At 41.7% G+C, this 144,179-nt stretch overlaps 3 protein-coding genes and 2 pseudogenes across 5 annotated transcripts in view; all 5 read left to right on the plus strand.

Annotated features, from left to right (window-relative positions):
* The window catches only part of LOC113126247 (protein lin-28 homolog A-like), an 8,318-nt gene extending 1,897 nt beyond the window's left edge, over positions 1 to 6,421 (plus strand). Inside the window, exons 3-4 of the mRNA XM_026300204.1 lie at positions 2,177 to 2,355; positions 6,196 to 6,421. Coding sequence (XP_026155989.1) covers positions 2,177 to 2,355; positions 6,196 to 6,421 — 405 coding nt within the window. The remainder of the gene's footprint in view (positions 1 to 2,176; positions 2,356 to 6,195) is intronic.
* A 4,763-nt stretch (positions 6,422 to 11,184) lies between these two features.
* On the plus strand, positions 11,185 to 30,462 carry pdik1l (PDLIM1 interacting kinase 1 like). Of its 3 annotated transcripts, none has more exons than XM_026300634.1 (3): positions 11,185 to 11,289; positions 14,754 to 15,049; positions 25,222 to 30,462. In XM_026300634.1, the coding sequence occupies exons 2-3, from the start codon at positions 14,765 to 14,767 to the stop codon at positions 25,960 to 25,962; spliced, it is 1,026 nt and encodes a 341-aa protein (XP_026156419.1). In that variant the 5' UTR covers positions 11,185 to 11,289; positions 14,754 to 14,764; the 3' UTR covers positions 25,963 to 30,462. The 3 variants fall into 3 exon arrangements, with proteins under 3 accessions (XP_026156419.1, XP_026156420.1, XP_026156421.1); XM_026300635.1 differs by having other exon boundaries at positions 11,226 to 11,382; XM_026300636.2 differs by lacking the exon at positions 11,185 to 11,289 and adding an exon at positions 11,434 to 11,548.
* Positions 30,183 to 33,066, plus strand: LOC113126248 (replication protein A 32 kDa subunit-like; annotated as a pseudogene).
* Positions 33,067 to 34,593: 1,527 nt separating this feature from the next.
* On the plus strand, positions 34,594 to 37,921 carry LOC113126249 (nuclear inhibitor of protein phosphatase 1-like; annotated as a pseudogene).
* A 9,872-nt stretch (positions 37,922 to 47,793) lies between these two features.
* foxo6b (forkhead box O6 b) lies at positions 47,794 to 86,054 on the plus strand. Its single transcript, XM_026299516.2, has 2 exons — positions 47,794 to 49,119; positions 81,922 to 86,054. The coding sequence occupies exons 1-2, from the start codon at positions 48,622 to 48,624 to the stop codon at positions 83,602 to 83,604; spliced, it is 2,181 nt and encodes a 726-aa protein (XP_026155301.1). The 5' UTR covers positions 47,794 to 48,621; the 3' UTR covers positions 83,605 to 86,054.
* The last annotated feature ends 58,125 nt before the right edge of the window (positions 86,055 to 144,179 follow it).

The raw sequence follows: 144,179 nt of genomic DNA on the forward strand, positions 1-144,179 counted from the left end.
ACACCTGATGTTTTTGTGTAAAATTACCTGTAGATTAACACATCTTAAAGTCAGCCATGCCCAAACCCATACACTCCCACCCACTTATTTCACCTCACAGGCTGATGTTTGCTGTGGAACTTAAAAGGTGAAGAGGGCGGGGGTTTAAAGCTCAAACATTTCTTTTTAAAAGGGGTTAGAGGCTAAAGCAGAGATAACAAGGCTCATTCCTCTCCCCATCCAGCCCTGCTTCCTGTTATATAGTCATTAAAGCATCAGGGAGCCCACCCAACTGCGTTTCAGTCACACCTCCCATGTGCAGCGTTTTGGCAGACACCTCTTCTCAGGTTTCTCTGCCCCAGTGTTGCTGTAAATCATCTGATGAAAGAGAGGGAATAGGGGCTCTTTACATGCATATTATGGGCTTCAGTGGAACATGGGTGTCAATTCAGTATGCATACATTTGATGACATGGGAGACTGAGGTCTGTGTTGTTAATGAGCAATTAAATATTGTTAGAAATTAATTGTGAGCCAGGTTTGAATTTGTGATTGCAAATTTTCTGGCTGATTTCTGAATAAGGTAGGTGCTAATGTTTACAGTGGACCCTTTCTGCAGTCCCTATCTGATCTTACCCAAGTGTCTAAACATAACTATTAAAACGTTCATAAGGGTGTGTTTGCATAGTCTTAAACTCTGTGTGACAAAATGCAGCCGTTCGCCCTCATCTGAAGGGGGGACGTGGCGGGACCAGCTCCACAGGGGCTCTGCCAAAATGACACAGCATCGTGCAGTAAAAGAAGCTGATGTAGATTATTCATACTAGAATGGTGTATTTCTGCTGTTTGCCTCGAGATCATTAAGACTGAAGATGACATTTACTGCTCTGATAACTTTGCAGAGTTGTAGTCTACCATTCAGTCTGTGAGGATTACAAACCACTGTGCTGTGTTTTGGTGTCTAATAAGTTTGAAACACATAAACCTGTTCCTCCAACTGGATTTCCTGGATCATGTTTCATTGAAACGGCACATGAAACACCACACCCCCACCAACACAGCCCCCTATGTTGTTTTAATGCAAGGCAAATGTCTGTGTAAATACAGCATAATGCTGTAGTCACTACAATGGATATTGAATTCTAAGATTCAGTGGCTTAATGGACATAATACATTAAGCTGGATGGCTTATTGATATGTTCAGCATCAGCGTATTTTGGAAGAAATAAGTGGAAATGTGTTATTACTCTCGTGTATGTAGTGCAGTCAACAGTGCCTTTCACAGCTGTGGCTATAACGGCCAGCAGCTTTGCTCTCAGCCAGTAGCAGCTTTAATGTGTATACAACAAGCTGCTACCTGCTGCCAGGCTGAATTTCTCTACACCAACAGCCAAGGCTACTTATGTTGAAATGGATTTGAACCTCTCTTTCAAACAGTCATTAAAACAATTAAACAAAAGCAATACTACAACATAGCAAGAGACCATACTGAGGCAGCAAAGAAGCACATTTAAACTGGGTTCACTCTGAGATTATTTACAGTGAGAACAGCCTTTGTTTGGTGGTGGATGGCAAGTCCTGTCAGAATTTATAAAGAAAAAAGCTGAAATGAATGTGTTTCCTTTCTTTGTGTTTACATCAGCTCTTTGGTGAAAGTCTATAGTACCAAACACAGTCTTGTCACATCTTATAGTAGCTACCCCAGGAATGTACCCCTCTTCCTCTCTGTCATTTCCCAGCATCCTCCAGGGCAGTGGTCTGCTTGAGACTTATAGATAGACTTGTGGAGGTTAAGTGGCTCAGTGTTAGTAGTGGTGATGAGGAAGGAGAAGGAAGGTAGGAGGGGGTTGGGTTAGGAATGCTTTGGAGGTTTGCTTGGACACACGAGGGGAGGAGGGGTGTACAAAGGCACTGATGTTTAAACAGGCCTTACTTGAAGTAAGATGTAAAAAGTGAGACTGCCAAGAAAAAGGTGTTGTGTCCGTTCAGTTACATGTAAGCGACAAGGCCAGATTAGTCCTTCAAACATAAATTAAAAAAAATGGAAATTTGAACATCATCAATTTCATATCAACTGGGCAGACTTCATCTATTAAAGTCCTGCTTTTTGTGGGTGAATTGTAGAGTTTGTTTCTAATATCTCTTCTCACTTCTGTGGTAACAAATACCCAGCAACCATCAGTCTTTTTAATTAACAGAGCAAACTGCACATGGAGGGCTTCCGCAGCCTCAGAGAAGGTGAGCCCGTGGAGTTCACCTATAAGAAATCTTCTAAAGGGCTGGAGTCTGTCAGGGTCACTGGGCCTAATGGAGCACCTTGTCTGGGCAGTGAGAGAAGACCGAAGAGTGCCCAGAAACGACGCTCTAAGGGGGACAGGTAAGTTCAATCTCAATGAATTAGAATAAAAAATACCACTCTAATGTCTGTCTGTGTAGTACATAATGGACGTCAGGGCGTGGTTTGCCTAGTGTAGCATGAACACTATACATCAGAGAGAACACTTAGCCTGACTCTGGCCAAAGTGGAAAATTGCAACAACCAACACATCGGAAGCTCACTATTTAATATGTTCTATTCTGTTTCTATAACACATACTCCACAAGATATGGAAAAACAGTTTGGGGTTCTAGGGGGAGTCATGTTGGAACAGCAGTGCATCCACAGACACAGCACAAATGAGTAAATGGTAATTTGTGGTATTACGAGGAGTTCTGTGCTGGAGCTGTTTCTTCACAAATGACAGTTTATTCATCCACATGACGTTTCTGTGTGACTAGCTCCAGCATAGGGTACCACATCAGTGATATACACACGTTGTGGTTTAGGCATGATCGTACCAAACCTGGCAACCTTACTGACAAGACTTAGAGAGGTTGCACACAATTACTGTGCGTGGCAGGAGTTTTTCAAAGAACTTGTTCCAGACTGGTAGAAGACCACAAAAGATCATGTTTAAATTTGTGTTTGTCTACAGATAAAACAAATGAGCTACACCATTATGGCAATTAGTGAACTCTAGAGCTGTTATAGACAGTTTGGCAGGCTGTTTCGCCTACTCTGAATCTTTATGATAAGCTAGGCTAAGGCTGGCTGCACTCTAAATGATTTTATGCCCAATTTTGCCCTCTCAAGTGAAAGGATGAAAACATTACTTTTAATTTTATTGTGACTAAAGGGAAACAGTAACTTCAAATGTGCAATATAACTGGGGCCTAAAAATTATTCATAAATTATTCTTTAAACAAGAAAAATTATATTCCAGAAAACCAAAAAAGAATCTTAAAGATTTTTAAAAATGTTTCATGTAAAGAGATTGGACTCAAAGAATGAAAATATTATCTGTGTAGGGGCAGATCTGATCATTGTTTGAGGAAACTGCATATTTGATAGGAACGTTGCTGCAGTGATGTGAACATTCACAAATTATGACAGGTCATTGTCTTATGGGTGAAAGTTAAAAAGCTTTAGAGCTAAAATCACACTTCCACATAAAACATTTTGCTGACTAAGTGTGGGCTCTTTGTGGAGCAGCAGGCTCAACTGGATCAATAGACTGTTTGATATTGTCAGGCTTCTCCAACCCCTAATGCTTCATTTGTGGGCTTCTGTGCTGCGCCTGTGCTGAGCTTCATCTGTTTATCACTTTATTCAAACAAAGGCAATGAACAAGCCTGCGAATTCATAGCTTTGTGAAGAAATTGCAGTTTATTTGCAGTTGCTGTGTTTGTTTTTGAAGCTTATTTAGGCATTTTGGATCACCGAGTCTGTTTATTTCACTGTATCTTTTAGATATGAGAATATTAATAATTGCTGGCCGTGATCAAATGGATGTCAGATTTTAAATAATCAAAGGGTTTGATTTGTAGAGTGTACGTTATTTATAGAAACTTCATTAATCATGGTGGGCGATGATAAAAATAGTCTCACAGCTTCCTGTCTTTGATACCCAGTCGAGTAGATTGCATTCACATGTTCCCTCTTTTCTCCCGAATATAAATGTTGTATTCAGAAGAGGAAAGGATCCTATCCGTTTAATTGATAACAGATGTAGGTGCTTGAGAGAGGTCAGAGGTCACCACTGCCATAGCAACAATGGGTTGTGGTGTGCAAATGAGGTGGAGGGGAGGGCAGGAGGAGGGGCACTGAGTGAACGAGTGTCAGGGTTCAGAGGTCACAGCAGTACTGAAACAAAGGAGCTCCCTCTGCCACCCTCGTGGCTATGCTGATCAATACTGAGCCCTGATGGGGGCTGGGAGGGAAAAAGAAAGGAGATGGTGGTTAGCTGTGAAATGATGCAGGGCTCACTCTGGGTTTCATCACTCTATATCTCGCAGGATGAATTCTGCTGCTTCAAAAGAGAATTTCACTTTATTCTTCTTATTGTCAGCAAATCCTGAAAAATCCAATTCTGACTGTTTTGTCCTGCTGCTGTTAATGTTTACTAGAGCAACAAATGTGGATTTCAGTGCCACTTATAGTCGTCAGTAAATGCATAATCTCATCTGAGTAACGTTATGCCCAGTGGTTTGATGAAATTATAAAACCAATATCTTCTTGGCATTTGTTGACCAGATATTGGCCAGTTCTTTTCCACAACAGCAAAATCAGTATACCACTCCTATCCACAGAGTGGAACAAGAATGTATCTGAATCTGTAGATTCAATTTTAAATGCCCATTTATTTCTGTGCAGTATCTAAAGAATATGAAGAAACATGAGACTTGAAATAAGTAATTTATCACAGACAGCAATGGAGGAAAATACTGCCCAATTTTTTAGGTATCGGAGATGGCATTGTACAACTGAAAATGTAACCACTGTGAGCAAGGACGAGACTTTAAAATCCGCACAAACCTTTCTCATTTCTGTAATGCTATATATTGATATTTATTTGTTTAATGGCATCATTAATGATGTTTCGTGATGTTGCTGCTAAATAAAAACTATGCTGAACACAAAATAAAAGCCTTAGTAAGATTTGAGAGGTTTTCATAAGCTTCAGAGGGAACCAGCAAAAACCAGTGCATGTAAAATAAGCCATGAAAATATTATGGTAGGTTTAGTTTTGTGTGATTCTTGTAAGTACTTCTGGTTCTTCCATTTGAAGCCATGGCCCAGGTGAGGTTTATAATTTATGCTTTGACCTGTGCACTGTAAAATTAGGCGTGGATGATTATTTGGTGTAATGTAATGTAAATGAACTAATACAGGTGTTTTTTCATACATGGAACTTTCTGATTTGGTGCAGCAGAAAAAGCACTAGTGTAATTAATTTACAAAGGTTGTGTTTCATTAAGTGTCTCAGTATGCTATGTCAGTGGGGGAACATGCACAGCAGCAGAACCCTGCAGCTGGCTCACCTGAATGGAATTCAGCATTCATTAATTACATCTGTGCTATTCCTGCTACAATGTGTCCATGTTTGCTGTGAACAAGGCCTCTGTGCAACAGTGGAACACAGTTCACTGTGTGGCATTGCTTCAGTTCAGTCATTTTACAGTTGATTGTACACGTGTAGTTGTGTGGTGATAAATAAACACACTTGTTGATGTTCGATGTTCGATACAATAAGGGGGGAAAAGTGCATTTTAACAATGTATGTCTATGTAGTCCTTATAATACTCAGGGGTGGTTATCAGTTCCCTTACAGCTACCAGCCACTGGGGTTCTAGCTACTGTGGATGCGTGGTTACAGTCTATGGGCTAAGCCACACAAAACACAAGCTGGGAGTGTGCTGCCCTCTGGTGGTAGAAGCCTCTTCCCTGCAGATGGGATTTATTCAGATTTCAAAAAGTCAAATCATCAAATCAGTTCATATTCTATATTAATTTGAGTAATTAGAATAATAGAAATACACAAACTATTTAGTTGTTTGCAGTGTGTTTAACCCTTGAAAAGACTTAGCCTAACTGTATTGAACTACAATTATCTCTGTACTTATTTTGACTCATTTACATTTGCTTTTCAAAAGACTTAAGAGTGGAATCAAAAGAGTCGAAGAATAGTAACATTGTGGGTGTATTACTTTTGAGCTTGTGCACAGAAATGGGTGGGGTCTGATCGAAGGTTAATAAGGTTACTAGGTGTACTACAACCGTACTGTTGTACTCAACTTGAATTAAATAATTTAGAGATACACCTCATTCTTCATTTTTTGTTAATGTTGAAACAAAGAAGCACGGTGAATGTTCTTTTGTTTTTTCTGTAACCATCAGATGCTATAACTGTGGAGGACCTGGCCACCATGCCAAAGAATGTCAGCTGCCCCCTCAGCCCAAAAAGTGCCATTTTTGCCAGAGTGTGTCCCACATGGTAGCCAGCTGTCCGGTCAAAGCACAGCAGCAGCAGCAGCATTCATCTCCAGGCTCTCAGGGAATCACTACCTCAGCGAGGGAGGAGGAAGAGGAGCACAGCCAACCAAACCTCCCCTCTGAAAACTGAATGATTCAGGGAATATGTGAGATTTTTCTATAGAACACTGCTTACAGAAAGCACTATCCCAGGTTTTATTTATTGAGTGGCACAGAGAGACAATGCTGTATTGCCAATGTGGTGTGACTTAATATTTTTTTCCTTTGTATGTTTTTTTTTCCTGACTTAGATAAGTGTCTTAGCTTTGGAACAAAACAATCAGACTTATTGTTGATTCAGGCATGTTGCAGCTGGCGATATCGAGTCTGGGTTTGGACTGATCTGACATGATGTGTGCCTCTCTTAACTGAGCTTCAAAAATCAAATTCAAAAGTCTTACTGGTTTACACCCCAACAAAAACAATGTACACATACAGGATTTATAGAGTTCTTCTGAGTGACCTCATGAACCATGATGGCTTTGACTGGGACAAGGGTTTGCAGGTATTTGACCTAACTGGAGCAGATGTTTTGACTTGTCATTTCAAAATAAGAGCCTAACACGGTAACACAGTTGAATTTTGGTTTGCCTAACCAAAGTAGGCCAATATACTGTTACAAAGAATGCAGCTGTAACATAAAGCTTGCCTGTATGCTATTATTCCACATAGTTTTAGCTGTTTTGCTAGCTGGTTTAAGTACCTGTTAGTTAGGTTATAGCTTAATTTTTAAGCATATATTTTTTAAATTAATGGAAAAACATCCATCCATTATACCCACTTATTCCACAACCAGGGTCACTGGGATCTGCTGGAGCCTATCCCAGCTCTCTTTGGGTGAAACCTTTGAAGTGGTACACCCTGAACAGGTCAAAGGAAAAACATATAAATAAAAAGTAGAAGCACACTTAGCAAACCTCAACATGCTGTGGTTCAAAATGAAGCCTTTTCTTACACTATTTTGACACATTATGACTACCTTGACATAAAAATATGTGACTCTGATATCTGTAACAAAAGAAACTGACTACAACCTGTATTTGAAAATATCTGTACTGGCCTTCAAAAATGCTTGTGCCCAGTCAAACCCAGAAGTGTGTGGTCCCAGAAGAGAGGAGTCAGATTATGCCCCATTGAATTGTTTTTGTTTGGAAAGAACATTTTGTCATCTTTATTACTACAAAACTGAAAATAACTGATATAATTTAGATAAACATATAAATGCAAAGAGAAGAGAAAAAACATAGCCTTTCAAGTATTTGTGTCTGCCTTATAGAAAAATCTTTCCGGGTATTACAGTAAATGTCAGAACAATAAGTGCCATAACCTCTACTTTACTGTGGAGTTGGTCGGAGCTGCTTTCAAATGCCATTTTCCACACACAGTACTAGGGAAAAATAATTCTACTTTTTCCATTAGTGGTGAAATGTATGTCTTAATACCAAGATGAATTTATATGCAAGACCGGTGTTGATTGTATGGCAGGCTTTGTCTGCAAAACAGTATTAATCTAAAGGGAATGTTTTTACACACATATCAGATATACTGTATATATCAGGGATTGTTTTTTAAACCTGAACAATAGTTTCTTGGTTATTGAACTTCAAAGCTGCAGGTAAAACAGATGGAAGGAGTTAAGAGATGTTGAGAATTGTTTTTCTGAAGGAGTTTTTGTCTTCACTCAGTTTGCCACAGGGGCTAAATGTATATAGATATTGTTTTTTTTATCTTATGGTAACTATTTATTTGGCAATGTTCTCCCAGTTTTTAGACTGAAGAGCAGACTGAACATCTGAGAGCTTAAATTGGCTTGTTTCTGTGCTGTGATTCACGAGTATATTCATACCTCTCAATATATCTAAATTTTGCAGAGCTTTGGCTTCTCATGCATACATATTGTGCAGCTTTTCTGGCAAATCTTGACTATTCTATTACTGTGTAATCATTTGCTGGTAGTGTAATTAACCTTCCGTTAAGTGTAATATCACTGCACATACAGAATACAGCATTCCAGTGTTAAAATTGGCAAAGTAATAATCTGTATCAGCCGGCATTCTGTTTATTTCTCACCGTCATGAGCTCAGGGAGAACTTTTAAGTTATGCACTGTCTTGGGTTGCTGAAAGACTCAGGACACTGACTGCCAAATGAGTGATGCACTATATCTGTGTTCATATCTGCTAGACCAAATCAGCAGCAAGCACTGTGGCAGCCATGTATGACTTAAAGTAATCATCCAAATGTCTTTCAGCATGATGTGCATTACATTTCTTGTTCTTTTCTGTTATGTTTCACATATGTTAAACATAGCATATTTGTTATTTCATTATAAACTACATAGCTACCATGGCTGGGAACAGCAGAAACCTTTTTTAGTCACATAAAACACCAGCTGTATCAGAAAGGAGAAAGTAGTTTGCTGTTTATTTATTTTTAAAGATATAAGTAGTCAGAGCCAATCCCAGCTGACACTGATGAGAGGTGGGGTACACCCTGGACAGATCTATTACAGCACTGAGACTCTTGCACTCTTCATTCATTTATTTACATGATTCTATATTTTGATAAAAAACACGCTTGTTCAGGTTGTGTAGCCTAATTTTAGCATATAGTTTAGGTGAGAGAGTCCGTCTGGTTCTGCCCCAAGAAAGAAAAATGCATCTCAGAACCTTTTTTCACTTTTTTTTTCTTGATTGTTTGGTCAATAATGTTGGGGAAATAATGTTTGGGGAAATGTGGTGAACCTTTTAAAGCGTTACTACGTGGAAGTCAACAATACAGAAATTTGGTTTCTCAATGAAATTAATTACAGAAGTTCATTGCAAAGTCAAACCCTTGAATTTGCTGATGACTGGATAAATAGAAGTGTACAAACAGACAATGGTAGTTTAAAACTCTATGGGAAAGACTTCTTAAGAATTAGCACTGACATGTTGACCTTTAATAGTCGCTCTGACAGTATAGATATACGCTGACATTTTCCTCAAAGCAAACATGCTAAAAGCCTCCAAAATGTTGTTTTTACTGTACATATCCAGTGTCTCTTTCACAGTAGTAATATCATTTTCATAATGTATATGCATGATAATGAGTATAGTAGTAGATTATCTTCTTCATTTAAAAGAGGATTGATGACTGAGCACACTGATAGCAGAGCACGAAGGGTGTTAAAAGCATCAGTAGCCTTTCGATCTTTATTAAGGATCATTATGCCTCTGTGATGTGATTGAGCACCATACTGCTCAGTATGCTGCAGTACAACTGAGTCCAATCTACCATGTGTAAAACTCTAAACTCAGTCTCTGAACTTTGTCTTGTTTCTTGTTGTTTGTAATACTTCTTATGTGTGACCAAGACACAAATTGTCTTGTCAAAAATCTATACAAGTCTACCTCAGGTGTGTTTTGGTTTTGATATGGACAGCTCGAGAGCAGGTCCAAAAAACCAGCTTTGTAGGTATTGTACATTTTTGTTTGTCTGTTCAAATATTTATTACTTAGTTTTTTGAACAGTTTCTTTTCAGTGTGATGTGTGCTACCTCAACAAAATGTTTGATATCTTTCTGTTTGTTGTTGCTGCCAATATAGTGAACGATCCTTAAGGCCAAAATACTGCCTGTGAATGAAGTCTGGGCTTCTTTCCAAGAGACAGAAAGACACAAAAGAGCTGATGAATACACAACTTCAGTGTTATCTTACATCGTTTGAATTAACACCCTGTTACCACAGCAGACATGAAGACACATCCCCTTTCTGGTGATGTTACTGCAGGAGAGAGATATTTCGATAACACATGCTCTTGTTGACTTGATAGTATAAGCTGAAGCTTTACTCAGTGTTCAGGGCTATGCTGATCACATACTGTAGCCTTTTTTTAAAACTCTGTGATTATGTTTGTGATTGCACATGGATCATCATCTCACTTTTCTGATTGTATTTTCATTATGCAATAGAAATAGTTTGTGCAAAACAATGGTAAATTAAAGATCAAACGTAAACACGATTTGTGTTATGTACACTTTATACTGATGAATGTCAGATTGTTGGTAGGATAAGTTCACACAATCAGTGTTCTATCTCAGGGGATTATAAAAGTCTAAAACTTTTTATTGAAGAATTGAGGAAAGAATTTTTTGATCCCCGATGACATCAGAGAGAGAGAGAGAAAAAAACAATGTCATAAAAGCTGCCCATTTCTGTCCAATATATATGTATATTACACTCAGTTGCGCAGGCGATAAATACTGTATAAAGCTGGCCGAATTTTTTTGCAGGGCATGGCCGGAAGTTTTGTTATTCCTTCAACATAGACTTTATGAATTTGTCACCATGGGCGCAATTGTTAAATTGGCTTATATCCAAAACTATTCGATAGACAGATAGGTAGATAGGTAGTAGTAGTATGCATCTATTACAACGGCGTTAATACAATTTTACATTCACTAACGGATAATTTAATAAATGAGACAGTTTGCTGTTATGAGACTTTTATGGTTACATATTCACTAGAGCCGTCATATTCAACACATACATGTTTCCGTGTAAAAAGTCTTAGTGTAAAGTATTATTGTAAAGTTGTTCTTTAGCTAAAGCTTAATACTTCATTAATATGATGAGTTAATGTTGTTATAAAGGCTGTTAAGAAGAGCTTTTTAAATACATTGCATTAAATATTGTGTGAGTTATATGTCTATGGTCGATGTTTAAAATATAATGAGTGATATACTGTGTCTTCAGTTTAAGTTGCCGTTTACACAATGTTTTATTGCTCTTTTGGAAAAGGATTTTGTTTTGAAAAGTGGAGCCGGAAGTGGATACATCGGCGGCACCGCTGCGCTGCACAGCAGCTGCACGCGCTCACGGCCAGTGTTTGACAAAGCTTGGTGTGGGTGCGCGAGCGGAGCGTGCGGCGGTAATGGCTGCCAGGAAGACAACAAATGAGCCCGACAGACGAGTCTAAGGTGAGAGACACGATGACAGCTCGCAGCCTAACAGCCCCGGCTTCCCCCGCATTTAGACTGGCGTCTTTCGTGCTGTGGCCACTTGGCTTGCAGGTGTGTGTGTTTTGAGGTATTGAATTTCTTGATGGCACACGCACGCACACACACGGAGGACAATAAGCTGTCAATACCTTGTGCTTATCATGCATGCCTCATTGGAGCCCCCGGGCTGGCACAGCCGGAGCAGTGGACCTGCTTTAGCTGTGACTACATGAGCGCGGTGAGATATGAAAGCCGACGGTGCTGGCGAGAGCCGGACTCTTTGTTAGCTCGCGTTAACGTGATTAGCTGCCGTTAGCTAACCAGCAACCTCGTTTGCTGACGGTGGTCAGGCCACAGAGCTGTTAGCCTGTTAGCCAGTCAGCCAGTGCGTATCCAAATCAGCCCGTTAGCTTGCTGCTCTTTATGCTCGGGACACAGTTTCGCGTTTCCGAGTTTCTGGGAGGTGTTTTTGGTCTGCAGGTCTGGGAGCACCCAGTAACGTTGTGTTTACATTTTAATCAAGTCCTAATGACAAGTCCGCTGGATGAGCGAGTACGGGCAGGTGTCTGACAGCGGCAGGAGGCGCCAGTATGCTGAACCCGCACTTTGAGTTGGTTCCCTCTTGCATGTTTAAAGTTTATTAGAAACAGCAGTTATTAACCTGAATTGAAAGAAGAGTTAGGTTATAATATATGTCTCTGAATTAGTGACAGAAGTGGTGAGCGGTGGTGTTTTTAGTATTTTAAGTATTTGCTAAAATTGTAACATAACATAAACTTTATTCGTCCCCAAAGGGAAATCCAGGTAGTCTTGTAGATAATTAGTAAGTCAGTAGTGTGAGTGGTTAGGTCAGTCATCATCTTCCATTGTCTAAGGTGTCGTAGAGCCTGATGGCAGTGGGGATGAAGGATCTCCTGTTTGGTTCAGTCCTGCAGCTCAGTGAGGTGAGTCGTCCACTGCAGCTGCTTCTCTGCTCCATCAGGATGTTGTGAAGGGGATGGTCAGTGTATTCCAGGATGGACTCTACCTTTGTCTGTCTGCATGTCTCCACCACAGCCTCCAGTGAGTCCAGCCTCATTCCAGTCACTGAACCAGCTTTTTGCACCAGTTAGTCCAGCTGCCTTGCATCCTTGTGCTTTATGCTGCCTCCCCAGCAGACTGCAGCATAAAGCAGCACACTGGCTGCCATAGTTTGGTAAAACATGTGCAGCATCTTCCTGTAGACGTCTAAGGAAATAATAATACCTCCATTAGTTACAGGAATGCCACCTTAGGAGGAAAAGTCATCTCTTTCCTTTTTTCATATAGAATATCTGTGTTCAGTGACCAGTCCAACCTATTGTCCAGGTGCACACCTAGATATTTGCAGGCTGACACCACTTAAATACCCACACCACACATGTTGTCTAGATAAGGAGGAGGTTTAGACCTTCAAAAGTCCACTACCATCCCCTTGGTTTTAGAGGTGAATACTACAAGGAAACTGTTAGCCTTTATTTAAAGTAGATCTGAAACGGCAGTCCTTCATTTAATTAACAAATTTATCAGGAGCAATCTTGTTAAAAGATAAATAATTTAAATAAGTAAATCAAGCAGAGCAACAGTGCTCAGTCCCCAGTATTTCAAATATGGGAATTTTCTGCTTTACTGTTTTATATTCTCAGTATCTTTGAGGTTTAGGTCGTTGGTTAGACAAATGTCACTGTGGATATGGAAATTACTTGATTAATCATAAAAATAATTAAGAAATTCAGAAATTTGACCTTAATTTCTTAAGAATTGACTCTTATTTACAAATACTTAAGTGTATTCCCTTTTGATTGCTAGAAGTCATTCGAAAATCTATCAAAATAAGTTTGCTTATTTTGCTCTGGCAATTGAACAGGATTATGTAACCTTATGATAAGGATGAGTTACACCAATTTCAGGATTTCACCTCTGGTGAGCTATAACCTTTTCTCACTTATCATTTTCATTGTGAATGTGCTGTAGCTAGTTTGGGGAACAATCATGCTGCAGTTTGGGCAGGTACATGCAATCATAAACACCTCAACAGGTTAATTTATAACCCTGTAACGGGTGCCAGTTTATGGAACCTGGTGTGTATTTGTAGTAATTTTTGTGGCTCTGTTGTAGTGTCATTGACATCTTGCCGCCTCCAAGTCAAACACAGTCCGAACGCATGCGCAGTTTGTGAAATCGATGTATCTTCTGCTCGATACATAATGCCTGCGAGTCTGTGATGTATTTTTGACAGTAAAGTCATGGTTGTCAATTCGTATTCATAAAGAAGAAACCCCAAGCGTAAAATTGTGCTTCATATTATTATTTAATTTTTTTTTTTTTTTTAGTTTTTTGGAATCGTTTTCTCGCATAAGAACACACACTGCGTATTTTATGTATGATTTGACTGATACGAGAGTTTACAAAACCACATTTTTGTACATTTTATTCATTTATGCACAATCTTAGGCCAATATGTATGAATGTTTATTAGTACACGCACGTCTGTTTTGACAGCAACCTTACCTCATAGGTGTCTGTGTTTTTGTTTATTTTTAAATGTTTGCTTAAAATGTTCACATTTGACCACAAGAGGGAGCAATAACAAGAGAATGTTTGATAACCACCAGTAAATCCTTACGATCCTGTGGAAAGGCCAAACAAAGAATCTGTCTTAATGTAGCACTATTTTACACTGTGTTTGGGTTCTTATAACTATTCTTTGTACATGCTATCTGTGTGACTACTTTTATGAATCCCTCCACCATGGCTCAGAAAAGAAACACTATTGGGAATTTTCTACTGCCTATCTTTGATCAGGCAAACTGTCTGCTTACGGTGTAAACAAGCCGCTACATCTGTGCCACAAATGTGAAAGACTTTGGTTGTGTCAGCATAAATGGAGGGGACAATGACAAGATGGACAATACTGAATGCTTTGCAGATACATTTAGTTTTCTTTGCTCCACTAAGAAGGCTTCCTGTGGTAAGATGGCCCATGCCAATGTCCACATGCAGGCCAAAATTTGCCAGACAAGTAAACTGGATGTTTGCTTTGTTTATTTCCCAATTTTGGGCCTATTGTCCATGTATGCGTGCCTCAATTGTAGTATGAATAGCAGTATGCAGGACACATTCTGCATACATTAAATTGTACCAATTTGATAAAGAGTCAACAAGTGGAATAAAAAACAGCATCCCCATAGCTAAGTCACTGAATCCATAGCAACATTTTGCTTCTTGTGTATAAAATAGGAAGACTCCGATTTTATCCATCCACAAATTGAATTTCTGGTGTTTAATGAGCTGCAGGAGTGGCTTTATTCTTGCTATGAGTTGTGCTATTTAACAGTATGTGATTTGCTGTAAAGCCAATGAACCAGAAGTAGAAATCCAAAAAAAAAACAAAAAAAACTAACACCCATGTTGTTTATCTACAGTGAGGACTAGGATGGTAAGCAGCCAACCAAAGTATGAGTTGATTCAGGAGGTGGGGCGTGGCAGCTACGGTGTGGTTTATGAGGCAGTAGTGAAGCGCACACGGGCCCGGGTGGCAGTGAAGAAGATCCGCTGCCACTCTCCAGAGAATGTGGAGCTGGCCTTGCGGGAGTTCTGGGCCCTCAGCAGCATCCAAAGCCAGCACCCAAACGTCATCCACCTGGAGGAGTGTATCCTGCAGCGAGACCAGCTCGCCCAGAGGATGAACCATGGCTCCAGCTCCCCGCTCTACCTGGAGGTGAGGACACACAATTCATTGAGGTAGCATGCTGTAATTTAACAGTAGAGCGTAACAGCTTTGTTTTGAAGTGTTGGTTGCAGAAGAGCTTAGCGTTAGATGGCACTCTTGACTCAACTGAAGATGATATTGTACTTGCCAAGAAGTAAAAACGTTTATGTTCGAACTAAACTCTAACTCCTAGGGTAACACAAGTGAAAATGCCAAAACAGAGCTATACTGCAGACTTTAAAGTGCAGGTATTAAACTCTGCAGCTGAAACACAGTTTGGAGTGAGTGTCGACATTCAGACAACCTGAGAGGAGGAGGAGGAGACGCTGTTACCCCGATGTAGGGTCTGTTTTTTAATGTTAATTACCACGGATGAATGAATTTCATAATGCACCTCTGCTTGTTGTTATGCCTAGCCTACATTCTTTATAGGTTAATTTAGACTAATTGGTATAATTAGAAATGCGACTTATGAACTGAAGCGACTTATGTTTTTTTTTCCTGTGCCTTCAACAAGGTCTGTTTTTGCTAAAAGCGACTTGCAGCATGGAAAATATGATACATAATTTCTTCTTCTAGTTTGTTAGAGAATCAATCATCCAGTAAAATGTTTATGGTTCTCAGGCTAATTGGCACAGTAGGCATCTTACTGAGCAGACAGACTACTGTTAAGACTACTGTCTTATCTGATGTCAGTCCACAGTGACTCTAAGACACAGACTGGGACTTATGTCTCCCTGAACCTCTGTGTTTTAAGGCTTCATGTCTATATTTCCCCTGGCACATTTATTTATTTATTTATTTTTTGTAGCCGCTCTATCTGTGAAACTCACTCACTCACTCACTCACTCACTCACTCACTCACTCACTCACTCACTCACTCACTCACTCACTCACTCACTCACTCACTCACACAATCTGCTATTCTGATGAGTGAGACAGGTTAGTCTGTGGATTAAATGTTTCTGTGTTCACATATAAACTCTGGTCAATGTTATGAGAATGAGAGAACATCTGGAGTTGTTGTTTTAACACATGCATTCACAGCGGGAGACACAACGGCGCTCACACAAGGGGTGGAATTAATACATCGATTCAGTGCCAGGGATTTGACTCCATCCCAGGCCACTTTGTAAATACGAGTAATATTGATGGACAAGCAGGTGGACTGTTGCTATGCACTATGGTTGCTATGTGCGTCGCTGAAAGATGCTATGACTTTTTTTGGCACCACAGCAAGCTGAAAGTCACGCTTGATGCAAGGAGTCAGAGTTTGTCAACTTATTCTGCTGCTTTGTTATTGCCGTAGGTCACCGGGGAATCTCGCGTGCTCCTGACGGTCTGCCTTCCACTGGCTCACACCTAGACACTACCCAGACTTTACAGTGGAGCTCGTAGGAGCAAAATCTGGCTAATATTCAGTACAATTGCGTTTTTACATGGAGCTCACCGGGGTATTGTTTAGCAATGTTCAAGTGCATGTCTTAAAGCATGTTGCTTCATTAGTGTTAATGCGCAACTCACTTTTAAGGGTGAAGGTCTAGTAAACAAGTGACTTTTCTAATGTCATAAAATTTAAGATCTTTTTAAATTTCATAACATAAAAATAATTAGTTGGTTTTATTTTTTTATTACATGTGTAGCAGACTTGTTGCTTAAGGCTCATATTTTGACAAAACGTTGAGAACAGACTTCTCCATATTCTATTGGTTACCCCGGTCCCAGGCCTGGGATAAAAATTGTATTTCCAGATTTATTAAAAAGATCGTCAGACAAATTTGAATAAAGTCCAACAAACTAATGAAATTAAAATTCAAATGAAAGCATAAAGTCTCACGATTCAAATGGTATAAAGCAGTTTAGGATTGTATTATCACAGCGACTACATTTTCTTAAAATCTGATTAAACATAATTGACTGATTAATCGATTATTAAAATAGTTTTAGTTTGTTGAAACCTTAATATACAGTATTTTCCGGACTATAAGTCATGCTTTTTTACTCCTCTGGCTAGCCCTGCTACTTATAAAGCAAAGAGATTTATATGTGTATATTAACAGTAATGTTATTGAGTGCTCACTAGCGTTAGACTCAATTGAAGATATACGATATCTTTATTGATGATTCTCCATCTATCTGTCCATCGTTCTGTTGTTTCCTGTTTCACTGAGGTCACCTGCATGTTTTGCAGTGGAAATCGCTCTGTTTTATCGTTAGAACTCCGAACAATTTCCAGGTCACTGACTTTGCATGACCTCTTTGCCACAATTTAATGTTAGTGTGTGCTTATATGATTTTCCTCATGGTCACTCCAATTAACATTTCAAACGATGTGTGTGTGTGTTTTCCTTGTTTTGGCCCCTAAAAAACATGCCATATTTTCTGGACTATAAGTCGCAATTTTTTTTTTACTCTTCTGGCTTGTCGTGCGACTTATAGAGAGAAGCAATTTATACGTGTATATTTACAGACATTTTGTGGAGAAGTCACCTGCGTTAGATGGCACTCTTGACTCAATTGAACCACTGAAGAAGTGGAAAAAATGCCACCCAAAAGAAAGCTATACTGCAGACTTCAAACTGCAGGTAATAAAATCTGTAGCTGAAACAAAGTTTGAAGTTAGTGTCAACTTTCAGACACCTAGAGAGACGAGCAGGATGTGCTGTTTCATCCCCCTCCACCCCCATGTCAGGGCAGTTGTTTACTGTTATGCACTTTGCTTGTTGTTATGCCTAGCATACGTTCTTTATAGGCCAATTTAGACTCTTAGTATAATTAGAAATGCACAAGTGCATTACAAAAATTCATTTATCTGTGTCAAGTAATGTTAAACAACTGCACCAACATTGGGGCAGGGAAGGGGGGTGGGTGGGTGTGAAGTGGTGTGTCCTCTCATGTTGCCTGAATGCTGATATTCACTCCAGGCTTGTTTTGGCTACATACTTTATTACCTGCAGCTTGAAATATGCAGTGTAGCTCTTTTGGGCAGCATTTTCACTGGTGTTATACTAGGAGTTACAGTTTAGTTTAGGAGTTACGTTTTTACTTTTTCAGCAGTGCATTATCTTCGTCAAGAGTGCCATCTAACGCTAGTGACTACTTGACAAAAGTACTGTAAATATACAGATATAATGGTATATTGGTATGGTATATTAAAACACATTTTACAAATTAAGGTGTGAGCTACCATTTTTTTTTTTCTCTTTTGATCTGTTGACAAATCTTTTAAGCCACTAGTGCTAACCAGCCACACTGGCTGGCTTTCTTTGGTTACTCAAAGGTTGGTTACTTGCCAATAAATTGATCTTTGGGGTGTAATACATAACTATGTCCTGTAGGTTTTTCTTCTTTTATTGGTAGTGAACAAATAACATTTATATGCCTCTGTCATAGTAAGGTGAGAACAACCAGACTGTCAAGATTTACAGTGAGGTCACTATACAGGATGGGATGTGACACCATTCAGAAGGAAACAGAAACAAAATATTGGATCCACTGGCTGTTGACATGTGCTTTATGAAAACACTGAATAGACTGGACATTAATGAAGTAAAAACATCATTGTGGGGACTTCCGGTGGGATGGGGGGAGCAGTAGGGATGCCTGAGTTACGAGCTCCAATACACTTTGGGCTCCTTAATATCAATTGAGCATCGTTTAAACACGTTTTTTTTTGGGTTACAAAATTCCCCAATCTTGCCTTGTACTATATCCTAGATATTATGAAAGGATCTGTAAATGTAGGAGATTAATATTTGACCAACATTCTTCTTGCTGCTGGGGAAAAAAGGCAATTACCAAGAACTCACTTAAGTCTGAGGCATCAAATTTTAAACAATGAATGGACATCATCAACAATGGAGAATCTTATATATAGATTAAAAATGAAAGAAATGTTTTGAGAAAGACTGGTTAATTTTAAAGTGTTTAATTTATAAATCAAAGAAGACATAAATTGGAATAATGGTTGAGCAGAACGCAGGACTTATTCTCCATAGGCATCGTTTGTTAATTTAGTGATATATTGTGTTTTTGTTTTTTTTTTTTCTTTGCTGTTATGACTTGTAAATTTAGAAAATCACTGTTATGATGTCTGGCTATAACCATGCGCTCAATCACAATAGCAATAACTGGCTTGTGTAGTTCAGGAACTGATAACATTAGAAATAGTTTTTAACAGACTGGCATTTAACAAATGCCAAATTCACTGTTAGTGAAAAAAGACCAATACTGTATTCTGTAATGAATTTGAAGTATGTTTTGATTTGTGGTATTCTGTGATCTGCCTTTGCTTTTATTTATTTTTCCATTTATGACAGATTTTTCTGTGGCATTGTAGACACAACAGGCTAAACATAAAAGTAATTTTTCCAGCAATGCAGTCAGTCAGCAGCAGCAAACTTTTAGCATTTATGTAAACTCATGTTATAATTGTTAATGTCACAGATTACAATTCTAGAGATGTGAAATACACATGGAATTAGAAAAAAAGAATGAAATTGAGGCCTGTTTGAGATGCATGTGTGCTTCCAATATGCAGCAACAGAAGTGCTGGAAGTTTCTGGGTGCTTCAGTGTTTCCTGTGGGCTCCGTGTCCCGACAGTCACATGAGCATGTTGTCAGGTTGAGCGTGGGGCAACAGACAGGTTGACAGGGGCTCACCTCCTTCACCCTGTCTTCAGGCTGTCATGTCGCAGTGCCGCCCCGCTGTCCTACGACAGGCTCACAGGCACTCTGCTGGTGTCCGATTATAGACTGTAAGTGGCACACAGGGCCATTGTCAGACCGTTCATTCAGTTTTCTGCAGCACTTGCATTGGACACTTTCCCAGAATCCTTTATTCTTGCTCTTTATTATTGCTCTGTAATGTGCCAGTACATGCTTACAGAATAATAGGGCAGAATTATCTGACCACACCAACTGTGAGATAATTTGCATCTCTTTTTTGGAGTGGTGAATTCCTTGTCTAGTGGCATATAGAACAATATACAGCCATTTGTTTACATCAGGGATTCCACTAGGAATTGTCTGCTGAACATAATCAGACAATTTGTTTTTCCTGTACTGTATTTTAAATCTGAAGTACCGTATTTTCTGGACTATAATTTTCACTTTTTTTTTTTTTTTTTTTTAAAACTCCTCTGGCTTGTGCAGGAACTTATATAGGGAAGTGACTTATATGTTTATATTTACTGTAATTTTGTTGAGTAGTCACTAGAGTTAGATGGCATTCTTAACTTACCTGAAAATTATACTGTACTGCCGAAAAAGTTAATATACGCTCCAGAGGAGTAAAAAAAAAAAAGTGCCAATAAAATACGATATGTTTTTTTTTTTCTGATCAACAAGCTTGTTTTTGCTAAAAGCAACTTATACTCCGGTGCGAGTTATAGCCCGCAAAATACATATTTATGTGTGGTTTAACACATACAGTGGGTACGGAAAGTATTCAGACCCCTTTAAATTTTTCACTCTTTGTGTCATTGCAGCCATTTGCCAAAATCAAAAAAGATCATTTTATTTCTCATTAATGTACACTCAGCACCCCATCTTGACAGAAAAAAACAGAAATGTAGACATTTTTGCAAATTTATTAAAAAAGAAAAACTGAAATATCACATGGTCATAAGTATTCAGACCCTTTGCAGTGACACTCATATTTAACTCACATGCTGTCCATTTCTTCTGATCCTCCTTGAGATGGTTCTGCTCCTTCATTGGAGTCCAGCTGTGTTTAATTAAACTGATTGGACTTGATTAGGAAAGGCACACACCTGTCTATAGAAGACCTTACAGCTGACAGTGCATGTCAGAGCAAATGAGAATCATGAGGTCGAAGGAACTGCCCAAGGAGCTCAGAGACAGAATTGTGGCAAGGCACAGATCTGGCCAAGGTTACAAAAGAATTTCTGCAGCACTCAAGGTCCCTAAGAGCACAGTGGCCTCCATAATCCTCAAAGGGAAAAAGTTTGGGACGACCCGAACTCTTCCTAGACCTGGCCGTCCAACCAAACTGAGCAATCGTGGGAGAAGAGCCTTGGTGAGAGAGGTAAAGAAGAACCCAAAGATCACTGTGGCTGAGCTCCAGAGATGCAGTAGGGAGATGGGAGAAAGTTCCACAAAGTCAACTATCACTGCAGCCCTCCACCAGTCGGGGCTTTATGGCAGAGTGGCCCGACGGAAGCCTCTCCTCAGTGCAAGACACATGAAAGCCCACATAGAGTTTGCCAAAAAACACATGAAGGACTCCCAGACTATGAGAAATAAGATTCTCTGGTCTGATGAGACCAAGATTGAACTTTTTGGCGTTAATTCTAAGCGGTATGTGTGGAGAAAACCAGGCACTGCTCATCACCTGCCCAATACAATCCCTACAGTGAAACATGGTGGTGGGAGCATCATGTTGTGGGGGTGTTTTTCAGCTGCAGGGACAGGACGACTGGTTGCAATTGAAGGAAAGATGAATGCGGCCAAGTACAGAGATATCCTGGAAGAAAACCTCTTCCAGAGTGCTCAGGACCTCAGACTGGGCCGAAGGTTCACCTTTCAACAGGACAATGACCCTAAGCACACAGCTAAAATAACAAAGGAGTGGCTTTGGAACAACTCTGTGACCGTTCTTGACTGGCCCAGCCAGAGCCCTGACCTAAATCCAATTGAGCATCTCTGGAGAGACCTGAAAATGGCTGTCCACCAACGTTCACCATCCAACCTGACAGAACTGGAGAGGATCTGCAAGGAAGAATGGCAGAGGATCCCCAAATCCAGGTGTGAAAAACTTGTTGCATCATTCCCAAGACGACTCATGGCTGTACTAGCTCAAAAGGGTGCTTCTACTCAATACTGAGCACAGGGTCTGAATACTTATGACCATGTGATATTTCAGTTTTTCTTTTTTAATAAATTTGCAAAAATTTCTACATTTCTGTTTTTTTCTGTCAAGATGGGGTGCTGAGTGTACATTAATGAGAAATAAAATGAACTTTTTTGATTTTGGCAAATGGCTGCAATGACACAAAGAGTGAAAAATTTAAAGGGGTCTGAATACTTTCCGTACCCACTGTAAATACTCAACTGACAGCCTTAACTGGCATTATTTTTTCAACTAATAGTTCATGTATTTCACCTGACATTTGAACTACTGTCGAACACCAATGGACACAGCTATTTTCAGTCCACAGCAGTCCTGACCAATAAATCGTATTTTCATCATCATATGAACATACGCAAAAAACACATCACAAGAGACTGCATGTGATGTGACTGAATAAACAAGAAAAATCATCAGTCAGTTTTGTTCAAGAGACTGCAGGACCAGCTAACCCCAACACGACTTGCCTGAGTAGTGCCTCCCACTTCCCCACACAAGCCAGGTGGCTGCAGTTAGCCTGCGAGCAGTTAGTGCTGGAGCAAATGCACCAGCAACTGGTGCAAGACAGCTTGAGAAGGCTGTTTACAAGTTTGTACTAATTTATGGTGTTATCCAACACTGTATACATGACAAAACAATGCTCATGTACTGCCATTTCAGATACATCTATCTCTTAAAGGGCCTGTAGAGTATCCTATCAAATCAACATTTACTGCATCTATGTAGCACACAACTGTAAGTCAAGCAGTGCTTTACAATATACATAATGAAAATAGGGGAGGAAAAAAATTCAAACAAACTAATAGTACAGTAAAAAACCCTCAAGCTTGTAGATGTTGTCCAAACTACAGGGGAGATAAAGCAATTTAATTTTGATTTAAAGGTTAATAGTTCAATGATGGAGCTGTTTTCAATAGGAAGAGTTTTTGAGAGCAGCTGTGGGAAATGTGTGATCGTCCCAGCGTATATATGTCCTTGGAACTTCCAAGTTTGCGGCAGCATGTATTGTTAAGAGGTGAGCAGGAGCATTCTGTGTACGCTGTATAGCTGCTTTATGGATGCATAGCGTTTTGTCACAAATTTAATGTTAGGGGAAAAAGAAGTGGAAAAATGACAAAGTCTGCACGAACGAATAGTTTCTTTAAAAATGCAAGCTTCTTACTGCATATGCATGCACACTTCATCTGCTCTGAACTCGTCACAAAACCTGGGCTTCAGCACCCTCTACAGGAATGGCAGGGTACAATACAAAGCCCCAAACTACACTGTCAATACATTTGTATTAGGGCTGCAGCTATCGATTATTTTTGGAGTCGAGTATTCTACTGAATATTTCAGCGATTAAGTAATCAGATAAAATAGACGTTTGCATTTTGAAACAATAATACTATTGTGTAATGCATGACAGAAACGACAGGTTACCTGGAAATGATGTTCCCTTGTCGGCTTCGCTGGGTGAGGTGGTCTGGTTCACAACTGGATGCTTTCTGAAGCATTGACGAAGTGCTGTTGTGGTTCACCACTTCTATTTTACAATACACGCACTGTATCATGTTTTCATCTTTTTTAAGTTTAAAATGATCCCACATTGGACATTTTCTGCCTTTTACGGACAGTTTCTCTCTGCCATAGCACCATAGACTGATTAGGCTAACTTCAGTTTAGCTAGATGTAATAATTAATAGCTGAATGTAACTGCTATTTTTCATATCCCTGCTTATGTAGTTTTTATGCTGTCCCACACACTGTCTTCTTTTTATTGACTGTTTCCTGATCATGAGTCAGATGTAACAAATGGAGATCATGTTGTCAGTAGGCATCCTTCATTTTTTTGCCCAGTGGTACATCTATGTACACGTCTCAGATTAGAGTTTGTATAGATCGCTGTGCAAGGTTTGATCAAGGCTTTACTCTTCAGCTCACTTCAGTTACTTTAAGCAATGAGACACCACTTCAGTTTTACTTTATCATTTCTTACTTTTGTTAGTAAAAGGTCATCTTCTTTCATTGATTACACTCCATCCATTCCTTGGGTGAGAGGTGGGGTATACCATGGACACACTCATTCCCACCTACAGGCAGTTTAGAGTCACCAGGTAACCTAACCTGAATGTGTTGGGGGGAGTAGACCTGAGTACCCAGTGAAAACTCACCTCACACAAACACAGGGAGAACATGCTAACTCCACACAGAAAGATCCTGGGTTGAATGGGGTTCTAACCTGTGAGGTGACAGTGTTAACCACTGCATCGCCCATCTACAAGTCTTTTTAGTGCTTTTACTTCACCTTCACTTCTCTCAGCACTTCTACTTAAAGTAACAATCTATGATCTGTGATTGCACTTTAAAACTAAGAGCTGTGTTCAGTTCCCATTTCAGCTTTTCTCATTAATTGTGTTTCTCTGGCCATTTGAACTTCATGCATTACTTTAGTTATTTAAAGTTTTTACTGAACCACTTTAGCTTTCTTTATGAAGGCTTTTCCCACAAAGCTTTTTCTAGTTTGTATTATTCAGTTACTCTCAAACCTTTTTATGTTTCAGAGGAAGTACCATCTATAAAAATCCACAAACTCATCCCATTTAATGTTAAATTGATATAAGATGGATGTAACCTCATGGATTTGTTACCTGCTATCAGAGATGGAGATTAAATGAATTTACATCCTATCACAGGAATAAAAAAATGAGAGACCTCTCTCACAGTGCCTTACAGGAAGGTTGGACACAACCTGTTATGAATACAAAGCCAGCGCAACCTGCCTTGTTTAGTTATTAGTGATTTATTTATTTTTCATGTATTTTTTCCTCCTCACTGCATAGTTATGTCGCTCTATATCAGTATCATTTTTGGTTCCAGTTGTTGCTACATGGACTTGGATTTGTGATCGACCACTTTGGTTTGCTTCTGTTTTGTGTAAATGCCAGGCAGTTTGCGTGACAGCTTACTTTTGTCTGTGTAGATTCTCTTTGTTCATTTCAACTTGTGCATACAGTTAAATTTTTGTTACCATGATTACTGTCACTACTGTCTTCATTAACAGTTTGATTTTTGCTTTTGCCATAAGGGAGCACTCACTGCTTGTTAAATGGAGGCAGAGCAAACACAGAAAGGGTCTGTCAGTCTTGGTGTGGCTATTACGGCCATATTATTCTAACATTACAATGCTGCTTGAATCACCCACACAGTAGAGGAGAATAAGAACAATTTAATCCATTTGTTTAGTGATACTGACACATGCAGCCCTTCAACTGTTGTCTCTATCAGAATATTGACTAATTTTTTTTCTTTTTTTGTGTTTGTACTGCAGCTGGTGGAGACATCACTTAAAGGTGAGATCACATTTGACCCATGTTGTGCCTACTACTTGTGGTTTGTCATGGACTTTTGTGATGGGGGCGACATGAATGCCTACCTGCTATCCCGCAAGCCCAGTCGGAAGACCAACACTAGTTTCATGCTGCAACTGGGCAGTGCTCTGGCCTTCCTGCACCGCAACCAGATCATACATCGCGACCTCAAACCGGACAACATCCTCATTTCCCAGGCCTGCACACCGGCTGGCTCATCTGAGCCCACCCTCAAAGTTGCTGACTTCGGCTTGAGCAAGGTCTGCTCCGCCTCTGGGCTCAATCCAGAGGAGCCAGCCAGCGTCAACAAGTGCTTCCTGTCCACAGCCTGTGGGACAGACTTTTACATGGCCCCAGAGGTCTGGGAGGGTCACTACACGGCCAAGGCAGATATCTTTGCCCTTGGGGTGATTATCTGGGCCATGGTTGAGCGCATCACCTTTGTAGATGTGGAGACTCAGAAGGAGCTTCTAGGGAGCTATGTGCAGCAGGGCTCAGAGATTGTACCCTTAGGGGAGGCCTTGTTAGAGAACCCAAAGATGGAGCTGCTGATCCCTGCCAGGAAAAAGAGCATGAACAGCCACATGAAGCAGCTGATCAGGGAGATGCTGTCGGCCAACCCTCAGGAACGTCCTGACGCCTTTGAACTAGAGCTCAGACTGGTCCGGATTGCCTGCAGAGAGCTGGACTGGGACACGTGATGGACGAGCAAATGGCACCACAGACTCAGTCGATCAAGCTCATGTACACGTCTCATCAGCTATTGTTAACCTAGATGGTTAATCAAGGGGGAATTATTTGTTTTGACTTGGGAACAATGACTAGAGGATAGTAATTGTTTGTATCAAGGCTTAAATTTCATCCACTTTCCCAGCACACATAGTCCTGTACTAGCTGTGTCTTTATAACGAAAAGGAGAGGTGTGACACCCACCACCGCTGCTCAGAACTGCAGCTTAGTCTCAGGCTAATCACATTACAGCTTCTACTTCCTCCTTACAGATGCACTCAAGCGTGATGGAAGAGCAGAATGGCCTCAAACATCCTGAATGCAATTGGAAGTGAAAATCAAAGTGACAGTTTATCTATAAATACCATCCTGGACTCGGTGCTAATTGTTTCTAAATGCAATAGGAGACATGTTCCTGTGATTGTTCTGTGTACATTTATCCAAAGGGACAACATTAAAATACTGTCACCTCAGTGCATAAATATTGAAGCTGTTTGAAGCTTTAGACAGAACTGGAATAAAAAAACAGATTTCTGCCTGGCTGTTACCACCAGCATAAATATTTACAATATTTACATCCAGATTTGATTCTGTTTTAGCATCAAATGCAGATGTACCCTGAATGCTCAGGTAATAAAACCATACAGACTTACCGATGGTATTTGTAGACAAACATGTACAGACAAGGTCAGTTTGCTCAGTAGTCTTAAAATACTAAACTTTGGTGCTTGAAGATAACATTTTTTTCAAGGCTGCTTCACTGGTTGTTTGGGTGGAGGACATTTTATTAGTAAGTATTCAGCCTGCAGGTGCTTGTGGTTGTTGTTTTCCTGCCTATTCCAAACTTCAAGATAAGTGGATCGTTCCCAGACACACCCTGACCAGCTTACTAGAATGTGTAATGATCTAGACATGTCACTTTTATTTATATAGAGCCTTAAACACTTCATTTAAATATTAATACCATTCATAGTTAATGATGAAAAGAACAATATGTGTGTTCTCAACACGCTTTTGTGACATACTCGAAGCCCTACGTAAAAATAATAATAATGTACTTAGCTAATGGAAATGGGTATTGCAGAGTAGTGTGGGCTATTAATGCTGGCATTTGTCCATACTACATACTACTGATTCTAAGTATGCAACTTATCTGATCATGTTTCTTAACCCATTAAATGTGTGGTGCTGTTGCCATGTTCCCATATGGTGAATGTAATGTCATAGCCAATAGAAATAATGTTCCAAACTGTAAATGTGAAAATCAAGTAGCAGTAAATCAGAACTATCCAATAAAGTAACAAGAGAATACAAATTACTGAGCACACTACAAGAAAGTATTCTGGCCTATGCTCAAACAATTTTGTACAGTGACTCTCTCACACATGTAAACTAATCTACTTTTGAGAGAGGTCACTATGTTGCCTAGACATAGATTTAGGTATCTGAAGTGTAGGCACTTGTATTATAATAGCACTGATATGAATATTCATGTTCATTTATTCAGAGACTTGAATCGGTAAAATGGGCGAGGAATTCAGTGAAAGCACTTTTATTTTGTTTATATTTATTCCTCATAACTACCTACTGCATTATATGGAGAAGCTCTGGATTGAGTGTGATAACTGTGTTGGTATTAATTTATCAGGCTAACATGTCAGCTAACAGTCTACTTACACATGCAGTGCCTCTCACCTTCAGGGAACAAGTGAGAGAAGACACCAGCACACACAATCCTCCATGAGCCAGAGGATCTCAGCTTTTTTCCCTTTGACACATAATACTGTTGTGTTTAACTTGATCTCCTCTCACTGTCACTGCTCCTCATTTCCTTTGGCTTTGGATCTTACAGTAATCCCTTTCTTCATGCTTCCAACAGGCTAATTGTAAGCCTATTAAGTTGTTACAGCACTTGGCAGAGGATCATGCCTGGGACCCCTTTTGCCTTTCAGGTCATAAATAATTTGTGTACTTTTTACAATTTTTTTTCAAAAACCTGTAAAAGCAAACAATCTTGACTTCTACATTGCTCTCAAACTCGTGGCACATAATTTAAATTTGTTAGACTCATTGGCAGAATTAATCTGATATATGGCCTTTTATTCACCCCGTAGTTGTCATAGTTTTATTTCATGTCATGACATGATATAGATTTGCCTTATTTCAGAAATTTGCCGCTTTGCTTTTGACACTGACATGGTCTTGCTGATATTTCACTCAATCACACAATTGGCATAAATTGCTCTTGAGCCACTCCATGTTCCACTAACTTTCAGCGAGATGCTTTATGAACAGCAATACCGCAAATCAGTATTAAAACACCTGTCTTTATAGCTAAACATCTGTGCTCTTTTGGACAATGTTTCTCTGCTTCAAGAATGTGGTATTTGTGTCTTTCTGTACATGAGCAACAAAGTTTAGACTCAAATTAGGTCACCCATATCCTCAGAGCTTGAAGGAGAGCAGAGGATGATGGGCAGAGTCATTTCGGGCCAGATTTCATCCTTCTGTTCTTCTAGACAAGGGGGGGGAGTGGAGACACGTTGCTTCCTCCTATGTTTTCCAAACAAACGCTGGGTCTGTGGTATCAAGAGATTTTGATTTGTTGTATCAAATTCCTTTGCACATATGTAATTACTGTATAGGATCAACAGAGGATGAACAAGGTTGATGTACATTTGACTGGATGTGCTCTGTTTTTAAGAGCCTGACTTCTTTGTAAATTGCTATGATGGTTGTTTTTTCTTCAGCTCCTAATTCAGCCTCATTTCACTTCAATCACTGAAAAGGTGTGATATATTTACAGGTTAATACTGTTGGTGTGCTAGTGATAATTGTATGTTTTCATTGGCCTATTGTTTGTGATTTTTGTGTAAGCTAAGCTGGAATACAACTCTGTCTTCGCACTGGTACAGACTATTTGGAAGAAAAACGGTCTCTTTTGGACTTCACTGAGACATCAGTCAGACTGCAGACCTGATCCTGGACCAGCATACATTCTATTTGGTATCTCTTTATACCCTGATATTTTAGTCAAGAAGTGGGTCATAAAATGTGTTACAGCAAAACTGGTAAAAATACAAACTCGCCTGATGGTAAGCGATGTTTTAGAGAAAATATGGCAAAAAAACCTGACGTGGAAAAGGTTTTTCCATTACATCCAAAGCAGATATCAATTTATAAAAGGACATATCTCCATATTAAATGTATGAAAATTTGTGTATTTCTTGCTTATTAACTGGACCAGTTTTTGTTTGAGGTTTAGTAACTGCATTGTGTAACCTATCTAACCTGACCTAACATATAATATAACCTACATATTTAACTTGGGTTTAATTATGTTGAACAAAGGAATTCAGTTGACATGAGGCATCTGTGTTTGTATTCATCATTCTGATCAGTGATACCATGAATGTCATCATTTTTGAAAGTGTGAGGTGTTCACACTGGAAAAGTGAGAGTATATAGTATACACACTGAATGCTGGATTTTTTTTTAGTAGCTCCACGATGTATTGCTTAAAACAAATGGAGGAGCTGCCCATGGCTGAAAAACATTACAATAAAGTGCCAGGAATATCTTAGAAACAGCAACACTAAAAGTTTAAATTTTGATATATACTTATGCAGATTATCTGTAAAGGCAATCAAACAGCAGTACTAGACTTTGACTGCCAATCATGCTTCATAAAGAAACATCACAATGTTGTTTCCACAAGTATATTTTTTGCTCCAGTGTGTTGTTGAAAGTTGCTCTGCTGCGCTCAATTCAATTCTTGTGAACAAAAAGATGAAAAAGTTCTTTAGTAATTATACTGTGCTTATAATATTAGGTCACTTTTTAGCAGTATGCTGTGTACTCAGAACCTGCTAACAATTTATATATAATTTTTGAATAGTGAAGTACTTTGATTTCCTGTATACTAACTGCAGCATAATAAAATGATTAGTATCTACATACTGTGCACAGTGTAGAAGTGGGACACAGCTTATCATTTTATTCAGTAGTATTGCTGTAATGCAGCTTCAGGCCACTAGTAGCAGCAGTCACACTGCTGCTAAGCTACACTCCAGTTGCTCTATAGTGAGCACCATCTTTTTGTATTATCTGTAATGGAAAAAGTTTTTTTTTTTTTTGTTTTGTTTTTTTGGTGCAGGAAAGAAAAACATGCTTTTTGTTATTTTGCACCTCCATGTCCTTTCTGCCAGTGGTTGCTAAGAAGAATGCCTACCATCTGGTTAGTTTTCTCCGTATTTCCTGTAACGGGTTTTATTAGTTAACTGAAATGACCAAGTTAGCGAGGAAGCACTCTGATGCAAAGAATGCATCCTGGATCACGGCTACTCTGAAGTGTCCTGTTGCAGACTAAGAACACACTTCAATCATGTCAAATAACAGATCTTATCTAATGTGCAGCCAGGCACACTCCTGCTGTCACACTTTTGTATGAACAGTTTTTGCCCTCTGTGAAATATTTTGAAGAGATTAAATGATGTTTATCAAAAGTGGTGTGCTTGATGGATTTTTAATATACTAATTTAATGAACTAAGATAATCATTCAGTGACTTTACAATTGAGCTTTCACTCTAGGCCATTTTCATTGGCTCTGCACTGCATCATCGTAATTTCTGTAATTCAATTCACCTGCTGGTTCCTGGTTTTCTACTGGTCTACAGCTTGTTGCTATAATATTGCCACTGCACACCTGTAGCTGCCCATGTGACGGTTAGGTTAAAAGTTATTCTGCCATGTGGAGCCAAGGTAAAGTTACATCAGATAATGTCTTTTCTGTGTAAATCATTTTTTGCATATATGTTTCGGAACACTATTGTTTGCTTTGACTCAGCTTACAGTCAGCCTGCTGATGGGAGCTGCAAAGCAATGACATCAAAGGTGTGTCTGGCCACTATTAATGTCAACTGAAGAACAACTTAAGGATATGGACAATCTTTTCTGTTTAAGTCTGAATAATTCCTTCATCCTGATGTTTGCACAGAAGGCAGCTCTTCAGATTTTGCCCTGCACAGTGTCTCAGCTTCTCTCTGCTTCTGAAGTCACCACTGAAGACTTTGTATTTTATGACTGGGAACTCAATCAGGTATGAGAAAAAAATTTCAGAATCTAACAAGAAAATAAGTGTGTGTGTGCACTTCACTGTTTACTTTTGTGGCTATAAAAAGCAGTGATGTTTGTACAACGATTTTGCCTTGATGAGTGTGCAGAAGGTACATTTAGTATTTCACATCAGACAAAGGATTAACTAAGGAAATTGGCAATTTAACTCTACACTTACATCACAGTAAATTCCATTAGCTGATAGCTGTAGATTCTCTTAATCCTGTCAATATGAACTTGTTTCTTTAGAAGCAGGAACCACACTTTCCTTAGTGTCATTTAAAACCAAGAGCCCATTTTAATACTGTCATCGTTTGCAGGGAAAAAAGCAGTATCATTAAATTCCATACCTTTAATTGCTAAATTCTTCAGTACATTTGGATCTGAGGAGAACTTGTATAATTGTTTTGTTTGCTTGTTTCTCTAACTGCAGGTGTCTGTAGTGGGCATCGTCAGAGGAGTTTCTCACCTTAAGAGCAACATTAAGTACTCTGTGGATGACATGACCGGTCCCCCTTTAAATGTGAAGCAGTGGCTTCAGAATGAGGCCAGTGGCATCAACCCACTCTGTTTACAACTGGAAAATACTTTTTTTTTTTTTTTGGTAAATAATCAATTTCAAATTTTTTGCAGGACCACACTCTGTTTGCTTCTCCTGGAACATATGTGAAGGTTATAGGAAGATTGTGTAAAAGCAGTGTGAGTAATACCAACAAAGGTTTCAAAGACATGAGGTCTTAGCTCTGACGGTGTTAACTTTCAGCTTGTTCAATTTTCTAGGGTCAAAGGTCCTTGAAGGCATTGAAAATCCTTTGTATCAAGGACCTGAATGAGATCACATCCCACATGTTGGAAGTTGTGCAAGTCCATATGCAGCTTTTTGGAAAGGTATGGCAGCTAGTGAAACAGTTTGACAGAAATTGTAAAAAAGTCTTCGGGCAATTTTAGTATTGAGAAATTGTCAGATGTATGAATGATGTAGTGAACACAAGTCAGATTGTTCCATGTTTAGCTCATCAGTTACAGAAATGCTCCAACTAGTGCCCTGGAATCACCAGCCTTCCAGCCCCACCTCTTTGTCATGGAATGTCATTTTGTGTTGCCATTGCTGTATGATTTTAAATAATTTTTACTAAAATCAAATCTGGATGTAATTTTTTTTTTTTTTACTAAAAATACATGTTTACAATCTTCCTGAGTGCTCCTGTTGTTAATCCAGGTGTTCGACGTGAATATGAATGCCACTGTTTCCTCACTGTCTGCTGCGTGTCCTGAGGGCGTCTTACCAAATGGTTTGTCTACCATCCAGAAACAGGTTAGTGGGAATAAAGTTCACCCAAACTATAAACACATGTCCTTGCTATTGATGAGTGATGTAAAATGGATTTCATTGAATTCATTTAAAAAAAAAAAATTATTTAGCAAGACAAAAAATTCAAAACTTGTTCCATCTTCTGAAGGTTTCTTTTCCCTTTTATTGCAAGTGGAATATATTTGGGTTTTTGTCTTAGTCACATAAAACAACCAGTTTGTAGAGTTGTCACCTAATTTCTTCATTCTTGTTTGAGGTGCTGCATGTAATCAGGAAGTTTCCTAGCCGTGGTGCTGGCATCAGCTTCCATGACTTGAAAATGCAACTGGCCTTCCTCAGTATGACAGATATAAGGTACCTGCTCATTATACCTTTGTACTGTGTAAGCACAGGTATGTTTGATTGATTTGACAGTATGCGTTGGTATGATAGTTATTGCAATGGAACTATTAATTTGAAGGTGTGTCAAACATGTCTTTGTGCAGCTCTTCCTTGAGTTTTCTTCTAAATGAAGGCCATGTCTTCCCTACCATTGATGAGCATCATTTCAAGTCAGCAGAGTATTAGCAGGCTTCCTGGAGGCCAGTGAAATGTCACAATATCACAGTGCTCACCAGGATGTACAGTTTAGGCTATACTCATATTTAGGGTGACGTCATTTGTTTTAGTTGTATACTGTGTATGATGTACTGTAGTGGTGACTTTGTCTGAATACAAAGCTGGTAAACCTGCATAGAAATGAGCAAAACTGTAACGGCTTATTCTGTTTTTTTTTTTTTGTGAATTGCTTAGGCTTCTCTGCTTGACCATATGTTTCTTCTGAATTTGTCCAAATATCACACTAATTGTAAAAATGTATACAAATATCTAAATATATTGTCATTTTATAACGATTGGGTAACGGACTGCACTTCCTGAGTGTCTGTCTATGAAGTCCTCAGCTTCTCACAGTTCAAGGTAGAAAACAATGGGGCTGAATGTGAAAGCAAAGCAGAATGCCAGCTTTTGGCTGTCTGTGTGAGGGTGATGTTTACATGCTTTAAGCAGTAACTGGCCTCTGAGCTTATGGAAACACAGGAGTTGCATTTAAAAACAGCCTGGTTTAATGACAGAAAACTGAGCACAAATTTTGAAATTCTACTTTGTAAAGTTCATTAACATGTTAGCAATGTTGTGAAGTAACTCTGAAATAGTGTAGACTTGTTATATTCACTTTAGCTTACTTTCTGTTTAATAAACTTCACCAGTTCAGTAAAATAACACAAGTTACCCAACAGTGTTGGGTGGATCGTGTAGGTGCCCAATTATGCCAGTTTGGATTCATTTTCAGTATACAGGCCTTAGTATCATCCTGCAGTAACAGTAGCCATTATGTGTCCAAAAACTGCATGGATTCAACTTAAGTCCTCCTGCACAATTAATGTTAGCATGGACTTGTTTTTGTGGTATTGTCATAAAGATGCTTAGGCCTGCATGACAATCCTGCTCTTCTCTCAAAATATACCAGCCATTGGAGATATGCCAACAAAAACCCATGTTAGAGATGACATCAGGGAAGAGGACAGAGCTTAATTTTAGACTAAAGAACATTTTTTCCTCTTGATCTCTTACTCTGCTTGATATGGGTCATTTAACCTTTTCCTGCATGCACAGCTCACTGTTGTCTCTTGAAAACCTGTCGATTGATTTGTCCATAGGGAATCGCATAATGCTGAAATTTGTGTTTTCTGTTTCTCCTCTCTTTCAATGCAGAATCAGAGTCCCCCTCAGCTGTCTTTTGAATGCTCAACATTGGCACTTAATTTAAACAGAATTTGATCATTCTTTTCAATTATTTACATTGATTTCCAATTGAACTTCTGTTACTCATCTGCCAACAAACTTAAAATTCAGAAATTATATCTTGCTAGAACATCAGATGTGTGTGTGTGAGACAGACACTGAATGAATATGGAGATTACAAGAGAGAACCTTTTTGTTATGAGAGCAGGGAAACCTCCCTCAGGACTTTATCTGGATGTGGTGGAAGGAGATAAGGTAGGGTAGGTTGGATCAATTATCAGCTGCGCCTGAACTTCTGCTGTGACTGGACTGACCTCATCCATGACCAGTGTGTAGCTTCATCTCCCCCAGGGCAGGACATGTCCTGGGTGCTTCCTAGAGCCAAAGGGGACTATGAAGAATACAAAAGGAGGTGCTGCTCTAGGAACTACATGGTGCCAGACCCCCAGCCTATTCGATGGCCACGTCTGGTCCATGTGTTTGAAACACAAGAGCATCAGAACAGGGACAGTGCCTGCTTCAGAAATCCGTGATTACGGTATTAGGGGAAAAGGCCTCTTATTTATTTACTTAGTTTTTTTCCATAAATCCCATACAGAGACTAAAACCAGCAATGACTGTGATGCACTCAGTAACATCTGTGAACTCAAAGTCTCCTTTAGTTTATTTCATCTATTGCCTGAAAGCCATTACACACAGCAGCAGTTGTACTGGGTGCCATGTTTCTTTGTCTTATGACCAGAGTGTGTGTGTTCTTCCAAAAAAAAGAGCACTGCAGTGGGATTAGGGGACTGTGATTATTTAAAGAGTATGGTGTTGACCAGTGGTCTAATCAGCAAAGGTTCAGTGACTTGACTACTGTAGAAACAGGTATTGCTGATCTGGATTCCGTTCTAACAACAGTGCCTACTCATGTTATTAACCCTGTTTCAAAGAATAAATGTATTTGTGGGACGTTATATTAGTGCTTTTTCCAAAGAAAGTCTCTCTCATCTTTTGAAGTGAACGAGCTGGTGGAGGAAGTCAAACACTAAGCAGCTGGATGCCTTCATATAGGGATCCAGCTGTGCTGGATATATGAAGAAGGTTGGAAACAAAGTAACTTAAGAGTTGCATGGACAAACTATTTGGTCGTGTCCATTTTCACATTATTCAGTCATTTAATTATTATTATTGCAGAAATACTGATCAGTGCAACTTTGAGCCTGTAATCTGGAAAGCTCTCAGTAAAGTGTATAGTGGGAATAATAGCTTGAGTTTTACAGGGCTGAGAGGATTTTAATTCATAATACAGTACCGGTATATAATCACAGCAACTTACCAGTAATGATACTGTTACCTTTTACTTTATGGTTAGAAAGTTAAAATTGATCAGCTTTTATGTTGGCATATACAAGTTTTGAATATGAAAGAGAACATGGTTTATCAGTCATGCAGAATTCCTAGACCTGAGATCCATGCAAGTTTAGATATTTCTTATGGTTAGTGCACATTAGTTCCTTTAGTCCTTGTTACAGGTTTTTCCACATGATTGGGAGAACATTTCTAAGGTAGAGACATATCTACATATAATATTCAGCTTTTATAATTTTCCTTTTTAAATCTTTTTCTCTCTCTGCCAAGTTACAGATTGTCCATTTAGAGTTTAGTCATGACTGAAGAAGTGAAAACTGGTCTTTGACTCTGGTGGGGTTTTTTTTTTCAGCACATGGGACTTTTATGGGACAAATACTCCTGGAACCACACAAGCCCCAGCAGGTTCCATTTGACTCCACCAGTCATTCAGGGCGTCTACACACGTGTACAGTACATTCTTAGGGAAACACCACAGACTCAAGGCAGCAGTGAATCAGGAGAGCTGAAGGCAGGGGAGGCTGAGAAGCTGACATGCCTGCTGGGATTGCCTGAAGAGGAAACAGAGCTTGACATGAGGGGCTCAGTCTTTCTTTGACATTGCTAGTTTTCAGCAGGCTGTTACAAAAACATCTGGATTCAAAGGAGAACCCTTCCTTTCCTTTGCAAAAACCCACGAATACGAGGATCTCCAAACTCCAGAAGCATCTGCAAAAGAAAAGCTGTATTTCCTGGGATCTGACAGAGCTGAAGATTGACAGCTGCGGAGACAGTAATAATTTATAACTTGTTCTAGTTTTTATTTTAGAAAAAAGGAGGTAACCCCAGAAAGTAAAATCTGACAAAGAATAAAGTGATTTGTTTCACAAGTCAAATTGTGATTCCAGACTACATGGATATTATTTTCTGGTCCTCTGTCCAATATATTCTTCTTTAAACATGTCAAACAGGATTGTGTTTGTCTTCTCACAGTCTGTGAGACAATCTGAACTTGACAGAGTTCAACACCACTCACAACAAGCACATCAGCACATGTGGAGGGCAATCTGGCCAAGCAAACGACAAATTCACATATCCTTTAGTGATAACGAAGAAGTCATAAATCCTGGTAGAGACACACACACATATACACTCAGTGTGTTTCTCTCCTCCACACAAGGACTATAAAAGACGTTAATTTTCAAAACTGTTCTCTGCCTGGGCATGCTAGGGGCTGAAAATTCAGTGTACTTGTACTTCCTGTTGCAGGCGATGCTGACCCCTCTGGTGAATGCTTCAAGAGCATGATTCAGACAGCAGTTGTCCCAGTAAAGGTAACCAGTTAGAAAACGCTTATGTTCCTTAATTCACATCTACAAAGACCACTCATAATGTAGTTCTGACCGTAATTATGGCAAGTTGGCATCTAGTTTACAGGTGTCTGCATAAACTGCCTCACACATTGCAATTTGAAACTCATAATGAAAAAATGCTGTGTGTTGTACCTTTGTTGGTTACTTGTTTTATCAGAATTTTTTGGAATTGTCTCCATGTTCAGTGATGTGGGTTGCTGCCATATATCAGATGCATTCAAAAATGTGTTAATATCAGCATACTCTTTGTGTTGGTGATATGATGAACAATAATGATATATGAAGATGACATAACTCTGTACTTCTGCACATTGAATGATAATTTCCATAAAGAAATTTGAAGAAAGTGTTGTAAACATTTCTTTAAAAGGTGCAGGAAAAGCCTCTATGCGTAACGCAGCTTTTCACCAAAAGCTGAATTAACAGAAGATATATTTTTTGCGCACAATTTGTATCTGTTGCCTTTTGTATCATTTAAAGCCACTAAGTGTAAAATCTATTTGTGGTTATAGCACCTCTTAAATAAATCAGCTGCCCTGAGGTCTTGTTTGTAGAACAAAATGTAGAAAAATGAGTCACATATGGATATTATTGATAATTGATACTAACAAAGGGCATGTTCACATTTTTTAAATTGTAAATTTCAGTACTTTAGTAAATAACAGTGAATTCCACTCTTTCTTAATGGCTAATTGGCACTTCATTTTTGTTTTTTTAACCTAATATTGCAGTTCTTATATAGTGACATTTGTCCTGCCTGTGTAACTGCTGATGTTGCTGCTGTACGTAGGATGCACAGCCTACCAGGCAAGTTTGTATGGGGGCCCTCCTCGCACCAGGAATCAAGGGGTGACCCAGCACTACATTCATCTTGGGGAGGAGCAACCATCCTGAGTGGGTTCCCTCTGCTGCTCCCTAACTTTCTCTCTGACGTGGATGTGACACCCACCTCAGCAGAGCCATCTGTCACCCTTAACTACAAACCTGCACCACGACCTTACTCTTACTTGCTCTGAATGAACTACACAAAGGAAATATATCAAAGAAGCTGGGCTGGGAAGAAGTCTACACCATCACTTCTCATATAGAGGGTGTTTAGGTAAAGAATGGGGCCTTCTGTCAGCCATATTTTATATCCACACTGTTAGAAACAGAGTCAGAGAACAGCTTTTCCAGTTACCACTGAACCATTGTCACAAAACAAAATAGCTTTTTTACTATTTTAATACATTGATTCAATCATTACGGATGCATTTTATATTCATTTTATGTTGCACAAATCCAGCTACTGGCTATATAATTTATTAATGGAGGGGTAGAAGTGCTTTAGATATTAACATCTGATTTAGTATTGCAGCTGATGGTAATTAGCCAGCGCACAGGTAACCATTTTGGGTGAAGTAGTTGCAAATTTTATTACTGCTTAAACTACTTGAACTTAATGCTTGTTATAGGTTTGTTATATAAAACCACATTTGTGTAATATACTAAATATGGGCCTACGTTTCACCTCCAGCTCTGTTTTTTCTCACCTGGTGCTAAATGTAGATTTTATATGAACAGCACAGCTTCATGATGACAGAGGAAATGAGTACCAGTTTACTATAAGCTGTGAAAGGAAAATGATAATTAGCTTCTCATTTGCATATTTCTAGTTTTCTCTGGGTTTTAATCGCTTCTTTAATCTACACGGGAGGCTTTATTGGAATTCATTATTGGAATTTATTTTTGTTTTAACTTATTTCATTAGTTTCCCTTCAGGGATTAATAAAGTTTATCTCACAGATTTACAGTAGTACATACTGTATTAGCTCCCGAGGTTAGCTGTAATTTTTGCAGTTTTTAGTCTTAAACTTTCGTCCCTTTCTGTCAGATTTTCTTCACTATCAGCTGCATGGATCCCTCTTTGTGTGAAATATAGTTGGTCAGTAGATGGTTTACTCATAAAAATAGGAAGAAGGTGTCACATACCAGGAAAGGAGTACCAGACATATTTGTAATAGACTGTGACAAGGCTGTGAACTGTGGGTGAAGACTGACTTCAAAGGATCTCAATAAAGAAAGTGTTTTTTGTGACAGTAAAACAGTCAAAGCTTCCCCCACTCCAACTTCTCTTTTTCTATTTTTACACCACAATGTGGCTTTCTAAGCAAGTGCCATTGTCAGGTATTTATGAAACACTTAGAGTGAGATGGCTATAATTGATATGACTGTTATTAGAATTCATCTATGCTTGATATTTGTATAATAAACTATAATCCATACCTCTCACTTGGCAGTGTGTGAAATGATGTGGAGGAGGATTAGCAGGTCTCTGGAGAAATCTCCCACTGAGCTTACTTTACTTTCATGTATTCGCTTTTGTCTGCATGCTGCCAATGGTGCCATCTATGGCAATACAAAAAAAAAAAAAAAAAAACCCTTGAGAGTGCTAATTAAGTGTTTTTTTAAACAAACTGATTTTGATAGAGTGTCTATAGCACATGCTAACTGTGTCACTTTCTCTCCATATTGATGAAAATATTCTCTGAAGATTTTGAGCACCTATCTGTTTTTTTCTTTTTGAGTCAAGTCCTGATTGCTGACAGGTATTTGAAATGGCCCAGTTTGATGTTTTGAATGTGATGTTTTTTATTGCTTTAATTTTCACATTACTGCTATATTCTCTTATCAGCCATTAATAATTGTACCCACCGCATAATGAAGTATCTCTGTGTGCCTGACAGTGTGCTGCCTGCTGCCTAGCAATGCTCCAGACGCCCTTTCAGCAGCAAGGCACACAAGCTCTAATGTTTTTCCACCAGAGGGCAACATGTGTACTGGTATCCACAAACATCCCCTGTCTCTCCCTCACTCTTACAGATGCAAGGCCCTTTTTTTACAGTAAATTTAGTAGTTCTGCGCTATCGTGGTATTGTATGGACACTGAAATACAACTTATTTCACTGGGAACCTTCAGCTTCACTTTTCACTCTTACAGCAGGATTAGACAATGAGATTAAATTTCAGCTTTGTTTCACTGAGATTTCTCCCTAAAGCTGCCAAATTATCTGCTTTTTTTTTTTTTTTTTTGCTTTTGCTGTATTTCTATGCATTAAAAGAAGCTGTATACAGCAACTATAACTTATACACTGCATATCATCCACCTTTAGGGGGCTCTCAAGCTCTGTACAGGCCCTGCTGTCTAGCCAGTACAGATAAATGGCACCTCGTTAATCAAATCTGCATGAGTGCGCTCAGGTTGCCATGGCAATAATTATCAGAGCTGCCTAATTAACTTTCTCAATTGCTTAATGATATACGACCCTCTGAACTCCCTCATTTTTTTCTCTCTAATCTAAGTTGTTGTGTTTTTATTCCTTCATTTTCACTCCCCAATGTTAACCCATGACCGCCAAGATAATAGAAATTATAGGGAAATTAAATTCAGCACCACATCATTTCCTATCAGCCCACGCGTGCCAGGGCTCCAACGAACGTGTGGTGTCAGACTTCACATGCCGCACAAGTGCCCACTACTGAATGCCAACTCATGTAGTCGGCGTGTGTCTGGCCTGTACAGTGTGTGACTTGCATACTTTGTCTTCTGCTGTGACCTCGTGTGACAGCTGACTGAAGGTTGGGAGCAGCGATCCTGTCGCCCCTGATCAGCCAGGCGAAACTCTTGAGATACTCTGAGACAGGGGGAATCGTACCTGGTGACACCCACCCTGCCATCCCCTGTCATAGCCAACATCCCACACTGTCTACTGTCTTTCCTTACTGCCTCCTGTCACCCCGCAGCTCCCTCACTGACCGCAGTTCACACTGATCCCAAGTTGTTCTCAGTAGTTTTTGAAATCTTATTGTCAGTTCTGCATGAAAAACATCTGTACCGGGCCAGTTTGGGACTTTTATTCACAAGTTGAGTAGTCTCTAGTCAGTGTTCAACTTTTTTTAAGAGGGATAGTTTCATGTTCTTTTCTGTTTGCTAATACCAAACAGGAAAAAACACTAAATTGTGTAGTTTTTTGTCCTAAAAAGGCAAAACATACTGCTTTCATCCATCTAAGCACCTCATTTGTGCAACTGAGAGAACTCTGCCAGAAATCTGACAGCCTTTATTTGCTTAGCAAAAAACAAGTTTAAAATGATTGAGATTGTGACAAGTCACTTCTTATAGTCATTCAAATAACTGTTGTCTCTAAAAAGCAAAGAAAGTAACACCTAATGCCTAAACCTAAAGTTTGCATCCTGTCTTTTACAAAAAGTCAGTTTCATTTAACTATGGCAACAGTCATTCCCTCTCCCAAATAAAGTAGTTTTAGTTGCCTACATTTAAGATTTTTAAAGGGAATGCCAATAATTCGGTATTACATTTCAGAAGGTTGGAGGACCAGCAAGATACAGATCAAAATCCAAACATCAGAGGCCAAGATCCTGATTTTTAATCCCGTGTATGAGTCATGACCCAGAAACTCTGGCTGCTACCTTTCCCAAAGTGCAGCTTGATATCATCTTTAATTAGATACTCCTTGTGCGAATAGGGATCTCCTCTTAACACCCTAGATGTAACAAAGAGTTTCTGTTCCAAATTTGAGCTTAAAGGCCCAACCCATTCTTATTGTGAAGACATCATTATGATGGTCATTTATTTACTTTTTCATCCAAAATGTAAAAGAAATCCAGCACACAGAAAAAGTCAAAAAACTTAAACAGCCACGACTGCGTGAAAGCTGGGCAAAATCTTTTTACCATTGAAAGCCGTTTTCAGGACTTTCTAAGGTCAGGAATAAGCTTTGAACCTCAGCGTAATTTGTCATTTGGGTTTGAGAACCTGTTTGTAGAATCCCAGACTTGTTCATGTTGCTCCTCCCTGTGAACCCAGTTGTAACGGTCATGTAAAGGCCATGTTTTGCCGAAAAACGCCTGTCCAGACCCATGCATGATTTCTGGGATCAGTGCTAGGTCAGCAGACCGCAAGGCCTGGAAGAGTACAAGTGATTAACTTTCTGCAACCACCATCAGGAAGCTTTATAGGACTGGGTCAAATCAAGTTTTGGCAAAAAAACCTTAGAGCGTGGTTACTACCAATGTCTGCCATATGTCTGGCACCGCCCGCTGACACAGTGTGATACCATTCCTCTTTTATTTCCTGCATAACCTAATTTTACAAAAATCTAATCTTCCTCTTTGCCTTTTTTTGTTTTTGCTCAGAAGAGCTACTCTTGCTTTAATTGTACCTGCCTTTGTTGCTTTAAAGCCAGTGGCATAGGAAAGATTATCTTTATAACACCTCTGCACTGCATCACTATGTATTTTTCCTCTTGTGAGTGGATTTCATGGTTGAGGGTGCAATTTGAAATAGGATTAACAGTAGGTGTCGGGTAGTGTTAGCTAAACCTCTTTATGTCAGGTACAGCAGAGAGAAGTCTGTCACTGCATCTGCTTGAACCCTTTCACCACTGAATGTTGCTTGAGGGGGATTCTTTAAATATAACTAAAACTGTATTTGTATTCATCAAAGGTATGTGAGGCAGGCAGGCTCAACTGAATGTTGTGGTTTTACCTATAAAAAGCAGAAGAATGAATCAACGCATGTAGTGTTAGACAACTTCAATATGTACTGCTGGTATTGGTGTGAAACACAGCCTTTTGTTTTGTGAAAAAAAAAAAAAAAAAAAACCCAAAAAACTCTAAAGCGTTCCATCTCTTTCTTGTCTCAGTGCCACAGTGACATTGGGAGGCCACATGGTTGGCTGCGGCCCAGACCCACAGAGAGGATGCATTCCTGGGATGGCCATCGGCAGTGTGCGAGCTGAGATGCCCAACCCTCCGCTCCCACAGTTTCCGCACACAGCAGTGAGTCCAACTGGAAAAGAACAGTTTCGACAGTCTTATGTAACTGGGGTTGGTTGTAAAGAAAAGGGAGGGAAGGGGGAGGGATTATGGCCTGAAAGAAAAAGAGATGGGAGGTTTTTTAAGGCTGAACATTTAAACAAAGTTGAGTACAGTACCAGTAATTGACTTGCCCAAAGGTAGTTTATAGCCTAACTCAGACACGCAGCCAGGCACCAAGGACATGTAGCAGTATTCAGGTTTTCAGTTTTACAAAAGCACTACAGCAAGTGATTTCAGTCATTTTTCTTTTTTCTTTGGTTGAACATTTGCTAATGAATGACTTGAGCTGCTGTAGTCTTTCAAATTAAGGCTGGAACATGTTTGAACAGTTTTAGCCTTTGTCACAGCTCATTAACACATGTAACTAAAATGTATTCTTAAGGCTTAAAGCTACGCTAATCAGAATTTCTGTATTAACAATATGTCTAATGACTATGTGTAATGTGAAAGGTATTATCACCTGGTTCAGCACCACCCAGCTCTGTGGACTGTGTAGTGTCTTTTAGCTCAGTGTTTTGGCTTCACTGGCCACAGCTTTACTGTTTTGTTCAGTCTCTTACTCTCGTCAAGCTCAACAAGAAACTGTTTTTAGCAAAAAAAAAAAAAAAAAAAGAAAAAAAAGTTCTGTTAAAACTACTATATACCACCTGCAAGGCACCAAATTTCACCATAATTTCAGATGTATGTGAAACCTAAGAGGCCAAAAGCATTAAAAGTTGAAATCTGAAAGCTGATAGTTTGACTGATATCTGACATGTGTGTAAAGAGGCAACTGATTATAAACACCTTCACCATAAACCTTATAATTTGTCAGTGTTGTGTATACAGTATGGTCCTTTGCTTTTTATTTTTCACTGTTTCTATTGTTTTGGGCATTATCTTCATTATACGACTGTATGCATTTGCAGCAACAGTGACAATGGTGGTCAGAGTTGAACATGGACATCACCTGGTCTGATGGAAATTTACTATGAATAGTTTGTAATTTATTATGTAACTTTAGTGTTCATCTTGATTTTCTTTGACAAATGAAAGCTAAGAACCTTGTTTGTCTGGCCAGTCGTGGTTTTTGACTTTTTTCCAGCGAGCTGCTGTGTTGACAGGCCTTAAAACTCACCTTGGTGAGTCCACTGTTGCTATTACCAATAATGATGAGCAAAACAGTAAAGATTATACCTAAACTACTAAACAGAACTAAAGTATTCTGCTGAAAGCTTCTGGTTCAAGTAGCCTGAAGGACATGTAAAATGCCTTATTTCATTTGTATGGGGTTTGCAAGACATTTATAGTTGAAACTCAGGTTTAGCATTAAATGAAGTGAAGCAGGTGAGTCAGAAACTCGGTGTGCATTCATCTATTTCTTGCTTCATTATGAGCACAGAGGAGCACATCCCAGCTTCCCTGACTGGAGGCATTGGTGGCAGCAGTCAGTGTTACTCAACAGTTGAAAGCCTCAGGGTTTCCCAAGGCAGGGAGTGGCATCCCCCTCTGCTGGTAAACACATCAATAATCCTGCAAGTTGACTGACTGGCTTACTGGATAAGGCATGAAAATGAAGGAGGAAGACCTGTGGAGAAGTGGCAATTAGCATTCAGTCTAAGGTATACATTGCCTTGGCATAGTGATGTGGGGTTAAAATAGGAGGGTAAACCCAGAGCCTCGGCTGGGCGATCAACATAATGCCGGCAACTACCAAGAGAAAAGAAACACCAATAAATTTCTCAGACAGGACTGAACTCTTCTCTTTGATTTACCACCCTTCATGTAATTTTACAATTGACTCTCCATTGCTTACAGTACAATTAAAGGAAGTCTGAGGCATCTCAGAAAATACACTTCTCTTAAATTTCACACTAAGGGTCCAGTATCATCAGGTATGTGTTTAGACTAACTGTTTATATGTCTGTCTGAAATGTCACTGTTGGAAGTAAAGAAAATCTCTTCAAATAACCCCAGAGCTTCACTTTTTAATGGAGATTCAAAACTATAAAACAAGACATTTTAGTTCATGCATCTACAAGTCTCCATATGTAAATGAGAAAGTAGGTCATGTCAGTGCCTCACAAAACAACCCATGCGAGCTCTTTTTGATCTTTCACTTTTATGGTAAACGCAGCATTAGCTGGTTTTTTTTTTTGTCACCCGGGGACCGTGGAACAGGGTTGGAATTTAGGTTCACTATAAATAACAGAATTGAGCAAATACGTCTCTGCTTAAGAATCTACAGACCTGTACCAGCAATAGCAGGTTTTGGCATCATCCACCTAATGGTACTGTGACAATGTGACAGTAGCAGGTTGCTAACTTTGTGAGAAAGGTAAGACTGAACCAAAACTCCAAAGTTGAAGGGCCATAAATAAAAGATGATAAAAACCCCACATAAAGCTGATGGGAACTGAAAAGTTGGATGATAATGCTCTTATGCACTTACTACCATGTGCAACCCCTTTCACACTACAGTCAATCATCTGATCCTGTTGGCTTATTTTCAAAAAAATCATCACCATTGTGAAAAGAAACCAAAGTAAAATTTCTTTGCTCATTCAGACCTGCACCCCGACTGCCAGTTTTATGACCGTATGACAGTGTCACACTATCTGGCTATTCTAGTCAGTCATTATATGTGTGACCACAAGTTGCTTGTTCAGTAAATATAGACTTGTGTTTTAAACATTAGACGAAACAACCAGGCTATTGTATTTTTCTTCTTCTAGTGAATCTCATGTAACTAAGAGAGCTTTGGGGCATTTTATTTCATTTTTAACTGGCACACTGTATATGCTAGCAGCTTCCATCTGCTTCCAGTTTTTCTGCTAAGCTAAGCTAATACATCCTGGACCTGCCGTATGTCTGTTAATCTGTCAAATAATTGCTGGAAGTGAAATCCTCTTGTATAAATATGTTTCTTGAAAGAGCTGAATATTCAGTCTCGTCTTGTAATCACTTCTTTTGCACAAACGCTTTTTGGTCTTTTTGACAAATCCGCTCCCCCCTGGATGAAACCATGTAATTCTCTGTCTGCCTCATGTCATGTCCAGCCGTGTGACTCATGTTGCTCGTGTTTACGCTGAGATGGTACATCACCTAGTCGTGATGACAAGGACTTTGCTATAAGCCACAGCTGAACACCCTATATCCACCCCGCTGGCACAGCTTCAGTGTTTTCATTCCATATGATAGGAGTCACACCACATTCCTCTTACAACTTCACTGTGGTGCATAAAAATCTCCTCTTGAAACCGCAGAGCCATGTGTTTTGAATTTTCCCTCTGTTTGTTCCCATTTTCAGCATCTCCTTTTACTTCTGCTCTCTCTCTCTCTCTCTCTCTCTCACACACACACACACACACATGCATGCACACACACAAACACTGATCGCTCACTCTCTTCATGTTGATAGGCCCATTTAGTCCTCATGAAAGCATTCCATTTAGGTGCATTTAAGGTTATGGTTGTCACTGACAACCGGCTGTCAGAGAGTGGCAGCCTCTAGCAATGCTGGGGGTTTCCAGAGGAGCTTACAGCACACAGCGGGCATTGATGGGGCCTGCTTTATGGACTCAGACCCACCAAAGGCAATGGTGTGTGACAAAGACAGCGAAGGGAGTCTGTAGTTTGATTCTTTGACCCTGTGAGCTTAAATCATGATGGTGCGATATTTTGTGCTTTGTGGACGACAAGAATCACCCCAGAGGATAATTAGTCATATTTGATTTTAGTTTATTGCACAGTTCAGAAAGAAGAGACAACAATGAAATTAAAATACGCTGTGTGGCCACATTAAGTGGACTGGGGAGAGAGCTACCAATTTTGCAAGATCTTTTTCAAGCACACAGAAACAATTTAAGAAACTCAAGTGGAACAAGCTTCAGTAGAGGAACCTGTTCTTTAGCAGTACAGTTGTTTTTGGAACCATTAGCGCTTTTGATAACTAAGCTTCCATTGGGGCAGAGCCTGCAATGCTGCACATTGCTCACGGCTCAGACCCTAACCTTGCAGCCGCCACGACATGTATGTGTGCAGCTGCAGAATCCTTCGAACCATGTGGTCAACACTGAGCAACAAAGGGACTGTATTTTTATAAAATAATTCATTAATTATTGATATACCTTTGTTTGTGATACTGCATGGGACAACTTCATATCTCATTATATAATTTTTCTAGTCTTTTCGACCTAGCTGCCATGTGCAGATAGAAAGCAAGAATCTTAAAAATGTTGGCACTGGATTTAGAACAAACAAAAAAGGGTATGTGAATGTATCTGGGGGTTTTTGCACAGTTGTCCAATATTGATTTTCTTGTCAAAAACTGTGCATGTTGCTGGTATTTTATAAACTAACATCTATTTTTTCAACTTTAGGACCAATTTTAAACACTCAAAAGCAATTCTACCACAGAAATGTATTCCTAGTCTGAAGAAGGCTAAGAAACAGCATATACACATCACAAAAGCAGAAATAAACATTATAAATGGCATAAAAATATTGCTGTATCATATGAAGCTGTTGGCTGCTTTGTTAGACTACACTGAATATAAATGGCATATATAACCTTCATAAGGATTTACAAATACCTGGAGGGTCTTGCCTTTGGAGTTGCCTAAAAACACAACCAGCCAGAATTTCATTAAAATATTAAAAAGCAAAAAGTTTCTTTAAAGAAAGTACTATTAATCTGACTGGCAACCCATTGTTTAGGTTGTTAAAAGAGCAATATAAAAGCATTCAAATAAAGCTTATATTTAGATTGTGGTGACTGTTACCAAACAAATGGGATAAAATATGATGATAAGCTACAAGGATGCAATAAAAATTTCTTTGCTTATGCTCTAAATAAATTACTGCCTTTGGAAATTGTATTGTTGGGAATATCACCCCCACCACACACACACAAATACAAACACCCTCCTCCACTGGAAACCTGTTCTAGAGGGAGTGACTTGATCCAGGCGGCGTCCAATTATATGGAAGCAGCACTTATTCCACTTTATTCCGGGCTACAGTTAAGTGGCTTGAAGCCTTCAGAGACACACAGGCTTGTAGTATAAAGGCAGAGCAATAGGCAGAGACGGTACCCATGTGACATCTGAACGAAAGGCTGAAGACAAAGGTAGAAATCTCTACTATACCAAATAACGCGCCTGCAGCGCGCACAGAGGAGGCTCCAAATTAAATCCGTGAGGGGCTTTTTTCTCGTCTGGAAATTCACGGCTTCATATAAATGATTCATGAGAGCCTGTTTCTATTTCTAAGGGAATAATTGCGCTCGCCGTGAGTTTCAGCTGAAGCCGGTCACCAGCCTATCTGCAGAAAGACAGTAGTAAGAGCTTGTGATACGAGCCTGGAGACAATTCTAAAGTCAGTCAATTCGGGGAGTTTGCTAAGCGTTACTTTCAAGCTGCACTGGACCTCATCTGTCAGAAGGATCAACTGTTGCTGCAGCCGGAGCGAACATAGAGACATTCTCCAAGTGTGTCTGGTTTTCATAATGGATGTTTGACCGTGACTTGGTCCTGCATGCAGCCACACAGCCTGTGTATTGCAATTAACATGGAAAAGAGACTGATACTGTTGTTGATGCCTCGGATACACCTTTATCTGTCCTGATGTGATGCCACATTGTTGCGCTGAGGAGAATGATAATATCCCACACCTCTGCCGGCTTTTTCATACTGGTTGATTATCAGTGTGTGTGAAACAATAAAATTTGATTCTTTTTTTGTTTATACAAAGGACCAGTTTGGGCATTTTCACTCCCTGGCAGACATCAAAACTGACAGGCTTTTTGTTATAGTGACCTTGCCCGGTTTTGACATCTATTCAGCGCCGGATCATCATGCTGATGATGATGGAGAACAGCGGCATGGATGCGCATCAGGTTGATATTGATTCGGAATTTGAGCCCCACAGCCGGTCGCGGACGTGCACCTGGCCGCTGCCGTGTCCGGAGGATTTCCCCGGGGGAGAAGAGGCGAGTCGGGGTCTGGCCCTGGCTTCGGTCAAAGTGGAGCAGTACAACGTTCCCGCATGCCGAGGCGAAAGAAAAGGCGGTGCACCAGCTGAGATCAAGCATCCAGCCGGCGCCCCGGCCCCGGTCGTGGCCGCTCCTGCCTGTATGTCCGGGGCTGCGCTCGACGTGGCCGGCCAGCTGCGCAAAGCGAAGTCCTCTCGGCGGAACGCATGGGGAAACCTGTCGTATGCAGATCTTATCACCCGTGCCATCGAGAGCGCCCCGGAGAAGAGACTCACCCTTTCCCAAATTTATGACTGGATGGTTCGCTTTGTTCCATATTTCAAGGATAAAGGCGACAGCAACAGTTCTGCCGGATGGAAGGTAGGCCACATGAAAGGTTTTAGTGGAGAAGCTACACTATATTTAGTCTCAGTCTGTGTCTGCAACATAACTCGTTTTCTGCATATTTGAAAACCACGTAATTGGCCCTTGGTTCCAGCAATTTATGTCAGTGGCGTGTCCCCATGTCACTCCACAGTACAGCGTGTGGAAAGGGGCGGTGAGCATGACTGGATAAGGTTTCACTGGGTTCACCTTATTTAAGGGTTGCAGCCGGTGCAAATAGGAAAAGCCACGCGGAAACGAGGTCCCCCTCTTCACCTCTCCCTTTGGACAGGCAACTATTACGCGTAGTGACGCATTCGTAACGCGTTTTGAAGCCTATATGTCTCTGCTTTATCAGGCCACACAAGGGATAAAGTGTACCTCCAGTCCGATTTACAGCTCTTCGGCTGGAGCGTCACCCATGCCGCCGGTTGGGTGTTCGGGATGAACCGTTTGGGGCCACCCCGCCCCCTCCTATCCACTGCGCGCACGTTGAATTACGCACAGGCTGTGCGAAAGCAGGGCACACAGCGAGGGGTTTAAAACGACAACAAGACAAGATGACATGAGGGTGTCACAGCAAACAGATGTAACCGCAGATTAGCCCTTAAATTCAAATTAATATGAGGTTAATCTGGTTGCTGTAATCTACTTAAATTTGTGGGGATTAATGGTCTTTTGTTTCCAAGCCCTACACTGTAGCGTCCCCTCATGTTGTTCTTTAGTTTGATAGTTCAGAAGTTTTTCTGCCATGTGCACTTTCTTTGAACGTTTCAGCAAATTTAAAGGAAGATTAATATTTGAATTCAGCTCTGCTGTTTAGAGTTTTAGTTCAGGAAATACATCAATGTACTGCATGTTCCAATATCTGCCACTTCTCTACTGTATATGATCTCCTGGTATTAAATGTCCCATTAAACACATTAATGAAGACCTCCCACCCTGGGCTCTACTTCAAATTCAAACAAAGGGACACAGCATTTGAAAAAGACTCTTTTGGAAAGAAAAAGAAAAAAGAAATTGGATCTGAAAATCTGGATTCCTGATTAACACTGGAGTTAACAGGAAGTTCTTGTTTCATTTGACAGCAAGCCTTAACCATTTACTATCACTGCTCTATCAGGCTGCTTTACAAGGAGATCCACATTCAATATAAATAATGATCTTAAAAATGGTCAGGAAACTTAGTTAACTTTGGTTTACTCAGTATTTGCTTGTATAAAGTTGGCAGACTCACCAGAGAGAGGTCACAGAAAAAATAGACAAATTTAAAGCAGCAGAGGCTGAGTTATCCTGATTTGTCATGCCAAGTCTGGGTTGATATTCAGAAATGCTAGATCCTACATTTCCCATAATGCAACAACAATAACAAAAAAACTTTAACAAACCTTTCCTGCTCAGATTTTTAAACCACATGCTTCCAGTTTCTAACATAGACTACACATACACTGTTTTAAATCTAGAGCTCAAACGGAGACAACTGTGCTGACAGCACCAGGGTTTTTTTTTTCAAACTTTAAAGCCTCCTCCAGAGCCACAGAAAACATTACAAAACTTTTTTTAATGGCTACACAATACTTCTTGTGATGAGTAAACTGAACTTAATGTCTAAACTAGTTGGTGTACCACTTTAAGACTCTTCTGATGGTTTTTAAGTTTTACTTTGCTTTCCTGTTCTGAAACAGCCACGTGATATATTCTAGTAAGAATACTGTAGAAGGGGAAGCACAAATTGTAATGGGATTAATAGGCATTTTACAGCATTGGACTGTTTGTTATTGAATTTGTGTGAAATCCTCTGACTGCTTCTCCTCTTGTGTTATCACAACCTTACACACTTTTTTTGCCCTCACACTTGTATGGCGCTTTCCTCTCCCTAATAGGACTCTATACCGGCCTCCAGTTGAGCAGTATTAAGACACAGAATAATCTCAATAAAATCACAATTTAATTTAGGTTGGAGCAGACCAGCAACAACCTCTATCCAATCTTTATGGTATGGTAGGGTTTTAAAATTGAATTTAAAGTGGGGCTTAATTCCTAGGGTCATGTTTGTGCTGCCCAGGAATCCCCAGCTTGATGCCTGATTCTGTTCCAGCTTTGCATGGAGGTTTTGATAGGCCAGCTTTGGCAAGGAAGCTGATTGGTGGAGAGAGGCTTCAAGGCAAGACCAAAAACAACTTGATTCAATCATAATAACACTCCTCAAAAAACAAACGAAAAAAGCACAAAAAAGAGAGACAGAGTTAGAGACACATGCACGCACATGTTAGACAATAGCAGTTGGCAGTAATGTTAATGAAATTTGAAGCATAGAGGTACAGAATCACACAAATACACGCACTTGTGTACTGTACAATATATATACTCCCTGTATGTTTCTGCTCAGATTGAAAAGCTAGGAAGATGTGTGTCTGTGTGTGTGTGTGCATGCGCTTATTGGGGTGGGGGGTGGGGGGGTAGAGGCTGTATATGGATGGATGGCTGGAGGAGTGGGAGGGAAATAAGATCCAGTCAGTCTTGCTATTAAAAGCAGTCTTTAAGAGCTGTTGTGTAATCCTGTCTGAGAGCTGCTGCTCAGTTCAGCTGCTGGGCTCTTTGTCTTCATCTGGGCCAGCAGCTTCTCCAGCCTCTTAATACCACACACATACACACAATGTACACATACACTGCTGAGGTGTCTCTCACTTGTTTAAGTTTTCAACACTGAGGCTTTAGTAGTGGATTGGATTTCTTCCATAGGTTCACATACTGCTTGTCTCCAGAAGTAGTGTATGGATTTCTAAAACTGTGGTCACACACACACTTACAGTGTTGCTAAAGCATCTGGCAGCAAGGTTACCGTGATGACTATGTATGGATTTCTCTGGCTGTGGTTTGGTAATTGTGGTCAAGTGTTTTGGCCATGTTTGTTATTGCATCTGAAGTGGGAGGCTGTGTTTGGTCATGTGAAATGAGTTCAGTTATGTAGGTGGTCATGGTGGTGGTGATTTGGGGGGGGGGTTATGCGCTCACACACACACACACACACCCAATGTTATGCTCATTTCACAAGTGGCTCTGCGTGGGAATGATGTGCTGAGCTGTGGCCTGTCTGCAGGCTGTACTGTACACAGATTCAGCACCAGCCAGGCAGGCAGAAGCTCGCAGATTCTACCTGGAGGCTTCACAGAGCAGCATGTTAAAGGCACAGTGTGGGTGTATGACTCTTGTAATCAGACTGTGATATAATGAGTATACAGCAGCAGTGCCCATGAGGATCAATTATAAATTGGGAAAAGAATTCATTCCTATGAGTTTTTTGTCTTTAACTTGAACTGTTGCACAGTATTTTTATGTGGTGAGTTTCTATAGGCATCTAAAACCTGAGAGATGGCTGCAGCCAATACAGTAACTAGATTTCTGTCTGGGAAGTGATTTTGTTTAGGCTATGTAACTCCTCATAAGAAATGACTGGAGCTGCATGCCCACATAGATTTCTGGTAAAACAGACCCTCCAGATCCTAAATAAGTATCCAGTTTCAGGTCAGATTTGAGGTGTTTTGTTGTTTTAGGTTTATTTCAAATGTAATGTATGTATGTGTATGTTGAAAGTAAAGTACAGTGCCTTGTGGGAAGAAGGCAAGAGACCGATATTATGCCTAAAACCGACACTCATTTATTCACAACTCTGATTTTAATAGGAAGCTGTCACCTGAAAGTACTGTATGTGCTATGGAGTATTTTAATGTTACTGTATAAGACATAACTTACACACTTTGACTTGCAAATAAAATGTCATAGAGCAATATACTGCAAGGAGTGATTTTGTCTGTAACCACTGCAGTTCATTAGTCTAGTAAGCTAATGGACGATAGTAGATAAACTGAAGAAAAAATACAGCGGCTTAGGTGCTAAGTTGTAGGTCTAAGGATAGCTGTCACATTGTCACATGACAAATGTATTAATGTTATGTTTGGTAAACAGTTGTCAGGAGGCATTTTATTTGGTAGATGGATACACACGGCTGTATATGTACATACGTACTATATTCATATTGTAATTCAAAAAGACATTATTCAAACGAAGGGACAAACAGTGTTCAAAAGATCACACTCCCCAAGTAAGGAGTGGATGAAGAGAAAGTGTTTTAAAGGCCTTGAAAAACAGTTTTTCTCATATAGTCATATAGTACATTTACACTTATAATAAGCCAACGTTAGAAATAAGGTGTCAAATAATATAAATAACATTTTTTAACTTTTAAATTAAAAATTTAAGATTATTTTCTTCTTTCATTCATAATTTTATTTTATTAAAAAAATGTAAGAATTGAAACCAAGTTTTTAGTTGTCTACCTAGACAAAGCTCCAATAACAAACCCAATCCAGTTTATCATTTATAGGCAATGTACCAAATCTTAGCTTGTGTTAACTGCTTAGATCTTGACATTTTCACTCAGACAACTTTCTCAAAAGATGGGTTTTTGGGTACTAAAAAATCAAATTGAAAAAGTAATGTCAGCCTTAGGAATAGTGAGATAGACCTAAAATTGATTTACTTTCTTCTGTATCCCTGATTACTGAGAGTAAACATGGATCTTTACCTGTAAAATGCGTCTGCTTTGCTTGTAATGTATCACGATGCACTTCACCTAAAGTATTACTGCCCACGCTGATGGCCGTCACTTTGTTCTGCTGAGATTCCACTTCCAGGAGATAGAGATGGAGAATAAGGTACACAGGCAGAGAGAGACAAAGAGAAAAAAGAGGTAAGGAGACATTTTGAAGAACAAGGTATTATTTGTCCTGCCAATAAAACCTTTTTTGAAATGGATTCAGAATTGAGTGGGAGAGGGAGAGAGGCAAAACGAGAACAGATAGAGTGAGTGAGAATGGTGGCGGTGGCCCCTGCTGCTGAGCACATTGATAGCAGCCTTAATGCCTGTGATGCTCCAGCGCCAGCCGAGACACAGGGGAATTGGTTGGAGATGGTGGAACAGGCTTAGAGGGTTGCCTGTGCCAGCCAGCCTGGCGCTGTCTCAACAGAAAGCCCTCTGCACCGCTACACAGTTATTGTTATTATCACAAAGGCGCAGCAGAAGGAGAGGCAGTTCTAGAGTTGGCGGGCTTGGCACTGGGTTAACTGGGGGCGGGGAGTAGGAAGAGGAATTTGGAAGGCGAAGGGGGGTGGGTTGTTGAATCTGACACTATGGTAAAACTCATCTGATCAGTCCTGTGAATGGAGAGAAAACAGTTAGGAAGAGTCGTTGAGGGCTTGAATGGAGAGGAGGCCATGTGGAGACCGACAGATTTTGATCCAAGAGGATCAGTTGCCTTGTCTGTAAAGCCGAGCTACAAAATGCATTTAAAATAGAAAGCGGGCAGATACTGTATGTTCAATCTGGAAAGAGGCCGGGATGTAAACAAGGGATGCACCAGCAGTGGAGGCGGGGTGTTCACTGCTTAAATGAGTCATAGTGGTTGGAATACAACATAATATTCTCGCCCTCAGCCCTCACACTTCAATCAGTTGGAATAAATCAGCTGGAATAAAATGTTGAGAAACACTCCACAGACGGAAATTCCAGAGAGAAAACTGAGTCCAGACACACAACAGTCAGGGAGGCAGGCGGATCTTAGGAACTATGCCTTGTGGTGTGTCGTAAAATGCCGGCACAGCACACATTTTCTCAGTTTCTTCTTCCAGACATCAGGGCTTCAAAATGTTCTTGTGTCTGGTTTGGATGATGAGCAGAGTGCTAGTCAAAAAACACTCAGTCTTGTGACCTGTCAGGCTGTGACTCAGGAACAGGTCAGCACAGACTGTTGTTACCCTGCTAACAAGGCCTTAAAGGACTATACTGTGGCTGTTGATATAAAAAATCTACAGGTAGCGACTCTCTTTACATCACAAGTAACTATTTCAAAAACCCAACTGTTGAGGGCAAATCAGTTTGCCTGCTGCTCTGAGCAGTCAGTGCTTTCCATGAATTTCTTTATGATATAGAAAGCTATTAGTTGTGTGATATACTGCAGCAACTCTGTGAGGAAAAGAGTGAGAAACATGGATAGTTGTGCTGAGATTGTGAAGTAGGAAGATAAAGAATTCAGTAAAAAACACTCTGACCTGACCACGTTCACACATTTCAAACATCAGCAACACATCATGTATCATTGAGATTGCTGCTGACCAAATTTAGGGTTTGCCATGTGTTTTTCCTGTCTTCCAGCCAGCCTTTGGTTTCCATTGGTTCCTGTGTGATATCAGAATCAATCGCATATACTTTACATAGCAAGCAGCCATTTTACAACATGCTCTTGTGATTTTCAGGCCTCCCTGAGTCCCCATTTATTTCTGTGTGATATGAAAATCTAAAAGCGCAACCTTGGATCTTGCTTATGTGATCAATCACACAGTTACATCATTGTTTTGAGGTAATGCAGAAGGACAATTTCAGCTCAACAAGCTGTGATTGCAGCAATGACAAAAATGAATGAGTATTAGGGCTGTTACATTTTCTAAAGACTGGATTTGAAAACAATTTAACAATTTAGTTAATATATGCAACATGTATGTAATGCATTGTCATCCCAGGGAATGAAATACTGACACTGTAATAGCCTAATGTGAAACTACGTCAAGCCAACAGCTTTCAAATAGGAATTTGATTTAATGTTGTGATTATGGGATATAGACAAGCTTAGCAACAACATTCATCCAAATTCTTATGGTTTACAGGATGGCTGCTTGTTATTCACAGGAGATACATGTGATTGATTGATTTTTACATGGATATTCATGAAAAATAAAGACTGCTTACAGTGAAGATGACATGCATCCAAACTTTCTAAAGACAACACCATGGTTTGCAGAATGGCTGCTTGTTATACAAAGTACATGTAACTGATTGATTTTCATACGGAAATGAACAGAAAATAATGGCTGCCTGGAGCGAAGGCAACATGCATCCAGACTTTTCAAAACACAGCAACATGGTTTGCATAAACTCCATGTGTAATGTAAAGCATAGATGACTGATTGGTTGTTGTACCAAACTAAAATGACTGAAACTAATAGCTGTATAGAATGCATTTGAATTTTTAAAGAGACATCTGTGCAAAAGCTTGCACATAGGTATATGCCATGGAAGCTATGTGAAGCTTATTGAAAATTCCTTATCTTTTGTTGTTTAATTAACTACATACATGATAGCAACAATATAAAACTCACAAAAGTCTTTGATCTCACACTTTGAAACAAACTTCATACAAGTTATACATCAGTCAAGAAGTTGCTTTTGAAATATAGTCATTCTAACAATCCCAACCCATCAATCCACACCAGTAAAAACCTGATTATAATCCCACTGGATTTAGGAAAAAATGTTATAATGTAATCATAAATCTGAAACTGCACTAAATTTTAATGTGATTAATGACACAGTTGGTTCATAAAGTATTTAACCCCCAAACTTTCAGCATATAGTTCTTATTATACTATGCACCAATTTTAATAAATCATCATGCACTCACAGTGTTTTTATAATGGACTTTCGACAAGCACCACTTCAAGTAATGTGCTGCCCTTCGTTTTACTGCAAATAGGATTAGTTTTTGAGTTCCTGCACATTGAAATGGGTTTGATAGAGGTTTGTATGGATCTGAAGATTCTCTGTGTGTCTGTGTGAGTTTTCGTGTGTGCATGTGTGTGTGTGCATCTGCTCTTGTTGTTGGGGCCTGATGGGAGTCCACGTCCGGGGGGTACAGCTCTAGTTAATAATTCAGATGAGGCTCATTATCAAAGCAGCACAGATCTCTCTCTGATTCCACCTTAATTGCAGGCAGGATGTGCCTCTCAGACACTCTCAAAGTCACTCCCCCTCCTGTCTGCAGCTGCAAATGACTACCACACATATACGCACACAGACAGATCTCCACTGGTTCTGTTCCAGTTCTCACCTCAGTGCAGCAGGTCTCCTTTCTGATATCAGGACTAGATTTTTGTGAAAGTGGGTGAACAGACATTTGGAAATGAGTAGATACTGTACTCTGACTACCACAGAGTATCGACTCTAAAGCCAGACATGTGCTCCTATTATGAGTCATTTACATTTTTAATCATATCTTCATGAGGGCTTTCTCCTGTTGGAGGGGCTCAGCAAACCAAGATTGATGGCAGGTAATCAGTTGGAGGACAGCAGTTCTGTGATTAATGTGGCTGAAGAGGGAAGCTCTCAGTACCATGCTGGACGACCTAGGTCATGGCTTTGTAACCCCTTGGTGTAAAGTGGAAACATGGAGAGTACATAAAAACAAGTAAGCTGCTGATGCTTAAAAAGCAGTGTCATACTTAGCCTGGTATAGCACAGTGAAGTTACTGTTCAGAGATTTCCCCCTGGTGATTGGAACAGGCACTAGAATTAAATTCAGCCATACAGAACAAATTTACAATGCATCTGGCAGTGAGGATCGGACAATGTCCTCTGAGTATGAAGTATGGCTTAAGATCCTTCTTAGAGATTTGTTGGTCATGCTCAGGCACATATTATGTGAATAAAAATGCACATTGTCTCCACCTTGCTGCTTATAATAGCCTATTTGTTGGTTATATTTTTAGAAACTGTAGCAACAATTATCTGTAGCCTGCTAAGAGTCAAAGATGCATATGTGTTTGGAAATAGTATTCTTACTCTCTGAACCAATCCTGGTGTGATAGGTGCACATTTTTTTTTCCACAGTGGAGCCTCAAACTAGCACTTTTGTTGGAGAAATCAAGTGGACAAAGAAATGAGAGAATGTGGATTTAATCTGTTATTTCTAAATCTCTCAAACCTCTGACTTAGTTTGAATGGAGACAAGGAAATCAGTGGTCTTGCATCATTGTGAGGTAAGGAGGGCATCAACGCTGCCAGGGTTAGAGCTTTTATGGTGAAAAATGTACAGTATGCACTCACTGTGCCCTGTCCCAGACCACTTATATGAAAACATACAAACAGAAAACATACAAGTGATGTAGGAGAACATGCTGCATTCACTAATTTTCTCAAACTGATATTTTTTTATCAAAACAATCTTGAATAATCCAAGCCTGTTGCACACACTCATGTACAAAGTATACTAATTAGTTGTTTTTCTATAAAAAAAGAGAAGAGACACTTTTATCTGAATAAATACTGCCAGTTCTTTTTGCACAGCTGTGCTGAACACTAACCTTAGTATACTAACATGTTGATTATGGGTACTTATATATTTCCACCTGGTTTGACTGTTGTCTTACTATTGAATAGGCATTTTAAGTGTACGTCTGTCCTATTTATATAGGTCAGTAGGAACCTACTACACCTACTGGAACCTACTGAACCTACTGGTAGATAAAGCAATAAAGGTCTATGGGATAGAAAACCTACTGGTAGGTTCAGTGGGTCATTACATACATTAAGTAAGTTATGGCCTTAAGTTATATTTAGGCATTGAAACGTCTTGGTTAGGGTTAGGAAATAAAACGTCTTGGTTAGGGTTAGAAAATAAAACATGTTGGTTAGGGTTAAGAAATAAAACGAACAAAAGCGCACAGTATTATACGTACTTAGTACTGACGTAGTACTGATGTTGCTGATGCTAATACTAATAGCCATTGACTCGTATTGTCTCCAGTAGGTGTAGTAGGCTCCCACTGAGCTATATAAATAGGACTGATGTACATTGATAACGCCTATTCAATACTAAGACAACTGCCACCTCGGCTGATTTTTCACTGTTCACCATTGTCATTATTTTACTTTAGCATGCTAGCATGCTAACACTTGATAATTAGGTCTAAACACAAGAGTTCATACTGCAGGTATTAACCAAAATACTGGACTTTTTAAGAAATTTGTCCTGCGATGGTAATTCATCCTGAAGGGTACAAGAATGTCAATACAGAAATAGTTTTCCTCACAGCCACTTATATTGACTTTAAATTGAATGTTTGTACAAAATTTCATGACTTTCATGCTTTATGAAGACTTATTTGGCCTTTAATTTTTTGAACCTTTTTCAGGTATTTGCTCATGATCTAACTTGCTCATAAACACTGCAGAACAGGAACAGGAATAGGAAGATATAAAAACAGTGCATTTATGCTTATGATCAAGTTTCACAAAAACACACCTGCTCACATATAGATGGCATTCATCAGGCAGGATCTAAAAATATATGTCAAGTTTCATAACATTTGTATGATCAAGTAGAACGCAAAAGTCTTTGAGCACTTAAGTCATTTCAGAAAAACTATAGAAGTCTCTGCAAAGTTGCATGTGTAATATGAAGATGACGAAAAAGTCAAATAGAAAAGAGTTCTGAATGTGAAACTATGTTGAAAGGGTTACATTTTTTAAGAGAAATTGATGGTTGAACAACAGAGTATATTAGTAAAAAGCTATACACTCCATCATTTTACAGTACTATCAATCACCCTTAATGCGTATTGTTCGCAGTGTAGTTCAGGTGATGTTCAGCATCAATCAAACCTCAATCATTTGCTGGCAGTTGAATGTATTTTCATTAAAGATGTCTATAATTGCACTTTGATCATGGCTGAGCCACTGGTGTCTTAAGAGCAGGATCATTTTCTGTGTTTTATTTGCTCATTTTCTTTGTAAAAAGTCTGCTAAAGCAGTTGCTACACTTTGGAAGCTGTCTGCAAAGGATGTCAAGGCAAGCATAGACTCAGAAAAAGAACAACATGCCGACTATCTATTGTAAGCACAAAGAAGGGTCAGGGAGGAGTATTTTCACTCAATGAATATGCATCAGTTCAACGGCATAATTGGACAAATTACAATAAAAGTCTTTTGAACCGCACTGAGTAGGAGTAATTTACAATGTAGTCATTTTAGAGATTATTAATCAAATATCATTAAACTGCTTTAAATCACAGTTCAGCAAAATGATGTATGTATAGATAGTACAAATTGTGTGGTGTGTGTGTGTGTGTGTGTGTGTGTGTGTGTGTGTGTGTGTGTGTGTGTGTTGGCTTGCGGTCCAGGAGGCAGACAGAGGTTAGCAGTGTAAGACAGCCTCTCAGTGGATTTCTGTGTCAGTTTGATGAAAATAGGTCAGGATTCAGAGCGAGGCATTTAGCATTCTGCCCATGTGATGGCTGACGCCGTGCCTGACGACAGCTAGCCTCGAATGAACTCCAGACTCTTTCTATCTCTCTGTCTGTCTTCTCCCCTCTTCATTTCTCTGGAATCTAAACTCTCTCCTGTTGTCTTCTGTGCCTGCTGTGGCTTCCATCGCTTTGCGCTCACGTAAAGAAATTCAAATCTGTGGCTGTAGATTAAGTCTACTCTTCCAAAGAAATTGCACTTAAATCCACAATAGTCTTTGTGAAGTAGAATTTATTTGATTTAGATGTACTTTTAAGTATTGTACTCTTGCTTTCAAGCGAGAAAATAGATGTGCTGGAAAGTTTTATGAGGATAATATTTCAACCGTGGCCTGCAGTGACCCAGCTTAGCACAAGGTCCACAGTATGTTTGGTCACCAATAGAAGAGCTTGATTTATTATTCTCCTACAGCGCAGGCCCTCATCTCTCATGACTGCCATGCTTTAAAAATGACTCTCTTAAAGGTGAATTCACTTACTTTGCAATTGAGTCATAGCAACCACCTCTGGCATGTGGAGAATTGGATGTGCACAAATAATGGGTAAATATAAAGTTAACAGCAAGAAGAGATAAGTGAGAAGACTGCTGTGAGGTCAACTCTGTTTAAGTGAATTTTCGGATAAGGTTGATTTCTGTCCAATTAGATTACCCAGACAGAAAAAGGGTTATTTTATAGCTGTCAGAAAACTGTCTTGCTGCCTGAGGATTGGCTTTTTAAGCTGGCTATTAGCTACTTTAACAACTAATGCAAAAGTAAATGTAAATGTGTGTATATGCAAATGTTATAGCTAACACTAGTTTATGCTCTGTTAGGACCAGCATCTAAGGATGAAGATTACCAGACCAACACTGACAAAATATCAACAACAACCAGCCCTTGTCTTAAAATTTACTATGACTATTGAGACTATAAATAGTCTCAACCATGGTTACTACCACTGGTAAGCCACATTTTATTACATATGAAAAATCACAGTCTAATGGGCTTATTGTATTAATTTAACTTGGGATTTATGTGAAATTAATTGAGTACACTTATGAAGGATTCACTCTTTTATATTTAATATTCAAATGCTTTTGATTTCATTGTCAGCCCAGGAAAAAAATGGATTTTAATCCTTAAATCAAGAATTTAAGAAAAGCAGAATGATATTGTTGGTACTCTCCAATATTTTGATATCGTGGCTTTAGCCTCTAAGTGCCACTGGTATAGCTTTTTAGTGTCTGTAATGTCTTGTTAACAGATCCAACAAGGACATGCAGATAGGGCTATTAACCACTGGGTAATCACTTATGTCAGCCATGATTAAAACAAGAAATAAAACAAAACAATAACAAAACAAAACAAAACAAACAACAAAAAAAAAACTATTAACCAAGACACTCAAGGGCTTTAAAAGTCCTAGGCTCACCTGCATGCCAGTTTGATGATTTGATATCTATGGATTTGTAGGGGGATCTGTACCACTAAAAGAACAATGTAAAGTGCGTTTTGGCATGTTGGCTGATGTTGTACTGTACTGGGTCAAGCTGTAGTTATAATATATATATATTATTATTTTGTTTCAGGGTCTGCAGACAGCTTAATCTGGCCATGCCAATAATATATATCAATGAATATTATCATGTGTTTATCATGAAGAGAAGACCAACTCATATGCAACTAGCCAATGCCATTGTTACTGCTCCTGAAGTATTCTGTAGGTGGTTTGCACAACTGCATACAGGTTTATGTTTACTTTCTGCATATCCTTATTTGTGTAGTATCTATTTCCTCCTTTGTCAGCCTCTACCTTGTGAAGTGTTAGATTGTGCCTCCCTAACTGATTTATTGGCCCTCTGAAAGTCTGACTTCATCAAATCCATGATACCGCTAGTCATATATACTGTCTTTGATGAGTGCCACCAAAGTCGATGTGTGGATTTAATAGCAGCATTAATCTGCCTCTTTAATGGTGTTGCTGAGTGGAAGGTGGTCACCACAAGACGCAGCACTAAAAGATGAGTTATAGGCCCAGCCGGTGAACGATGAAAGGACAAAATGCAAAACAGTCGAGATGTGGAGGAGAGTGGAGGAATTAAACAAGGTCCTTCGATATACCATACAGGAGAGGGGACGGATAGAAACTGAGCTAGTTACTGAAGATGGACTGAAATAAAAACATTTTAGACAATGCTGTCAAAGTTATTAGAAGGTTGTCCCTGGTGCTAGGTGTTGCTAAACACATGCCTGAGGGGATGTTTCATTTATGACAACAGTTTGCATTACTGCAAATGTATTCAGAACACATGATCATTTATTCTCATGTGACATTTTATGGGAATACTCATGTATGCTTTAGTTCTCATCTCTTCATAACCCTGTTTAGCTAATGAGCTTAAACATATCTAGATTAAATATTATACAGTTTTTTTCAGACATTTCTGGGGTTTGGGGGCATTAGGGACTAAAAGTCAGATGGCTGGCTCATTGGATTGCCCTTTTATTTAATATTTTGAATGTAGGGCTTTTACTTGAACATTTTTAAATTGTGCTGCTAGCACTGTGCAATAGTAATCACAGTAATTCTTCCACCACTGATGAATGTGTCAAGTTAAATTGATAGAGCTTGTGCTCAACACTACAGCTGATAGTAAAATCTCAATATAATCGGAAACTATTACATTATTTTGACTATTATTGTATTGCAGCTGAGTTGTAAAGTATCGTCTGTTCTAGTGGAGTTCAGTTTCAATGTCCCATGATAGTCTAAACACTGTGTTGCTCTAATGGTATCACATTTTGAAATGCCTTGAAATAATTTGACATGAAAATTGAGAAATATTGAATATCTTTGTAAAACATAGCCATTTGTAGATGCGCTCTGGAAACTGACAGATATATTACTAACTGAAGTCCAGAGTAGTGGAGTTGATGGGAGGACAGAGGAGGACAGTACGGTTGTATAGTAGTGTGGTTGCATGACTGAGCAATGTACAGGCCTGTCTGTGTAATTCTCGTAAGACTGATATTAAAGACGCAGCTCTGAGGCCTTCCCTCCACTCTGTCCATGCACTCCCACTCTCCCTCACCTTCCCCATTCTCCCTTTCCCTCTCTTTCCCTTTCCCCCTCCATCTCTGCTAATGATCTGCTCCGCCTGTCGCTGCCTGGCTGACTGATGCCCACTGACAGCCCCACTCATGCGGAAAGGCTGCACCCCTCCTCCCTTTCACACACACACACACACACACACACACACACACACACACACACACACACACACACACACACACACACACACACACACACACACACACACACATACATTAACAAAGAGTACTGAGCTCCTATCCAAATGCTGCATATTTACTAAGCATGTGTGACACACTTGCAACATGCACACTAACCTGTTTAAGCACTCACGGTGAGATAGACAGATCCACATTAGCAAATCACACCCATTTGTTGAGTCACATGTCAACAGACATATATGTAGAGCAGAGAGGAAACACACACATTAACCACACTATACATGTTGCCCACAGATAGCACCCCTCCTGATACATACAACAGCATGCTCATGGAGCAGCTGACTTACCATGCATGCATTTTTATGCAAATGACTACATATTGAATTATGTAGACTGAATGGAAAGTGGCACATTTCGGCGAAATTCCCACAGTGTCAGAAAATAAGCAACTGCTTGCTTCAGGCAGAAAACTTTTTTTCTTTGATAAAGGAAAAAATTATTAAACAGTGATGGGGAGGTGTTAGTCCTATGCATACTGATGTATGTGCCACATGATATTTTAATTGATAACTTAATTTTAATTGATTGATAATAATTAGAAGCCTTAGAGTGTACAGTATGTTTCATCAACAATAATTTTGAGCTGCACTACTGGATTATTATTTGTTTTGCACAACTATTAGTATATTACAAAAATATTTTTTGTTTTTTACTTATTTTTCTTACCTCTGATGTTTAATTTATAGTTTATGCATTCATTTGACAGCCAAGGTCCACAAAAATTCTTTTTTCCTGCCCCTTTTCCAATTAAGTCACATTATATTGTATCATTTTAACTTTTGCTTCAAAGTGTCTCAACATCCTAGTGAACCACATCACCTATTTTTCAGTTTCTTATCAACATTGAGCAAGCAATTTTATAAACCTGCTGGTAGGTGAGACTTTCTCCCAATGTTAAATGTATTTATGCACATATTAGCCAGTCTGAAATGAGGCAGAAAACACTCCAGTGGTGCTCAGAAATAAATCGTTGCCACTTCACATATTTAGCAACACCTCCAAATTGCAGCTTGTGGATGTAGCCTACTTTCTCAATAAAATAACTGCAAATCTTTCTATTCTTTCATTAGAGTGTGCTTGGGCACTATTCTCTTGCTGTTCATGCACCTAATTTCTAATTGGCTCTTACTAATAATAAACAGCCCCGTATATAGAAATCTAATCAAAATGGCACATTTGGATCATTTATTTGCGTGGATACCTAGGTACAGTATTGATGAACTCTGTAATAAATATGTAATCTATCTATCTATCTACACACACACAGACACACACACACACACACATATATATATATATATATACATATATATATTGTGTGTGTGTCTGTGTGTGTGTCTGTGTGTATATGTGTGTATACACATACAATGAACTCATTCCACTGCATCTCAACATCAGCACCCTGTCAGGGGAGTTTCAGAGACGTAGGAAATGAGGTCAATAAGCAACACAGTGATGCAGGGCAACGCCCCTGGGCTCCCCTCAGCCCCAGCCTGTGGATTGCCCCACAGCTGATGGCTGCCATTAGACCCATCCAGGGTTATGCAAGGCTCTGTGAAGCTGGCCGGCTCTGGCACAGAATAGACTAGGCCACTCGACCAGGTACTTCCCTGCTGTATGAAATATCTGGGCTCAAGGCCAGTAGAGCTACTTTCAAATTAGCTGTTGAAGTGCATGGCTCAAATCAGATTTTTTTCCTTTCAGATGAGTCAGATCTGACTTTGTTCATGGGAGTGTAAACAATCCAAATCAGATTTTTACATATCAGATCTGGGCCACTGCCATGTGTGGTCCTGGAGCCGATTCGTATCCGATCTCTTATTATGCGAGTCCAGTCAGAAGCTCAAACTGGAATTCCTGGGTTTTTTTTAAATGTCTCATTCCTCAGCACTTATTAGCTGTCATCATTATTCAGTGTTTGCCAACAAAAATAAAAATAAAAATGGAGAGCAGCAACAGCAGCTGGTCTGGAAAGACCAGGATGGTTCACATTTGTTGGACACTTGTGGAGAAGTTTCTGAGCCAAACTAAGCAATTTTCCATCGCACAAATAACATTGTTTTTCTTGTACTTGTGGCTCACATTTCATTTCAAATTGTGCATGTGTGGCAGTTTCAGACCATAGCGGCCTTCACACACTGGGTCAGATACATGTCACTTACAAACACAGGCTGAGAGGACTACAAAGCATGTGTAAGTGGACCAGTGATTGTTTGTTTCCCTTAGGAGATAAAGCACTAAACTAAGATGATGGACATGGTAAACAGTGCTCAACATCAGTATGTTAGCATTGTCACTGTGTCAAAATACAGCCTCACAGACCTGCTAGTGTGACTCTTAACAGTTACTCAAACAGTCTGTTTTCCTAAACTAAACATGACTTTTTGGTGAAAACTGAGATTGGGCCACAAATAAACCTTCCTCCACTTTAAGCCAGGTGAAAAATGAATCATTATTTAAAGTTTAGGATTGATTTTGATATGCATACTCATAAAAAATTGAAACCCCAAATTAAACATGTGTAGGCAGGATGATAATGCATTGTGAAGGACAGAATAGAGGGACCAACAAGAAGGTTACATTCTAAAGGAACCTTGCTATCTTGTAGTATTTTTTTGTCCAATCATAAATAAAAGGATGGAAATGTTACAAAAGATTGAAAACAAAACAAAAAAAACTAAACTAAAAAAAAAAGAAAAAAAAAAAAAGACCAAAACAAAATCTATTTCCATTTTGTTTCAATTAACAGGACAGTTTGAAACTTTGAGCGTTGCAGTCGGACTGTGGAGAGCAGTCAAGTTACTTCTCAGTTCAGGGAAACACGACAAGACTTAGATGTGCAGCAGGAAGAACTTCACGCTTCTAATGAAGTTTCTCGTCTACTCTTTGAAAGACTGAACACTCTGCTATACTCAACCCCCCCAGCTACCAGCTTGACCCCCCCTCCCCCACCTTCCCTCAAACACACACACACACACACACACACACATGCAGACACTCAAATACACACAAAAAAACACACATTCCAGCATCCCCATTAGCAATTCATGAGCAGCGTCTCATTAGACTTTAAGTTTTACCATAGGCCTCTGAAGTATATGGCTGGAGCAGTTATTAATATTTCATAGTCTCCCATTGAGGAGCTAAAAACGAAGTCGACCCGCTTCCGCTACAAAGTGACTCGCACACTTCTTTTTTCCTCTTCTTTTACTTCTTTTTACCCCCTCTTTTTCCTGTTTGTTAGAATGTCTCTCTCTCCCCTCTTCTCACCGTCTTCTCTACTGTCACGCTCTCTCTCTCTTCAGCTTCCTTGCTTCCGATCCTTCTGTGCCACACAGACCTTAACTCAAGCTGACTTAATTGGGCTGTCTTTGTTCTGGGAAATGTGGGCATACCTTCCCCTTCTCCTCAGCATAGAAAGAAAAGATAAGTAGAAAGTGAATAGGAGGAGGGAAACTATGGAGGAGAAACCTAAGTGAACCCCAATTGCTCTATGAGCACTCCCTGTGCCATGTTCGAGTTAGGGGGGGCTCAGGGGGTGGGGGTGGTGGTATGTATTTGTGTGAGTGTGTGCAATTGTGTGAGTGTGGAGAGGGAGTCTCGAGGGTTCACGGGGTGTCTGTCAGACTGGCAGACAGGAGCTCTGCCCTGAAACAAACCCATGCATGAATAAGTCAATAAAACCATGTCTATGCAGTTTGTGTGTGTGTGTGTGTGTGTGTGTGTGCAAGGCAGGGAGAGAGAGAGAGACAAAGTAAAGGGAGGGAAGAGGAGAGCATCAGATGAGGATGAGGGTGATGAGGCTTCTTGTTTCCCAGTGTCTGTGACAATGAGACAGACGCCACATTCCCTCACAATGAGAAACAGACTGAGAGAGGGACAAGTGATCAAAACCAGAGTGAGGGAGATAGAGAGGAGTGCTTTGGATTTGGCCAGGACAGTTACAGCATGTTTGCACATTGCACGAAATTGGATGGAAACACAAGTATGTGGGAATATGCTTTGTGCTGCATGTGTGTGTTGCTGTTCTACACAGGCCTCAAGCCGAGGCACAAACTCAGCTGAACCCAGTTGAACCCGACTCATATTGTTGAATGTGGGACCCAACTCAAAGTGAAATGATTTATTAGGAAAAACAATACATGTCTTCTCACAAATAAAAACCACTGCCCAAAGTATGTGGATACCCAACTATCATACCCCCATGTAACAATTAAGTCCACAAACATTTGACTATATAGTGTAACCAATCTGGAAACACTATTAATATGTATTATACAAGCAACAATTAAGTCATTAAAAGTTGTGAAGGTGACATTTTGCCATTTTTTGCTACTATATGTTATAATGGCATTGCTGTAGCTATATTGTAGATATGCTTTTCCAAACACAGTCTTCTGTTTGGGAACAAAAGCTGCTGTGGCTACTTTCTCTGCCATACCGTAGCTGGCTAGCTGGAGCAATAAACAGAGCAGTAGCATGTCTGCCTGCAAAGCCTTGCAAGAGAAGGAAGTGAAAGTAGGAAGTAGTTTGACAGGCAGGTAGGCTGTGCAGGTGGTTTCACTTGGGTTGTATAAAACGATTGGTCAGGCTTTTTTCAGCCCTGCTGATCTCGTCAGTGCATTTAATTTATTTATTGGAATAGAGATGGAAAAGAAAAATTCCAGAAATTTAACAAGAAATGTTTCTGGCAGGAATCACCAAACCCACCTTAAAAATACTATTCAGCAAAATCTGCAGGGTTTTGCAGAACTTTAATATTTTGTCACACAATAGGTGAGTCTGAAGCTTTACCTAAAAAACAGCAGTTCTGCTGCCCGATCTATTATGAACATGGACATCCACCCCCCCACCCAATCAGGTTCAGATCAGGTTGCAGAACTCTGGTGTGTGTAGAGCATGTTGAGAGGTAAGAGCCTTAGGTGTTAATATATTATAGCTCTGCAATTATAGCTCCCCTGACACACATGTATACCTTAATGTGACAAACCAGTTCTGAGCAATGAAAAGAATGATTTAATAAAAGCCAATGAAGTCAGAGAGAGAAAAATAAACTGAGGATAAGAAAGGAGATGTGTGTGTGTGTGTGTGTGAGGAGGGAGGGGGGGGGGTGGGGTGGGGGGGGTGAGACAGTGATACAGAGAGAAATTCATTGTCCTTGGAAACCAATAAAGCTAATTTGAATCTGAGTCTGAGGACTTTGTCTCTCTTCTTTTGCCTTGTATGACCTCCTCCTCGCCCTTCTTCTGCGCTTCACAATCAGTTTAATCTCTCTGCTCATCCCTCCCAGATGCTTTCTCTCTCTCCCTGCCATCCGTCGTTCATTACCGCTCACTCTCACCAAAGCAGATTTCTTTCCATGACGGATGGGCTCTGTGAGCACTCGTCCAAAAGCTCAGATCTTCTGCTCGCATAGTAAAAGGCAAGAGCCAGGCGGGTCACTCTGGGACATGCATGGCATTATGGGGTGGGGACTGTGGGAATCAAGAAGGGCTTTGGGTTCGGGGTACTTACCATCATTTTGGCGTCTTTGTCAATGCCTGGATCTAGTTGTGGTCGACAACGCGGCGACCACATTAGCCAGGGGAAAGCTACTGCATGCACATTGGTACTTTTAAAAATATGGGGGGCTTTTTTTCAAGGTTTCCCTTTTTTTTTAGGTTTCCCTTTTCTCCTGCTTTCCCATCAATTTTCCTTGTGAATTATTTCAACAATCTCTGTGGTCCTGCAATGAGCCCACTGCCTCACAGGCATCTTTAAAAGTCCTTCTCTTTCAACATCTTAACCATAACCCCCTCCAGCCTTTCTCTCCTCACTCCGTTCTGCCTTCACTTTGCCTCCCCATCTCTCTTTCTCTCTCTGTCTACGATGGTCAGGTCTCATGGGGGACGACAGTTGGCAGGATGCAGGCTTGCTTCCATGGCAACAAGAACCCTCCCTCTCCCTCAGGTCTCCTTAGCAACTAGTAGCTTGGCATTGTAGTAATGAGCCGGCCCAGCATGCCATGCTAGCAAAGCACGAGATGTGTGTGTGTGTGTGTCATAGCATGTATGCTTGTGTGGCTTTGTCTTTACGAGACTGATATGCATAGAGTGGGGTTTGACTTCTGTAATGTTGTCAATTAATAACACAGGAGTAGAAGTTCTATTAAACATATGACTTGTGACTATGTATTGGCCTGTACTTTCCTTCATCTTTCAATTTCATTCAATTTCTGAGATTGCCTCCGCTAAATGGAGATGTATAGCTTTGTCCTGGAATAATGACACAACACACGTAGAAGAGAGCCTGATATTTTCTCTTTTAAAACTGATACGCTTCACCAGAGCACATCTGAAGACAGATGTGTTTCTCTTAAAAGAAATTCTAGTCCTCAAAAAGTGTGACAGTGTGAATTGGCAAAATTATTTTCTGGGAAAAAAGTAATCAATCTGAAGCCACATTCCAGTGAGTTTTCTCCAAACCTGGATGGTTAAAAATATGATCAATTAAATCAAATGATACTGTAAGGGATTTAATGTAGGAAATTAACATATACAGATTCCCATAAATTAGCTCATGACTATTCCTGTCCACCTTTGGTTTTTGAGTGCGGGCTCCACAGTATGTATCAGGTTACTGAGAAGCAATTAAAGATGATGAGAAACTGATGATGAACCATTAGGAGCAGAGACACCACCCATGTTGCAGTGATATGATCCAGACAGATCTGTGTATTCATTATGTTTTGATAGGTGTTGTTAACAGAAATCCAAGTGAGGATTCTGGTGATATACTGTGGCAGTTTACTGTAGGTCCAGATCTTTGAGTTTCTGCTCACAACTTTAGTTGAAATAGCGTGAAACATAGCCAGAAGCACAATCATGGAAACACAAACAACAGAAAACTTGCCACTTCAGTGATGATAAGTGTTGGTGGTAGAGTGACAACAGTGTAATAAATGGGAGACTATGTTCAGCTAAAGCAAATATACTGTAAGGCATCAGTAGACTGAGGTAACCAACTTGAAGGGAAGTATCTTTCTGCAACAAATATGGATGCCATAGCTCAGCAGGAAAGCTTCTTGTAAAGATTCCCTAGCATGCACTGTTAAAGGCATTTATTTTTGTACTCAGCCCCACTCTATGCTCAGCGTTACCTGCTTCTTCTCATCTGTTATGTGTCGTCTGGGTATATCTTGCTTACCTGTTGCTGATGTACTTTGAACTGACGTCAAACTACCCCACCCCCTAACTGCGACCTGCCTGTTTGCTTTGTATTGTCTTGCCTGATGACGAACACCATCTGCCGTGACACTTGGTTTCTGCTTGGCCCAAAGTTATCACTAATGCTGCATGAGCAGCTGAGGACTGAACATACTTACCTCACATGGTTGCTTAGCAATAATGTGCCAAGCTATGTTTACCTGAACCTGCAAAGTTATACTCCCTGTCATCCGCCATGTTGTGCCAGTGTTACAGTGTGTCAGCCATGTTATGTTGTTTGCCCATGTTTCTGCTTAGCCAGTTGCTAAGTTTCTCACTGTTAATCACTGTACCATGTGTCCATGTTTTGTGGTCTCTGTTTGGGCACATGCTAATGCCCCCCCCCCCCTCCCTCCGATTTGGCTCATGGCTATATTTTCATATTACCTTCTGCCGAACATTAAAATCATTTTTAGACTAAGCAAGTGCTATAGTCACTCACTAGTTACTTGATTAATTAATTAATTTCATTAGGCATGAACACAGCTGGCATGAACACAATGTCAGGCTGAATGAATTAAGTGGAATAAAAATATTCCAGTCTTGTGTACAAGCTAGTGACACTCACTGTTCAAGTAGGAACTTCAAGTTGGTAGTTTGATACTTTAATCCAAGTTCCCTTTGGGAGCAAAGCTATTCAAGTTCTGATGATCAAAAACTGCCTTGCTTTTTCAAACTGAAATGAATATTCAATAAAAACTTTTGAATACTCATGGTCATGATGAAGTGGCTTTTCAGTGCTACTTTGGATTAAATCATACTAATCTATAATTGAGACACAGATGCTTAAGAAAAGTCACCTCTTCTTCATGAGTCTATTATTCATTCAAGTGTACAGTGTTCTGTTTGGAAGCTCTCTCTAAGTTATGGATGAAAGACCAAAGGTTGAAACCATTATTTGAACATAAGAGATGGGTCTTACTCTTCTAAAATTGTGTCTGATATTTGTTACCATGCTTTCCATCTCTCTAGGCCTTCGATTCAGCCTAGTCCTTGATGTTTTTTTATTGATGTGCCATTCAGAATGGCTCTTCCTGTGTTTCTGCTAGTATTCCAGCTTTTGACTGTAGATCAGTGCATTTGTTGGAGGTGCTGTACAGCATCGGTGTGTGGATGGATGTGACAGCTGAGTGTTAAGGTGGGTGGTGCTCCCTTGAGACCCAATGACAGGTGTGATCAGGCCTGTTTCTCAGCTTCTCCTTTGGCTCCCATAGGTGTCACGATGCTCCACCTGGTGTGTGAAAGCTCCCAGGGGGAGGGATAGAAATCACAGCCATGGAAGTGACTCCTTTTATGAGTGTGAGTCAAAGGTACATTTACTCTTGCTACTCTAAATGAGTGGATCTAGTCTGGATTTTCTTTGTTTTTAAAATTTTTGGCAGTCTTTAGATAGATATAAGCATTGTATCTGGAACTACATTCATCAAATCTCCATTAAAATGTAGAGAATATGGGTAGTTATAATATTAAATGGTCCCATCTTAACTAAAATTAGCTAACTAATTCTTTATCTGTTCAGATGAATAGTAAGTGTAATTTGCCCTTAAGTTATTCTTAACTGCTGACAAGATGGCTCACATGGCTCACATGGCTAAAAAGCTTGCAAACAAACAGTACTAGCTTGTGGTCATTTAGTAGCAAAAGTGGTAGAAAATAAGGTAACAGTAAGGGTGAACAATTGGAGTTGTTAAACCTTTCCTCACTAAACCCAGCAAATTGACTACCACAGTAATTCAGTGCAATTTAAGGGAAGTCCTCTAGCAGGACATAGTGGTGTTCCTTCCACCCTGGTGATTGAGATGTTAGAAAGGCCAACAGGAAGGAAGCACCACTCATGTCCACTCTGGGTCCATCGGTCCTTACAGAGTTGGCTTGGCCTGAAGACTGGGCATCTATGGCACGTAGGGAGGATTTTCCGATTCCCTGCCCCGCTTTCAGATGCTCATTAATCTGCCGTCTCTATTTTTATCTACCCTCTTCTCCCACCCCAGGCTCTCAGCCTTCACTTGGCTCCTTATGTCCATCCTTTTCCCCAGCAATCCCACATCTCCAATTAGACGCCTCTCCACTGGGGATTGGGCTTGCTGTCCACCCCTGGCCCCTCAGGCTGTCTTCTCATCTACCTTTCTCAGGTTTGCCCCAGATGGTGCCTCATTCCTTGTCTCTTGACCTATCTTTTCCCTCTCTGTCTGACTTGTCTATGCTATCCCCTGCCCCAACCTCTCTGAGTTTGTGGAGCTCTACAGGGAGCAAGGGGCAGTGAAAGGCCTACTCCTGCCTAAGGGCTGGCTCTAGTCCCTTCGCTGTACTTTGTGGAGAAACTAACTGGTGCACCTTTCAGGAGGAAGCCTCAGTACAACTGCGGCAGACACTAATTCTTATTATAGTGTCATAGTAGTGCACACTGAAGCTTTTGGTGTTAACACTATCATTCATCATTAACACAGAAAATGAGGATTCCTGAGATTTTCTTTGATGAGGTTAGTGGTTCTGTAACACCATCATGACCAACAATTAAAGGTTCCAGCCTTGTTCTCAGGGGCCTCTGATGAATTTGAGCAGTCAGTCTTTCTTAAAATGTTCTTTACATTTAGTATCATAACAAAACATCTTATAAAGTGGCTCCTTAAGTAGCTATTAAATGATCTACTGTGTGGTTCATGGACATGACTAAAGAGCCATTTTCTGATGCAGTTAAAACACAAAATTAAACATGTATGAAAGAAAGTATTTCAGTTACTGTAACTACCACTTAATACTACACATCTACAGATCTGTTTTGTAAATGATGCAACTGATCGTATGAGGTTTCTGACCTTATTCACAAATAAGTTACTGTGTTCTTTAAATGTTTCCAGCTACACTGCATTCCTCAGTATGCTCTGACTTCTGTCCAATCCACCAAAAGCATCTTTTTTCCTAGCTTAGCCCCCACTAGAACTCTGCATGCTCACACCTTTTCTAACCCCATTAATCCCTCAGCCTCCCACTACTTTATTTCCCTTCAAAGAGACAAGCGTTGCCTGTGACATCAGTCACAGGAAGTGAATCTTTAGCGTTGACTAATTTCCATCGATTGCCTCCAGACAGGCTTAGCAGACGAGACCCATTCCCACACAGAGCCTGGCTGCTCTCATTTAAGTCTGCCCGCCTGCAGAAAGCGCTCCACAATGAACGCAGTCAGCGCTTTTATCTTCTCCCCCACTCCTGCTTATTATCAAATAAATGCAAGGCATAGAGAGATACCCATTGACAGGACCGTGCATAATGACTCCTGGCTGTGTGAAATGGATTAATAAATAATGGTTGAGCAAGGGGAGAAAACAGCTTTGCCTAGTCCCACTACTTCTCAACAAGGCGGTGCAGAACAATCCCCACAACACTCAGTGGGATTGTGCCGGACCACATGTTACGGAGCATTGCGTGGAATTTAAAACACAACCCTCCTCTTCAATGTGCTGTGGAATGCGTCATAAATTAGAGGTGGGCTCCTTAAAATGTGAAGCAGAAAGCACTATAAAATCCACTACATGATGTTCGACTGAATGCTCTAAAGCATCTCTTTCAAGAGACTTTTCTCCTGTGAGGATAGTGAAGTAAAAGCGTCTTATAAAAATGTCCAGGGGCAGAACTACTCTGCAACCTGTTCCCTGTCTCACTACTGACAAAGCTGCAGTAGAAGGTAAATCCGTTTTCTTTTTGCTTCTACTTTCACACTCTCATGAGTATACCAACGGTTCAAACAAACATGTCCTGCAGTTTCCATGTGCAAACTCAATCGAACAGACACAGAGTCGAGGCCTCCTTGTTTTTAACAAAGCATCCCCATCCCATCCCTGTCAGTGACATATTGCTTAATTAACACTCTTGGCATTGTGTATATTGACAGCTTTTTTTTTTAATGGCAGAGAGTAAAAGTGTTTCTCCTGCCTGCTTTGCACCAAAGGAGCTTAAACAGACTATAAAACCCCAACTGAAGCTGTGGTAGTGAAGTGTGCCCTGAATGCCACTGTACCCCTGTGCCAAAGTAATAAGTCTGTCTGAGACAGGGGGTGAAAAGGTCTCAGTCACCTTAATGCTAGATTAAGGAGTAGCTTGATCAAGGTGTCTTAAGTGCTTCATTTTGGAATTGGGATCAATAGCCACTAAGAAGAATTGAGCTTGGAGCCTTGGTAGGTAGAGCTGATTGAACAGGACCTAATGACTTCTCAGAAGCCCTGTACAGCAGAGGATCAGCTCACACTGTATATTCTGCTTTTGTTTCTATTTGAGCTGTTTTCCTTTAAATTCTATGAAAAAGGGTATGAAAATTGATTTAGCAGCTCAGGTTCTCAAAGCAAGTGGAGAAAGTAATACAGCCTTGCATTACAGTGGAGATGCCAACACACTGGTGAAAAACATGTTTTCTACCAGGAGGGGTAACAACAGAAAGGCTGTGATGTGACATGCAGAGGGTCAATACGGACATATTTTGAAGACCAGGGAAAACCTGTGCTTGTTTTTTTGGATCCCAGTAACTGTCCAATCAATCATGTCTATCAATGCTGCGTCCACCCTCAATCGCAATGATCCGACCAATCCCCACCCTGTCTCTGTGGTTTCAGGGTGAAACCCAGCTGAGGAGTGCCCAGAATTAACCAGGATTAGCCTTGGATTGTCAGGGATTACTCAGGCTGGAGAGGGATTAAGTATGATTGCCAGTTTGGGGTGGGAGAGGGAGGGGGGTGGGGGGTTGTATATGTGTCTGCGTGTGCTGTCACAATGAGGTGAACATGTGTGAAATATGTACATAGGCATTTATTTATGTGCTGTGTGTACCGAATGTCCAGTTTTTGAAAACAGTATAAACTGGTTTCCTATACGTCTAATAGCCTGCGATGAGGCAATGTGTGGAAATTTTTCTTTGTTATGACAAGTTACAGATATATCTTGATATTTTCTGTTTTGTCGATTTAATATGGACGCTATTCTCTATACAGACACAAAGCTCCATTGAGAGAATCACTTGTAACAGAGACAGCAAGAAGGAAAGGGTGCAATGGGTTACATCATTCTTGTTGCTATGCAACACAAACGGGATAATTTGCAATAGATGTAATTAGCATTAGCTAGCTAACTGAGAATAAAAAAGGGACAAGGGGGTTGAAAATAATAATAATCATGAAAATTAGCCATTGCTCTGTTATTGCTGTTCTGAAATGAGGATGTGGGCACATGGCCCCACGCTGAAGAGAACACATTGTTTCTGACCATTTAAAAAGCTTTTTGGAGACGTGGTCTCAATAAAAATCTCAGTAAAGGGGGTGGACAAAATAATAACCCCTCACAATGTAGAGAAATTAATCATTCTTAGTCATGCACATTTTAAACACAATCTGAAACAAATAATGTACTTGTTGAAGGGCTATTGTATTGGATTTAATTAGACAAGGATAGTTATTCTGTCCATGTCCTGCGTGTTTGGTGTTCAGGTGGATGTTAAAGGTACACTTCACTGATTTTTACATATAAATTTTTGTTAGCGTTTAAAAACATTTGTGTCTATAAAGCTCCAGCCAGAGCCACAAAGACTGAAAAATAACATAACATTTTTGAAAACAAACCATTTAAATAAAGAGACGTAAGAAAATCACCAAACCTCAGAAAACAATGCCAACTCAAGACTCATTGATTTTACATGAAACTACCTATAACGTGCAAAAACACCCATAATATCACCCACAGAATATCCCCTAGTTCTCCGAGAGACCTCCTCCCCCTATTTTCTGAAACAGCAGTACTTGTATTGACTTTTTAGACAACATGTATAACATATGTCTACACACATGAGAAGATATTTATTTTATTTGATTGTTGGGAGTGTGAACTAGTTCCAACTCTTTTTCCCTTGCCTCTATCAGAATTTATAATCATACAGTACACTGATCAGTTAGTTCAATCCAGGCATAAATTATTGCCTGGCATTTGTAAAAAGGAAAAAGTATAAAAATACAGTGTATAGACAGACCTGTGTGTCTACAGGCCATTAGCTAACCACTGGACTGAGTATCCCCTGATTCAGTGAAAGCAGCAGTGTGTTGAGGTCAGACACAGTCACTGTTTATGTGTAATATGCAGTAGAGAGGCTGGATACAGTGAAGCTAGGGCCGGGATCGATGTGAGGACAGATTCAGTCACCGTTCTCTTTGCAACAGTCCATCTTCTTATGCATTAGCAGAAAGGCAAAAGGCTGAGAGCAGAGGGAACAGACTTCTCCACTTCAGAATCAGTCTTTCTGACAAGTTAATGTATACACTGAGGAAGGGATGGGCAGCTATAGACCATAGAGGGCTCAGAGGCTGCAAGTTTCATTCCAACCAAAGGGTACGCCAGAGAATTTCACTGTGCAGTTGTTCCACTTTAGCTGCTCACATCTCCTGGTATACAGTCTTTGACTGCAATAATAACCTGGAGACTCTTTGCCCTCCCACTGTGTCTGATGGTCCAATTCTGCATCACAGTAATGTTGATATACTGGACACATCCTGGTCTCCAACTCATTAAAGTGATAATAACAAGGTTCCATGATTTCTCTTTTTCTTTTCCTGTTGTAATATTGTTCTTATTGCTGTGGATGGTAATAACATGTTTAAAGTCAAACACTATGGAGGATACAGGTTTGTGTAATATGCAGTAAAAGACTATTTGTGCTCTTTAAGCTTTCTGGCCAGAAGTGTTTCCATTGTGTTCATTAGTCACTGGGACTGACTGAAGGGCTGGGTGTCACTGGCTGTTGGAAAGCTAGGACGTGCAACTATCATCTTTGGCTCCCAGTGGTATATGCACCTACACTTGCACTGACACTGTGAGCAAGTAGGATAATTGTTTCTACAACTGTGGCCACAGTATCTACAGGCTCTTTTTACGAATAAGGACTTACATGAATTACCCCCCACAAAAGGATGGCAAGATGATATCATTTGTCAAGGCCTTTCAAAACTATTACAGTTCACTGTTTTATAATCTGACAATCTGGTTAATGTTTCATTAGGTTTAGGCAGAAAAATAGAGACTGTCCACCTCCCCACTAACAGATAGTTAGGTAACCATAGTAGTTATGACACAGGCAAAGGAGGTAGAGAGAAGATATTGTATATAAAGTGATCAAATTTGCATTAGGAGAATGTTGGGGTGGATTGATTGTTCAGAATAGACAGGATTTCAGGGCTTTCCCACAGGAGACTGGTGTTTGTTACCAGTGTTTTTTTTATCCATGACTGTTCCAAAACATTAAATGGGATTTTACCATTGGAACCAATGGTTATCTTAACACAAACCAAGGTCTTTTACTAAATCTGGCCAAGTAGTAGTAGTACACTTTGTGTAGGTTCTTTTCTTTCTTTTGCTTAAACCTAATGAAACTGCAGTGATTCCATCGGTTAATGTTAGGGAAAGATTGTGGTTTGGGTTAAACCTACTTAGTTAAGGATAAGAGCATTTGAAATCCACAAATGTCTGTAGGAGGAGGTTGCAGGACATCGGAGATGTTGATGTCCATTAGTGTTGTTGACCTATCCAACTACACCATAATTCCTACAACAGCTCTTTGTCATAGGAAAATGTGTCATTTTTGGACATGCACTGAAATGACTCTGCCAGTATCTTTCAGCAAAAGAAACCAAACACTTGGTTTGACCTGAGGTAACATAATTGCCATTAAAACCATCCATCTTCTGTACCCGCTTGTTCCTGAAAGCCAGGGTCACAGGGATCTGCTGGAGCCTACCCCAGCTCTCTTTGGGTGAAAGGCAGGGGTAGTCCCAGTCCCTAGCTTCACTGCCTGTTGGTCACCAGTCCATCACAGGGCCACATAGAGACAAACAACCTCACACACTCACACTCACTCCTACGGGAGAGTCACCAATCAACCTAACCTTTGGACTGTGGGAGGAAACCGGAGTACCCGGAGTAAACCCACACAAGCACGGGGAGAACATGCAAACTCCGCACAGAAAGGCCGGGTTGCGAACCCACAACCTTCTTGCTGTGAGGCAACAGTGCTAACCACTCAGCCACCATGCTGCCCTCCATTAAAACCAAGTGTTGTCTATAAATCATAGTCAGTGCAGTGCCACTTCAAAATTTCTGTAATCATTAATTTCTTTGCCAGATGCCATTGGTAGAGTGAGATGAGTTGCCTACCCTCATTGCTAGAGTAGATAACTGAAATGACTCTTACTCTATTGCAGTCCAATTCAGTAACACCACAAACTACAGCCTCCAAAATGTGCCTCTTTAGTCTACAGTTTTAACATTATAACCACAACCTCATTTATTACAGGACAGATACATTAGATTACATTGGTTTCAATTAGGTGTCCCTAATAAATTGGCAATGTGGACTGCAAAGACAAAGGAATTTTACTGCTTATGTATTGAAAAATTGTAGAAGGAATTAAAATGATCATACTGTATTTGCCTGTTGGTCAACAGTTATTATCAATGTAATTTAGTAATTTTACACGTAATGATTTTCTTCAGGGACTGTATACTGATTGTCTGTTCAAAGTCAGTATCTTAAAGTTCACAACCTGGTGTTGATTAGATCAGATGTTAGAAGTATCACCAGTATTAATTTCAGTACAAAAATTTCTTTCTAAACCTTTAAAAGAATATCACTAAAGATTTTTATATTATATGGAATACAGTGCAAAGAGCTGTCACATTATACTATTTTACAATGTATCACCAGGTGAAGGAACAGCAGTTGTTGTATAATTGTTGCTCTGGCCGTTATACAGAAGTTTTCACTTCCCTCACACACACACACGCACGACTACGAATCACAGCTTGTTACAGGTAGTGAGGCGCTGGGACTACTGGTGATTGAGCCTCCCTGGTGGATTGGAAGCAGGAATCTGACAGACGCAGATAAAAGGCTGTTTGGAGTTGCCTGCAGCATCAAACAGCATCAGCCACCCCCCTCCATGCTCCCCCCAATCTCCTCACCACCATCACCTCCCCTCTCTTCATTTCTCCGTCTTTTGGTTTACTCTGTTGCCATAGTTACGCCCAGCCAGAGCCGTCACATTGTGGAGGAACCTGTCAGGGTGCTGCTCTCAGATCACCTGATGCAGGTCGCCTCTGCTGGTGGCCTCTTTCACACACCGTCATCGTTCAATTTGGCTTTGATTAAGTCTGCTCTCTGTAGCGTGCCACAGCACAGTCTGTCTAGTTCGTTGTTGAACGTTGAGTTTGTTCAATTTTGCCAACCTGGTGTTTTGAACTGCATTTTCAGAAAAAAAAAACAAAAAAAACATAAACCACTGCTATCCAATTTCCACGTCTGTGAAGAGAGCAGCGTGATTTGAGTGGAGGATGGGATGGAATTACCTGTTAGGAGTAATGCTGAGGGGATGAGTGTCTGTGGAGGAGGCTTTTCTAGATGAATGAGAATGGTAGTAGGTAGCATACAAGTCTGATTCGAAACCCACTTAAAGCTGAATTCCCCCTGTAAACATTTTGCGAGAAACCTATTACCTGCTGTTCTGGATGCTGTGCTTTTCATAATATGCTGCAACAACAAAGACCCATCACCTCTTTTAGCTGGCTGTCCAGTTTGCAGCCATGCGGCTCTGTATGCTGCCAGGGTGGAGGGGACTACATATGCTGACTGTATGGATTGTGCTGAAGGGTGAAATGTAAGCTGGCCCCCATTGAACACAGATTTGCATCTCCTGCTGTTTGCTTTCAGTATTCGTTCATCTTTCACTGTGAATGAATGAATGAAAGAGGGGGAGGATAGAAATTGTGTAAGGTGATGAGAGGATACATGTAGAGAGAGGGAGAGAATGAGCAATGTCGTGATCAAGAGATGCTGGGACACAGAGAGGGAGATGAATGGGGCTGAGAACAGGAAAATTGGACAGGAGGCGGGGAGTGAATGAAGATAGAGAATGGCTCGAGATATCAGGAGACAGAGATTGTGAGCTATGTGCAGGTAATAAACAAGGCAGAAATAGATATCCCCAGAGAGGAAAAAGAAAAGTGTGTGATTGCACGCATGAGGTAGAGGGTGGGGAAGCAGGATTTTGTTGATCCCAAAAGATCAAAAAGAGCAAAAAGGGCAAAAGAGAGGGAAAGAAAGAGAAGGCAGAAAAGAAAAAGGGAGGAAAGCTGGGGAGAGTGTAAATAATGACACAAGCAGGAAAGATTTGGATGAACATGTTGTACTTAGACTAACTTGGCCAGCTGAGATGATGTGTATCCCTGCTAAGCTCTCCTTTAGGCAGGCTTAGATCTCATCAACTCACTCCAGGTTGGCACAAACTGGAAATGCTGCTGTGGAGCCCTGGATTAACTATACAGCTGTCATTCAGACACTTAAACAGGAGTCTGGAGGAGCTTATTCTATTTCCCCTTAAACCCAAACTCCCCAAACCCACCCACAATTGTCACATCTGTCCTCCTTTATAGCTGCTTGCAGGAAGACTTCAATATAAGGATATCTGCCATCGTTGCCTACAGTCATGTTAATTGTGCCATGATTTTTAAAGAGGTTAAGTGAGCATGTCCCTCCCCTCCACTCTCCCCCATTACTTTCCCTCTGTCTTATTCCAGGCCTGTGTATAAGTGTTTCTTTTTTCATTCTGGTGCTCTTCCACATCTTCTCCTGCCAAATCATGCCTCCCCCTCCTTCCCTCCGTCTCTGGCTGGATCTCAGGCTCTCAAATTTGGAGGCCTGCAATCGATATGGGCTGTCTGTGATTGGGTTGCCTTGTATGATTCATTTCTGTAACCTTGGTGATGGTTTGATGTGGAGGCTGCACCCATGTCCATATTATGACTCAGTGAGCGTGTGCGGAGAGGAGAGGCTGGTCAGGGGAGGTATCGATTGGTCCTTCAATCTCCCTGCCCTCTGTGCTTTCCTTTTCCATCTCCCACTTTTTTTATTCATCTTTTTTCTCTTGCTGTGTAGCCTTGATAATTTGACCATAATCTGAAATGACTTTGTGTTTTTAAAAAATTATCATTTAATCCTAAATGTTCCCTTGGGTGCTAATGTTCGTCTCTTTTCTTCTCTCTCCCCTTTCTGCCAATATCCCCCTCTTTCTCCTCTATTTCTTTCCCATCTTTCTGTTTTGTTTCAGAACTCAATTAGACACAATCTGTCCCTTCACAGTCGCTTCATCCGAGTGCAGAATGAAGGGACAGGGAAAAGTTCTTGGTGGATGCTGAACCCAGAAGGCGGGAAGATGGGAAAGGGACCCAGAAGACGTGCAGCCTCTATAGACAATGGCACTCGGTACTTGAAGACCAAGGGTCGCATCAGTCGGAAGAGAGCAGGGGCAATAGGTCTCGGACGTGGACAAGGTCAGGGGGGTGGACCTGCATTGCAAGGCTCCCCAGAGCATGCCAGTCCAGCAGGGAAAGGAGGTGTGGGTATGGGGGGTGAGGAGTATGACACCTGGACGGATCTCCATTCCCGCACCTCCTCCTCTGCTTCCACACTGAGTGGTTGCCTGTCTCCTATACTGGCTGAGGCAGAGGCTGATGAACCAGAGGAGGGCGGACTTTCCTGTTCAGCCTCTCCTCGACTGTACCCCAGCCCCAGCAGCACCCGCTCTCCAGCCCTGGGCACTGGGGGCCACTGCCCTACTGTGGAGCTGCCCCAGCTGACTGACCTGACTGGGGCTATCAGCCTAGATGAGAGTGGCTATCCTCAGCCACAGCAAATTAAATGCAACAGTTATCCCTATGTGCCTGGGCCCAAGGCTGAGGGCTCCTACTGTGGGCCTATGTATGGACAGTCTTCCATAGGCATGCTGCGGCACCACACTCCCATGGAGACCATCCAGGAGAACAAGCCAGCCAGCTTCCAGCGCCCTATGAGGGGCTACTCAGAGAACAATGCCCTACAGAGTCTGCTTACTGGAGGACCTTCATACTGCGGCAAAGACACACTAATGTCACAGGGAACCAATGGTGTTCACAGTCAGCCCAGCCACAATCAGAATCCAAACCACAATCATAACCACAATCACAGCCAAGAGCATGCTCATAATCTCAGTCTTCACAATGGCAATGGCTCAGTCCATGACCAAAACACAACTCGCCATCAGAACCACAATCAGGGTCACAAACGCCAAGCCAGCCTTGACTACAATCACAGTCACAAGCCCCTCCCTGCCCACGACTATGGTGCAAGTCATGACCATGGTCACACTAACAAAGTAAACCCCAGCCATGATCACAACCCTCGCTCTAGCCAGGGTCACATGCACAGCCACAACCCCGCTATGCACAGCAGGCCTCAGCCACAGGCCCTCTCCCCCCGGGTTAGCACTGACATTCTGCAGCCCTACAGCCTCAAAACCTCAAACCACTATGGGCCTCGCCCCCATCTCCCAACATCACCATCCCTGCCCCCCAACCCTGCCGGGGTCATGGACGTTCCCCAGGACCCCTGCCGCCTGGCATCTGCCCCTCACCCGCGTCACCAGCCTTACTCAGGGGCTCACCATCAGGGTATGACCACTTCTTGGCATGGCTTCTACCACAACAACCATCAGCCAGGGAATGCTGGTTACCATGGGCAACAGCACAACTCCCACAGTAGAATGGCTGCCAACCTGGAGATGGAGAATGTCCCTAATAGCCTGGACTGTGATGTAGACTCCATACTGCTCAGTGACTTTATGGACACAGAGAGCATGGACTTCAACTTTGACGGCTCTCTGTCCCAAGGTGTGAGCATGGGGATGGGCATGAGCTTAGGGGCATTTGCTTGTCCTCCACCGGCACATAGCAACCAGAGCTGGGTGCCAGGGTGAACCTAGGCCCAAGGGTTTGGATAGACACACAACTGGAAAGCTCACCACTCAGCCAAGCTGCTGGTAGGCTGTACCCTTGGACTGACTGACTGTGATTCTGTTTCTCTTAGACTGAATAACAAAATACATATTGTCATTTTGTTTCCTAGGGACTCCTTACACACCCTCCCACCCCATTTATTGAGCCTTCTGTCTCCATATTGAACTTGCCTTCATTGAGCCCTTGGCTAAAGCATCCCTTGTTGATGCCCTTCATTTTTTCTGTTGTGTTTTTATGCTCTCCTTCCAATCTCATCCTGCCTGTTCTAAGCTCTCAAGCACTTTATATCCATCCTTTCATACAGATGCAGTAACACAAAGACCAGGCAAAGTCATGTTGTGTGTTGGCTTAATTTTAATGTATGCAATCCACTTTACAGTATTATCTCCTTCTACAAAGGAGGTGTTGTTTTTGACTTGAGAACATGATCAAACAGTTGCATAAATATCTTTCAGCATAGAGGTGCTCTCAGATTGGGGGTTAAAAGGCAGGGCCTTTGAGGTTAAGGAAGAAATTGAGGTTTTTAGAAGCTAGGGAACACAAAGTGAACTACAGGGGAACTACAGGGTCAGTGCGACTCCCTGTTGGACAATGGTGTTCATTTTGGTGCAGGACAGTCATCCACCCAGCAATCATCACCACTCCATTGAAATACAACATCCCTTCTTTAATCTCCAAAGTAATGCCAGAGTGATGCATCACTATTGCAAATCTAATGCGCCACTCTGTGTTTTTTCAACCCTCTCTCTCCCTCTTCAACTCCGGACACACTGGCTTAATGTGTTTTGGTGAAAGTGATGATTAAAGTCACTCTGCACTAAATGGGGGAGGTATTCAAAGTGGGAGGAGGGCATTGAGGGGAGCTGATAGGATAGGAGAAATGCAAATATTCCCTCTGTGCCTCTTCCTCTCCATTTTGTGGATTTATGTAGCTTTCCCCATAATGAAATAAGCAATGATCAGGCCCTGCTGTATATCCTGAAGAGCTCTCTGATTGGCCTGCTCTGGGGCCTTCACCGGCTGACCCCACAACAGCTTAGCGAGCAGCTGTGGTCAGGCCAGTATGTTGATGGAGCTGCTGTCCTCAGACCCCAGCCAGCCTTGTCTAATTTGTTAGCACCCAGGTTCAAGCCCACTATGTGCATTTCCTTCTGTGAACTGCACACTGATGAACAGTGTCAGCAGATTACTATTTGGTGCTATCTCCTCTTCCCAGGCTCCCTCCTATCGCGCCGCCCCATCCCGAGGTTACTCAGAGGGTAAACAAGAGTAATTAACCGCCAAACAAGATGGATGATTTATGCAAGTGTGTGTATTCGCTCATCTGCACAAAGTCATAATTCTTCTCCCCACCAAGCACAAGGAGAGTGATTTTTGAGAGGTGGTGCCCAGTGACAAGGTAAGGCAGCTGGCAAGTGGTGTGCTTACAGTGTCCTTCAAGTCCTTCAGACATCCACTTTACAAGCGTTCCTCACAACGTCCTGGCCATAGCTTTACTTTGCTGGAGTCTTTTCTTGTGCTTGTTCTGTGATTGTGCAGTTGTCTGTCCTGTTTCAATACAGTGTGGATATGAGCTTTCGTGTGCATTTTTTTTCTTTGCTCCCAGAAAGAAAACAGGCAAGAGGTGTAATCGACAACCCTTGTCCAGGCACCTGTCCCACTCAAGACAGAGCAAAAACAAGAGAGAAGAAAGGCAAGTAGATAAAGTGAGAGACTGAATGGGAGGGCAGTATTTAGATGAGTAGACAAAATCTGTGAGAGAGGGAGAGATTTTCCAGCTTGGTAGCTTTCTATAGAACTGGCTGTTTGAATCAGGCAAAATGTCAAGTGCTACTCAGCCAGTCAGCGAGCTTTGACCAGAAAGCCACTTCTCCCTTCTGATCAAGGACAATGGCAGGTATTTCCATACACACTTTTGTTTTGCTTTGTTCTTTCCTTTTTATAAATTAAGGTGGCCCATTGTTGTAAACCAACTGTATTTGGTCTCTGGCCTGTGTGCACTTGTATGTCAAGCTTCTTGTGGGTGTGTGAGTGAGTGTGTGTGTGTGTGTGTATGTGTGTGTGTGTGTGTGTGTAGCACAGTGATGTACAAGATCTGATTAAGGGAATACTGTTGAGAACTAACTTGCCCTGGTATTGCCCATGCTTGGTTGAGTGCAGCATACATAATATATACAGTTTATATTTATTAGTTTTGGAGATGGGTCTATGGACACCACTCAGACCCCTCACTGCTCTGTCTTCTGGGTGACAAAGAGGCAGAATGCTATTTCAGTTTGACTAGGTTTCATTCTGTACATAATCTATATTGAGAAAATTGTATTATAATTTTTTGCAAATATCAGTTTCTTTTCTAAAATGATGTATCTGCTCATCTGGTGACCGTAAAATAAAACAAATAAGAAGCTAATTGTTTTCTGTGTGCTTTATTTGCATACACAATCATGTGTACTGTTGGCTGATGAAAACCTTCTATCTAATGTGTATAAAGAAAGGCATTTTGGTTTTAGTTAGGCTACATAGAGATACAAATAATTAGTTCGGAAAGTCACAAATTCACTCAGAGTCACATTAGAATCACAAGTTACCTTAGAGGGGGCAGACCTTAGAGGGGGAATGTCAGTGCTACGCCAGTGGGGCGTAGTGAATAGCCACCTTCAATACCATGACCGAGGTGAGACCCTTGAGCAAGGCACCGAACCCCCAAGGCACTGAATTCCTGGGTGCTGCAGCAATGGCTGCCACTGCTCTGGGTGTGTGTTCACTGCTGTGTGTGTGCATTTTCTAATGCAATTTCCCCATTGTGGGACTAATAAGGGTAAATAACAGAACATATGAGATCCACTGTCACTAGACTCTCAGTCTGTGAAAAACTTCTTCTTTAACAAGAAGTGCTTCCACAGCACAGATGTGCAATAGCTGCTGCGTGTTGTGAAGACAGAAATAGCAGATGTAAACAAAAACTGAATATTTGACAAATTAATTTAAAAAACATGAGACAGAAAAGACAGTAAGCAAATTTTAAACTGTCAAGAAAAACCTGCACATGAACAACTGCAGTTTGCTACGTCAAGTTTTGTATTTTATGCCAACCTTTCGTAGCAGTAATACTATTATACTAATGTAATTAACTGCTGAATTCTTGAAATACAGTAATAGTGCTCAGTAGCAGGGAAGGAAACTCAGTCAAACAATAAAAGAGGGTTTAAACATGGCACCAGTTTAACCACTCTATTTAAACCACTTTAACTGAGACAGAACAAAGCTGGTCGAGGTCCTCACCCTATCTCTAAGAGACGCCCAGCCACCCTGTGAAGGAAGGTCATTTCAGCCGCTTGTATCCGAGGTCTTGACCCAAAGCTCATGACCACAGATAAGAGTAAGAATGTAGACTGACCGGTAAATCGGTCACCACAGTGGACTGGTACATTGACCGCATTGCTGCTGCCGATGCACTCATCCGTCTGTCAGTCTCACGCTCCGTCCTTCCCTCACTCATGAACAAGATAAACTTAAACTCCTCCAACTGAGGCAGGATCTCTCCCCTGACCTGGAGATGGCAAGGCACCTTTTTCCAGATGAGAACCGTCACCTCGGACTTGGAGGTGTTGATTCTCATCCCGGCTGCTTTACACTCAGTGGCAAACCGCCCAAGTGCACACTGAAGGTCCTGGCTCGATGGAGCCAGCAGGACAACATCATCTGCAAAAAACAGAGATGAAATCCTGTGGTCTCCGAACTGGAGTCCCTCCGGCCCCTGGCTGCACCTAGAAATTTTGTCTATGAAAATAACGAACAAAACCGGTGACAAAGGGCAGAGTTCGGACTCCGACATGCACTGGGAATAGGTCTGACTTACTGCCGGCAATGCAAACCAAGCTGCTGCTCTGTTTGTACAGAGACCAGATACCCCTTAGCTATACTCCCCATACTCCTGGAGTACCTCCCATAAGATGTCATGACACGGTCAGATGCCTTCTCCAAGTCCACAAAACACATGTAAACTGTTTGGGCAAACTCTCATGAACCCTCAAGCACCGTGAAGAGGGTATAGAGCTGGTGCAACATTTCAGAAATATTTAGAACTTTACACATACAATACTATTGCAATACTACTAATACTGCTGCACTTTCTCCTGCAAATTTTTTTCACACTTCTTGCACAATGGACCCCTTGTTTCAAGATGTTATCAAACACATTTTTTACAAAGCTGATTTCTGTCATTAAGGGTGTAGTTTTGTATATGGATGGTAGGGATTATCACTGGAGTGATGGCTTTTCTGATCATCATATTGTGTTCTCCTTAAAAACCACCTAGTTACCCCAGTCCCAGGCCTGGAACCAAAATTGTATTTCCAGACATATTACCAAAGATTGTTGGAGAAATTTGAATAAAGCCCGACAAACTATATATCATATGAAAGCAGAAAGTCTCACTATTCAAATGGTATAAAGCAATTTGGGACTGAATTATCACAGCGACTACAGTTTCTTAATGTTTAACAAGAGTACAAATATTGGAAAAACGCTAGTTCTTACCTTTGCTGTTGTGTTACTTCATACATATACTGAAACATCAAGTATTGCATATCCTTTTTTTGTTAGAATCCAGGGAACATAGTGCATCCATGTTTTAGTCCAAAAGACGTATTATCCCTGAGTAAATCCATAAACCCATCGTCCTCCTCATGAAAAGTTTTAATCCGGTTCGTTGTACGGTTGATTTCGTTGTTTATTCAATAAAGATTGACATAGCAAGCTTCTGTGGAGCACAGGAACCCTCAATCAATCTTGTTTGTTATGTTTCACAGCGTAAGTAAACATGAAAGCATGAAACCACTGAGAGCAAATCCTACCAGGGGGAAAGGACTTTTAATGACGTAAAATCAGCCAGTCACATTGTTTGTCAATGATGACTGACGTATATTATAGCCAATTAAAAAAAAAGAAAAGAAAAAAGGGCAGTCGTGGCCTAATCGGACTTGTAACCTGAAAATTGCAGGTTCGAGTCTCAGGTCCGGCAGGAATTGTCGGTGGCACGGAGTGAATAGCCAGTGCCCTGTCCACCTTCAATACCACGACTGAGGCGAGACCCTTGAGCAAGGCACCGGACCCTCAACTGCTCCCCGGGCGCCGCAGCGCTGGCTGCCCACTGCTCCGGATGTGTGTTCATGGTGTGTGTGTGTTCACTGCTGTGTGTGTGTGCACTTGGGTGGGTTAAATGCAGAGCACAAATTCCGAGTATGGGTCACCATACTTGGCCATATAAGTCACTTTCACTTCACTTTCATGAAAAGCCCTTTCCAGCAACGTATCACACTGTATGGCGGGTAAAGGGGATTTAAACGGCCCGAATACTTACAGTAAGTTGCCTTGACAACGGTGGGCACGCAGCGGACGAAGCTAGAGGGGGGAGGGGAGTCATATTTCATATTTTACAGCGTGAAATAATAAACTGGAAAGCTTTTCCTTCAAACGACACCAAGGTCATCAATATAACCCTTAAAATGTAAAGACAACAGCTAGTTTAATTTGGGCCTGTATTGTTTTGTGCCGAAAAAGGGGCGGGCTACAACCACAATGATTAATTTAGGCAGGTTAGCTTTAGACTGTCTGAAAAGGAGGGGTCTATCTGAAGGCTCACATAACTAGAGTACTTACTCTCAGACATGCAGGAGGAGCTGGCTGTGAATGTGCTGGCAAAGACAGTTATTGGGGCTGTCTGTCCATACTTCAAGCATGGGTGAAAATTTTGCTTTTCAGATAATATATTGTCCCTTTCCTTTGTCCTCCTCACTCCACAGCACACATAATATAATTTTGTACATGCTCATCCTTTTATTGACTTTTCCTGACTTTTTCCTGCTGCACGTTTTACCAAACTATGGCAGCCAGTGTGCTGCTTTATGCTGCAGTCTGCTGGGGAGGCGGCATAAAGCAGAAGGTGAAATAGACAAACTGGTGGAAAAATCTGGTTCAGTGACTGGAATGAGGCTGGACTCACTGGAGGCTGTGGTGGAGAGATGCAGACAGACAAAGGTAGAGTCCATCCTGGAATACACTGATCATCCCCTTCACAACATCCTGATGGAGCAGAGAAGCAGCCACCTCACTGAGCTGCAGGACTGAACTACACAGGAGATCCTTCATCCCCACTGCCATCAGGCTCTACAACACCTTTGACAATGGCAACTGACTACTGACTAGTCTCACTACTGACTAACAAATTATGTAAAAGCATACCTGAAATTCCCCTTGGGATGAATACAGTTTATCTCATGATCCTTTAAAGGGTGCATTTAAAGGCCAATTGCATTACAAGGCTGTCCCATTTCATTTTTATGTGAGTCCTACATTATAGTTTGGAATGAGGAATCAGCATTAAGGTTATGCTTGGAATGTTCAGAAAATACAACCTGATACTTGAACTATAGCTCAAATTAATTTTGAAAAAAAATCTAATAAAAATCTAATAACATGCTAACTCATTTTTAAAATGAGTTAATAAACGGTGCAAAGATTAACCATTACATGCATTTTATTACACATGAGAAACTCAGACATCAAGTAGGGGCAGGTTGAGGGAGAAGGTGTTGGACCTACAGGCTTCAAGTGACCTCCTAATATAATGTTGTGAATAAGAGAAAGTTATGGATTTTTTGTAAGTTAATTGCAAAACCACTGAATTTTATCAAACAAGTCAAACTCAGAAATCAAGTGAAGTTGTGTGTTAAGAAACCTATTGGTTTGTCAGCAATAAAAAATATTTTTTGTTGTCACTCTCTCTCTCTCTCTCTCTCTCTCTCTCTCTCTCTCTCTCTCTCACACACACACACACACACACACACACACACAAACACACAGACACAGGGATATATTGGGGTGATGGGGTGGGATTGGGTTTGTGTTGTGCAGGTAGATATTATAATGCTGATTTGCATGAAAGTGGTCATAAGTTTGCTTTTATTAACTTATTAAATAATATAAAAACAGATCAATTTCAGTTTGGTGACTTTCACTTCTGGGCTGCCACGATACAAAAATATAAGAGGGACCTGGAGGCAGACAAAATTGGGTATTGCAACCAAGATTTGGGCACTGTCAATCTTGGCTGGAAGTTGTTTTAACTCCAACCCTAATCATAAACCTAATCATAAACCTGCCGAGGCTAATTACATAATCATAATATTATAACAATATTGCCAAGTTCCTGTCATGGGTGGCCGTCTGCCATCTTCTCCCTGTATTTAAATTTTGGCTTCACTTTGCCTAGTGTCAGGAAGGGGTGACGCATCATCTGTTTTTTCATAGGGTGTATGATATATGTTGATGAATTGTGTATCATTACTTGTACTTTAGGGTTGTAGGCTTCTAAATATGTATATATACACCAAAGGTTCAATCTGTAATATTTAGAACAATCTATTAGCTGAAATGGAACCTAGTATTCATAAATATGTTGTCATTACTGTGTAATCACCAGAAAATACCAATTGCATTTTCTTAATCTTAGACTGAGAGCCTTTTAAAGAGGTATATAAGATGCAAAACCTATATGTTTTTCACATATATTTGTGTTTGCTGTGAGTATGAGCGCCCAGTATCAGAAACTGATGGTCAAAATGCCTTGTTGCTGATTTGGCCTCCTATGTATGTCACAGTGAGGCTCATTACTCTAGTCAGTCACCTTCAGTGTGTTTCTCTCCACAACGCCCTGCCCACAGCAAAGGCGCTAACACTAGCTGAATTAGCTTCCTAAGCTAGCACCCTATACAGCTCAGGCACTTTACTGTTGTCGGCTGTATAGTCAGTTCAAGTCACTTTACTGACCCTCAGACTCCAAAGAAGCAAAAGTTCAATATCTGAACATTATTGTTGATGCTAAAGTTTCTGGAAAAATGGGCAAAAACTTCCTTGTGTGTACTAACCACTTCACTGGCTGTATTTTTAATCTGTTTAGGCACATTTTGCATTCCATATTCCATGATATAACGTTCCGTTTACATGTAATTTAGGGCAACGACATTAGTAAAACTACTACTACACCAACAATGGAAGTTTTGGTATTTGTTGTTTGTGTATTTTTGCTGATTACCATATCTTCCAGACTATAAGTTGCTTTTTAGCAAAAACAGCCTTATTGAACAGAAAAAAACCATAAGTTGCTTACGTGTAAGTCGCATTTGTAATTATACTAAATATAAATTAGTCAATGAACATAGGCCAGGCATAACAACAAGCAGAAGTGCATTACAAAATTCAGTCATCCGTGTCAAGTAACGTTTAACAACTGCACCAATGTAAGGGGGAAAATGAAACTCTAGCTGTTTCCACTCAAACATGAATCTTTTCAACATTTGCAAATGAATAAAAATAAATGCGAATAAGATGTGTTTCCATTGTTGCGTATGTGTGGACTCAATAAACCAGGCGGCAGTTAGAACTTCATAGCTTTACTTGCCCTCACATGGTACAGTACATACCTGTCAAACAGTGCATAGAAAATTGCCATTAAATGAGTTATTTTTTTTAACGTGATATTGTTTCTGTAATAAAATAATTGCAATTAATGCGTCAAAGTACAAGTCCTACTATGAACATACATTTCGAAAAACACTTACCTGTTGGAGAGGAATGCTAGCTGCCCGTTTACTTCCATCATTTTGTTTTAAAAAAAAAAAAAAAACACGGGCGAAATTATTTATGTCATTATATATAGTGTGGCACAGCAGTTTTGACATGTCCTGACATTTGTGCTTCTTTCAGTTACTTTTAAACATATTAATGGCTAAAGTCTGATAACACTGTAATCAGCACAAACTGGGCTACAATAATATGTGAGCAGCAAGTTTATACATTATTGTATTTTTGAGAAAATAGCGTTTATGCATGGTTAGTGAAAGAATGCAATTTTTAAGTAACTGAAATAAGACCATAAAACACAAACAGAACATTGGTTCATGAGACTTTTGAGAACTGGATGTTGTAGCCTAGAGTGTTTGCTTTAAAATGATGTGAGTCATCTTGTTCACTCATTCACAGAAAACAATATACTGACTTGAATTTTCTAAGACACTTTATGTTTAGAAAGGGCATATGCAAGAAGGCATGCCTGATCATGAATAATCATGTGATTTACCTGAGAAGACAAAGACCCACACAAAGAGCTGCACAATGAGCCTTTCAGTAAATAAAAGGCTTACTCGTCAGGAATTATATCCTCTTCTGGGTCCAGTCGCTCTTTAGAATGCAGACATTCGTCATCTAAATCGTGTTTTTCCTCTGAGGACAAAGTAAGCTCTAGGTCGCTGTCTGGAACCATCTAAAATGGTTCTTCACTATTGTAGCGTGCCATCATCCGAACGCGTAAAGTAAATTCTATGATGAAGTTTGACATTTTATGCCATTTTTCAGGGGCGTGCACAGAATTACCTGGTTCACCTCAGTTTATTTCCATATGAACAGTGCGCTCAGTGCGAGGCAGGATCACATGAGGTAAAATGAGCTGAGACAGGAGAAACCGTACCGCTCCTTATTTTCATATGGATTACATAAAAAAAAATTATTTGTTTTCAGCTTGAATTGTTTCATTTTAAAGAAGACATTTCAGGCTTTCTATTTATATATTTCATGTCTTTGAGGCAAGTATTCGCTGAGATACAGGTTGTTTTATTTATGTGTGAAGAGAGGTGACAGAGACAGAGAAGACAGAGAGCGCACCCTGTCTGCTTTCTTTAGTGTATACAAATAAAAGTAGACCCTTTTTCAGATTCGAATGATATATTGCTCTTATCTGTACAACCAAAAGAGAGTAATTTAAGTTCGTTTCAGCGTTTTCAGGAGAAGATGCCACAAAAAGCACCGGCGCGTTCAGCGACCCCAGAGGGTTAATTTGCAGTTTGTGTGGTAACTCTGAAGAACTTATCCTCTGCAGTAGAGCTAACTCTTGGTCTTCCTTTCCGGAGGCAGTCCTCATGAGAACCAGTTTCATCATAGCGTTTGATGGTCTTTGTGACTGCACTTGAGGATATGTTTGAAGTTCTTGAAATTTTCTGGATTGACTGACCTTCCTGCCTTAAAATAATGATGGACTGTTCTCTTTCTCTTCATTTAGCTGAATGGTTCTTGCCATAATATGGAATAGAACAACAATCAAAAAGGGCTATTCAATGTATAGACCTTTATACCAACCCCACCTCTGCACATCACAACTGATGTTCTCAAACACATTAAGAAGGCAAGAAATTCCAGAAATGAACTCTTGAAAAGGTGCACCTGTTATTTGAAAGCCATTCCAGGTAGTCATACGGAGAATAGCTATGTGCAAGTCAACAATGAAGTCACTAGACAAGGTTTTCAAATTGAGGAACATTACACAATTAACGAAGACATGGCTTGACATAGTTTGGTCTTTTCTGTGGTAACATACAGATGCGAAACCTGGACAATGAAGAAACAAGACATAAGAAGAATTGACACTTTCGAAATGTTGTGCTGGAGAAGGATGTTATCAATACCATGGATGCCCAGAAGAACAGAGAACCGGAGAAAACCCTGGCAGATGTATCTAGGCTTGCACATGATCGGTCTTCCTACAGATCGTTCATCTATCAAGTCGCCATGGCTCGTGATCAATAATATATACACACACACACACACAAACACACACACACACACATATATATATATATATATATATATATATATATATATATATATATATATATATATTGGAGCTGATTGAGAGAATACCAAAAGGTGGCTACTTTGAAGAATCTAAACTATAAAACATATTGTTTGTTTAACATTTTTTTGTTCACTACATAATTCCACGTATTCCTTCATGGTTTGAATGTCTTCAGTATTAATCTACAACGTAGAAGATAAAAAAAATTAAAGAAAAACCATTGAATGAGAAGGTGTGTCCAAACTTTTGACTATAACTCACCTGTTGTGTACTTGGTTACGCCTTATGGGAGGAGCTACAGATTTACAGAGCTTTAGAGGTCAGTTTTGCTAGGAAGTACAGAGGAGGGTGCTAATGTTTGGGCTGCCGTTGCTGTGTAAGCCAATACGGCAGGAGTGGAGCCTGATTAAAGAGAAGATGAACAGAACAGAAAATTGACGACAACTTGAGTGTCAGAGTTAACGATGAAAACACCCAAACAGACACAACTCGGGGCTCAAATGACGAGAGAAGTGTAGAGAGCAAGGGTCTGAAGACTTTAGTAGTGTGGAGATAGAGAGTACCTGTGGTATCTTCCTGCTACATCAATAAATATAGGTTATAGTGTGGTGGACTGAATATCAGACAGCCCCTTCTCAGACCTGTGGTGGGTCATATTACTGTAACACTGTATCTTACTGTTACAGGTGGTCAAAGTAGACCAGTCATTTACTAAACATCAACATCTGTACACAAATACGCAGTACTTTTAAACAGTTTGTCTACTTTCTGTAATAAAACCTAATTTAGTGGATAATATTACATTAAAGCAGTCACATATAATGAGGCTAAAAGACCCATATTTCCCTCTGTATAGTAGTGTGGTAAGGTTAGAAGCGCATTAAAGGTAAAAGGTGCAATATTAACATAATTATCATGTAAGTTAGTTACACTGCAGTTCAGTGATATGTTTGACTATAGCTGTTTTCCTCCTAATATGCAACTGTCCTTATTCTAACTGCATAAAATAGCTAACGTACTACATACAAAACACAAAATAAATGTAAGTGACAACATTTACAACTAACCTTTCAGAAACACCCTATTGAAACTGAGATGGCTCAACTGGTTCGAGAGCCTTGTGTTGTTCTAGGACTTATTTATATTTAAGCCTACATGCCCCTAAAACAAGTAATTGTGGATCAACCGCTACAGGTAACTTGGGAGGTGGCCTGTGGTGGATGATTGATGGAATATTAGAATTATTAGAATTAGAATACAATGTATTATCAGTCAGTCTGTAATCTGCTATTGTTTAGTGTTGTCTTTTTAGAAATTGCTTTTAAACATACACTTTCTTGTTGCACCTTCAGAGAACGGGTAGAGCACTGAGGACAGCGCAATCATGTGAGGCCTGTGTGTCTATGTATCCATAAAGAAAATATTTATGTGGATGTATATGTATTTACATGTTGTCATGCATGTGTGTACATAACGGAGCATATGTTTTAAAGAGTGTGTTTCATCTGGGTACTGTTTATATGGCCGTGTTTCAGTGTAGGTATAAAAGTTAATGTATGATTGTGTGTGTGTGTGTTTATCAGAGTGTATATGATGAGATTTAACACACCAGTGTTTCACCCCATACCTCATTTTTGTGACTGTCTGTGTACGCAGAATGAACTGCATATCTGTGTGTGTGTGTGTGTGTGTGTGTGCGTGTCTGGTCTAGCACCCATGTGATAAGGCTCGTTAGCAACCCGATGCCGTGCCACAGCTGTGTCTGTCCCAGTGGAGGCTCCCTCACTGAGGGACTGACTGCATCTGCACTGCCATACTGTGCCACACACACACAAATATGTCCTCATCACCCCCTCAACTAGTTTTGTGTGTGTTTGCGTGTTTGTGTGTGCACTGTAAACCTGCAGAGAGAAAGTTAAAGTAATACATAGTAGCAGCTCACCTGACAAGATGGCTGATCTCTGTATACCTGGGAAAATGGCGGCACCCAGGGCTGCACATACACACACATACTGTCAGAAGCCAATAACAGCTCTCAATCATCCCCAGTTCATGCCGTTTTAAAAAATATGGTAGTTAGTTCATCTGGTAGAGAGAGGAAGGTTATTGTGAGACAGAATGCATAATAAGGACAGGCTCCTGCTGCACTCCATGCAAATGTGAAGCCTGATGTGTCAGAGCCGTGATGGATCTGTTCTGACAGACACAGTGACAGCCCGGTGACAGCAACTTAAAAACCTACACTCCTTCTCCCTCTCACTCTCTCCCTCCTCATATATATTTACAACTGGAGCATCGTAATGTACTTTTCCTCCCTAATCTCCCACGTTCCTCTGCAGCTAGTTCAGAGACATTGCCATATTTCACAGGATGTGGGATTTTGTGATCTAACAAAGGTTGTAGGCTGCTATGCGAGCTCTGTATTGGTGTATGATATCTGCATAAATTGTTTGCTGCTGTATAATGTGGAGGGTCTGTCAGTAAATATTAGTGAGAGACATTGAAATGCTTTACTAAAACCCATGAGTCCAGCTCCTAATCATTCTCTTTTGGAATTTCTATATAGTGGCTGAGTAAAAACAAAATAGAAAATAACATCTAATAATATTGTTATTTCTACTATAATCATAGAAGCACAATATGATAGTAAAACAGAAAGTTTTTCTGTAGAAGAAGATTATAAATTTCCAACCAAATATAATAACAAAACACATACACAAACACACATGCGCACACAAAGAGGAGCTCACCGATTTTTGGCTTCCAGTTGTAACTTTAAGTCAGGACATTTTAACTGTCAGAACAAATTCAGGGCAACAAAGCACTCATTTCTGCTCATAAACAGGGCTAATAATTTAGGCTGGGAGTCAATGTCAGCCCAGGCCACACATTCACAGCAGTATACACAAACTGTAAGTTACACACACAAAAATATCTAAAACATGACTATCTGCAATTAGTGCACAAATTTCTAACTGTGTCTTAGTGGGTGGTGTTGTGCAATCTTAATGGTGTCAGCCAATCAGAATTTTTTTCCTTTCAAGGTGATAACATGAAAGATTCTGTGTCTAAAAAATAGGCAGGGCAAGGTAGGCATCAAATTCTGAGAAAAAAAGGCTGTTTTACAGGAACAGTATTCTTTCTGCATTTGATGTTTGATTACTCATTCGCAGAGAATGTAGAATGTAATGCTGGTGTGCTGTACAATAATGTATCATGATCCAGTTTCAGTGACATCCTGACCCTTTGCAGCTCCCAGAGAGCCACTGGGAAGGGCTGACGGGACTTCCTGCTGGCCAGTGTGTTGCGGTGTGTTTGCTGTTTTAGTTTAATACAGCAGAGCCTCCCCAGGGATTCATCTGATGGCGGACATCAAAGCTGTGCCTGGCATACTAGAACAGCGAGGATGTGGGTGGAGGTCATCTCCAATGAATTCTGCCTCATATATGGGACAAACGCCTTTAGAGCGTTGCATAAATGCTCATTATCAATTCATGAAGCCAATGAACACTCTGTTTCTCTTCAAACTCTCTTTTTTTCTTGTCTTTAAAGGGAGCTGAGCGTTTTTTTTACTTTTTTGAGCATGAATTTCAACAATTCAAACTTCCGCTCAATGACAAGCTATGAGTCCCACGCTGGAAAAAGGTCCCATGTGTTTGAAGCATCTAGGCCGCTCCATCTTTTTGATCAGCAGCTCGGCTGTGAATTCTGCAGATCAGAAAGTGGATCAGAGGCTCCCTGGGGACCGCCATTTATGCCTGCCACCAGCAGAGGATAGAGAACGTAATTAAGAGTTTGTTAAGATGCCCAAATTCCTTCTCATTTCCACCCGCCTCCCTCCATCCGCCTCCCATTCCTCCTCCTCCTGCTTCCAGTAGCTCTGATCCTGCTACAGATTAAACCTCTTATTCCCCGAGAAGACGGAACCACGGAGGGGAGCTGCATCTGCAGCCACAGAGGCTGATTATCTTAAAGAGTAATTAGTGAGTGTGACTATCCCAGAGACAGAACGCTGTGTCGACCTGATGGAGATGGATTATTCTGACTGGGGTGTACACAGGCCCTGATGAAAGACAAGAAAGAGGACTTAATGTGATGTGTGTATGTTAATTATTGGTGTCACTCATTCTTTATGTGTCTTTATGTTATAGTCATTATGATAACTGTTCATGTATGCGTCAGTCAGCAACAAACCACCACAAGGCAGCAATGATTCCCTCAGTAAAACATAGCTCAGGCTCAGTACATACTGTGTGTGATCTGATCCTGAATGCTAATTGATCTGAAAGTTTATTGTTACTTCTGTGGGGGAGGATGAAGACTAGAAAACAGATTTGTTTGCTTAGAAATGTGTCTGGGTTAGTCACTATGAGAATATATTTCATATTTTATTAATGGTATTGGTCATAACCATATGAAAACAAGGACAAGGGAAATTAGCATAACATATATTTACTGTAGGTAAAGTGGTCTTAAAATGCCTTTTATCAGCATTACAGCTCTATATATTTCTTTATTACTATTATTGTATATACTCAACTTGCTCTCAAAATAACAAAAAATGCAGTTTAAGGAATTTAAATTAGAAACAACTAGTTGAAAGGCCTAAAAACTGAAATAAATTTAATGTACACAAGAGCAAAAGTTTAAAAGCCATGTGTTATGTGTTGATGAGAAGGAGAGGAAGTAGGACCCAAATGCAGAACCAAAAAGAATTTATTTCTCCTGGGATCACCAGGGCAAGGGGAAAAAAACAAAAGCAGAGAGCCAAATGAAACGGGAAACAAAAAATCACAGAATGACACGGGAAAATAGAGAAGACCGAATGAAATGGTAAACATAACACACTAAACACTTGCCATATGCAATAAACAGTTAGCTATCAAGTTCGCTACTAATCATCAGGCACTAGGTAGCTATCATCAATAGTCAGCTAGTTATCAATAATCATCAATCACTAGGTAGCAAGGTAGCTAATGCTTCAGCAACAAACAAAGGAAATAGGGAAGTATTTATAGGGAGAACACAAAACAGATTATTGTATGAAACTCATGAAGTAAACTAGTGTGAAGCTGCCGGGACCAGTGTGAGGGAAAGAGGAAGTCTTTTCAAAATACAAGGTCCCAAAAGGGGAACCATGACAGACCCCCCCTCCGGCCCCCGTTCAGTCTAAGCAGATAGTTATCATAGCCATATTTGAATATTCTCTCATGTGTCAGGTATGGTGTAGCTGAACCCAAAAGCACAGAGTGGAGCCGAAGTAAACGATAGACAATTCTTTACAACTGTTCTACGAACTGTAGAGCAGAGGCAAGGGTCTGGACTTGTGATGCCATAGCCTGCTGGTGTGAAAAGAGGGATGTAACTGGGAAGCCTGAGTAACAGAGTTAATCACCTTATTGATGGGAAATGGACCAATGAATTGAGGTGCCAACTGGCCGGATTCCACACGGAGAGGAAGGTGTAATGTGCAGTCCGGAGGTGGGGAGCGTCGCTTGTCTGCCATCTCCTTGTACTGGGCAAGATGCAGCAACAACAGCGAACCACAGCGTTAGCATAGGACATGACCGCTTCCTTTCCCAGGGCAGTGTGAGGGACCGAGCAGGCAGAGCAAAGAGGACACAAGTGTAGTTTCAAAAAGAGGGGCTTTTATTTACCCAAAAACATGAACTTACAAAATCCTAAATACTTGTGGGCCCATAAAGGAGGTCAAAACAACAAAACTCAACTCAAGATAATTTAACTCAAGATTAAATGCAGCCGCACAGAACAACTAACACATAACAACTGACCTGCCAACTGAACACAAAAGGGCACATATATAATGGCTGATCAGACCATTTAAGACACAAGAGGGGTAACTGAAAACAATTTTACAAACATCTAAAGAACAAAATCTACCGACAAATCTAATACACACAATTAATTAAATTATTATTCAAACTTACTTTATCAAATAACCCACAAAATAAATATACACATTTACAAATCCCAAACCAAAATTACAGTCTTTCCCCCCTTGAAGTACTAGGCTCTTAGTACAGTGCAATCAGCAGCTCCCAGTATTTAACTGTTCTGCTTCCTGGGAAAAGCCTTTTTCTTCATTGACTTGGCTGTCCCTCCAGCAGCAGAAACCCATCGCAGAACCACCAGCACTGGTAACTTTGTCATGAGCTGGTGTCAGTGTGAAGGTGTGGGAGAAAAGGTAGGACCCAATTGCAGGACAAACAAGGCTTTAATTCCTCCTGGGAACTCCATGGCACAAAATACACAATACAAATAAACCGGGTGAGACGGTCAACTCCCAAGACCGGGTAAAACGCTCGGGACTAAAAAGGACCGGAAGGACCGGAACTCAAAAACACTCTCACTCTTAAACACAAACTATACACAACTTATGCTTCGGCAGGGAACAAAAGAAAGAGGGAGGTATAAATACAGAGAACACAAAGGGTGATTAACACAAGTGAAGAGGATAACCAAAAGACAACAGGTGAAACCAATGAACACAAATAACTAAAGTAAAGCTGCCAGGAACCAGTGCCAGGGGAAAAAGGAAGTCCTTACAAAATAAAGGTTCCCCGGCAGGAAGTCCCAAAGGGGAATCATGGTATCCTCCCGTAAGGCTGGATACCAGTCGGTCATAAAACCTTGTCCAAAAACAAAAGAGCCCGGGTGGGCGGGGGGGAACCGAGTCTAAGTCCAAACTAGTCTCTGAGAGGACAGAGTTCCAGGTCCTGAGGCGAAAGAGAGACTTAGGTCAGTCGCGAGGACTGACCCGCATGCAGGCGTGGGCCCGAAGCCGTTCCGGTGGACGGCCTCGCCTGCGGCCGTGGGTCCGAGACCGCTCCGGAGCACGGCCTCTGGAACGGGCAAAGGTTCGCAATCGCTCGGGAGGACGGCCTCTCTGGTGGGCATGGACCCGAGACTGCTCGGGCGGACGGCCTCCGCGATGGCTGTGAATGGGACTCTGCGGTAACTTGGGAGAATGTGGTCCGGATGGCCCTGATGGCAGCGGCGCTCCGGATACTCTGGTAGCCGCCGCGTCTCTGGGAACTCTGGTAGTTGCCGCGTCGGCTGCTGCTGCTGCTCTGGGAACTGCGGCAGCGGTTCAGGAAACTCTGGTAGCAGCGGCGGCTCAGGAAAGTCTGGTAGCGGCAGCGGCTCAGGAAACTCTGGTAGCTGCGGCGGCTCAGGAGACTGTGGTGGCTGCCGCTGCGGCTCTGGAGACTGTGGTGGCTGCCGCTGCGGCTGCGGCTCTGGAGACTGTGGTGGCTGTTGCTGCAGTAGCGACGGCTCTGGCAGGCGAGATGGCTGTGAAGGCTGTGAAAGTTCTGGAAGCTCTGGGAGCTGAAACGGCTGGGGAAGTTCTGGAGGTTCTGGAAGCTGAGACGGCTAGGGAAGCGCTGGAGACCGTGGAGACCGTGGTCTGGGCAGCTGTAGCTGCTGCTGCAGCTCAGGAAGCTCAGGTAGCTGCTACTGCGGCTCAGGAAGCTCAGGTAGCTGCTGCTGAGGCTCAGGAAGCTCAGGTAGCTGCTGCTGAGGCTCAGGAAGCTCAGGTAGCTGTTGCTGCGGCTCAGGAAATCGCAGCTGAGGCGGACCTGGGAGCTGAAGCTGAGGCGGCTGAAGCGGCTGTGGCAACTTTGGCGGCTGAGGCGGCTCAGGCTGCTGCAGAGACGGCTGTGGGAAATTTGAAGGCTCTGGCTGCTGAGGCGGTTGTGAAGATCCTGATACTGGTGGCGGCACTGGAAACTCTAGTAACGGCAGTGGCTGTGGGAAGTCAGGTGGCCGAAGAGGCTCTGACAACTCTAGCGATGGTGATCCGGGCGGTTCTGGTGACTGGAGGGAGTCGGACAATCCCGGAAACTCTGGTAGTTGTGACAGTCCAGGAAAATCTGACAGGTCCAGATACCATGGGGACTGCAGAGATTCTGACAGCTGTGGGGGCTGTGCATTCCTTGGTAGCTGTAGATTTGCAGACTGTGGGTGCAGTGATGGCTCAGATGGCTCAGGAAGCTGTGGCCCTGGTGACCCTACTGGTAAGGACCACTCTGGTGGCTCTGGCCATTCTGTGGACTCTGGTGGTTCGGGCCACTGTAGCGGCTCTGGAGGCAAAGACCGGCGAGGCGGCACTGGAGGCGACGAGAGGCGAGGCGGCACTGGAGGTTCAGGCCGCTGTGGATCTTGTGGGGACGGCGGTGCTGGAGACTCTGGAGGTGGCTGCTGCGGCTTGGGAGGCTCCGGCGGCGGTGGAACCTCAGCGGGGATGTTGTCGACAGCACGCTGAAGGCCCAGCAGTAGGGGCATCGGAGGCTGGGAGAGGCCCTCAGTGGGGACGCTGTCGTCTGTATGCTGAGGGTCTAGACACAGGGGCTCCGGAGATGTGAACCTTGGGCCAGCTGGAGAATCAGGGGAAGGGCTGGCCAGGGACGCTCTCGTCGGCGCACTGAGGGTGCAGGACCCTGGGGGAAACCTCAGCGGGGACGCTATCGTCGGCACAATGAGGGTCCATGATCCTGGGCAGAAAGTCAGCGGGGACGTGGTCATCGACGCATTGAGGCTCGGGGCTCCGGGATGGAACCTCAGCGGGAACGTAGTCGTCGGCGCACTGAGGTTCAGAAAGTAGTGCTGGGGAGAGCCTATTTGAACAACGGTGACTCCGTCGTCGTCGAGGGAACTGGTCCAGCGGTTCCTCCAGCTGCTGATGTTGAACCTCAGCGGGGACGGCCACGTCGGCGCACTGAGGTCCGTGTTGCTGGAGAGAAACCTCAGTGGGGACGTGAGAGTCGGCGCGCTGAGGCTCCAGGATCCTGGGCCGAACCGCAGCGGGGACGCTGTTGTCGGCGCACTGAGGTCCAAGTTGCTGCTGCAGCTGGTTGGGAGAGGAAACACTCGGGCCCCACAGCGGGAGATGGAACTGACCCCCTACCGTGTCGCCGTCGTTGTGTAGCGGGCGCGCTGTCAGCTGGGATGGGTGCGAGGTCCCATGGAGCCCAGGGCGGAGCCTCCCGCACCTGCCAGACGCTGCGCACCTCCGCCGGCATCGGCGACTGCGGAGTCGGGGATGGTGGAGGAGGAACCTGGAACAGAGCGAGATAGCTGCACACTTCCCAGGCCCCCTCGATGGGACTCAGCAAGTCCAGGCACTCCTCCACCACTGCTTGAACGGTGGCTACGTGGGTCAGCATCTGGTCTGCCCTCTCCCTCGTCATAAAGCTGGGCGGGTGAGTGAAGCTCCGGGTTAGCGTCGAGCAGAATCCGAAAGTGTCCCGGTAACACAGGGCGTTCTTAATTCCGCTCGACAGAGACTGCAACAACCCGGCAATCAGCTGATCCTCTCTCGCTGTGTCCGCTGGGTCCTTAGCTGGCCGAAGCATTTTGTCATGAGCTGGTGTCGGTGTGAAGGTGTGGGAGAAAAGGTAGGACCCAATTGCAGGACAAACAAGGCTTTAATTCCTCCTGGGAACTCCACGGCACAAAATACACAATACAAATAAACCGGGTGAGACGGTCAACTCCCAAGACCGAGTAAAACGGTCGGGACTAAGAAGGACCGGGTAAGACGATCGGAACTCAAAAACACTCTCACTCTTAAACACAAACTATACACAACTAATGCTTCGGCGGAGAACAAAGGAAAGAGAGAGGTATAAATACAGAGAACACAAAGGGTGATTAACACAGGTGAAGAGGATAACCAAAAGACAACAGGTGAAACCAATGAACACAAATAACTAAAGTAAAGCTGCCGGGAACCAGTGCCAGGGGAAAAAGGAAGTCTTTACAAAATAAAGGTTCCCCGGCAGGAAGTCCCAAAGGGGAATCATGACAAACTTAAGAAATGAATAATTAATAAGACAAAATAACTAACTAAAGTATGACTGCACAGAAGTAAACTAAATGGGCACGCTACAAATAGAAACCACTGTACTGTCAACTTATTAAATAAACTGAATGTTCAAAAGCAAATTAACTGTCCATTTAATTATAGTGTACAGTGTTTTTAAACTTAACAAAAGTTAAAGTTTAAAGTTACTTAATGTACAAAGCAAAATAAAGTGTGCTGTGCAGGTGAGTTACTGACATTTAGGTATGCTGTGGCAGCAGAAGCAGCCATCACAGCAGGAAACAGGTTGGAATCCGTAGGCGCACTGGAATGGTGAGAGTCCCGTAGGCGAGCAGAGTAGAGTATTATGGGCATATTCAACCCAGCATAGTTGCTTGCTCTAGGTAGAAGGGCTGTGAGATGCCAAAATTCGGAGTCTGGTTTCCAGCTCTTGGTTGGCTCATTCTGTCTGGCCGTTGGTCTGGGGATACTAGCCAGATAAGGATAAGCTGACCTTTGTCCCTAGAAGTCTGCAGAATTCCTGCAGGTCTTTCTCCTTCTTCACAAACTCAAACTCACAATCTCAAGGAAAACGATGAAGCTTGAAAAAATGTTTGATCATGAGTTCTGCATTCTGCTTGGCTGAGGGCAACTTGGGCAGCGCAATGAAGTGGGTAAGTCTTGAAAAGTGATCGATGACAGTTAATATGGCTGTATTACCTTGGGAGAGCGGTAATCCAGTAACAAAATCCAGTGCAATATTGGACTATGGACGATGAGGTACAGGAAGAGGCCTGAGATACCCTGCGGGAGGATGGTGGGAGGACTTGTTCCTGCAACATATAGAACAGGAGGTGACATATTCTGTCACGTCCTTCCGGACAGATGGACACCAGAATCGTTGGCAAAGCACAAACACAGTGGACACTGGATGACCTCACTCCGGAGCTCTGGAGGAACACAGAGATGATTCGCCGGACACAAGGTGGGAATCATCTTGCCCCTCAGTGCACGCTTGACCCTGGACTCCACTGCCCAAGTGAGGGCACCCACCAAACAGGACGTCAGAAGGATGGGTTCATTGGATTTAGTTGAGCCGTCCGGGGCGAGACAGGGCATCCAGCTTGATATTCTTCGGCGGGACCAATAGGTAAGGTGGAAATTGATTCTGCTAAAAAACAATGCCTGTCTGGCCTGGCAAGAGTTATGTCTCTCGGCTGACTTGACATACTCCAGGTTCTTGTGGTCAGTAAAAATAATGAAAGGCTGTTCCGCACCTTCTAGCCAGTGTCTGCACTCCTCTAGTGCCACTTTCACTGCCAGAAGCTCCCAATTACCAGTGTTGTACTTCTGCCCTGTAGGCGTCAATCTGTGGGACAGATAGGCACAAGGGTGGATCCGGCCATCTTTCAGACACTGTTGAGACTCCTCCTACACCCATCTCCTACGTGTCCACCTGCACTATGAATTGTCGGCTGGGATCAGGAATGGTGAGGTGAATACTGCGGTGGTGAAGGATCTCTTAAAAGTCTCGAACACCTGTTCCGCTTCTGGGGACCACATGAACCTGCTCTTGGAAGAGGTTAGTGAATGTAAGGGTGCCGCCACCAAACTGAAATTTCTAATGAATTTCCTGTAGAAATTCACAAAGCCCAGGAACCTCTGCACCTGTTGCAGGTAGTGGGAGTAGGCCATTCCTTAATGGCCTGAACATTGACCGGGTCCATTTGTAGAGCACCCTCTGAGACAATATAGCTTAGGAAAGATACAGTTTTCATATGGAACTCACACTTCTGTACTTTCATGTAGAGCTGGTTCTGCAACAGGCGCTGGAGAACAGTTTGACATTCGGCCGATGAGAAGATAGGTCAGATGAGAACACAAGGATATTGTCAAGATAAAAGTGTCTTAGAACATTATTAATCAGTGCCTGAAAAACAACTGGGGTGTTAGTGAGCCCAAAGGGCATGACCAGATACTTGTAGAGACCTGTTGGAGTATTGAATGCCGTTTTCCACGCCTCCCCCTTCCGAATTCTGACGAGATGGTCGGCGTTACGCTGGCGAAGCAGCTGCCAAAGCAGGTAACTTTTACGGCAGTAGAAGGTCTGTGGTTGGGAGGTAGAAAGCTGTCATTCTTTGTGCCGTCGTTCCAGCTCCTCCTGAAGTTACTCCATGTTACTGTGCGAAAACACCAGTCGATCTTTACCACCAGAGACGACCTGGAGAAGATGTAAAACTATGTATAAAATAGTACTTACTGAGAGGAGAGAGGAAAAAAGGTAATTACACTGCCAGGTACCATGCCAGTGCCTTATGTGAAATGTCTGGGCTGTGTATAAGACCTGTTAGCTACTGCAGAGCTAATTGTCACAGTTAGAAATTATTATTACCAGATCTGGTTACTTTTGTTTGACATGAGTGGTATTAATGTTCCCCTGCTTATGTAGGTTGTTGTTTTTTTTGTTGTTGGTCTGATTCAAGTGGGACTGCCTCAACCCTCCTCTGGGATGTAGCAACTCATACTGCAAGCCCCATTACAAAGAGATAAGCCTGAGATACAGTGCACAAAATCTATATTACACAGGTTGTCGTAAAAACTTTTTTTCAGAGCTCTGAATTACCACAGGCCTTTAAGACTGCAGTAATCAAACCTTTACTGAAAAAGCCTAGTCTTGATCCAGGAGTCTTGGCTAATTATAGACCAATATCCAACCTGCCATTTATTTCTAAAATCCTAGAAAAAGCTGTTGCTAAGCAGCTATCAGACCACTTACACAGGAATGAACTATTTGAAGATTTTCAATCAGGATTTAGAGCACATCATAGTGCAGAAACAGCACTGTTGAAAGTTACCAACGATCTTCTCTTAGCCTCAGATAATGGACTTGTTTCAATACTTGTCCTCCTAGACCTTAGTGCAGCATTCGACACCATTGACCACAACATCTTATTACAGAGACTGGAGCATGTGACTGGTATCAGAGGAACAGCGTTAAAGTGGTTCCAATCCTATTTATCGGACAGATTCCAGTTTGTTCATGTCCATGATGAACCTTCCACATGAACAAAAGTTAGTTATGGAGTTCCACAAGGCTCCGTGCTAGGACCGATTCTGTTCACCCTGTACATGCTTCCTTTAGGATATGTCATTAGGAAGCACTCTATTAATTACCACTGCTGTGCAGATGACACTCAGTTATATCTATCTATTAAACCTGTTAACACAAACCAGTTAACCAGACTTCAAGCCTGTCTAACTGACATAAAGGCCTGGATGACCAGTAACTTTTTACTTTTAAACTCGGAGAAAACAGAAGTCATTATATTTAGGCCAAAAAATCTCAGAAATAACTTTTCTCAAATTATAGCTACTCTAGATGGCATAACCCTGGCCTCCAGCACTACTGTAAAAAACCTTGGAGTTATTTGCGGAAATGCGCCACATTTCCAAAAATTAAGAACATCCTGTCTCAAAATGATGCAGGAAAACTAGTCCATGCATTTGTTACCTCAAGGCTAGATTACTGTAACTCATTACTATCTGCATGTCCCAATATCTCCATAAAAAGCCTCCAATTAATCCAGAATGCCGCAGCCAGAGTCCTGACAGGAACTAGCAAGAGAGATCATATTTCTCCTATATTGGCTTCTCTTCATTGGCTCCCTGTAAAATATAGAATAGAATTTAAAATCCTTCTTCTCACATACAAATCCCTTCATAATCAAGCTCCTTCATACCTTAAAGACCTCATAGTACCATATTATCCCAATAGACCACTTCGCTCTCAGAGTGCAGGTCTACTTGTGGTTCCCAGAGTTTCCAAAAGCACAATGGGAGGCAGAGCCTTTAGTTATCAAGCTCCTTTCCTATGGAACCAGCTCCCAGCCTGGGTTCAGGAGGCAGACACTCTCTATACTTTTAAGGCTAGACTTAAAACCTTCCTCTTTGACAAAGCATATAGTTAGGGCTGGCTTCAGGCAACCCTGAACCATCCCTTAGTTATGCTGCTATAGACCTAGACTGCCCGAGGACCATCGGTGCACTGAGCTCCCCTACCCTAACCCCCCCCCCCCCCCTTCCTTCCCCTCCCCTCTCTTCTCTCCTCCCACCTCATGTATATTCCACCATTGAATGTTACTAACCTTGTGTTCTCTCTCTCCCCTAGTTTGTCCTCTCTCTCTCTCTCCCTCTCTCTCTCTGTTCTCTCTGTACCTTCTACAGGTGTCCCTGGTCCTGGAGCTGTATATTGCTGATGTGCAGTTACTGGCCCCACCAACCTGCAGTGTCTATTTGTTGTTTATTGTTGCTGTTCTTTTCTCTCTGCTCTATCCACTCACCTCAACTGGTCGAGGCAGATGGCCGCGCAAACTGAGCCCGGTTCTGCTAAATGAATAAAAACTAAATGAAGAAGGGTTATACACAAGGAAAGTAGTATTTTTGTGGGTTAAATGTTGAATTGTTTTAATAAACACTGTTCACTTTTGTTATTATAAGCAGTTTTAATTCTCACCTTCACTCCTGCTTTAAAACCTAGACTTGTGAGTACATGTATTTCAAGGAAATCTGTCTGGCCAATATATTTTAACTCTTTATACATGTTACACAGAGAAAACCCACACAAGCATGGGGAGAACATGCAAACTCTACACAGAAAGGCCTTTGCTGGATTTTGAACCAGGAACCTTCTTGACTACCAAGCCACCGTGCTGCCCTACATACAAATTTCTTGAAAATAAAAATCTTATTTGTTATGTTAGCTATATAAGCACTACAGCCTATCAAAAAATGTTTTTGGCAAAGTGACATAACATCTTTTCAATTCCAAAACATCCATCCATCATCTATACCCGCTTATTCCTTAACCAGGGTGACAGGGATCTACTGGAGCCTATCCCAGCTCTCTTTGGGTGAAAGGCAGGGGTACACCCTGGACAGGTCACCAGTCCATCACAGGGCCACATAGAGACAAACAACCTCACACACTCACACTCACTCCTATGGGCAATTTAGAGTCACCAATCAACCTGACATACATGTTTTTGGACTGTGGGAGGAAACCAGAGTACCTGGAGAAAACCCACACAAGCACAGGGAGAACATGAAAACTCCACACAGAAAGGCTGGGTTGCAAACCCATGACCTTCTCAAATTCCAAAACATTATGCCAGGAATTTTAAACTAAATGAATACTACCAATGCTTCAAGTCAAATACTTGTCTGTATATGAACACAGACTAATTTATGCCATTTGGTGGTGTAACTTAGAAAGGCCTTTACATAAAAATCTTATATTGCTGGTGTAACCCAGTCCAGAAATTATTTGATGAGCTTACTGAACAGCAGGTCTGGATGGTGGTCTAAGGGTTGGAGGTAGGTTGATCAAGTTAATTAGACACTGAAATGACAGCTGGCAGCAGAAAAGGAATAATATAACAGCATTAAGAACATAAATTGGCTCACAAAGGTTGTCACAAAATTTTATAGTTTTAAGTGAAACGTGACTGTCCTTAGTCATCTCATTAACTTGTAAACCAGAAAAGTCTGGTGAGAATAAGCATGAAAAATGGTTTGCATGAATAAATGTTTGCTAAGCTTCATAAGCAGCATATTTATTAAAACAGCATATAAAATTATTTGGTCCAAGATGCACTCTGATTCTGCTATGGTGCCTCCAGATCTTTTAAAATCCTCCCAGCTCACTGTTGATACTTTAAATTTAAAAATGCATTGAACAAGTAAATATTTTTATTTTTTCATAATTTGGAGCTTATGCATTCTTGGGTGGTTTTTTTTGTTGTTTTTTTGTTTTAACTAAGCCTTTGTTATTCATCATACTTAGAAACCAAAGCTGGGTGTCTTAATCAACCAGTTTTGTCTAATGAAATTAAGCAGGAATTTGTTTGTTTAAATACTATTGACAGTTGTCTGCTAGAGAAAAAAATCCATTCATCCTGCTATTACTTTATGGCCTGCCTGGTGTCTGCAGCTGCTCATTGGTATTCTGTGCATCTTTTTACATGCAATTATTGTCATAGAGCTGGGTGTAACCACAACTTAACATAATTTATTTTTGGTAAAAGAAGATTCTGGTTGGCTTTTGGTTGTGGGCTGAGCAAAGTGGAGCTATTGGGTTCATGACATGGAAACAGGAGAAATTTTATTAGAATTCCTGCAGAAGAAACTACACTAAATAGTAAGAACTACCTCTACTATCATATTGATTCTAGTGATATTAGCTACAGATATTTAGGTTAACCACAGAAAGAACTGTAATACCTGATCCCCTGATTTTTCATCATAAATTTGCAAAACTAACAGTCTTCCCATCCGGCTCAGCTGTACATGTTCAGTTTTAATTAGTAAATGTTACCATGCTAACGGGCTAAACTGAGATGGTGACCAGCATGAACATTACCTATTAAACATCAGCATGTCAATAGTTTCATTGAGCGACATTCCATTCCCTCCTCTATCCACTCACCCCAACCGGTCGAGGCAGATGGCCGCCCAAACTGAGCCTGGTTCTGCTGGAGGTTTCTTCTGTTAAAGGGAGTTTTTCCTCTCCACTGTTGCCAAGTGCTGCTCATAAGGGATTTGTTGGGTTTATATGTAAAGTGCCTTGAGATGATTTTGATTTGGTGCTATACATTCTAATTTTAACTGAACTGAAATTGCTAGCATTTAGCTCAAAGCATGTATCTATGTACAAGCAGACCACAATTATAGATTTTTTTCACATACTATAAGAACAACAAAATAAAAACAATGTTTGATATAAGACAGACTAGAAATTATATGTAATTTGGCATCTTTCCTTAGTTTAGTGTGAGTTTAGGATGAGTTCAAGAAAAAAGATAGAATGGAATTAAACACCTGTGTGCATAAATGTGTCCTTTTGTAAAAATATGGACTTTGATTTAAATATTCCTCATGTTCACTACTGACGCCTGGACACCTTTGCTATGATATGAAACTGTAACATGGTCTGTTGCATATATTCTGTTATATTGGACAGTGCTAGTTGTAACTACTCTCTGGTTACCCTGGGACAATTTCTTGTTAACTTCATGGTGAGATGCCAAAACAAGCAGTAGAGAAAACAGATCAATGAAATGCCATATCAGATGATGGAAAAGCTTCAAGAGAGGAGTGTTGGTGGAGAGGGCCAAGGATCAACCTGGGCAAACATCATCATCTCTTGCAAAGTATTATCAACCTCAGACCTTTGTCATCTTGTTGATCCAAATATACAAAACCTGCATCATTTACAGGAAAGGCAGACTTTGCTAGTAGCACAGAAAACCAATATATTAATATATGAAATGTTATTTGCTATAGAAATACGTGGCATGGGCAAGACACAAAACATACCTAGGACTGCCAGGATGAAGTAAAAGAATTCCTCACCCCACTTTTTCCAAAATTGAGTGGTGGTGTGTACCACTATTTCTGAAAGTTTCTGGAACCTATGACCCAACATTGACACCCACTTCATATTGTGATTGGAGGTGAGGAAGGAGCCAGTTTTTCAACTTCTCTCTGTGGATCTCTTTTTTTCATTCTTAAACATTCATAAACAACAGAGTGCAACACTGTGAATGCCTTCCAGGGGACACTGTCTGACAACTGCACTGTTATCTATATTATAAAGCAAAATTGAAGAGAACTGAATTGAAAAACAGCCACCTCTTCACTTAGCCTTTGAGTCTAGGCTTTTGGAACAATTAAATGTTTTCAATGAGGGGTTTTATATGTACTGTTAAAACTAGATAAACCGTTTTTTGGGGGGAAAGCATTCTTTGAACATAGCAATTGATGCTTTTTTAATTTTCTAATAAAAAAGAATCAAATAGCTGTAGCAGATAACTAACATGAGATTTGGCTATCAACCAAGATAAGAAGGATGAGGAAGCTCACACGATTTGATTGGCAGATAATCTCTGGAAAATAAAGAGAAATACCACAACAAGCACTTAACAGTAAAGATGAAGAGATGTTTCAAATGCTATAATTCACAGTATGTGTGACACAGTGTGTGTGTTAAGCAAACTGAGATTTGCATAATACATGAGCTGAACATGCCACAAAAACGCTGAGGGGAATGTCAATTCTTCTCCCATCTATGATGATTAAAACTCCATTTTAGAGGAAACCTGCAGTATCACACTGAGAGTGAGAGACAGGAGGAGTGTTAGATTGGACAGCAGGTAGATTGCCTTCACCACAGAGGTATCATCTACCTCAAAACACTGTCCGCCTCCAGATTCTGCTCTCTTTTTTGTAAGGGGGCAATTCTCTGCAATTCCCAAGATGTCAGTGGTGTTATCATATCACAGTCTTGCCATCCAGCTCAGGGTAGCTTGAAACAGAAGGGATGACGTGGAGCCAGGGAATAGGCGTCTCATTACACTTTCATATGCTGCTAACTGCCGCGGGTCGGCTGGCTGGTCAAAGAGCACCGAACAAGGCTCCATTGATTCAGATGGCTGCTCTGCATGCCCAGAGGCAGGTGCTTCACTCTTTTCCTCCTGTTAATTAATTTCCTGATGTGTCACTCTTCGTCATTCCCTGCAGCCACGTCTTCTGTTCTATGTCCTGTGGCTCTGCTTTTATCAAACAGTGAGATGTTTGACATCAGATTGGCAAGCCTGAAACCCCCATTCCTCCTTGGCCAGGGTTTGACCTGGCCAGGCATCAGCTGAGCTGTCAGCTAGAGTGCAGCACAACCTGCCAGTGTCTCTCTGTCTTAATCATGAATACTGTAGTCATTCTTTCCCTGCTGCGCTGGCCCTGCAGCAGGCCAAGCATATGGCTGACATGCATCGCCTGGGGTTACGCCTGGGGGCTGGCGTCCCTTCTCTGTAGGCCTCCACTCCCTGAAGAAGCAGGCGGTGCCAAAGAACAGCTGGCACATGCAGCAGGAATGCACCCTTAATTTCATTTCTCCATTTCTAGTCCAACCAGTACACTGACTACTGCACAGGTTTTCAACAATGGTGACATTGGAAGTCCAAAAGTCAGAGGTCACAGAGGCTGTGAGGAGGAGGCTGTAGTGGAGAGATGCAGACAGAAAAAGGTAGAGTCCATCCTGGAATACATTGACCATCCCCTTCACAACATCCTGATGGAGCAGAGAAGCAGCTGCAGTGGACGACTCACCTCACTGAGCTGCAGGACTGAACTACACAGGAGATCCTTCATCCCCACTGCGATCAGGCTCCACAACACCTTAGACAATGGCAGGTGACGACTGACTACTGACTACTTACTTTCACTACAAGATTACCTGAATTTCCCTTGGGCAGTACTAACGTTTTTTTTTTTTTTCTTCTAACATCACCTGAAGATTGACATTTGCTCTTTCGTACAATTTAATATAGATAGCCTTGGCCTTATACACTTCACCATACATACTAGATGTTCCTGTGGTATTTATAGACTACTGTGATAGTACGTAGTACCATATCCACTACCAAAACTCGTGAGTTCTATTTGAAGCTAGCACATCCCCCATCTTAAATATGATTATTGTTTTCAGTTTTTAGCATTCTTCTTAAAACATCAGCTTTACATTCTTTGCATCCAGAAGTTGTGTTTTCAGAAGAGGACATGGATCATGTTAGGCATGCTCATTTAAGAATATACTTAAAGATTTCATGTTCTCTAATGTTCTAAGAAAAGTTCTGACGTGTGTGTTAAAAGTTGACATATATCATCAACCCCAGGCCACCACTCAAGCTGCCTGTAACAGATGAGCTAGAATGACTCGTTCTGGTGGCATTTGAGCTTAAATTCAAATGAGTCCATGCTAATCAGAAGAAGTAGCACTGGCAACATAATGATTTTGTTCATCTCTTTCATGACTCAGGTGTACATGTGGAAATTGTGCCACTGTCTACAGAGGTTGAGAATGTCTGCAGGGAGACCACAGTTATAACTATTTACTATATAAACATAACTAAGTATTTATAGTCATATAATCATCATTGCATTAGGTAAACTTCAACTCACAAGTTGACTATAGGTCACCAGAACCAGCGTTAGCAGCCAGTATTATGCATGGTGGATCATCCTTGATCTTGTGTGTTTAAATCTCCTCTCTCTGTAGAATGCATTCAGTAGCTAAGGCGCTGACAATGGGCCCTTGTGTCTTTGGGGAATAGAGCAGTATTTCCTATGTTCAGTCTCATTGATGCGCAGCCCTCTGGGGTATCGTCATATCCCCTCTTCACGCCTGCGCACTGAAGAAAAATTAATTTATGCCCACCCGGGGTGGGCCCCCCTCGCCCAGACCGAGTGTCCACATGTCCACAGCTCCCATATATAAAGTGGTGTGTGGGCTGCATGGGAGCGGAAGACGCTGGCAGAGCCCTCACCCCAAGGGCTCACTGCGCGTTCTGCAAGCGGCTGCCCCTCGAGGCACTCCGCCAGAGAGCAGACGTTTTCATTCTTGCAGCTGAAGAGTGCTGGCAGACCGAGGAGATGCCTCCTCCCTCTGTTCTGCCCTTCGCTCCCACGGTTTCCCCCTTCTCTCTCCCCGCCGAAGAAACTCCCGGCCGGGATGACGAGCTCGAACCCATCCTGGCCTTGGACCCAGAGTCAGACGACTCTGCCTCCTTGCTATGCCACTTGCCATATATCTCCCGACTCCACTCCCTCCCCTCCGGGGAGCCGGTGCAAATGTCTGCCGCTAGCAGGTGCTAGCATGCTAGCTGAGCGGCCTGCGCCGGTCATGGCTCAGCTATTACAAGAGCTCCCGGGCATTATCACGGTGTAAGATCCCCGTCCCAACTGGTTCAACCGCTTCAGTATGCCCACTTCGGCCAGCACAACCCACAGCAGGTGCCACGCCGTGTACCTGTTTGGCCTCGATCACCTCCCATCTCTGCCTACTTCTCCACGGCAGCGTCGGAGCCAGCCAAGCTAAAAGCTCTAGTGTCGAACTTCTCCTTCATCACGCAGGTGGCTGACCTAATGGTAGGTGGTTTTCCCACAATCCCGGCGCTGGAACAGAGCCTGGCCTCTCTGTTCGGAGCAAAGTGCGTGCCACGGGCCGGGCGGAGGCCTGTCCCCCCGGCTCCGAAGGACGTGCTAGCTACTCAGCTAGTGGACAGATCCCATCAGTGTGCCTTCCAGACCGCCACTGCAGCTAATAACATCACCGTCCTGGCTCACTCCCTGTCCGAGCTCGCGGCAGACACCGAGGCCCTCCCGCCTGATCACTCAGAGGAGGTTAGCAAGATAGCGTGCGCTATTCTGGCTCTCTGCGCCCCCATTGTTGTGGGAGCGGCCCGCATCACGCCCTTGGGCAGGGCGTGGGCGCCATGATTATCACCCGAGGTCGAGACGTACCCCCGGGTCCCGAGCTCCCAGTCACCGCCCTCAACCAGGGGTCGCTCCGTCTCCGACCCCTTCCTCCTTGGACCAGATGCCTCGGCTGCCTTCCAAGGCTCCTAGGCTAGCCTGCTGCTGGTCTAACCCGGCACGCGAACGCCCCCCCACAAACAGCGAGGGTTAGTATGGTGCGCGGGGAATGTGTGTGGTGTTCTAGGTTTTGAGAAACGTATATATCATGTTTACGGTTCTGAGGAAAATAAACATGTTTACACCCCCCTGAAGGGCAAATATTCCTCCGTAGCCCAGCCGACTCCTGCCAGTCATAAGGCAGCCATGGCTGTTTCACGCACATTTCCCACACAGTGCAGCCCTCATGCTGCCGAGCACGTGCTGGCTAGCTTAAGCAAGCGTGCTAATCAGCACACTCCCTTCACACAGCTGCCTCGTTTGGGCCCTCTATCGGCAATTTGACCACAAGAGGGCACCTGCGTATAGCAAATCAGACATCCTCGCTATTTCCATGTCCCATCATCCCTTTCGGGCATGGTTGCAGCACGGTTATCCCATGGTTACCGCCGGTCTGCTTCCGGGTCCGGTGATGGCGGAGAGAGCCGTACCACGGCTGTCACAGAGAGCGGCGGAGGGGCTTCACAGCTCGCCCTCTCTCGGATTTGTATCTAGAGTGGCGCAGGCGTTGCGAGGTGGGCTGCTGGATGGACGAGCTCATCCACAGCGGCCATACTCTGCAGTTTGCACGGCCCCCTCCGCCATTCAATATAATAGCGTAATAGACACTCGCTTCGCGTCGTCTCGTCGGCGCATGCGCGGGCGTTGCTAACAGAGATACAAGATCTGTTAGCAAAGAGAGTTGTTTCTGTTGTTCCACTGGTGGATGTGGCCCCTGGATTTTATTCCCGTTATTTCCTGGTTCCCAAGAAATCGGGAGAGATGAGGCCCGTCCTGGATCTGACGCGTATCAACAAATCAATGCAGGTCAGGAGAATTCACGTTAACGACGGCCTAGCTTCTGCGGTGCGTTCACCGAGGCGACTGGTTCACGCCGATAGACCTGAAGGACCCGTATTTCCACGTCTCCATCATTCCCCAACACAGGGAATTCTTGCGCTTCCGTTTCCAGGGGACCTCGACGACCTGCTTCTGCTGGCCCACTCCCCAGAGGAGATGTGGCAGCAGACGGCGGAACTAGTGGATCACTTGAGCTCTTTAGGTTTCACCATAAATTGGAAAAAGAGCACGCCCCAGCCCACTCAGTCCATAGTGTATCTGGGGGTGGAACTGAACTCTTTACAAATTGAGGGCCCGACTCAGAGAAGAGGTCGGCGCCCCTCTCCTCCCTACTGCCTCACTTCGCTCCACGCAGACGCGTCTGGGCTCGATCGGTGATGCGCCTTCTGGGGATGATGGCAGTGGCTCATCCGGTGGTGTCGCTCGACCTATTGCATATGAGGCTGTTTCGGCGCTGGTTTATCCGACTGAGGCTCGACCTTAGTACATCACCAGCGGCGCATACTATTACTCCCCCAGTCAGTGATCCCGGATCTGCTTTACTGGAAACACCCCCTCCCTCTGACGTAAGGGGTTCCCCTGGGCATTCCATCGAATCACGTGTCAGTGTTCACGGACGCTACCCTGTCCGGTTGGGGAGAGACATGCCTGTAGTGGGGGAGAGGAAGTAAAGGGGGGGTGGACAATCAGGGAGGCTGCGCATATAAACGAACTAGAGCTGCTCACAGTGTTGAAAGTTAGGGCTGACTCTTTGGGCTGTTGATAGCACTTTTCTCCACTGTTGATGGGTCGCCACGTTCTGGTCCGAACGGACAACAAGACAGCTGCGGCGTATGTCAACCGGCAAGGGGGTGGGGGGGGACTCACTGTGGACTCACACGCAGCCTCTCTCCGTGAAAGCGGTGCACATTGCAGGAGAATGCAACGTAGCCGCAGATATCATGTCACGCAGCGGTCATCGCGCAGGGGATTGGCGTCTCCATCCAAGCCTGGTGGCTCAGATATGGAGACGGTTCGGACACGCCGCAGTGGACCTTTTCGCAGCTCGCGACAACATGCACAACGACCTGTGATTTTTTCTGCGTGCGAAGGATGCCATGGCCCCGTTACCTTCTCTATGCGTTTCCCCCGATCTCCCTGATTCCTCAGCTGCTGGCCCGGGTTCAGGAGGAGGATCTGCAAGTGACTGCCGTCCGAAGAGACAAATTCCAGAACCTCAGTGTGCCGACGAAGCCGTCCCCGCTGAGGTTCCATCCCTACTTCCAGAGCTTCAGCGCGCCGAAATGACTAATTAGACTAACTAAACTGTAACCAAAGCACACAAGCAAACACAAACAGCAATGACTGATATTTTGTTGTTACAAAAATAATTCAAGTAATTCCCGTCTCTTGTTTCTCTGGGCTTTCGAACTGAACACAGAGTGGCTCTGGGATGAGGATCTTCAACACTCTATCTGAATATGGGGCTGGGTCCAGAAAAACCTTCTCAAAGACCAGCTACATAAGGTCATCAACATATTCTGCAATAAAAATATTTTCTGCTTTTAAAATGCTTAAATATCAGAGTTAGAACAGACTGTTAAACCTTTGAAATGTTTGGATGTTTACTTGATTGTATATGGACATTGTTATGTGACTGTTCATCCACTGTGTTTATTTATACATTATTTTGTATTGTAACTAGTACTTGGTATTTGATTTATGATAATAAAATCTGCTTAACCACTTTTATACAATGTGTATTTCATGTTTTCTTTCAGCTTAGAAATTTTAGTAAAAGCTGGTAAAACTTACGGAAGGTCTATTAAATTCAGTGTAGTAGAGGATTTATCAGATTATATAATTTAGTAGATGTTAACGGATTTAGTCCATAGTAAATGGTAAAATAGTAAAAATGCTCTGTAGAAATGTAATCTCCAAATAATAAATTATGTTAAAGTGCAATATAGGCCTCATGAATATTAATAGTCTCATCTAGTTATGGTATTAGGAAATTATCATGCAAATTTGAGCACAAAAACAAATGCTTATGAAGATATACACTTTTGTAGTAGTAGTTTTGCTAATGTTTATGCCCTACATTACATATTAAAATAACGTGATGTCATCGGTGAAACAGTCAGCCCAGCAGTTCTCTGAGAGTGTAGTATTATTTGTTGGTGAGAAGTCGGAGAGGTGGTAGGACCCAAATGCAGAACATGAGTTTATTTCCTCCTGGGATCACCAGGGCAGGGAAAACACAAAAATATAGAAGCGGATGAAACGGGAAAACTGAAAATCACCGAAGGAGACGGGAGACTAGAGAAGACTGAATGAAACGGTAGCATACAACACAATACAAAAACTCTTGCTATCTGCAGTAATCAATAATTAATTATCAGTCGAGGCACCAGGTAATGCTTCAGCACAAAACAAAGGAAACAAGGAAGTATATATAAGGAGAACACAAAACATAACTGCCAACAAGTGAAACTGAGGAACTCAATTAGTTGGGAGCTGCTCCCCCCCAAGGCCGGATTCCAGACGGCCCTGACAGTCCAGGAAGCAAAATCCAGGGAGGGAGCCGAGTTCAAATCCGGGGATCCTCTTCAAGGACTCCCATCAGGCATCAAAAGCCCGAACATGGCTCCAACAGGGCAGAGTCCTGGGAGGACGGCCCCTGAAGCGGACAAAGGTCAGAGGACATTTGGGAGGACTCAGGAGTCAGGACTGGAGCCTCAGCAGGGACGCTGTCGTCGGCGCACTGAGGCTCAGGAAGCGGTACTGGGACCTCAGTGGGGACTATGTCCTTGGTGCACTGAGGTTCTGGAATCAGGACTGGAGCCACAGCGGGGACGCTGTCATCGGCGCACTGAAGCACTGGAAGTAAGGATGGAACCTCAGTGAGGAAGGCTTCATCGGCACACTGAGGTTCTGGGATTTGTCTCTTTGGACGGCGGCAGGTCCACAGTATTACTTGCTGAAGATGGACTGAAGCCACTTGATCTACAAACACATATTGTCATGTCTAAGATTTTATAGAAAAATAAATTACATTTTGAAAACTAATATTTTTTTGTTTCTTTGAATTGATTGCATGACATCCAGCATGTAGTCCACCTCAAATATTAAAAGATATCTTTTACCGCTATGCTGTTAACAGCTTTCTCAAAGGGAACCATCTCCACAGGAAAAAATGTTTAAACTTGATATTTGAAGTCATCTCTGACTTGTGAACAACAGAAGTTTCTTTCAGTGATGACTCTCATCTGTGACCAATTGTGGATTATGTCACTGTTACTTGGATCCTAGCAGTACCCAGCTGAGGCCTCAGACAAGTCAGAGGAGGTAGCATCAGGACTGCCTCACAGTAATAATGAACCTGACATTTGGCTGACAGGCTCTTCTGTATGTAGTTTGTAGATATCAGTTGTTTATGCCTCTAGTTCAACTGGCCATAAGTACACACTTGATGAAGGAGCATTGTTTAGGTTCTCAGTGCCTTAATCTTTGTGTTTTTAAAGCTGCTCTAATCTGCACTTCGTCTCAGCTTTACAGAGCTTCTTCAGCTCATTGTTTTGATTTGTACAGCTGTCAACCTTATTGTTTTGGTTGACCCTTACTGCACTTTCTGGTGTTGTTTCCAGCTGTTTTTACCAAAACAAACGAACAAAAAAACCCAAAACAAAATAACACACAAAAAGGCGAGTATACACTTCCTGTATACTACCACATACCAGAGAGATGTAAAAATTTGCAACTAGCTAGTGAAAGTAGTTGGGCGTAAAAAAGGGGAGTGAATATTGGATTGGCTGAGGACACTTGACTCAGTTGAATAGTTACAGAAACCACAAACTGCAAAAAGCTCACCTTTATTCAGAGGGATGCAGATGACTGCAAACAAAACAGAGGTTGTCAAATGCCACATTTTAGAAATTAGGGGCAACTGATTTATGATGCCAATTTTTTGACAGATTTTTTGGGTCAGTTATCTTTTGCTGGGTATTCACATTTTCTGTCTAAAGGTCGAGGTCTTAGGGGTGCTGAACTCTTTATGTGACATTTTTACAGTGCCTTATGGCCAGTGCTCTTTTTGCTGACTCCATCCTGCTCTCCCCTTCTCTTCCTCTGTGTGCTCCTCTCTCCCTCTTTGTGCTGTCAAACAAATAGTAAACAATCTAATACCAGGCATAATTTGTTTCATATTTATTTATAACATTATTCTAATTGAACATGGGGTTGCTATGGGCAGTGCAGTCAGGTAATGTCCTTTTGACTTTCCTTTCTCACCTGCATCTGGTTGTGCTCTTTAACCCTCCTGTTGTCTTTGGGTCAATCTGACCCATTTTCAAAAGTTAATATGTGATAACTTTGGTTTTCTTCCATATCATTAACTAAAAATGACATTGACGGTTCCCTACTATAAGTGTAAAGTATATGTTAATATATTGGAAACAAGTTCACTAAAAAGGTGAAACCAAAAAAGTTGTACCTCAAGCTTTATAAGCAGTCAAAACAGAATGAGTAAATTTGACCCAGGAGGACAAAAGGTGTGTAGTAAATTTGAAGATAATATGACACACCTTTTGTCCTCCTGGCTCAAATTTGTATACAGTATGCCTTCCAGTTAGGGTTGGAGTTAGGGGGTTAGAGGGTTAGGGGTTAACCTAAGCTAAACTGAGCCTGTGGGCCCTTGCTTAATACTTAGCATTAATTTGTGTGTGGTATCAATTAATCTTCTTATCTATCTCTTGGCAAGAAAGCAGATATGTGTATAAGTGTCAAACTAAAAATGTGTACATCCTCAGCTCATCACTGAATAAATGTCAACTGTACACTTATTTTACAATCTAAAAAACAAAATCAGAGCTGATGTCCTCAGCCACCAAAGACTTTCCAGTTTTCACCAGTTTGGAAAAAAAAGTTGTAAACTGAGTTTCCCCCCAAGAAAAACAGCCCTTCTCTCATTTCATTCTCATTTCATTTCTGTTGTTTTTTCTTTGTTTTGTTTTGTTTTCTAGCCAGGGAATGAAAAAAAATGCTTCCATGTGGCTTTTCTTGATAAATTAAAGCATGCTTGAAGTTTTTGACACCTTCAAACTAACCTGAGCTATATGTAGATACAACAAACCAGGAGCTTGTGCCCTGCTTCAGGCCAAAGCAAACACATTTTATGTTTGCAAACACCTTTGGAGAGAGAGAGAGACATCACCAGGCCATGGTGACCTGAAGCAAACCTCCCTCTCTCTCCATCTCCTCCTTATTTCTCTTGGCTGCTCTGCATCCACACTGCAACTAATTGAAAGTGTTGTGAAATATAGATGAACACAGGATGCAAGCAGGCTGTTCCTTCCTTTTTCTCTCTTGCATCCTACATGTCATCCCTCATCCATCCTTATCTTTTTATCTATTCATCTGCCTCTCTTCTCAAGGTCAGATTAGTCTCACTCTCATTCACTGCTACTCACCTTGTTTCCTACTCTCTTGGTAACTTGCTTTATGAATCTTGACTCTTAAGGTCAAAGCTAAATGAAGACATGGTTCTTCAAACACATAAACTGAACCAGTGGCATTTCTACAAAAATATGGCAAATCATTTGTGGACACTATTTGGAAAATCTTTTGGAAACCTAGTTAAATTCACAGAAGAACTGTAATTCTCTTCTTCTGGAATTCAATAGTAGTATGTAGAGGGGACGGTAACAGGAGATACAGTGCTAAGACCTAGAGAAGAGGTACAGTCTTACAGGGCATTGCTGAGCACGGTGGCTGACATGGCATCATACAGGAACCTCAAGATGCAGATCTACTGGACAGCCGTACCTTAATAGTATGCTCCACAGAGCCTGACAGTCCATGATGTCAAAGGCCTTTGTCAGGTCTATGAAGGCAATATATAATGGTTGTTGTTCCTCTCTGCCTTTTTCTTGCAGTTGGTGTGCCGTGAATATCATATCCACTGTACCTCTGGATGAATGGAAGCTGCACTGGGATTCAGGAAGTATTTTCTCAGACAATGGTAGCAGGCAGTTTGCAAAGACACGAGCAAGCACTTTTCCTGTTGTTGACAGGAGTGATATGCCTCTGTAGTTCCCACATTCAGCCTTGTCCCCCTTCTTGAAGATGGTCACTATCCAAACATCCTTGAGCTTTGCCAGTCTCAGATCTCCATTGTTTTTTCCGTCCACCAAGAGTTCTTAGGTTCTCTCACCCGGCTCTGGACAGCTGCCCTAGCTCTGGATTGAGACAGTCTCTTAGCTTTACAGGAGATGTCATTTTGCCATGAGCGAAAGGCTTCCCTTTGTCTTGAGTTCAGTTTCTCTATCTCTACATCATTTTCATCAAACCAGTCCTGATGTTTTCTGGACTTATACTCAAAGGTGTTTTTATAGGCATTGAGGATGCTGGATTGAGAAGATTCCAGTGGTCTTCAATGTTATCTGGCTATCCCTGCTGAAGGATTTCCCCAAGAAGTCACTGCTGGGTTGCAGGTTCATGTAGGCTGTCAAGCTTCAGCCTTTGCCTGATCTGCTTCTTTTTGAATTCTTCCTTTTCAGTTTGATAGACATAGTGGAGTGTTGGTCTGTCCAGCAGTTATCTGTGCTGAGCATGGCCCTTGTGATGTTCACATCTTGCTGATCTCTGGCTCTAATAATGACATAGTCAATAATATGCTAATATGGGGATGTGTCCAGGATACGTTATATTTATTCTTCTGGCAGAAAAGAGTATTGGTGATGGTAAGGTCATATTGAACACATTTGCTGAGAAGCAGAGCTCTGTTGGAGTTGATCTTCCCAATGCCTTGCCCTTCCAGATATGTTGGTTCCAACCACCCCTGGCATTGAAGTTTCCCAGAAGAATGACCTTATCTTTATTGGGAATTTTGGACATGTCTCTGTCAAGGCAGGCATAGAAGGTCTATTTTACTTCCTCATTAGAATTCAAGGTTGGAGCGTAGGCGCTCAGGACTGTGGTAAGCTAGTTGTTGGCAAGCGCCATATGGATGGACATGAGACACTCATTAATCCTCACAAGAAGTTTAATGAGGTGGCGGATGAGCTCATTTCTGATGGCAAAACCAACTCTGTGGATCCTGGGCTCACCAGCATGTTCTCTTTTCCAGAAGAAAATGTAGCCCCCTTTCTCCTCCTTGATTTACCCATCGTCTGCCAGTTGGGTCTCAGAGAGAGCAGTTAAGTCCATCCAACATCTGCTCATCTCTCTGGAGATGATAGTAGTTCTCCTGTCAGGTCTATTGCTGGTTGTGCTGTCCATTAGTGCATGGATGTTCCAGGCTCCGAAGTTCATGTGTTCAAGTGTTGTGTTTTGGACCGCTTGTGGTGATCCCTCTGGATGTGGTAATCCAGCCAAGAAAGTGTGGGTAACATTTTCTAGCCCCTGCCTCAGGAGGGGTGAGCGGAGTGGATCCTAAATAGGGCTGCTCAGTCGAGGGTGTAGCTGCCAAAGGAGTCTTCTGCCTCAGTCCAAGAGCCCAGCGACTGATCTTGTAACCACCACCTGCTGTGCCAATTCATGACATGAAGCTTCCAGATCTCACAATCCTGCCCCTGTCACCACAGTTGTTTATTGTTACTTGACACCCTTACCCTTATTAGTCCTACAATGGGGAAATTCCATTACCACCCAAAGTGCACACACACAGCAGTGAACACACACACCGTGAACACACAGATCAGCCCCCCAGAGATCAGATCAGAACACCCAGAGCAGTGGGCAGCCAATGCTGCAACACCCGGGGAGCAGTTGGGGGTCCAATGCCTTGCTCAAGGGTCTCACCCATTGAAGGTGGACAGGGCGCTGGCTATTCACTCCGTCCCACTGACAATTCCTGCCGGATCTGAGACTCCCTATCCATTAGGCCACGACTGCCCCAGATGAATGAATTTCATTAAGCACTTCTGCTTGTTGTTATGCCTAGTCTACGTTCTTCATAGGCTAATTTAGAGTATAATTAGTATAATTACAAATGCGACTTATACACTGAATTATATGTTTTTATGTGTTCAACAAGGCTGTTTTTGCTAAAAGCAACTAATACTCTGGTGCAACTTATAGTTTTGAAAATACGGTAACTTGCCAACAAAAGGTTAACTGTCCATACATAATTCTCTAATCTAGGGGCCTGACCTCCTGGGCCCCTGGGTATGTGCCTAGTAAGCCCATTCAGTAACCCTTCTATGACTTTATAAACACTCAAACTCACACACAGACACCATGTTGACTCCCAGCCTGTGGTTCACACAAGGGATGGAACTCAAGGTTACCAGGCCTACAGGAGCTCGCTCAGCTCCAAGAAAATGTCTCTGAGCATCAGCACTTTCACTTTGATGGCCTCATGTTGACACTCCCTCCCTCTCTCTCTCTCTCTCTCTCTCTCTCTCTCTCACACACACACATATGTCGGTACAGAGCTTGATAGTTGCATGATGATTTGATATGGTTATCTATATACACTACTGTTTTGTCTGTAACTGTGTGTGAAAGAAGGAAAAAAGCTTGTTTGTGTGTTTGTGTGCAAGTGTTTTCAGTTGATCCCACTGAAAGTCACCTCTGATAGTCATTATACACCCACGTGCTGAAATATCCCTCAATTTCTCTTACCCCCTACCAGCTCGCTCCCTCACAACGCACACTAAATAGACATGGTTTGTTGCTATGTTTCTCTGATTTGCAGGGGATTTACAACAGTGCCACGGCCATATTAATAGGGTGGTCTATGCTTCAAGAACTAGCTGGTGGATCTTAAGCACAGCAGTAGATCTGTGATGCACCATAGCCAGAAATTTCCTTGCCAGTTCCTTTCCAACCCACATCGTAATTTCTTTGGGGACTAATGTTAATCAGAATCAGAATCAGAAACAGGTTTATTGCCAATAAATGAGGGTTTCACATTATAAGGAATTTGCTTTGGTGAGATGGTGCATTCATAGAGCATAGAGCATAGACATAACAAGTAACATATAATATATATTAAGTGTCCTAAATAAGCAGCATAGATAAAATGAAATAAAGTAAGGTGTGGTGAAATAAAAAAAAAAAAAACTGTATGTATACTTTTCGTATTTACAAAATGAATTTACAGAATGAGTTAACATAATGTGGCTAAGTAGTGCAGTGGAATAAACAGTGCAGAAAGTCAGCAGGTGGATGACAGGAACAAGGTACAGTGACTGTACTAAAGTGACAGAGCAGAGCAGTGTTGTTTTGTGTTAGTGAGTCTGATGGCAGATGGGAAGAAGCTGTTTTTGTGGTGTGAGGTTCTAGTCCGAATGGACTGTAACCTGCTGCCTGAGGGAAGTGGCACAAAGAGTCCATGTCCAGGGTGAGAGGGATCAGCTGTGATCCTACCTGCACATTGCAGAGTTCTGGAGATGTACAGGTCATCAGTAGATAGGAGGTTGCAGCCGATCACCTTCTCAGCAGAGCGCACAACGCGCTGCAGTCTGTGCAGTCAGTCTGTACCTGTCCCTGGCAGTGGCTCCAGCGTACCACACTGATTGAGGAGATGAGAATGGACTCAATGATGGCTGTGTAGAACTGAACCATCATCTTGGCTGGCAGCTTGAGTGTCCTCAGCTGCCGCAGGAAGAACATCCTCTGCTGGGCCTTCTTAATGAGGTAGCTGATGGTTGGCTCCCACTTGAGGTCCTGGGTGATGGTGGTGCCCAGGAAGCGGAAGGAGTCCACAGTAGATATTGGGGTGTCTGTCAGGGTGAGACTTCCGAAAGTCAATGATCATCTCCACTCTCTTCTGGGCGTTCAGCTCCAGGTTGTTGTTGCTGCACCAGGATCTCAGACGGTCCACCTCCCTCCAGTAGGCAGACTCGTCCCCATCTGAGATGAGTCCAATGAGGGTGGTGTCATCCACAAACTTAACCAACTCGACAGACTGGTGGTCAGAGGTGCAGACAGTTAGTGTACAGGGAGAAGAGCAGAGGGGAAAGTACACCGCCTTGGGGGGTTCCGGTGCTGGTGGTCCAGGTGTCTGAGACATTCTTCCCTAGCTTCACATGCTGCCTCCTCACTGTTAGACAGTCAGTGATCCACCGACAGATGGAGTCAGGCACGTTCAGCAGGGACGGCTTGTCCTGGAGGAGAGCAGGGCGGATTGTGTTGAAGGCAGAGCTGAAATCCACAAACAGGATCCAGGTGTGGCTCTTTGTGTGTCAGCAACTTTATGTATGCACGTTTACTTGGTTTTGAGCATTATGTGTGTATCGGTGTGCCATTACACAGGGAATCTGCGTCCACCTTTATTTGTATGTGTGTGAGTTGTATGAGGCTGTAAATCACCCCTCTGTCATACTGCTGCCTGCCTGCAGTCTGTGTTCTGTGATAGATCCTGACAAGCTGCTGTCTGAATTATTGATTCTCTGATCTGAAAGTTTGATGCTTAGCCTGAGGGCTGGATTAACCTGCCGGCAGCCCAGCAATCTCGCCATCAGAGGTAACCACAGCACAAACACACAGATTTATATTCATGTACACGTATGTGCAAATAGACACACCAGACACCAGTTGATGTGTTGGACCCTCCTTTTGGCTAGTTAAAGAGCCACAATGGCAAATTTTTTTCAACTAAAAGATTTTGAGCAAAAAACCTGGGCCATTAGGGCTTTTCTCTGTAGAGTGTCCCTGTTCTCCTGTGTGAGTTTTCTCTGGGTACTCCGGCCTCCTCCCACAGTCTAACAAATGTGGGTTAGCTGGTGACTGATTTGTTTGTAAGTGTGAATGTGAGTGTAAATCTTTCTGTCTGTGTGTCAGCCCTGTAATAGAAAGGTGATCTATCCAGGGGTTGAGGTAAGGTAGGCTAATCGCTCTCACTCTCATGACTGTATCAACACACTCACTCGGTTTGTTTTTGAGTAGGCTCATCTAATACTACTACAACTAAATGTTTTGTAAATCAGGATATGAACATCATGTGAGAATCCTGTTCGGAATGAGGCAAAATATCAGTTTTCTACACCTCCATCTGTTCTCTGAGGTGCTGCATTTTCTTGCTTGTCTGCCACTCTTTACTTACTCAGTAGTTTAATTTAAAGTAGGTACACCATGGATGCCACATCAGCTGCCTTCCACTGCTGCTCACTTTAGCTGGACTGGATTGCCTGAGGAAAAATGTTACTGGGCAGATAAATAATATTAAGTTGTTTTTCTGTGATTTGTATAGGCTTGTACTGGTTTGTAAGATACAAATGCTGTTGCTTCTTTTGGTAAGAAAGGTCTTGTTAACATTGTTCCATTTTATTCATTGTAAAATTTTGCACAAATGCAAGTCAATCAGCCTCTCCTACAATATTCCAGAAAGAGATGTCCTTTTGCACTTTGGTTGTCAAAATGCATCGTGTGAGCAAAATTGATTGATGACATCCAGAAAAAACATAACTAATCAACAGCTGTCTGCAGTATTGACACGTCAAATATAGTGGAGGTAAAAAGTAACTTAGCATAACCTACACCCCTGATAACCTTTTCTTTGCAATGGTTTCACTATTCACAAAAACAAAACCCTTTGGTCAGAATCAGCCTATTCCCTGGTACATCTTTGTTTTTATGACGCTACACACAAGACGTTTGCAGCAATATGCACATTCTATACATCCACATAAACAGCAGAAAGTCCACTAAAATATCATTCATACCAAAACCTGCCAACAAAACCTATGACAATGTCATATGTCTTGTGTCATATGGCTTATGACAAAACATTATGAAGCGATGTTTTCTGATCATAAATTGCTTTTATATAAACAAAGCTTCAAAAATGGCCCAGAGTTGAGCAGGTTAAGGAAAGCTGGTGGTTATGGTTAATAGAAAAGGGAATGCTGATTGAAAGCTTTGTGACAGTGTGAACTCCTGTCAGCTGCATGAAAGTCAAAGCTGCTACATCAACCTCCATAGCCTCACAGAAGTGTCAAAAAATACTTTACTAGAGCAAAACAAGATATGACCAAAAATTTTAACAGTATCCATCAGTCTTTCCATTGTATTTGCGCTATCTAGAAATGGTGATTATGACAGTACAAAGGGGTAGTTCTTAATAGCACAAAACACTAAGTGGATGTAGTTTAAGAATTTGTACAAGAAGTAGTGGCTGTATACTGTAGAAAAAAAATATTGTCCTTATATTTTTGCATAAATTTATCCTATGTTCCTTACAAGCTTGATAGGACAAGAAGTGATATGATTACTAACAACCAATGGCAGCAAGAACACCCTTCAACCAAGGTCTTGCATATTTACTGCACCTAAACCAACACTTCATCATATGTGATACTGCTTAAATTGAAATGTTGACAGGTTTAAATTAATTCTTGCCCTTCAAAGATCTGGGCTGCACCACTCTTCTGATTTGACATCCTCTCTTGTTCAGTAACTACATGACAAATTGACAAATTGTCCATTTCTATTGATGTTACAGCTGAGTGATTGGTTAAAAATGAAGTGTTTCATTATGAACATATTCCCTGCTTGGAAACAGTCATAAAAACCATTCTTGAGTGATCAAATGACAGATGAAGTTATGTTGTGGCGTTAGTGGTAAAGTAATTACAGCCTTGTTAGGAAATGCCATAAACTAATGGCCTGCATTCAGTAGTGTTGCTGTCGTATTGTTAAAATGCAAGTGGTTTTATTTATCGGTCTTTCCTCCGTCAGTCCTGAACCTTTCCCTCTACCTCTCTCTGTCTCCTCCCGTGTGCTGTTTCTCTTTACTTATCTGTCACATTGCTGAGGTGAGTCCTCTGTCTCCTGATTTATTCATGATACGACTTTTAATATCATTCACTATGACACTGGAGTCTGCATCTCAAATTAAAATCCTTCAGGCAAAGTGTGCTGTGCACAGTACTGATATACTGTATGTGTGTGTTTGAAAGGAAAAAAAGACAAAATCTACTGTCTCTTGATCAGTTTATATGACACGCTGAGAGCAGATGCATAAATAATCTATTATCATATTACATGAAGGCGTTGCATGCATGCTGAGCTGTAATACTATATGTTTTTTCAGACAAATCACAGGATTATGTATTTATTTACATAATAAAAAATATACATTATATACATATATATATATATATATATATAGACCGTATAAAGTGTTTGTCTTTATGCATTCTATGTTAATGTGCCATCTCAACAATTAGCCAGGTATAACTGAGTGGGGTACATGATTATCACTGGCAATTGCAGTGATGAAAAGGCACACCATTCAAGAGTGTGTGGGTGTTAACTACTAGCATGGCTCCATGTGTGTCTCTGCGTTTAAATGGGTGCTATAAGCTTTGATGGAACATTACCAGTTTGTTCATGAGCGTATGTCAACATATGTGGGTGGAAAGGTGCGTTTCTGAAGCACTTTCTCTGTTTAAACATGTGGGTGGGATTTTGTGTGTGTTTATCAGTATATTGGAGAATTTGACAGGAGCATTTCAAAGTGACAAAGAAGAGGAAAGCCAAATGAAAACTTAGACTACTGTGTTTTCACACCTCAGTTGTGTTTTCCATCCACATTGCCTACTTTACATTTATCTTTTCTCTATGACAACATGATCACACTTTGTACCTGCTGATTGCAATCTGCTTGTTGTCACCTCCCACCTGATTCAATGGCTTCCCAGTGCTGTAAGAAAGCGGATTCTTTTTCCCATTCAGAGTTGCGCAACCCACTATGGAACTCAGAAATGCATGTTTGAGCTCAGGTATTATGAATGACAGCACGTATGCTTTTTACAACTTAATTGTTATTATTGCTGTGTAAATGCATATTATATTGAATTTATCTAGACAGCTGTTTAACATGGAGGGGTGTTTAAATTTTCATTAACTGCAGAATAGCAGTAAATTAGAAATAAAGACTTGTCTTTAATATAAGCCTGTGCATAATCCCATGCCATGACAGGTGGCAGTAATAGTTCAAGCTAGACTAAGTAACTTTAGACTTCTAACACTAAGTGTGCTACTATTACAGTATATAATCTTTCTCAAACAAACCAAAAAATATATTTGTGTGAGTTAAAAGGCATTCTGGTGGAAGGAATTCAGAGGACTTCTACGTTCTGCCTGCATGCTGCTGGGGTGGGAAATCATTATGTGTGTTACCACCTGGCCGTCCTCTTACTGTATTGCTGTTTTGCTGTGCGATAACTAATACCCCAAGGATGATAGTAAGGGACGAAAAAGGATGAAGATGAAGAGGAGGGGTTGATGAATGTTATGCCTCAGACTGAGGGCATGGCTCAGCAGTGTCCCCTCGATGCTGGCTGGTTTTTGATGTTGAGAACTCAGAGTGGGTTTTTAATGTTATGCAACTTTGAAGATGGCGTGTTTGAAGTTATGCATGAGTTGGACTCATTTCCAGCTTCTTCTGATTTGTTTTTTTTTTAAATCAACTCTCTTTTTTTAGAGTTTTTTTTTTCTGTGAGAAGCACAAGTTATGTGTTTGAAGTAAAGGAATGTTTCAAGGGTATCTGCTGAAGCACCTATTGTAGTGGTAGTGGGCTTTAGAACGCCTGTGCTGTAATTTTGTCTCTTAAGTAATTGCCACTGTTTATGTCTGGACTCTCATTTTATCAATGTTTATATGAAAGAACAAGGCAAAATATTTGTCTCTTGAAGTATGGCTATCCCAGCTCAGTTCATAACACAAAGCTTTTTCTGGTATGACCTAAGTGGCTAATTTTAGCTCATGTTGCTGTAGCAAACATCCATCCATCCATTATCTATACCTACTTATTCCTTAACCAGGGTCACAAGGATCTGCTGGAGCCTATCCCAGCTCTCTCTGGGTGAAAGGCAGGGGTCCACCCTGGACAGGTCACCAGTCCATCACAGGGCCACATAGAGACAAACAACCTCACACACTCACACTCACTCCTATGGGCAATTTAGAGTCACCAATCAACCTGACATACATGTTTTTGGACTGTGGGAGGAAACCAGAGTACCTGGAGAAAACCCACACAAGCACAGGGAGAACATGCAGACTCCACACAGAAAGTTCCCTGATGGGTTTCATCAGAAACCTTCTTTCTGTGAGGCAACAGTGCTAACCACCAATCCACTGTGCTGCCCGCTGTAGCAAACATTAGGTTTGGATGAATCTGTATGTATTTAGTGTTCACTACTGACATGTAAACTTCTGATGCCTTCAGCTCCTACAACCTGGGGACTAGTAGGTAGTAGTTGGGTGTAGTAGTGTGATGCACAATAAGATGGGTGGAGTTTGGAGGTTTCTCCAAACCATATGAATTTATGTCTGTCCTCTCCTGAGGGAAGGTTGACTTGCTTTCGCTTTTTACAGGGAGAACAGAGAGGGATTTAAATAAGAATTAGTAAATAATGAGTTATTTTATGTATCAGTAATTCTGGCCTTATAAATTTCAGTTCCTTTTAAAAGTGTTTGTATGTAAGTGTGAACATATTACCATAGATGTGAGTATTGATACAAAAATTTAGACAAAAATATACCCTGTGACAGTTAATCAGATCTCAGTCATGCCAGTCCTTTAATATAACATGCCAACATGCATTTGATCACGCTCCATCAGGGGAAGCTTATTTAAAACTTTAAGGGGCACAATAAAAACAATATTTCAGCCTGATACAGGATCTATTTTCATTCAACTCCATTTACCTCTCCCAATAAACAATACCAAGCTCCTCAGTGCCATCCATTCCCTCAGTTGCTCCTCTCTGCCCCTTGTCAAAAAAGACAAATGATATGAATCCTTGCTGTTAAGAACATTGCAGCCCATTTTGGATCTTTCAGCTGGAGCAATAGCATTGTTCAATATTTAGCATTAGGCTTTGACAGCATGGAGGAACCATTATCCCATTGTTGTGAAGCTGGACAGAGCAGTTTGGATCTCTCTGATGTGCACTTTTAATGAGGCCCATTAAATCAAGTGGCAGTTCCTCACAAGGAAAAGTTGGTTGGTGTTTAATAGTTTCACCACAAGCTTACATAAGCCCCTTTAATTCAGCACTCGGGCACTCTTTCTGGGCAGAGCTGGGAGAAGGCTCCCTTGCTCTGCCGAGAGGCACGCAACAGCAATTAGCCATCCTCTGGAGTCTTAATTAGGGAACCACGTCGACCTGAAGACGAGCGCTTGAGAGGACCACACGTCGGTCAACAGCCAAACAAAAATAGATGAAAAAATAGAGGCTCCAATTAATTACAGACTCCAAATGAGCATCCAAGTTGTAGCAGGCCTTGAAAGGCGAGAGGAATAAAGTCAGACAAGGCTGCTTTAACTCCAGCGGAATGACTGAGAGGTGCCACTGGTTTATACCTCTTCTTTTACATCAGTCCCTGGATGTGGAGCTCGTTTTAAAGATGTGGAAGAACACTTATCAAGCAGCTTGCAGTGCCTGAGGGCAGACTGATCTGTTGATCTTAGATCGCATGGTATATGTCCTTTAATTAGTTTGTAACTGACTTTGAAGGGCTATTGTCTCCACGAGCCTATCCTTCATTTGGTTAATTGGTATTCAGCGCATGTACCTCTTTTTGTTTGTGCATGTTTATATGTGTGCACTAGGCTCTACCTGGTTTTGTTCCCCCTCTTTTCCTTAGTGTGAAGTAGGTACTGGTGCCGTGGCCATGGTGATGAGAAATGGCATCGAAGAGGATGACAAAAGACAATCGCCATGGTGACAGCATACAATGTTCGGCATTCATGTGCCGACAGTAAAGATGATATAGTGACATGATGACAGTGAAGATTTCTGTAATGACCATTACGTTGGTGATGAAAATCAGTGTTATGACAACAATGAGTGTTAAGGTGTCGGCAGCAATAGCTGAGACAGGATTGGTAATAAGTTTTATGATGGTGACAAGCATCACGATACTGAGGCCTGATGTGCACAACACAGGCTTCTGTATCAGATTACTGCTGGTCTGCAGGCAGAAGACAGCAGCCTCTCGTTAACTTTAATGAGATAAAGACATGCCCTGCTCTTTGTCTAGGGAGTTCTCTTTGTATATTCGAGTGTGTGTCTCTTGAAGGAATGCTGCTCTACTGTGACCACAGTAACCTCACAAACATAACACAAAGAGAATAATGTCATGTGTAAGAGGAGAATGTCAAATCTGATCACCAGTTACTTGTATTTCCTTTGACTTTTTTATGTGTAGAGCTCTGCATTAACCATGTTTGTGCTGTATACCATTGATGTGTGGCTTATTTGCAAATAAGCAATGCTCTTGCTTCAACAGACCTTGACAGCTGACATTATACTGTACCAGCGCTACTTTGCATCTGTGTAAAAAATTTGTGTGTGTGTGTGCCTGTAAAATGAATATATCTTTGGATGTATCTATTTGTGTGCTGAGTGTGTAGCTGGGCAACATGCCAGCCTCTAAGTGACAGCACCCCCTCTCGTTGGCGCATCTTTGTCTCATAGACTAATGGCACAGAGAGAATCAATTACCGCCATAATGTTGGTGATATGCCAGAGCTGCTGGGCGGTAGAGGAGCGATCAAGCCATTCCCATGCACCCTCCATTTTCACCCACTCTCCTCCTCTTTCTCCTCCTTATCCTCCCATGTCAACCAATGGCTGGTTTGAAACAGCGAGATGTCCCTCTCTTCCCGTCATAAGGACACTGTGGAGCACCGCAGGAAGATGGCACTCATTCCAGACACTCCCCAGAAGCCACAGTTGCACACCATCATTAGAAAAGCCCAAGATCCCACCAGTGAGGCAGAGCAGGACATCCTGTGGCTTGGAAACATAGTTCTACTCTACCACTCAGTGTAGCGATACTTTTTTCAATACAGACTTTAAGAATTGCTCATGCTGTTATCCTTGCAGTTAGTGCGCAGGTGATTATCATACCCTCTGTACACTTGTGCATGACAGATGGTTGTTAAAGCTTCATTACAAATAATCTTTCATATTTAACAATACCGAGGCATTTTCTGATTTGACGCCTCACTGGTAGAATGACATCTGTACCTTCTGAAACCTATAGAAATTGTTGTGAAATTATTCCATGACAACACTATGTTCTATGTCAAAGTTCTTCTCCTTTCAATAATGTGTTTCGCTTATAGTTATTTTATTTGGATATTTGAGCTATGTCTAGAGTTTGATACTAGAAAAGCTGGAGTTTCTCTTACCTTAAATCTCAGTTCAACACATAGATGTAAGAAAATGCGTTGTGGCATTGCAACTAATTTAGAAGCCAGTCGTGGTGCAGATTGTAACTGTCGTGACTTACTGGGTTGTGGCTTTATAATAATGTCACATGCACCCCAAACACAAGGGTAAAATTACTGTGGCAATGGGACGGCTTTACATCTGAATGTAAAACATATGTTGTTTTGGGGCATTTACTGAAATCACTGATGCTGTTATTTTCATGGGGGCGCAGGCTTGGGTTTAGATCTAATGTTTAATGTCCCTGATGATGTTTTATCATATCATTTGCATTATCTCAGCCTGCATGATTCCATAACAGCATGGGGACTGAACACTTTACCTGAAGGTCTACACTACAGGTAGTGGAGGTGTGGGTACCACTGTTTCACAGCAAGAGGGGTCTGGATTTGAGCCTGCAGCTGGCTTCCTCCCTCAGTCCAATCACATATATGTTAGGTTGACTAGTGACTCTAAATTGCCCATACTGTTGTTGCTGGTGTCCAGGGTGTAATCTGCCTCTCACCCAATGTCAGCTGGGAGTGGCACCAGTGGTATGGATGATGGATGACCATGTGCATTGTGGTTTTTGTGGCTTTATATTGGGTGTATCTAAATGAACCTGGAGATCCAACCAACTCTCCATTTTCCTTCTTAATTACGCCAATTAAAATAAAATTTCAGAAAACAGTCTTAAATAATTAATAATAGCAAGTCATTATTTGTTTCGTGGACTATTTGATACTAGAATCATTTACTGAGAACTGACTCTGCACAGTAATTGATCCACTTCAACAATGCATTAAATTTTATTTCTTCAATATTATGACTAGAGGGTGACAAACATTTTAAAATTCTACACACAGTGGTTTTAGAAAAGTTATTCATATATTTGTATATCATATTTATTATTAAGACATACTGCAGGATTGGTTGGAAGGTGTGGATTTTTAACCAGACAATTAGACACCTGTTATATACAGTAGGTGTTTACTGTTCTCCATAACATGCCGGTGTTGATCTGCAGATAAAGACAAGAGTCTTGCCTCAGCTAAAGAGCATGGAGCTCTAGGGTATTTGTGTAAAAAAACAAATACATTTTTTATGTGCATCATATTTGCATCAATCTATTATCAATCTGAGTATGTTAAAACAGCGTTATAAACTCCTTAGACATTGCCAAGCAGTGCAAAGGACAGAAATTCTTGAGCGAGGACCTGTTTTTTTTTTGCAATGTTATGTTGTTGCAACTTAATTATTACTTTAGTTTAATTACATAACGGCATCAATTACGTGTCCATGGGAGAGGGTATTCAAAGTTATTCTAGAATGGCACCTGTTAGGTGGCAGCCAGTTACATCAGCTCCTCTGTTTTTTGTTTTTTGCAAGTTTTTTACTGAATTATCATCTGTTAATCCAAGTCAAGTCAAGATCTATGCTTTCTCTCTGATAACGGATGAAAGTGGATGAGTTGGGATCTTCTAATTCCTGTGGAGAGACATATGGAGATTATGGAAACTGCATCAAAAAAATATACGTTTCTGTGGCAACGGCATCTATACAAGGGAGCAACTGTTAGCTCTCAAGGGAACAAGTCTGCTTCTTGGTATAAAACCTGAAATGCCCCAAGACCTGAGGGAGGCGTAGGAGGGGCTGCAGAGCAGGAGTGAAGCATCGAGAAAAACGTAGGAGATTTAAACCATTTCTCCCAAATGTTATTATGGGGAATGTGAGGTCACTCTGCAACAAAGTGGATGAACTTCCTGCTTTAGCTAGCAGCCAGCGAGAGTACAGAGAGTGTAGCTTGCTTTGCTTCACCCAGACCTGGCTGCATGAAAATATACCGGACAGCTCGCTTGAACTGCCTGGGTTCTCACTAGTGTGAGCGGACAGAGGGGAAACAGAGAGGCAAGAAAAGAGGAGGTAGTCTCTGTTTTTAACTCCAAATGGTGCAACCCTGGACATGGAACAGTGAAGGACTGCATCTGCACTCCAGACATTGAGCTGTTGGTGGTTGGACTAAGGCCATACTACCTGCCCCGTGAGTTTTCACATGCTATTGTTGTGACTGTTTACATTCCTCCATCAGCTGCAGCACAGAGTGCATGTGACATCATCCACACAGTTGTCGCTGGTCTCCAGGCAAAACACCCCAGTGCCCTTATAGTAATTAATGGGGATTTTAACCATGTCAGTATTTTGGGAACTCTGACCAACCTCAAACAGTAAATCGACTGCGCAACACAGGAAAATAAGATTCTTGATCTCCTTTATGCCAATGTGAAGGAGACATACAGCTCTTCAGCCCTCCCACCACTTGATGGATCAGACCACAACTTAATATATCTAGTACCAACATACAAGCCTATAGTAAGACAACACTCAGCTACCAAGAGGTAAGCCAGCTAGCCTAGCCCCGTTAGCTGGTGTGGAGCCACCGAGCTCAGGGTCTGTTAGCGGTCCAAGGGCAGCTCCGGAGCAGCCCGGAGAATTAGCCTGGGTGACGGTCCGAAGGAAACATACTCCTAAGCAGAAGCCCACGGCTCATCACCTGCCTGTTCACGTTTCTAATAGATTTTCCCCGCTCAGCGACACACCCGCTGAGAAACCAACTCTGATAATTGGCGATTCCATAGTCAGGAACGTGAAAATAGAGACACCAGCGACCATAGTCAAATGTTTCCTGGGGCCAGAGCGGGCGACATCGAGTCAAATCTGAAGCTGCTGGCTAAGGCTAATCGGAAATATGGGAAAATTGTTATTCACGTCGGCAGCAATGACACCCGATTACGCCAATCGGAGGTCACTAAAATTAATGTTGAGTCGGTGTGTAACTTTGCTAAATTAATGTCGGACTCCGTAGTTTTCTCTGGACCCCTCCCCAATCTGACCAGCGATGACATGTTTAGCCGCATGTCGTCGTTCCGTCGCTGGCTGTCTAGGTGGTGTCCAGCAAACGATGTGGGCTTCATAGACAATTGGGCCACTTTCTGGGGAAAACCCGGTCTGATAGCGAGAGATGGCATCCATCCCACTTTGAATGGTGCAGCTCTCATCTCTAGGAATTTGGCCGAGTTTCTTAGCCGACCTAAAGCCTGACAATCCAGGGTGGGGACCGGGATGCAGAGACTCAGTCTAAAACGCTTCTCTGCAGTTTCCTTAGAGCCGCCGCCCCCTTCAAACCACATAGAGACTGTGTCTGCCCCTCGAACATATAAATCAAACAAATCAGAAGTTAACAGAAGAGGAGTTATTCATAAAAACTTAATACAAATTAAGACCACTCCTCTTATTGAACAGAAAAACAGAACTGTCAAATGTGGATTATTAAATATTAGGTCCCTTTCTTCTAAATCTCTGTTAGTAAATGATTTGATAACTGATCACCAAATTGACCTACTTTATCTTACTGAAACCTGGTTACAGCAGGATGAATATGTCAGTCTGAATGAATCAACCCCCCTCAGTCATAAAAATTATCATGTTCCTCGAAGCACAGGTCGAGGTGGAGGAGTAGCTGCAATCTTCCAGTCAAACTTATTATTAAACTTTCATCGTCAGAACAGTTATAACTCATTTGAGAGCCTCACTCTTAGTCTCTCACATACAAACTGGAAAACACAAAAACCAGTTCTACTTGTCATTTTGTACCGTCCACCTGTTCCTTACTCAGAGTTTTTAACTGAATTCCCTGACTTCCTGTCTGATTTAGTGCTTAGATCAGATAAAGTCATTATAGTGGGAGATTTTAACATTCATGTAGATGTTGAAAATAACAGCCTCAGCATTGCATTTAATTCTATATTAGATTCAATTGGTTTCATTCAAAACGTTAATAAACCCACCCACTGTTTTAATCACACCCTTGATCTTGTTCTGACCTATGGCATCGAAATTGAACATCTAATAATTTTCCCCCCAAATCCTGTTTTGTCAGATCATTCTTTAATAACTTTCGAATTTAAAATGATGGATCATGCAGCGTCTGGAAGAAAATTCCACTACAGCAGATGTTTATCTGACAACGCTGTTAATAAATTTAAGAAAATGATTCCATCTTTATTTACATCTATGCCAAGTATAAACATAATGGAGGGCAGCTGCCTTAATCCTACTCCCTACCAAATTGATCATGTTGTTGACAGCGCTGTAACCTCACTGCGTGAAACGCTTGATTCTGTAGCCCCTCTGAAAAAGAAGTTAGTGATTCAGAGAAGACTAGCCCCATGGTATAATTTACATGTTCGTACCTTAAAGCAGGCATCACGAAGGCTGGAAAGGAAGTGGCGTTCCACAAACTTAGAGGAAATTTTTCTAGCCTGGAAAAACAGTCTACTAACATATAAAAAAGCTCTCCGTAAAGCCAGAACTGCATACTATTCATCACTAATAGAGGAAAATAAGAACAATCCCAGGTTTCTTTTCAGCACTGTAGCCAGGCTGACAAAAAGTCACAGCTCCGTTGAGCCCAGTGTTCCCTTAGCTCTCAGCAGTGATGAATTTATGAGTTTCTTTACAAATAAAATCACAACTATTAGAGATAAAATTCAGCAGATGCTTCCTATACCTGCAATAAATGAATCTTTTACTACAGTAGCTCTTGAATCATCTGTAGGACCTCAGTTATGTTTAGACTGCTTCTCTCCTATAGATCTCTCTGAATTTACATCAGTAGTTGCTTCATCGAAATCATCAACGTGTCTCTTGGACCCCATCCCGACTAGACTGCTTAAAGGCACCCTGCCATTAATGAACTCATCTTTATTGGACTTGGTAAATTTATCTCTAGTATCAGGCTACGTACCACAGGCCTTTAAGACTGCAGTAATCAAACCTTTACTCAAAAAGCCTAGTCTTGATCCAGGTGTCTTGGCTAATTATAGACCAATATCCAACCTGCCATTTATTTCTAAAATCCTAGAAAAAGCTGTTGCTAAGCAGCTATCAGACCACTTACACAGGAATGAACTATTTGAAGATTTCCAATCAGGATTTAGAGCACATCATAGTACAGAAACAGCACTGTTGAAAGTTACCAACGATCTTCTCTTAGCCTCAGATAATGCACTTGTTTCGATACTTGTCCTCCTAGACCTTAGTGCAGCATTCGACACCATTGACCACAACATCTTATTACAGAGACTGGAGCATGTGATTGGTATCAGAGGAACAGCGTTAAAGTGGTTCCAATCCTATTTATCGGACAGATTCCAGTTTGTTCATGTCCATGATGAACCTTCCACACGAACAAAAGTTAGTTATGGAGTTCCACAAGGTTCTGTGCTAGGACCGATTCTGTTCACCCTGTACATGCTTCCTTTAGGATATATCATTAGGAAGCACTCTATTAATTACCACTGCTATGCGGATGACACTCAGTTATATCAATCTATTAAACCTGTTAACACAAACCAGTTAACCAGACTTCAAGCCTGTCTAACTGACATAAAGGCTTGGATGACCAGTAACTTTTTACTTTTAAACTCGGAGAAAACAGAAGTCATTATATGTGGGCCTAAAAATCTCAGAAATAACTTTTCTAAAATTATAGCTACTCTAGATGGCATAGCCCTGGCCTCCAGCACTACTGTAAAAAACCTTGGAGTTATTTTTGACCAGGACATGTCCTTTAACTCACACATAAAACAAATTTCTAGAACTGCATTCTTTCACCTGCGCAACATTTCCAAAATTAGGAACATCCTGTCTCAAAATGATGCAGAAAAACTAGTCCATGCGTTTGTTTCCTCAAGGCTAGATTACTGTAACTCATTACTATCTGGATGTCCTAATATCTTAATAAAAAGCCTCCAATTAATCCAGAATGCCGCAGCCAGAGTCCTGACAGGAACTAGCAAGAGAGATCATATTTCTCCTATATTGGCTTCTCTTCATTGGCTCCCTGTAAAATATAGAATAGAATTTAAAATCCTTCTTCTCACATACAAATCCCTTCATAATCAAGCTCCTTCATACCTTAAAGACCTCATAGTACCATATTATCCCAATAGACCACTTCGCTCTCAGAGTGCAGGCCTACTTGTGGTTCCCAGAGTTCTCAAAAGCAGAATGGGAGGCAGAGCCTTTAGCTATCAAGCTCCTCTCCTGTGGAACCAGCTCTCAGCCTGGGTTCAGGAGGCAGACACTCTCTGTACTTTTAAGGCTAGACTTAAAACCTTCCTCTTTGACAAAGCATATAGTTAGGGCTGGCTTCAGGCAACCCTGAACCATCCCTTAGTTAGTTATGCTGCTATAGGCCTAGACTGCCCAAGGACCATTGGTGCACTGAGCTCCCCTACCCTACCCGCCCCCCCCTCCCCCTTCTCTCCGACCTCATGTATATTCCACCATTGAATGTTACTAACCTTGTGCTCTCTCTCTCCCCTAGTTTGTGCTCTCTCCCTCCCTCTCTCTCTCTCTCTCTCTCTCTCTCTCTGTACCTTCTGCAGGTGTCCCTGGTCCTGGAGCTGTTTATCGCTGATGTGCAGTTACTGGCCCCACCAACTTGCAGTGTCTATTTGTTGTTTATTGTTGCTGTTCTTTTCTCTCTGCTCTATCCACTCACCCCAACCGGTCGAGGCAGATGGCCGCCCAAACTGAGCCCGGTTCTGCTGGAGGTTTTTTTCTTCCGTTAAAGGGAGTTTTTTCCTCTCCACTGTCGCCAAGTGCTTGCTCATAAGGGACTTGTTGGGTTTTTAGTTTTAGTTTTTGTAAAGTGCCTTGAGATGATTTGTATTGTGATTTGGCGCTATACAAATAAAATTGAATTGAATTGAATTGAATTATGTGAAGGTTTGGTCAGAGGATGCTGAGGAGGCCCTGCAGGAGTGCTTCAGGGTTACAAACTGGAACCTTTTCATGGATGCTCATGGTGAGGACATCGAAGGCATCTCTCATTGCATCACAGATTACATTCCCTTCTGTGAGGACAATGTGAAAGTGAAGTGAAAGTGAAGTGAAAGTGACTTAACTGGCCAAGTATGGCGACCCATACTCGAAATTTGTGCTCTGCATTTTAACCCATTCCCAAGTGCACACCCACAGCAAGTGAACACACACACACCGTGCACACACAGTGCTGCGGCGCCCGGGGAATGTTGTTCCATCCAAAAAAGTTTGTTTCCCCAATAATAAACCATGGATAAATAAGGACATTAAAGGCCTCATCAACAAGAACGAAGAAGAAGAAGAGGGCGTTCATGGCAAGAGACAGGGAGGAACTCTGGGCTGTACAGAAAGAACTCAAGAGGAAGCTGAGGGAGGCAAAGCAGCTCTATAGAGACAGAGTAGAGGACAAGTTGAGACAATATCAAAGAGATCTGGGATAGGATGAAAATAATGACTGGCTATAAGAAGTCACACACTGCTGTGGAAGGAGACTCAAAGTTTGCTAATGAACTTAACCTGTTCTTTAATAGATATGACACCACCTCTGCTTATTACTCTGACTCAGTGTCCTCAAACACCATCCTTCCTCCTCCCTACACCACCTTAGCTGATGCCTTGGGGTCTCTTCACATCCCTCCACCCAACATCAATGCCAATGCTGCCTCCCCATTGTCCACTGATACCATCTCCTCTATCAGCAGCCATAAAACATTGAAGTATACCTCACCTCCAATAACTCCTCCCCTGCCCTCATCATCACAATACACAGGCCCAGCCTTTGCCACAGAACAGGTGAGGAAGTAACTAGCTAAACTAAAGACCAACAAAGCAAAAGGACCAAATGAGATCAGTTCCGGAGTACTTAAGGTGTGTGCTGTGCCTAAGTTGTGGAAAACTTCCTGTATTGTCCCATTACCAAAAAGAGGCTGTCCCAGTACCCTTAGTGACTTCAGACCAGTAGCGCTAACATCACATGTGATGAAAGTGTTTGAGAGACTGTTCCTGCAACACCTGAGGTCTCAAGTATCTGAATTGAATTTCTGGACCCCCTGCAGTTTGCATATCAAGAACACATTGGAGTGGAAGATGCCATCATCTTCTTAATGCACAGAGCATACTCCCATCTGGAGAGGCAGGGCAACACTGTGAGAGTCATGTTCTTTGACTTTTCAAGTGCTTTCAACACTATTCAGCCCCACCTGCTAAGTGCAAAGATGCAGGATATCGAAGTTCCCGCAGACATGGTGGAGTGGATCAAAGATTACCTCACTGGGTGACCACAGTTTGTTTGCTTAGATGGCTGCATATCTGATGTGGTGAGGAGCAGCACTGGTGCACCTCAAGGAACTGTACTAGCACCATTCCTGTTTACACTCTACACCTCAGACTTCCGCTACAACTCAGGAACCTGTCACCTCCAGAAGTTTAGGAATGATGAGGAATACAGACACCTGATAAAAAGCTTTGTTGATTGGTGTAACAACTGTCTAAAGCTCAATATCAAGAAAACCAGAGAACTGGTGGTGGACTTTAGGAGGAACAGGAAGACCCCAGTTCCTGTCTCCATCCTTGGAGATGAAGTAGAGATTGTGGACTCCTACAAATACCTTGGAGTCCACATTAACAACAAACTGGACTGGTCAAACAATACAGATGCACTCTTCAAGAAAGGACAGAGCAGACTGTTCTTCCTTAGGAGACTCTGTTCTTTTGGTGTGTGCAACAAGCTACTGAAGAAGTTCTATCAGTCTGTAGTAGCGAGTGCACTGTTCTTTGCAGTTGTGTGCTGGGGAGGTGGCATCAAGGCTGGTGAGGCCAACAGACTAAACAAGTTGATCAGGAAAGCCAAAATCTGTTGTTGGACTGGAACTGGACAGTCTGGAGGCTGTGGCAGAGAGGAGGATGGTGGACAAAATCAACTCCATACTGGACAATCCTGCCCACCCACTTCATGAGGAACCGTGGCGAATGGGAAGTTCATTCAGCCGCAGACTAATTCCCCCTAAAGCCAAGACTTGTCAGGTTTCGGGGAACTACTATTTAATCTTAGGACCAAGGATGCGCCCACTCTGGTACTTAAGGTTCAACTCAAGACTTTATTTAACTAGACCAGACAAAACAAAGCAAAACACTTAAAGTGGGGACTGGTCAAGGCAGGGAAAACACATGGACCTGAAACATGAACATGGAGACAAAGACTTGGACACGAGGAGACAAGGCATGAAGATCGGGGTCACACACACATCAAGGGAGACACACCAGACCACAGGGAACATAAACACGTAAATCAGGGAAAACAAGGCAATAAAGGTCTGGGTCACACACTTAGGGCGACGCACCAGACCAAACAGGGAACAAGAACATGGTACACAGGGACTCAAGGCATGGAAACACAAGGGCAAGAAACATGGCACGAGGCAAAGACACATAAACAGGAGACAGGGGAAAAGAACCAGGAAACAAAGACCAAAAGGAGACAAAATACTTAACTTAACTCTGGGAGAACAAAAGGCAGTCCATAATCAAAATTCCAAAAGAAAACAAGTGTATCAACGGGCTCAAAACGCTGTCTTGGCAGGACTCAAAATAATGCATAACAGACAACCTGGCA

Source organism: Mastacembelus armatus, chromosome 11 (assembly GCF_900324485.2).
Source record: "Mastacembelus armatus chromosome 11, fMasArm1.2, whole genome shotgun sequence".
Lineage (NCBI taxonomy): Eukaryota > Metazoa > Chordata > Actinopteri > Synbranchiformes > Mastacembelidae > Mastacembelus > Mastacembelus armatus.

Coding starts and splice junctions, on each gene's coding strand:
- foxo6b (XM_026299516.2), top strand. CDS start 48,622: ATGCTGATGATGATGGAGAACAGCGGCATGGATGCGCATCAGGTTGAT. Junction 49,120..81,921: donor ACAGTTCTGCCGGATGGAAG/GTAGGCCACATG, acceptor GTTTTGTTTCAG/AACTCAATTAGACACAATCT.
- pdik1l (XM_026300634.1), top strand. CDS start 14,765: ATGGTAAGCAGCCAACCAAAGTATGAGTTGATTCAGGAGGTGGGGCGT. Junction 15,050..25,221: donor GCTCCCCGCTCTACCTGGAG/GTGAGGACACAC, acceptor TTTGTACTGCAG/CTGGTGGAGACATCACTTAA.